The sequence below is a fragment of the Salminus brasiliensis genome, chromosome 11 (genome assembly GCF_030463535.1).
Source record: "Salminus brasiliensis chromosome 11, fSalBra1.hap2, whole genome shotgun sequence".
Lineage (NCBI taxonomy): Eukaryota > Metazoa > Chordata > Actinopteri > Characiformes > Bryconidae > Salminus > Salminus brasiliensis.
In genome coordinates this window covers 23,856,994-23,994,348 of record NC_132888.1, presented here as the reverse complement: position 1 = coordinate 23,994,348, position 137,355 = coordinate 23,856,994, and the positions used below count along the sequence as shown (strand labels likewise).

Below are 137,355 nucleotides of genomic sequence, written 5' to 3'. Positions count from 1 at the left end.
TGTTGTTATTAGATGAGTATCCTTTAGTTGGCTAATTAGCAAGCTAGCAGGATACACTGGTGAAGTCGTATGAGCAGTCAGATTTGCAGCATTTGCGGCCTAAAGCCCAGCAAAGTGAATGCTATGTCCTACATGATTTCTGGGGTAAGCTGTCCTAACAAATTTGACACTTGATGTTCCCTCGATCATTTAGTCCTCAAAGAGTTCATATACATTTATTAACTTTTAGCTAGTAAAGTAATAGAACAGCCCTTGAAATGACACTAGGATTACTCAGACATGGTACAGATCACCTAGTGTGAGTACAACTAAGACAGACTCCTCCAAAATCTACCCTAATGATGTTGTAAATTTCTGTAGCTTGTGCCAGTGCTGCACCTGATTCTAATCACAAGACTATATTTCCTCATATTCCCTAAAAGATAAAGGTTTTAATGGGTGTCTACACATCACTGTACTTGAGTACAGCAAAGAAGTGCCTGTACTGTCCACCAGATATTTTTACTAAGTGTGAACGCACAGACTGATAAACAATGATGATTTCCCATATCTACACAGTGAAACATACAACTCAATTTTAGGGAAGCCATTGAAAAACACAAGCGTGAATTGGTAAACTCATCAGCATTTTTATTTCATTCAGTCCCATATTAGATACACCACCCTAGGACACCATCAGAAAGTATTGATGCAGCTCCTCCTGGTTTTCAACTGCCGCCAACAGTCCACTCGTCCATAAAGTAGGAAACACTACACTGTATAGAACATTTAGTAGTGCTTTTTACTTTATGGATGAAAGCACTGTATTCTTGACGTTCGCGCGTCTTCTGCCAGCGGTTCAGCCGCCGCTCTGCACACTTCCTTCCTTGTGTCGTTGCAGTCAAAATTGATTAACATTTGGTCTACATTTCGCTGTTTTATACATTTCTGACTGAATAGCAGGTGAGTTGAGCATTTTTAAGGCTTTCATTTCTATGTGTAGAATAAAAAACTGTAGGTAAGAAAGGTTTGCAATGATGTCAAAATGTCAAAAGAGCAGGAAACCCCAGAAGCGAACACATTGTCTCCCTCACGCAAAAACCTTGCAGCTCGATTTTTGTCTTTTTCTCATTTTTTTAATATTCTGAAGCTGACCGTTGTTTTGTTTTTGTACATTGTGCCAAAGTTTCATGATTAATGGACCAATAGAAATGGCAATTTTCTTTAAAATGAACTGGAACCAAACCTTTTCCTTCTCCTGTAAAGTTGTCAGTCAAGGTTTTTGCGCGACAGTGACGATATTTCCATGTAGACTGTAACACCTCTAAATATTCACAATAAATATTTGTAAATTGAAAAAAAATTGTAAATACAGTGTTAATAATATGTACTTGTCTATTTTTAAAGTAGGTATTTTATCAAATATCATTTGTCATTGATTTTTATTCTGAATACATGAAGAAAATGACACTTGTATGTGCTAAACGAAGCAACAAAGAAGCCTATAGATGTCCTATAACTCTACAGAATCAGAGTAGTTAATGTTCATTTAAGCAGGTGCTCATGGTACTACATCACAGCATGAAATATATACATCATGTATAACGACCAGTAAAAAGCGAAAGAAATTTTCCATCTTTGTACATTTTTGTAATGATAGAGAAAGAGGTCTTACCACTGCATGCAGGTCTCTGTTCCCGGAAACAACAGAAGACAGAGCGAAATGTGGCCTCCTTTTAACACTCTCTCAGCCACATGCTCCAAACCACAGGAAGAGGCCCAGCAGCCGCCGCCTTGATGTAGCATAAATGCACTTCTGCTGGCTTACATGGAGAGAAGTACTACCTTTTAAGGTCATTACACGTGAGTAAAAGATTTGTGGGGTTAGAACCTCCACATAGTACCGCACGTTATGAATCTCATGAACACGGACATGCAGATGGCGGTCTCTGTCGCTTTCTGAAGCTGTGGTGAGGTGCACACCGGATGTTTGTTAGAGCAGGTTCACACATCATTTCATAGGAATTCAGAAATAGAAGTGCACTAGAACTTCTGCAAGGAGAAGAGAATGATCTGTTAGGCTCCATTAGGACTTGTACGGTGGTCCAAATGTTTGTGGACACCCCTGTTAATCATCCAACACATCCAATGGGGAGTTGGGGATGATGAGGTCCTGACCTGGCTTCCTGAGCTTACTAACGCTCAATTAAAAACCTCAAAGCAATGCTCCAGAATCTAGTAGAAAGCCATAGTCTCTGGACAGTAGAGACCAAATGTCCAAAATGATCCATATACCCTCTCTAAGGTGCATCCATTGCTCAGTTGGAACAATCTTCATAAGAAAGCATCGCCAATAGAATGAGAAGCTCTGTGATAGCCTCACGTAAGACTAAGGTTGCCATGACCAAGGCTAAGCCTGTACTAGAGAGGTATAAAGCCCCCCAGCACTGGGCTGTGGAGCAGTGGAACTGAATTCTCTGGAGTGATGGAGCTTCATGTACTTCATGAACTTTAGGATCGGTTGGAGTAAGGTTTGTGATTAAGTCTTTAATGCTCTCCAATGCAATCACAATCTCACAGCAATGTTTCAACATCTTTGCCGAAGCTGTGACTGCAACAAAGGGGGTTAAGGGATGGCAGGTGGGGTGCAAAGTCCCTGTTAATACCCTTGATTCCAGAAGAAACATTGGATGATGAATGTTACCGGATAATTGATAGCAGTTATGGATGGGAGTGCTGCCAGGGATTTTGGGCCCTATGAAAAGCATAGGGGCCCACAACCCTAACAATTCTGCCAAAATACTCAATAAACAACTTTTTTAGGGCCCATGTCAGTCACAGGCCCTTAAAATCCTCCTAACCTTTCAACCCCATCTAGCACCCCTGGTTACAGGGCAATAAGTCTCAATAAGTCTCAATAAGTCTTAATAAGCCAATTAATGCTAAATGGTACATATTCACTTTCATTCATTGTTGCTAAGCTCCTCAGGGGACACTATCCTAAACTATGCTTATAATGGATCACAGTCAATTTATACCTTTGCTTTGGTTTATAATAGTGCTGAATGCGCAGAGCATGGACTGCCATGCATGATGTCCTCCATTCCACAGTGCTAAGGGGTCAGAAGTCAGAGATGCTTATCTCAGCTTTTGCTCAGTTTTAGGAGATAGCTCTCACCACAGTATACAATGCCTTAGCCTGCGAATGCCTGGTTGTCTAGACAACCCAAACCTCAAAGTCAAAGCTCACAAGCAGAAAAGGAAGTGTGCATGCAGAGAGAGAGAGAGAGAGAGAGAGAGAGAGAGAGAGAAAGAGAGAGAGAGGGAGAGAGAGGGAGGATTATGTGTTTAGAAAAGGAGAAATAATTAGAAAAATGCATTTTCTGAAAGAAAACGCAGAATAGTTTTGCAGCTTAGATGGTTCCCACCAGCTGCTGGTTGTTGCTAGTTTCTGTGGTGGTTTCTCTGGTGTAGCTGGCCGATGGTGCTGCTTGCCATTTACACTGGTGTTGCTGATGGTGGATGTCATTGTTAAAAACATTTAACAGAATAAAAACAACAAATTATCTGGACATACAAACCATTTTTAACAATTAGTGAGTGTGTGTGGTGTGTGTTTATTTAACTTAAATTCTGTGCCACCTTAATTTTAGCACCATGGTAAGTGAAGTTCCACCTTAAATTCAGTGCTAACGTAAATGCAGTTCGACCTGAATTCCAGTGTCAAAGTAAACTTAGTACTACCTTAAAAGAAGTTCCACCTTAAAATTCATTGCTACTTAAGCACAATTCCACCTTAAGCTCAGTTCCACCTTAAAGAATTGACATGTGTGTACTGCTGCTGCTGAGCATTAGGCTGTGAGCATGGGAGACATGGGGCTCCGTGCGTGAGTTTGTATGTGTGTGTGAGTTAAGGGCCCATTGTGACATCACATGTGGCATGTTGCCAACATTCTGCCCATTCATTCTCTATGGGACAAAAATTCCTCAAAATTCCTTTGCTGCTCGAAAAACCGCTGCGTGTGTACGTATGTTGTATGTTGGGCTGCACGCGCCTGTGTTGACAACTCACTGCCAAGATAGCAACAAACGTCTGACTGTTGACGTCTGCCTAGGTTGTTTTCAGTCTGTGGAGCTCTTGTGATAGTAATACGGCAGAAATCGACCTGAACACCCCTCATTTTGAGACCACCACGCCCATCAGTGTAGATATATTCACAAACACCTCTGCTATTTAAACCAGGTGGAAGGCATGAAAATAGACTGTCGGTGGGGTGTAAGATAACAATGAGCATTGCGATGCGCCTCACGCAGGGTGTAAGACAGGGCCTGTAATGTCTAATTACATTTGCCAGGTGTCCAGAACTGGTTATGAGCTCTGTTGCTCTGTTGTCTGGTCGTTCATGAAAATGTCTGGTTGAATTTTACTCTAAAAGGCATTCCATTTGTTAAAGTACATAAAGTGCAGTTGAGTGAAGGCTCCACCGAGCATGTGTGGATAGATTATTGCTAATTAGACCTTGCGATTATTTTTACTGTTCCTGGGCCTCATTTGAAAAAAAGCCAGGCAGGGAAAACTCTGACGGGAAAAGGCTCATGTAGTTCTAAGATCATGCAGTGCTTTCGGATCTTAAATACTACTAAACAAATAATAAATAAATATATAATATAAAAAAAATAGTTTATAGGGAAATGAGCGTTGGATGATCACCTCATCGCAAAAATACTGGATGGAGCACCATCTATCATTCCAGAGAACACAGTATCTCCACTGCTTCACAGCTCAATGCTCTGGGGGCTTTATACGCCTCTAGCCCATGCCTGGCATTTGTCATGGTGCCAATAGGTTCACGATTATACATGCGCTCCAGAGTACGTTCCCCTACAACGGACTAGACAAGCTGTGAGTGTGCATCTGCACATCTGTGTCAGCAGTGGGTGCATCTTAAAGTAGCTGAATGCATTCGTTAGAAGGGGTGTCCAGAAACATCTGGGCATATAATGTATGTAAGACAATCCTGTAATGCTGGGCCTGTTGTTAGAGCTGATGTTAATGAAGTTACTAAAGAGGCCAGGGACAGCACTTTGAAGATGCTGCATTATAATGTAGAAAGCTGGGGCGAAAATATCTTAAGCTACCTTTATTGCTCTGCTTGAGTTCCTCTTATGGGTGATTTGTTGCCTTGAGCTCCAGCCCGCTGTACTGGGTGCAGCATGCATGTGAATTCCTCATGTGAGGAAGTATGGTTAGGTAGTATGAGCAGTGTGCCACCTCAAAGCTGAAATAAGACAATGCCACTGCTTGCACTGCTCGTCTGATGAAAGCAGGCTGCAGATCTGGATACATTGCATCTAGGTTGCTTCTCTACCCTCTTCAAAATAAAGCTCTCGGATTTGATGTATGGTTCTAGGAAATACCATAAATTGGTAGAGAATTTTACTGCATGTTAAACTTTATATGGTTCTTTATAGACATACATATCAACGATTTACTTTGAAGAACCATTGTTGCATGTTCTCCAACCTTCTGACAACGTTATTTACACCTCTATTTTAGTGCAGACCACATTTCCCCCTCATCAAACAAAGACATAATGTGCTCAGGGGGAAAAAAGGCCTACAGTGTGAATGGTCCTACAATCGGCTCTTTATCACAGACACAATAACTGTCCAGCACGCTCATTTTTATTGAGGCACTAAACAGGGTTGGGCTTTTATCATACTCCTATTTATGTGCCATATAGGATTATTTCTATAAATAAATAGACAGTGTACTTGACAGCAGCAATCAACAGGAAAAGGTGGGTATAATCCAGACAAGTGGAAGATTAAGGTTAATTCTTTTATCCTCTTTTCCAATTAGACAAAGTAGCAACTGATTCAATTGTGTGAAGCAGGGCCTCAACTCAGAGGCTAAGCCCAGTCTTGGGTTGGCTTTTGATTTGAACACTAAAGAAGTATGAATGGGACGGGAAAGCCTACAGTAGTGCTACACAATGCGTATGTTGAAGGCCACCAGCAGCACATAGCAGCTCTACACACCTTCAAGATGAAACTGCCACACCATCCGAGACGGTACGGATAGTTCAAATGAGAAGCTGGTGAAAACAAAGACACCCACATCTTAAGGCAGAGCAGGATAGGTTTGCTATGTTGAATTTTTTTACCGACTGTATCTGGACGTGGTCATCAAAACCAAACTTTACCCACTCAGCTTCTGTGTCCTGCTCTGTTCTGAGGCTAGGGGGTGATGCAGCTGTTTGTGCTGACCTGTGCTTGGCTCTAAACTTTGACATAATGCTACTGGGGCCGGTGCTTTACCCTACGTACTTCTTAAATTGTGGGCGGACCAAGGGAGATATACTTCTACTGTGATTCTCATGAATTGATTCTAATTCTGAAATCTGAACAGTTTGTTGAATTTTTACGCCCTAGCAGTCCACACAAAACTGGATAGGGTGGTTTTATTGCACAGGTTGAAGGTTGGTAGGGTCTCCAGATACTCAAATGTACATTTACAAGCACTGAAAAAGTGAGTGTTTCAAAATATGTCTATTTAAAATGTGCCTATTAACATGTAAACTCATTTTTTGGGTTACCATTTTTTTACATGATTTTTTCTATTTTTTCTTTATTTTTAAGAGTTCTTAAAAATACTTGATCATTAAAAAATGACTTTTTCAATTGAACTGGTTTTATTCAACTCATACTCAAACACTTTGAATGAACCATTGAACCACTGCCTTTGTTTTGTGTGTCCTTTTCCACTGTTTCCTCATATTAAAATACAATATATTGTTCTATTGTCAGTAAATTACAAAAAAAAAAAAAAAAAAACAAAAAAAAAACAGATCAGGTCTGCCCTTTAATGTTTTAATTTAATAATTTTAGATGGTCCAAAAACAATGTGAATGTCAAAGGTGTGGTAAATATCACACCAACACAGCAGCAGTTGGTTATCACAGTGACTTTATCATTAATGTTTAAAATAGTCTGGCCAGAGGAGGATGGGTCCCCCTTGTGAGTCTTGGTTCCTCCCAAGGTTTCTTCCTCCAGCTCTGAGGGAGTTTTTCCTTGCCACTGTCGCCGTTGGCTTGCTCACGGGGGTCTTTGACCCTTTATGTTATTCCTTCTTTCTTCTCTGTCTCTGTCCTTTATTAAGTACTAATTATGTAAAGCTGCTTTGTGACGACAACAGTTGTAAAAAGCGCTATACAAATAAATTTGACTTGACTTGACTTGGCTTGACTTGACTTCGAGCCTAATGCAACTCTAATGAGTGTGTTGCATTGTAATACCTTGGTTGAGTAATTTCTACAGCAAGACTAAGAGAAAAAACTTGAAACTGAGAGAGTGTCTGAAATGTAAGAAATTGTAAGACAGGATTCTGAGGCAGGAAGGGTCATGTCTGAATCGAAGGTTAGCTGTCTAGCTACGTCATTGGGCGAAACGGATAGTGACAACACAGCCAAATGCTCATATCTAGCAGTGAGATGTAGATACCTTGGCAACGTCCAGATGTATTGTTGTCTTTGTTGATTTGGTTACAGAGACCTTCATAACTGCACTGCCTTATAAAGCACTGACTTGTGAGAGAACGTGGACAGCAAGGCATCAAGTCAGCTATCTCCAGTTTTGGATACAGCTTATTTGAAAACTCCCAGTCCAAATGAATGACTGTTAAAACGAAATAAATACTATAGATAATTGGCTTTTTGTGCTCCTGGGCTCCCCCTAGAATCAGGAAGTGTAGTTCGCACTTTGAGACGCCACTAAAGGACATGTTTTTCTGTACGAGGTGAGGAATGCGGAACCAGTGTTGTCCTTGCCAGAATCTAACTTCCTGTTGCACAGCAGAATGGGCGCAACCTGTGATCCCATTATTATACATGTTCGAGCTCTAGGCACAATACACTCGTTAGTAATGCACGTATGTTTGCAACCTGCAACATAACAGGGTTAACAAACTGAAGACCTATTTGGGTTGATTCTTGTTTGGGTTGACTCCTGATTCTGAAAGCTTGTTTGGGTTGACTGCTGATTCTGAAAGCTTGTTTGGGTTGACTCTTGATTCTGAAGGCTTGTTTGGGCTGACTCTTGATTCTGAAGGCTTGTTTGGGTTTATACTTCATTCTAAAGACTTATTTGTGGTTGGTTTGGCGCAACAAATAACACCCCTACGGGCCAGTGAGCTACCACACCATGTGGGAGACTGTGGAAGACTGGTTCCTGGTCTGAGTGACTATGCTGTGCCATATCAATAAGAGTCCTTGGGCAAGACTCTTAACACTACACTGGCGGACCTCTGTAATACGAGTAACCTTGTAAGTCGCTCTGGATAAGAGCGTCAGCTAAATGTTGTAAATGCAAATTGTTGGTATGGGCTCAAACTGCAGTGGGCTCAGGTCACCCAGGCATTACTGTACTGTTTGGGTTGATTCTGCAGACTTGTTTGGGTTGACTCTTGATTCTGAAGGCTTGTTTGGGTTGATTCTGCAGACTTGTTTGGGTTGACTCTTGATTCTGAAGGCTTGTTTGGGTTGATTCTGCAGACTTGTTTGGGTTGACTTGATTCTGAAGGCTTATTTGGGTTGACTCTTCATTCTGAAGGCTTGTTTGGGTTGACTCTTGATTCTGAAGACTGGTTTGGGTTGACTCTTGATTCTGAAGACTGGTTTGGGTTGACTCTTGATTCTGAAGACTGGTTTGGGTTGATTCTTCAGACTTGTTTGGGTTGATTCTTCAGACTTGTTTGGGTTGATTCTTCAGACTTTTTTGGGTTGACTCTTGATTCTGAAGGCTTGTTTGGGTTGATTCTTCAGACTTTTTTGGGTTGACTCTTTTTTCTGAAGACTTGTTTGGTTTATTACTTCTTAGAATTCAATTTTCAAATTCATGGCAGAAATGTTAATGTTAGTCTAAACTTGCTCATGCTGGTATGGTGGTGGAATAGTGGGACAACAGGTATCATGAGCATAAAATGTTGCACAGAAAGGGGAGTCAAATTTTAAGGGGGTTGTGGAATTCAGCACAACACCTGCATTCTTTTCTGCCCTCTGTCAATAAGGGCATTACACTGTGCAACACTCACCTGTTGCGGGTCTCTCGACACATCTAGTACAAGACAAGGAAAGATCAATGCAGGAGAACCTGTAATAAGGGGACCAAGGCTGTAAACTGAGTGGAGTGGGCTTTTATTTGAACCTTTCCCCACTTTTTTCTGCAGCCCCTTATCGCATACACACACACCCAGCAGTGCATGCGTACATGATATATAGCATCATAAAGATACAATAAGATTAGATATGATCCAATGAATAGTTTTGGTTCTTTTATCACTGTAGAAATGATGAATGTAATGCCTCATGTTTAGTCGATACACTCGTAAGCATGTACATGAGAAAACCATTGGGTGGCATATATCAAAATGGCTACGTCAGCAGTGTCTAAATGACATCTTGTTGTTGAGCTCAGATGACCATGAAATGCTCAAATCTGGTGGCTCCACCAGCTGAGCTCAAGTTCTTATCTTATTATGTTACTGCGTCCTTCTTCAGGAACAGTCAGTCTCCATATGTCAAGAATCCTAAAATCCCTGAAAAATGTGCATGAGAAGAAATGAGTGGATGGAAAAAAGGGTCTTCTGGCCCGTATACAGCTTTACACATCACAGAGTGTGAGGAGTATGTAGGCCATACTGGAGACAGTCCATGAGTACATCACTCAGATGGCTTGTTGTCCCATACTTCGTACCGCTAACCCTAACCCTTAAATCCTGATAACGGCCTGCAGCAGAACATATCAGTCGCCTAAAGAAAAACATAAACAACTCCAAACAATCTCCAAGGCCTGAACACTCCTTGTGACACAGCTAAGGAGATGTATTACATATTACAGACCAATGTCTGTTTACTTTATTAAGTAAGGAATTATTAACATAATGAAATATTAGCTCATTGCAAGTAAGTTGCAGGAATGGATCTAAGGTATGAAAACATTCCCAGATCAATTGATGTACTGCTATCTGTTCATTGGCACTTACAATGATGGATGAGTGGGAACTCAAGGGGAAAAGGGTGATATATTGGTACTGGTGTTTTATATGTGAACTATTTTTGGAATTATTGTGATTTAATGCCCCCCCCCCCCCCCCCACGGACACTGCATGCTTTTGATCGAAGCACTAGCCCAGTAATCAAAACATATGAAATATGAGTCAGTGTAAACTTCAGCTCTGATTTCAGTACACTGTTTTACAGCTTCAGTAGTTTCTTCCTCAGCCAGCTCAAATAAACATGCCTCGTTTAAGCCAAATATATTGTCCGGATACCTGGCACTTTTTTATGATGCCCTGTATATTCAGAGTTCATCCTTATGCAATCAAACCTTAAGGGCTTATCTGGAGAGCCCAACTGAAAGGAGGAGTTATTGATGTGTGTTGCAAGATAACGCAGAATGCCTTAGCATAAAAAGGCTACTCTGCTACACATCACAGTTGAGGTACCAATGACCTGGCTTGAGTTCTCTGGTCACAACATAACAAGAAGGATGTATGCTTTTTATTCAGCCCTTCTTCTGGCTTCTTTGTTGAGGGTAACAGTCGGGGCAAGTATGTGATGTTACCATTGTCGAATTTTTTATTGATTTGATTGATTATTGAATCTTCTTGTAATGATCTTAGTTTTAGATTGAGTGATCTTACTTCAGTGACCAGTTACTGCGTCCATGGTGTCTTTTGATCATGCAGAATTCCTGCTTTATGTAGAACATGTTGAACTAAAGATGATCAGTGGATGATCAGCCAGGTAGTGTTAGTAACAAGGGTGTTACATTAACCTGAATTTGTCTAAAATAGCTAAAACTAGAAATGCAGAAAAGCTAGAAATGTAGCTTTTGTGAAATCCAACCCATTAAGTTAAGTTTGTCAAGTGACAAAGGCAACATTTCTGTCAAAGTGCACATGACTCGCGAACTTTGTTGCTATAAAGTGGCCCCAAAAGCTCATAAAGGTGTTAGATTGGTCTGGGGCTGCAGTGATGCTGCTTGTCAGATATGGCCTTCAGTGCTGTTAGTCTACACGTCTACATTATTTAAAAAGTCGATTACTTGCTTGAACAACAATATGTTCTTAGCAAAGCCTAAACTGGAACGTCATCTTCTACCCTGAGCCGAAAGTTGCACATACTATATGTTGCAATTGAACACACATACAGTGGTGTGTGGTATGAATACTGGCACACTGTGAGCTCTCTGAAACGGTGGTATCAAACTGCTCCACTAAGATCCTACTTTTTAAACTGATTAAAGATTTGACCAAGCTGGATCCAAAGTCTACATTCTTAGCAAAAAGGTTCTACTGTATATAGTACTGAAAATTGGGTTCTATAACTCCAATACTGGAAATATTACAGAATAATATATGCTATATAGAACCATTAAATATGTGATTCTTTATAGATCTACATCTATAAGAAGCGCAGTTTACCAGACAATGGACCAGTTAAACATTCAGATGGCTCATTGAGTTGGCACAATTCTTTACAGAACCACAGCCTTTACAGACGAGCAATTGAAGAACCCTCCTTTTTGTATTAGAGTATAGTCAAGAAGGCTTCAATTCAACAGTGTAGTTTAGTTTGCCGTAGACTAGAGGCCTTTATTCATTACATTGTAAAAGCAGGAAGCCTAGAAATGACTGGTCACAAGCAGGTCACAAACATTTGCTTGTTTAAGGTTAAACTGCAGGTTAGCAGAAGCCCACAGACTTACAGAAGGTCAATGAATGAAATAAATAATCCTTATTGTGGACATAAATCACCTGCCAATATAGAGCTGAAATGAACTGATCTTTGAAGAATGAACCGTTCTGGGGAAGAATGAGCTGTAATCAACACAGGGTTGAATTATACGTGCAGAATCAAAAATATACATATCCACTTAAATTATTAATGCAGTGCAGCAGATTCTAAATGTGTTTTAACTCAAGGCCAAGGTCTCTAGTTAGTGATTATTACATTAGGGCATTTAGCAGACGCTCTTATCCAGATCTCCAAAGAGCTGGGTGATAAGTAGACGTTTAAAGACAGCGAGCAACTCCGCAGTTTGGACACCCAGGGGAAGTTTATTCCACCACTTTGGTGCCAGGACAGAAAAAAGGCTGGATGCTTGTCTTCCTTGGATTAAAAAAAAATGGCGGGTCGAGCCTGAGCTGTACTTGAAGCTGGAAAGTCTTGGAAGTGTACTTGGTACTGATCGGGTTTTGACCATTGCCATCAAGTACGGAGGGGCTGGTCCATTCTTGGCTTTGTAGGCCAGCAAATGAATCTGATACAGGCAGCTACAGGAAGCCAGTGAAGAGAACGCAGCCAAGGAGCTACATGGCTGAATTTAGAAATAGTAGAAACAGAAATAGTGTGTAGATTTACTCAATTTAGGAATGTCTCCAGGTGCTCAACTACAACAGCAAGCTTGCCTCCAGTGTGCAACTGATCACATGGACCAAGAAAAAACCTTATGGTGGAATGTTTTATGATCATATAAGACAAAGATGTTTAGCATAAGGAAGGTAGCAAACAGTTCTGGTGCTGCTTTAGAACTGGTCCATCTCACAAAGTGGAAGGAGTAATGAAAAAGGAGGACTACCTAACAGGACAGTGACCCCAAAAACACATGAAAGGTGGTTGTGGAATGGATGAAGAAGCCTGACATTATGCTTTCCCAAAGCTTTCTGGGTTTCAGGTCAGTCCCAGGAAACCAACCCATGTAACTAAACTGAACCAATTCTGTTAGAAAGAGCATTCAAATATCGAATCAGAATTCTGCCAGACGTTTGTGGATGGCTACCAAAAGCATCTGATCAAGGTGCAACTGGCTAAGGGAAATTTAACCAAATGAAATGGACCCTGTATATAAAATATTGAGCTTTGTTGAGTTCAGGTGACCCCCCCCCCCAAATAAATAAATAAATAAATAAATAAATAAATAAATCTGAACACATAAATAACTAAAAGTTGAAGCATAATATTGCCATGATATTCATGTTCATACTGGAGTTTAATAGCGGTAATAAAAACGGATTTCTTTGTCTTTGTGGTCATAAACATTAATTCCTCTTTCAGAGTGGTGCTACGAGTCCCAGGTCTCCTGTGACCACAAGTGCAAAGGTGAATTACAATCATTCATTTAAGCTTAAAATACACAAAAATGTTTTTTTTTTGTTTGTTTTTTATGAAATGACATTGCATTTTGTTTCCGTAGGACCAAACGAATGGGCAGACATAGCGCCAACCTGTGGAGGAACAAGCCAGTCACCTATAAATCTTGTAACAAAGAAGATTACTTTTAAGAAGTCCCTCACAGCACTTGAATTTTATAGTTACCAAGAAACCTTTCATAGCGTCATCACAAACAATGGTCACACAGGTAATCTCACACAAAATCAAAAGATATGAAATGAAATACATTTCAAAGAGCTTTCGACACATGCCAGTCTTGGGCTGGCACGATTACAGAGGACACTGTGATCAATACGAGCTCACAGTTACCATCTGTGGAAAGATTTGCCTACTTCACGCTTATTTTTTTTCATCTTCAGCCAAGGTCAATTTATCGGGCGCTGCACAGATTAACGGAGGAGAGTTGGAGTCAAATTACAAAGCAATGGAAATCCATTTCCACTGGGGCAAGAATGGCAGCCCTGGATCAGAGCACACCATTGATGGAGAGCAGTACCCCATGGAGGTATAGATATTGGAGGAATGCTAGCCACTGGCTAATGCTGAGATGTTGTAGCTGTGTTAGAAGTAAGCTGTTAAACCTAGGACTGGTGTTGGTGAAGTTTACAAAGTTAGCAACCAGGCTGCTTTCAAGGTTTGAGGGCTAGGCATGTTGATGTTAAAAATAAATGCAAAAAAAAATAAAATAAAAAAATACAAATAAATAAATAAATAAATAAATAAATAAAAAACAAACAAACAAAAAACGAGTAGCAAATAAATGTAGTTATGTCACTAATCAGTTTGTTTATGTGGCAGTTTAGTTAATGTTCTTCCAAATACTGTAAACATTTTAATATCCACATTATTGTTATTGTTTTTGCTGAGAAAAATCACAAACAATTAGTATTGAGATAATAGCCTTGGTCTCAAAAACACTATTTACAAATTAAAAAGTTTCAGTTTAAGTCTAACATTGTACTATTTTACCACTTTATCTTAGGTAAAGTAAAGTAGAACATCTGAAGTTAATATTTCACAGTAAAACTTGCTTAAAAATTTGCTAATATTTTCCATTTAGTTTATTTTTAAGTTTTTACAAACATAAGTAAACTTGCTCAAACTGTAGTAAAGTAATATAGTGTATCATCTACATTGTCACTATTTATATTTATGTATACTATTATCCTTTATATTCACCTTTACCCAATCTAACGCCCTTAAAGTTTTTTAACACTTTGGGACTGGTGGCAGGCCACAGACTGTTTGAGGCTGTTTAAAGTGTTATCAATTTATGAATATATATATATATATATATATATATAATATGATTTTTTAATATGATTTATATATGAAGAATTGTGTCTAGTATGATGGATGATGCTCCATCCAATACATTTAGAATGAGTTGGAAAGTTGGGGATGATGAGGTGGGGTCGTGAGGCGTCTAACATTCTGACCTCAGTAATGCTTTAGTCACTGAATGCAATCAAATCTTCACAGCAATGCTCCTGGAAATTTAATAGAAATCAGACAGTTACTCCAACAAAAGCAGGATCAAATCTTCTAAGGCAGTTCTGTTGCTTAATTGTTTACATGAAACCACAATTATTAGTAGTAGTAGTATTTAATAATATATATATATGCGTGTGTGCTTTATAATTTGTACTGATTCATGAAAATCTTCTCTTCCTAGATGCATATTGTTCACATAAAGGAAATGTACAGATCTGTAGAAGAAGCTCTTACAGACCCATCTGGTGTGGCGGTTCTTGGATTTTTGTTCCAGGTCACCTTTTTTATAATAAAAGCAAAAAAAAAACAAAAAAAAATATATATATGCTGATATGCTTGACATACTGAAAAAAGACTAATGTAGCTACTAAATGTGCTTTATAGTGGCAATGGATTAACTGTACTTTCTCATTTCACAGGAAACAGGAAGCTCAAACAAAAAATATGAATCCATCATAAACGCACTGGCAAATATCGCACACCCTGGTAAATTTCACATATTTATTGCTCCATCCATTGTCATGTTCTTTTTTCCGTTTGTGTCTGAGAAGCACCTTTCTTTATTATGTTTTATGGCTCACCAGAAGAGGACTAAAGGTCAAAGCTTATTGCTTGAACTGCGTTTTCATCACAAACCATTCTGTTACTGTTCATGTACTGAGCAACAGAAGCTGAGCACTTTAGCTGACTTTGTTCCTTTACAGGCAACAGTACGACACTTCAGTCCTTGTCTTTGGACTTGCTTATCCCTTCCCACAGTATGCTGACCAGCTACTTCCGCTACAAGGGCTCCCTCACAACCCCCGGCTGCACAGAGTCAGTCATTTGGACAGTTTTCGAAGATGCCATCCTGCTCAGCAAGGAACAAGTAGGTTATGGGATATCCACATGTTTGTGGACACCCCTTCTAATGAATGCTTTCAGTTGCTTTAAGTTGCACCCATCCCATAGATGTGCACACACACACACACACACACACACACACACACACACACACACACACACACACACACACATCATGTCTAGTCTTGTAGTTCAGATGTGCTGCCAATAGAATAGGACGCCATGCCTAATGCTAGGCGTGGGCTGGAGGGATATAAAACCCCCACAGCATAGAGCTATGGAGCAGTGGAAGAACTGTTTTCTCTGAAATTATGGATGGTGCTCCATCCAGTACATTTGGGATGGAGAGTTAGGGGAGTTGGGGATGAGGTGCACTCTTGTCACTGAATGCAATCAAATCCTCACAGCAATGCTCCAAAATCTCAGTAGAGACAGTCACTCCAACAAAAGCAGGATACACTCTTTCCTAATACTTTTGATTTCTGAAGAAACAACGAATGAGCAAGTGTCCCAATAGTTTTACCCACATATTGTATGTATATATTGTATATTCCACTCTGGGGAAAAAAATGTAACAGACATTATAATGTAAATAATAGAATTTAAACATCACATAAGGGTCTGTTTTCATTCATACTAATAAAATACAGAGACAATATTGTGAGATTAGACCGGAATTAAATGAGCCAGGTCCAAGTTTTAAAAAAGGTTTTTCAGACCTTGGGGGCTAAAAGCTTTGTCAAAGCTTTCATACCTGAACCAAATTTTCTGAAATAAAGTCGGAGAAAGGATTTCTAGTCTGGATTGTCTGTGCTTTTAATATCCCGCAATGTGGCCATCTGCTGGACAAATGATATTTTAGCATTTTCGGTTCATGAAAAAAGAGATATCATTAACCAATCACTTTATAACAATAAAAGTAACAGAACGATAGTCTGTGGTTTACATTCTGGTCACTTTAAAAAACATTGGTGGTATCATTTAAAAATCAATTCCAAAATGACCTGGACACTAAGACTATGTTCAGACCGCCAGCCCAAATCCAAAATTGTTGGCATATCTATGCTGTATGCAGATTGATTTTTGATAGTCTGGACAGCCAGTCACAACATGAAAACTTGCAAAACAACATGAGCAGTGAATGAGATCGACAAGCCTGAGATAGGACGTCTTTAAGGACATATTGTGGCCTCATTCTACAACACATTCAGCTGACGTTTTGCCCTGTATTTTACAGCTGTCCGCATTCTCAGCTCTCCAGTTTGAAGATGGTGCTCCCATGGTGGGAACGTTTCGGCCAGTGCAGCCTCTGAATGGTCGAGAAGTCTTTTATTCTAGATGTAATGTTGTGTTTGTTAACACCATGCTGGTTGTCAGCGCAGTTCTGACAACTTTTATGACCCTAAAGGCATGAAATAAGTTACATACTATCTGTGATCATCTTAATATGACTTCTGTGTTAAAGTCAGAGCATTTTTACATTCTCTTACTGTATGTTATGACAAATGTCACCTATTTCATGTGTTGTAAATGGTGTATTATTAGTAATATTATATTAGTGGTGTATTTTCAGGTTTTCCTTTAATATTTTGTGCATTTTTTGTAGTGATATATTTCCAGTTTTCGTGGCTTTTTGTTTGACCTTTTTCACCTTTGTTGTGCCGAATAGCTTAAGGCAGAATTAGCATGTAATGCTTGTACTTTCTACTCCTCCCAGCATCCAACACCCTATGTTATAACCCAACTGCAGTGTTGTGGGGTTGGTCAGCTGGTGAAAGACATTAAAATATGGGACAGAAATTAATGTGTGGGGCTGTTTTTGTCTTTTATTCTTCTGGCACCTTAAACCATGTCCTTCATGTCCCAATGGCTTCCACTGTGTTATAATACCACTGACAGATGACTGTGGAATATTTAGTAGCGAGGAGATTTCACAACTGCACTTGTTGCACAGGTGGCATCCTTTCACGGTACCATGCTGGAATTCACAGAGTTCCTGAGAGCGACACATTCTTTCATGACTGCAGGCCTAGGTGCTTGGTTTTATACACCTTTCTGTTACGGTGTGGTGTGGGGTTTGGACTCAAGTGCAGTTAAACTTTGTTTTATTATGATTAAATGAAACTAGCCCTCTTATGGTGTGTGCTTGAACTCCTAACCTTCTAATGGGAGCTCAGTGTAGTTCCACTTCACCACCACAGCTGTGAGAGGTGGCAGTATAAACACTGATCATAAGCAATATAGAACACGGCAGGAAAACAAACAAAAGGAAAACCAGGAGTGATGTTCACTCAAACTAAAGACAACAATAAATAAATAAATGCTTTTCTCTTTCAACTTCAGCTTTTCTTCCCTGTTCACAACTTGAACTTTTCTCTTTTAACTTCAGCTTCTCTTCGCTGTTCACAACTTGAACTTTTCTCTTTTAACTTCAGCTTCTCTTCGCTGTTCACAACTTGAACTTTTCTCTTTTAACTTCAGCTTCTCTGTGCTGTTCACAACTTGAACTTTTCTCTTTAGCTTCTCTTCGCTGTTCACAACTTGAACTTTTCTCTTTTAACTTCAGCTTCTCTGTGCTGTTCACAACTTGAACTTTTCTCTTTAGCTTCTCTTCGCTGTTCACAACTTGAACTTTTCTCTTTTAACTTCAGCTTCTCTTCACTGTTCACAACTTAAACCCACTGTTACCGTTCGCCCCTCTACAAAGGTGCGACAGGGAACTGTGTTTGCCTGGGTGTATTTATACCGTGCCACACAGGTGGGTCTGGTCAGCGTTGATTACCGCTGGGGATTCTGGGGCTTGGAGTTCTTTGCTCCAACCCCACCAGCTTTCATACTTTGCTGGCCGGGCCCCCTGCTGGTGGCTGATGGTACATGCTGCCTGCTCACACCTGTGGCCATGGAATTGATTGGAACACCTGAATTCAATGATTCAGATAAGTGAGTGAATACTTTTGCCAGTACAGTGTATATCAAACACGTCATGCTCCAACCTTTTTTGCTGCTTGATTTAAAAGATAAATCCGAACTGTTCTCATTTCCCATGACAGATCTAATAGAGGCAGATTGGATCTGCCCAACTTCATTCATTTTACTGGATACAAGTAAATCCTGGATACAAAAAGTGCATTATTAATTTTAAGACATGTTGCATCATTGACTTCTTGTGATGTCTGGTGACTACTGTTTTTTTTTATATACCAATAAATATCACAGAAAATAATAAATATAGTGCAATATTAGTTTTTTTCCCCCAATATCGTGCAGCCCTACTAGACACCGTTTTTAAACACAATTATTAAAACGCCTGTTGATCAGTCACTATTATCTTGGCTCTTCTAGTAGTAGGTGGTAACAACAAAAATTCGTAGCACATAATATTTAAAAACAAGAAAGAAAACCAAAATATGTTTAAAGTACAGTTTTACCCCAGAAAGCAGTATTGTGTCCTAACATTACTGTAACATGTTCAGAGGGGACAGAAATAGAGAGAGAGAGAGGCCCCCTTCTGTAAAGCTTTCACAATAAGGGTGCTCCCAGGCATTCCTCATCTAGCCCCTCTCGGACGTCCAGATCTCACTTTTGGGGAAATGGGTTTGTGGTTCATGTATCTGAGAATTTTGAACAAATGCTACAACTGGTTCTTTGAATGATGCCATAGAGGAACTTTAGAAGACCCAAAAAACCTTCTCTTGATGCAACTTTAAAGTCACATCTCTGTTACAAAGACGGTTCTTCATGGAATCAAGTGTTTTCTCTATGGCATCGCTCAATGACCCATTTGTAGCACCTTTGAGTGATTAAAAAAGAGTGATTTTAACGTTTCATGATTCTTAACAGGATTTTCTGCCACCGAATACTTATCTATTGTATCACTAGCATGTGCTGTCCTCTCTGTCTCAGAGGGCGGTGTAGTGAAGAAGGTCTCTGCAACCAAAACACGTCCGGTCGCCGCCAAGGTATCAGCGGCTCACTGATGGATATGGATCATTTCAGCATTTGAGGACAATCTGAAATGACAGAAAAATTAAGTCATACAAAAAGTGATTATTGTTATTGATTTTTTGTGGGGTTTTTTGCCATTAATGCATTGCAGGTTAAGCCCTTCACACAGCCATATGTTCATAACAGGGTTGACATGTGAACATGAAAAATTTAGAACACTTAGTTTTAAAATAAATGAAATTTATTGAATAATACAACATGCTGAGATGCCCAGTGGTAGTTTTTTGTTGTTAATGTATCTTATTTTTTGTATCTAAAATATATTAAAAAATATATAAAAATATAACTAAAAACTTTTCTTTTCTTTTTTTTAGTATCAGAAATTTAGTTTTTCAATGCTGAAGCGACCCATTTAAGCTGTGCTTAGCTTTGTGGCCATTAGCCACAACAAAAAAATAAAAAATAAAGTAAAATAAAAGGCGAGACAGCTAACCTTCCGTTCAGACATGACTGGGTGTCTTCCTGCCTCAGAATCCTGCCTGAGTAGGCAGTAGGTACGTTTGGGACACAGCCTTCATGTGCCATAAACATCGCCTAACTCTGACCTCTCTGTGCTCTGTTTCGGAGAAAAACAAAGTAAACAAGTAAACTAAAAATCCCGTCGTAATTACGAGCCCCACAGTCGTTAGTAGCAGCTTCTGAAAGGGACCTGAGGGCAGACTAAGGGAACAAGGACTGAGGGCGCGCTTACACCGCCATGGACGCGCACTATAGGAGCCACGTGATTAGCTAGCTTGGAAGTGGCCGACGGTCAGCGGGTGCTCTGCTCCAGCCTGGTTGGCTTCTTCTCAGTCTTTGGTGCGGTTCGAGGGGCTTTCACACGGTCATCATGGAGCGCTGGAAGGGCAGGGTGGCTCTGGTGTCTGGAGCCTCGGTGGGGATCGGAGCTGCTATAGCGAAGGCGCTGGTTCAGCATGGCATGAAGGTGGTGGGCTGCGCCAGGAGCGTGGACAAGATAGAGGTGAGAGAGAGAGAGCGGTGTCCCTGACCACTGACCTGTTTCTCTTATAGAGGTGCGAGATCTAGCAGGAGTGCATAACTATGGTGATAAATAGAGTAAACATCAGCACTTCTGATGAAGTTCTAGATAACTTGCTGTAGTACTAGATACTACTGTCTGTAGTGCAGTGCTGCCCTACAGTGGGACACTTGGCACTGGCTAATCCTTTACTGGCCTGTCTGCTCTGTCAGATCTGTTGTCAGTTTGTTTGTTTGTTTGTTTGTTTGTGTAAACAAAGCAGCTGGGTGCAATAATCTCAGATTGATATCTGTATGAATATGAACACCATCAACTCTTCATTAATCCTTTACCTGCCTGGTCTAGACTTCAGCCCAGTCCACACTTCCACCACCTGCACTTTCTTACCTCTCTACTTCTTTCTGTTCAATTTGCAACTTCACTAAATTTCTTTTTATGTAAGAAATCTGCCTTATTTTTAGTGAATGGCTGTAATCAAAATTGTTATTTTTATCTTATATAATTTGTAATATATAATTAAGTTGATCAAATATTTAAGAACAATAGCCTCACACTTCAAGACGACTAAAATCATCTTCAGTGGTTGAATTACTAGAATTAACGTCTAATTTAATAGGAATCAAGTGCGGGATAATCTTAAAGTTTTGTTGGTTTCTACATACGAAAAAAAAAAAAAAAACCATGGCTTTCCAACGTCACGCCACAGTTCTGAAAGAAACGGTTAATATGAGGGCTGTGGCGTGATGTTGGAAAGCCATGTTTTATTTTCTTATCTAGAAACCAACACTTTAAGCACATTCTCCACTTTTAATTTGAGTGAATTAGATGTTAAATCTATTAATTCAACTATTTAAGCCGATTTTAGACGCTGAGCCGACCTGATGTTGAGTGTGCGGCTGTATTTGTATAAATATTTGACTAACTTTACATGCATTTTTCTCATATTAATCATTTCTTTTAAAAAATGCTTTTTATTTTTTTAATGTGCCTTTTTTATTTTTAGTAAATTATTATTCTTCAAAAATCTTATTTGTATCTTTACTCTAAGAACAATTGGAATTCTTAATAAAATGCATGTAAAGATAATCAGATACTTAGGAATTACAGCCTCACACTCAGGTCAGCATCTAAAATCAGCTTTAATAGTTACTAGAATTACGAGAATGTATGTCTAATTTAATAAGAATAAAAGTGGAGAATGATCTTAAATGATCTTGTTGGTTTCTACATAAGGAATTCTCATAATAACGTTAATCAAATATTTAAGAATAACAGCGTATTCACGGTCAGCATGTAAAATCAGCTTAAATCGTTGAATTACTCGAATTATTCTAAGTAATTAATCTAACTTATTTAAATTAAAAGTGGAGAATGTGCCTAAAGGAAAACTGTGGCTTTCCAACGTCACATCACAGTTCTTTTATTACGCATTTCTTCGTAAGAGAAATTTGTCTTAAATGTTTTTTTTTTATTGTTATTATTATTATCTTAACCCTAAGAGCAGTAGGAATTCTTCAAAATTACATGTTACTTTTTATTTTTAGTAACTTGTTATTCTTCAAAATTATTTATGTCTTAACTCTATATTTTTTATATCTCTTAATTATATATAAGAACCACAGCCTCCCACTCGGCGTCTAAAAGAAGGTCAACATTTAAAGTGTAGCTTAATAGTTACTAGAATTAATGTCTAATTTAAATAGAATAAAGTAAAGGATGTTGTTGTTGTTGATGTTAGTTTCTACGTAAGGAAAACCATGGCCTTCTGTCCAAAATAACGTAGTTTGATTCTGTTTTTACCTCCATTTTCCTCTAATTTAACGGAATAATTGAATAAAACATATCCCGTGTCATTTATGCTTAGCTGTAAAATGCAGCGTAAAAGGCTATAAGGAAAACCATATTCAGTATGAGCACAGACAAAAACAAACAAACAAACAAATGAAGACTTTCTTTTAAGAACTTTCTAACTATTTTTTGTTTGTTTGTTTTTTGAAGAGTTACATTTAACCTCTTAACACTAAAGGCTTATTACACAGTACGGTCCTAAGTCCTATTCAGTAACTACAGAGACCTCTGTACAAATTGGGGGGCTCTTTTCTGGTGAAAGTAGTTTGTAAAGCTGCACATTCGGGGGTCTCTAGGCCTTTTCAGGGGTTAAAACATTCTACTAAACTCTAATATTGTTGTTTTGTTTTGTCCTGTCCTTAAGAAAGCTTTATAAATTCAGCCTCTGTTCAGAAGCTGCTGCATTTCGTTGGCTTGTACTTGTCCTTTCTTAATTAGGTTGAATATTGGCATATTTATATCAACTCTGGAAGGATGTTTATAATTAGTTTTTTAATTTTACTGCATTTGGAAGTAGGGTTGGGTCGTATCAACCTTTTTTCCATACCATCAGATTGTCTCAAAATATTACCTGTACCTGAAGTCTTAGCGCAGATGGGCCTGTGTTTACGTAGCTTCCACACAGTCTCGCCCTGATCAAATACAGAGTTCAGTTTGCTGACAGGGTGAAAAACTAAGTGAACACTGCACTAAAAATCAATCAATCATTCAATGAATGTTAAACTGTCCGTCTGACAACATCTGCAAACGTTGAAGTGATCTGCATCAGGAGAGGGGAGCTGGATGGCCGACCGGACCGAGCGCCTGCTGTTAAAAGGACATAAAGCTAAAGATATATAATTTTTTTTTTTTATTATTTCTCCATGGTTTCTGATCTGTAGCTAACTCGCTAAGCTAGCATTTGCTGAGCTAGCTACTGAGCTAGCACCAGACAGCTCAGTGTAGCTGCTGTTGACTAACCGCTGAGCTACAGACTCAAGTGTTGACGTGAGAGTGAAGCCGAGCCGGGCCAGACGAGACCAGTCCTGCTGTGTTTGGACTTATAGCCAGCTAGCTCAGCTTAGACAAGTTAGCTTGCAGGCTAAACGCCATAGCACAGGCTGTGTTCCAGCTTACCGAGGCTCAGATCATACGTTTTGGAGGATAGTGACCCTCTACAAAAATTGCTATCTTACACCCCGTATTTTCACGCCTTCCTCCTGCGTCGTTTAAACAACAACGCTGCTTGTGAATATATCTACGCCAATGGGCGTGATGAGGCGTGATGAGGGGTGTTCAGGCCAATTTTTGGTGTATTACTATCTTGGCAAGGGAAAACAGTCAGGAGCTCCACTGACTGAAAACAAACTAGGGAGACGTCAACAGTCAGACTTTCGTTGCTGAGTTGTCATCACAGGCACGTGCCCAGCGCGTGTACATTGAAATAGAAATCTGCCAAAGTCAGACCACACCTGGCTCTTAAAGGGAATGGCAAGTGATGCGCTGATTGGTTTATTACTGCACATTACGCCCAAAACACACCCATGATTCATTAAGAGACTTGATACATGACTTTTGCTCGTTTCAAGCCGCCCAAGGCAAACTTTTCCCATCGTTACGATAGCAAAGACACACCGACACACCCTAAATCAAGCTTGACGACTCGCCTAAAGATCGCTAAAATAAGGCCCTTAGTCTGCTTTTATAAATCAGTATCAGCATCGGTTAAATTATTGGATGTTGGAGATAAATTGGATACTACACCTCCTGTATCAATGGGAATGTAAAGATGCTACTCAAGGATTCAAGGATTCAAGGAGACTTTATTGTCATTCGCATCACATGTGGTACATGGGGTGGAACGAAATTGTGGTACCCAAGGACCCAGTTTTACCCAGACAGCAGTACTTAAATAAATAAAATATACATAAATATATAAAAATATATGTAAAAATGAATATAAAATACATACAAGCAATGGAAGTAGTAATGTGGTGGATAGTAGTGTGTCAGTAAAGATGGCAATTAGCACCACTGTAAAGGACTCTGGTCTCATGCAGAGGGTTTATTTTTTTTATATTGCATTGATTGCCATAAAGTGTTACCTTGAAATGACCCTGGCTTATTGCACAACTGCTGGATAGCACTGCATTCATACGATACTGGCTGTACAAACGTAAGTGTAGTTACTAAATAACCAGCTGCCTCTCACCTGCTGCATGGTGTTGCACTACCTAATTGAGGCCAAAGATTGGCAGAAAGGCAGTCTGTTTCCGACTATAAAAGGGATCTTGTGACCTTCAGGATCCAGAAGGAGAGGACATGTGGATGGATATTGTTCACATATTTAATATGTTTAATATTCTGCTGTGTTTCTAGCTGTTTGTACTTTTTCTTTTGAGCTATTTGATAGAGATGAGCGAAAAAAATTGTGGAGAAATGTCTGTCAGCTTGAGCTCGCATAGTATCACCTATTGCACTCCAGCATGAGTTCGGCCCGATTTTTTTAACCCTCCCTTTGACAGGGTAAGAGCATTGAATCTTCTCTAATGCTGATATTCAGCAATGGTAAACTTCTCCAGGTCCTTCAGAGTGCTTGGTCCTTTGATTCACCTCCTTAGTTCAGTTCATAGATTCCGTTGAGGTTCAGTGGGGCTTTGGGTCTAAAATCCATGATGTCATGTGTCCTGATGAGATTTCCAAGGCCACTGAAAGGAACATCCATCACCATGCTTCACAGTGATGGCATTCTTTTATATTTGACACCAAGTCCACCAAATCATCCACCAATAGATCTGATGTTAGTGTAAGTTCCAGTGATATTTAATGATCTCCAGGTGCTTCAGTCAATAAAAGTCAGTCAATCGAAGTGATATAATTGCATTTATTATAGCCACAAACTCTTCAGAGGCTTTTATCTTGAGTTTTCTGCCCTTTTCCAGAAACTGGCAGCAGAATGTGCTCGGTCCGGATTCAGCGGCACTCTGATTCCGTACAAATGTGACCTGTCTGTCGAGGAGGAGATTTTAACCATGTTCTCCACAATCAAATCCTCACACAAGGGCATTGATGTGTGCATCAACAATGCTGGTTTAGCCCTACCAGAGCCTTTGTTGAGCGGCAAAACCAGTAGCTGGAGAACCATGATTGACGTAAGTAGTGTTGTTTATAAGTAGTACCACAGTGTTGTTTCTGTTATTTTGTCACTGGAAGTGTTTTCTTTTTTTGTATTGTTTATGAACAGTTTTTTTTTTTTTCCATACAGTGAAGTTTCCACACAGCCACACTAAGTACTACTGTCTTGCCTTTGATACAGTTTCCTGAAAGTTACTGTTCAGTAACTTCTTTTTTTGTGTGGCTTAAACCTGACCTGAGTGGAGGTGCAGGTATATATTTTTTTGACTGGAGCAGATTGCAGACCGAACAGGCAGTCTTACTGACACTGATAAGACCATTCCATTCCAGGGTACTTTTTCACATAGCCACAGTATTGTCCTTGGCATGGGTCACTAATAAGAGTTTGGTACGTGGAAGCAGCGTACCATGAATCTCAAACACTGTTTGTCTCCTCATTGATAAGAAAATCCGGCCTGCCCAAAACAGGGCTGTAAAATGGGCCAGTTCCAAGCTGATTTTATTTACACCCCCCATTTACAAACCCCAGGACCACTAGCGAAAGAATTTCTTTAAGGAAAGCTGTGATACTCAAACTCGGGGCAGCTAAGCTAAGCTAGCTACAATCAGACCGTGCACCGAGAGGACAGAAAGACTATCTGGTCTATCTGGTTATGTTAAAACATCTATGCTATGCTACATGGTCACATGCTACAAGACAGTCAGTTAGAGCTGAGTTGTAATTTAATGAGCCCACAAATAAAGAAAATAATATTATAAAATTATATTTATAAATTAAAGAACAGTTTAAAATACTAAATAAATACATTGTATGGCACCTTTAGGAATGAAAGTGCTAAGGTAATGAAGTACTGAATTTTGATTCCCAGCCATACTCGCTCAACCCTCTAAGAAAATCAGACATTCCCGTCATTAAAAACTGGTAAACTGTATATTTGCCTGCAGTGTTTATAATCTCAGTTGTTGTTGTTATTATAACTAATATACTGTTCATAAGTTGAATTATGATACATTTTTGTTTGCCTAAATCTCTGTATTTACTGGTGTTCAGAGTTAAAACTGGTCTTCGTTTTCCAGGTGAACGTAGTCGCGCTGTCAGTCTGCACTCGTGAAGCGTATCAGTCCATGAAAGAGAGAAATGTTGACGATGGCCACATCATCAACATCAACAGGTATGGAAATGTGGTCACATGCTGCTTACAGTTCTACATCAGTAGTCTCATCTCCCCAGAGCTTGAAGATTGTCATTGTGCTTTAGCATGAGTGGACACCGGGTGGTGCACTTTGCCGACGTGCACTTCTACAGTTCCACCAAGTATGCTGTGACCGCTCTCACAGAAGGCCTGCGACAGGAACTACGGGACGCCAAGAGCCATATACGTGCAACAGTAAGGTCAAGCCCTCAAACTGCAGACTTGTTAGTTCGAAGTCAAGTCGAGTCAAATTTATTTGTATAGCTACAAATTTTACAACTAAGCAGCTTTACACAAAAATCTAACATTTAAAGACATTAAAAGACCCCCAGTGAGCAAGCCAACATCGACAGTTCTCATCTACTGTAGAAACAGACTGATTAGATAGAACTGAGGGTTCTATCTTACACCCAGCGCAAGACGCGACACGATGCTCATTGCTATCCTGCATCCCACCAACAGTCTATAGCAACGGTGCATCAACATTCAGTCAGACGTTCATTGCTATCTTGGCAGTGAGTTGTCAACACAGGCGCGTGCAACCCAACACACATACACCCCAGCTTTGCACCTTTGAATAGCAATCTGCCGAAGTCAGACCACACCTGGCTCTTAAAGGGAATGGCAAGTGACGCGCCGATTGGTTTATTGCACGTTTCCCGTTGGTGCGATAGCAAAGGTCACTAAAATAGGGCCCTTAGTTTCAAACAAAACAGTACATACAGTCGCAGTGTGTTGTTTATTTGTGTAAAGTTTAAACTAGAGGGGGTTTAGATGGAGATCCCTTAGAGTGCACTGTATAGTGCTAGTGCTAATACAGACTTGCTGTAAAAGGCTATCTGTAGGTCATCAGTAATAAGTGTAGTTTAAAAGTCCTGATGTTTAGCGCTTCTTTCTTTGGCAGTGTATTTCTCCTGGTCTAGTGGAGACAGAATTTGCTTACCGGCTGCATAGTGACAACCCAGGGAGAGCTGCTGCAGCGTACCAAAGTATAAAGGTAAAAGAAAAGGGAATATGTGTGTATATAATCACTGTCACAAAAACATTATATGTCTACAATCTTTACATTTATACATATATACTGAGTAGTTCAGTGTGTAAAGATTTTTCCAGGTCATTTTGGAGCATTTCTATTGACCACATCTATTCTATTTGGATACTGTGTAAAGAACAACTGCCAGATTCACATTATGCCAACAAGTAAAAAATATCAGAAATGACGCTACAAGGTTTTTGCAGGACAGTGACGATTATATACCTTCTGTTAAAATGCTATATCCTCTAAATTTTTTTAATTTATGATCATGTTTATATAATCAAGTGTCAGTAGTATACATTCTGCTGTTTGTCTTTTAGTGTCTTCAAGCAGAGGATGTAGCCAGTGCCGTGGTGTATGCCCTGAGTGCTCCTCCACACATACAGGCAAGCATGTTTATGGAGCTGGATTTAGTCCAAAACTATCTTGTGAAGACTCTTCACCTAGTTTTCTGCTCTATGTTATAATGAGGATTACGAAATAAGGTCATTGCCTTCTCAGTTCTGGCCAAAGCTGATTGATCTTTCTTTCTCTCTTTCTGTAGATTGGGGATATACAGATGAGGGCTGTGGAACAAGTGTCTTAATAGACGGATCCGAAAGTATTCGTCATGTAAGATGTTTAAACTGCAGGACGACGAGGACTAAAGCTCTGGCCTTGAAACTATTGAAGTACACTTCTGTTTGAAAGCTTGACATGAGGTTTATTTCTTTAATATGAAAACCGCCTATTCAAACTAGTTGAGGTTTTTCTTGAGTAAATAGCAAAGCACTTTTGTAAGTCGCTCTGGAGAAGCGTCTGCTTAATGCCTAAATGTAAATGTAAATGCTTGATTTCAATGCTTGATCAGCGTATACAGTCAGTGCACAGGAATTTCAGTGCTTTTAAATCATTATTAGGACATTTTAAATGTTCAGAGTGACGAGCTCTAGAGATAATGCTGTAAATCATCAAGAATGAAGTTAAAATAATTGAACATTCAGATTATTTGAAAAGTGGTAATCAAATCTTGGGGTTTACCTCTTTACAAGGTGGCATCAGCAATCGGTGTTATGCTAATTAATGCTGTTTAGGTTTTTTTTGTATGCTGTAATTTAATTACTGCTCATTTTGTAGAGTCAGTCTAATCTATGATTAGTAAAAATGTGTACTATAGGAAAAAGTGCACTTTTATAAACATAATAACTACACATACACACTAAACCCCACAACATAGATTTGCAGTCTGGGGACAGGCAACTTATTACAAGTTCAGTAAATAGTAAGTTACAATCCAAGTTTTTAATAACACACCCAAAACACTTTTTGGTGACTAGTTATAATTTTTGAATATGCCTAGTACATTATAAGTTGTGCACTTTGGTAATGTAATGTAAGTCATTTCAAACTGTTGAAAGGTACATTAAAAAGTATACAGCTTCACTTTTATTCTGAGATTTATGTCTAGAAAACTGTCAGAAATATATAATAATAATAATAATAATATTTTTTTTAAAAATGCACCTTCAGTCTAAAATGAATGAATGATTTTATTCATATTTTCTTTTGAAATAAAGCACTTATGTTCATTGAAGCCATTGCAGTCATTTTATGTTGACATGATTGGCAAACAAAAATGTAAGGCAGCTTCCGGTTCCCCCAACACAGTCTTCCAAGGGGTTGATGCAGTAAAAGTAGAGGAATACCACATAAAACAGGACTTAAAAGTGACCAAGGCTCAATTATAGAGGCAGGCTGTGTGAATCAATCCAGGTTAAAGACATATTGGCTTTATGTGTCAGCTATAACAAAAATACAATTGGATTCTGGATTCTGTCCAAAATCTCCAGACCTTTGATGTGTCCGTGACTCAGCACCGAGCCTAAAGTTCTAGCAGAGCAATTGCTCAGACGTTATCCAGACGATTAATAGCATCATGTGCTCTAAGCCAGTTTCATCTTCTGCTCTCCTGCGCTGTCCTGTGTGTATTACATCTCGCCTCGCTCCTCTAGCTTGAACCTGTTGACCTGGATGGGCTCAGCTGAGCTGAGAAGGTCACTCGCAACCTACAGCACTGTAACAGTGTATGAAGAACAACGTAAGGCAGGTAACAAATGTCTGCAAAATCCTTCAGCATTTCAAATTTGTGAAATTTGATAATACCAAATATCAAACAATATCAAACTCTTAGGAAAGAAAAGAATGAACATGGTGTCTGAATTTGAACTATAAAAATGCACTCTGTGGGACTCGGCCAGAGAATACCTTCAATGCCTGCAGTGTCTGTTGTAAGATGGTAAACACTGGGTTGGGTCCATATGATAAAAAAAATATATATTATATTATATTATATATTTAATATATATATATACATTTTTAAAATGTATTTATTTTTTTTTATTTTTTTAACTTTGCTTTTGGGACCCAACACTCTATTGGGTAGCCAATCAGAACAGAAAAACGGAAACTGAAACCTCAGTGCCTGCTGCCACCAAAGCTTGCTGCAGGTCTTTTGCAGTCGCTGCCTCCTCAGGAATCTGATGGCGGCCATGCCATGCCTTAATGACTGTTTTGTCTCATCAGGTAATGATTCCAGTCACAGATTGGTGATTGAATTTGGGGCGAAAGAGGCTGAAAATGAGTTAATCACTATATTTTAAATGTAATTTCTTGAAATCCAATTAAAGAGCTAGAACGTGGTATTGGGCAATCGTATTGTCACAGTTAGATGATACTGCCCCCTACTTCCGTGGTCATGTGATCAAACTAGTTTGTGTGGAAGGAAATATGTACTGTGGGGGGCCTTCTGAAGCCATAGATGTTTTGTCACAGAAGAGCTCGAAATTTGACCTCCTGCAGTTTTGGTCAGTGGATTCACACGGTGGTTTGCTGGTTGTTCATTTGCCTTTGTGCAGATCATTTGTTTATTCACAAGTTTATGTAATTTATTTAATTTGGGACTGTCTTCTCACAGTTTTTTCACACGGTTATCATGGAGCGCTGGAAGGGCAGGGTGGCTCTGGTGAAGGCGCTGGTTCAGCATGGCATGAAGGTGGTGGGCTGCACCAGAAGCGTGGACAAGATAGAGGTGAGAGAGAGAGAGAGAGAGAGCGGTGTCCCTGACCACTGACCTGTTTCTCTTATAGAGGTGCGAGATCTACGATATGTCCACATACAATATGTATATCCTGATGTGTATCCTGAATTTGTTGGGGTAACGGTCTCTACTGTCCAAAGAAGCCTTACTATTAGGCATTGGAGCATTGCTGTGAGGATTTGGTTGCATGCATCCGTAAGCGTTAGTGAGGTCGGGATGTTGAGTGATGACCACGCCAGCTTATCCCACAAGTATTGTATGGAGCACCATCCATCATTCCAAAGAAGACAGCTTTTCTGTATACCCCTCTAGCTCATGTCTGGCATTAGGCATGGTGCCAATATCTTCATGTTTATCTGCTCCAGAGAGTCCTAATATACTGGTAGTATGTCTCTACAGGGACTAGACAAGCTCTGTGTGTGCATTTGCACATCTGTGTCAGCAATGGGTGCAACTTAGTGTCCACATACATTTGGACAACTGTAGTTATTAAGTAACCAGCTTCATAACTTCTGTCAAAGATTGTTTGGCAAAGAGCCTATTTCTGCCCATATAGGGATCTTGTGACCTTCAGAATCAAGAAGGAGAGAGACGTTTGGTTTTCCTGTGAAAATGTTAGGACACCCCATGAAAACATTTGCCTTTTTAATCACATTTATTCATATAGACATGTCATTGTCATTTGGACAATATTGGGAGATGGAGGTGGTGTAACTAAACACATACAACCGAAGAAATGCCTTTTAAAAATTATTTGGGAAAGGTTATGAAAACAGATGTAATTTTCTTGTGAGGAGAAAGTTAGATGCAGAGGAGTCTGGGAAGGGTTTTTTAAAAGATCTCACAATTAGAAATCAGCCTCTCCACTCTCTGCAAATTAATTTACGTATGAAACAACAGCCAACATGGCCAGGTCAGGCCATTCTAGTGAGTTAAGCCCAAGAGCAGACCACAAGACGTGTAAAGACGTCTCCAACAATCCTAAAATGCCATTACTGGACCTACAGGTAGCTCTTTCACAGTTAATGTTTATTCGACAGCGAAGGTTTCTTCTAGGTCCTGTAATGACTGATGATTTTATCAATTAGGCTGAAGTTGCTAGGTTGGACTTACCTGGCCATGTTGGCAGTTGATTCACTTGTGAATTATTTCCCGCTGGTTTTTTATTTGTCCCAAATACATAAGTCCACACCCAGGACCAATTCTAGGCTTGTTTTGGTGGAGGGGCTTATTCAGCCTCTGGTTCTCTGATTCACCTCCTTAGTTCAGTTCATAGATTCCGTTGAGGTTCAGTGGGGCTTTGGGTCTAAAATCCATGATGTCATGTGTCCTGATGAGATTTCCAAGGCCACTGAGAGGAACATCCATCACCATGCTTCACAGTGATGGCATTCTTATATATATATATTATATTATATTATTATTATTATATATTTTTTTTTTACACAATGAAGTTTCCATATAGCCACACTAAAGTACTTATCAAGATCTAGCAGCACATGAGTGGAGGTGCAGGCATATTTACTGACTGCAGCAGATTACAGACTGATCAAGAATTGCTGATGTTAACAGCAGGAGATGTGGAATGTATTTCAGACAGCCAGCCAGTCTAGATTTTGGAACAAGCAGTCTTACTGGCCCATCAACGCTGATAAGACCGGGGTACCGTAAACCTCAAACACTGTTTGTCTCCTCATTGAAAAGAAAAAAACCGAGCAGGCCAATTCCCATTCACCCAGCCCACTATAGTGAAAGCTGCTGTACTGTCCGTGGTCACTTTGAGAGAATATGATGTTTTTACTGCTTATAACACTGGAGAGCAGCACATCACATGACCATCTCTCGTCTCCAACGTCTGGATCCTTTGAAATTAAACTGGAACTAGCCACACATCAGAAGGAAAAGCACTGTATGACGCAAAGAAAGCTAAACCTGTGAAAGGGAGCGGGTGCTAGGCTAAATGCTAACCCGGGCTACAATCTCTTCATCTCCTTAATTATTTACAAAAAGTAATTACAGTGTTCTTGTTACAGTGCTAAAACAACGTATACTATTATATAATATTCTATAATTATTGAATTTCAATACCCAGCTCTACACATTATACCCTCTATATACCCTCTATACCCTCTAAGGAATTCGATATTTCAATCGAGTAAACTGGCAATCCTCTGATTTTCTTGCAGTGTTTATAATTCCAATAGTTCATAAGAGTCAGTATCGCTGATCTTTTGCTTTTATTAATACAAAAAGTTGAAGTATGGCTAGAAATATGGCAAACATGCATACATCTCAGTATAAGAGGAAAAAATCGTAGTCGCGCTGTCAGTCTGCACTCGTGAAGCGTATCAGTCCATGAAAGAGAGAAATGTTGACGATGGCCACATCATCAACATCAACAGGTATGGAAATGTGGTCACATGCTGCTTACAGTTCTACATCAGTAGTCTCATCTCCCCAGAGCTTGAAGATTGTCATTGTGCTTTAGCATGAGTGGACACCGGGTGGTGCACTTTGCCGACGTGCACTTCTACAGCTCCACCAAGTATGCCGTGACCGCTCTCACAGAAGGCCTGCGACAGGAACTACGGGACGCCAAGAGCCATATACGTGCAACAGTAAGGTCAAGCCCTCAGGTATATTTAGAGCTGTTTCCCTTGTACAGTAATGTGTAACACTTCAGTGGTGCTGTGATTATGTAAAAAGTATTTGTAGTACTCAAAGTATGAAAAGTACTTTCTATTTTTGCCTTTTTGTCACATTAAAAGAGTTTCAGATAATCGATAAATCGACCAGTTAACCAAATTCAGTTGACGACCGGATTCAATTTCACTATCCACACCCAGGCATGATTACTGCCAAACCTGTTTAAAGAATGGTAGTGGTGAACCGTTCCAGGAGTGGCCAACCTACCAAAAATTCTCAAGGCACAAACCAGCTTAGGCTCATCTTAGCCTCATATTCTGACATATTTGCCAAAAGAACAAGACATTTAGGGTAATATTCTATAGACTGAGTCAAAAGTGGAACATTTGGAAGTCTTGTTACATCTGGTGTAAAGCTAAAAAAACAGTATCATAAGAACATCATACCAACAGTCACACTGGTGGTGGTGGTGGTGGTGGTGTAAAGATCAGGGTCTGCTTTGCTTCTGCAGGACCTGGAGGACTTGTCATAAGTAATGGAACCCAAGGGGAACAGTTGGGTTATGCAGCAGGATAATGGCCCAATCCCACAAGCAAGCCCACCTCTGAATGGCTCAAAAGAAACAAAATTAAGGTCTTGAAGTGGCCAAGTTAAAATTTTGTTTAATGGGCAAATAAGGGTGTACCCCCCCATACTTCCAGCACTGACTATTAGTGTGGAATATCTAGATAAGTAGTTGTAAACACTTGCTGTACATGCCAGTGTGGAAGCTTGGCTATCTGTAGGTCATCAGTAATAAGTGTAGATTAAAAATCCTGATGTTTAGCTTTTCTTTCTTTGGCAGTGTACTCCAATTTAGTTAATATAGAGGCAATTATAGAGGCAGGCTATGTGAATCAGTCAGGGTTAAAGACATATTGGCTTTGTGTGTCAGCTATAACAAAAAAAAATGTCTGATGAAGTTGGATTCTGCCCAAAATCTCCAGACCTTTGATGTGTCCGTGACTCAGCACCGAGCCTAAAGTTCTAGCAGAGCGATTGCTTAGACGTTATTTAGACGACTAATAGCATCATGTGCTCTAAGCCAGTTTCATCTTCTGCTCTCCTGCGCTGTCCTGTGTGTATTACATCTCGCCTCGCTCCTCTAGCTTGAACCTGTTGACCTGGATGGGCTCAGCTGAGCTGAGAAGGTCACTCGCAACCTACAGCACTGTAACAGTGTATGAAGAACAACGTAAGGCAGGTAACAAATGTCTGCAAAATCCTTCAGCATTTCAAATTTGTGAAATTTGATAATACCAAATATCAAACAATATCAAACTCTTAGGAAAGAAAAGAATGAACATGGTGTCTGAATTTGAACTATAAAATGCACTCTGTGGGACTCGGCCAGAGAATACCTTCAATGCCTGCAGTGTCTGTTGTAAGATGGTAAACACTGGGTTGGGTCCATATGATAAAAAATATATATTATATTATATTATATATTTAATATATATATATATATATATATATATATATATATATATATATATATATATACACATTTTTAAAATGTATTTATTTTTTTTTATTTTTTTAACTTTGCTTTTGGGACCCAACACTCTATTGGGTAGCCAATCAGAACAGACCATTTAAACAAGCTCTTTGGATGAAAATAAGTCACATGCATCATTTCTTCTGTAACACTTCACCATCAGGTCACCTAGAATAGCACCTGGCCACTCATCCATTTAATTAATCTCCAAGATTCCAAGGTCGACACCCAAAATCCAAAGTGCCCCGTGATAGAACTCTGAGGCACTTTTGACTAACCAGCAATTCTCAATCTGGAGCAGCAGGTGCTGGAAATGCTGGAATAGGAATACACCATTTGAAGGGTGGATTCCTGGACGTCCTGCAGTCCAAAGCAATTGTAGGGCGGCATTACCAATAAGCATTGTTCTGTAACTAAAAATAAAAGGTTCTACATATGGTTATTTGAGCACTGCCATAGAGGAACCATGCTTGCAATAGATATGTTTGAGTGTGAGGAACCTTTTGAAGGTCTAAAGAAGCCTCACTCACTTGCATCTCCATTAGAAACATGGTCCATTATGGTACCAAAAGTGGTTCTTCTGTGTCACCGCTCAGTTTCAGTTTTAAAAGTGTGCTTGATATTAAGAAGAAGTGTTAGGTGTTTGTGCTATTTGCCCACCTCATGTCTGAAGGTTCCACAACGTCTAGTCTGAATGTAGTGGGAATGTGTTCCAGGGCAGTGAGGGAAAAGAATGAAGCGCTTATTGTCTCACAGTGGCAGCATGCCAGACTGAAACGTGAGGGTCAAGAGGGGCCACTCGACTACAGAATCGTGCAACAGTCTTACAAAGGTCCATAGTTAATGCTTGGCTTGATCCTAATCGACCAGCAAAACGAAATAGTACACATGTAGTTCTTTTGTATTTTCTCTTTTTGAATCTTTCTGGACTTTCCCGACATTGACACTTCTCAGACGTCGGCTTCGTGTTGCCACCCTTCACTGACCCCTTGGTAAAAAGCCAAAAAAAAGAAACGTGGTTCTGAAAATGCATAACTGCTCAGCAGGAGCCTTTAGCTTTCTGCGGGCCCAAGGTCCAGCTTCTTAACTTCGTTTATGTGAGCCTTCTCACCACTTAACTCTGTATAGTGCTCCGTAACTGATCCCGTTTGGAAAGAATGCCAGTTCACAACATGTACTATTTCATGCTGTCAGGATCCTCTGAACGCTGGGCTATTGTCCTGTGCTGTGAAACATCTCTGTTGTGAAAGTGCACATTGTTGCCCGGTTCCCAGACTGAAAGTGCTGAGTACAGCAAGGCTCTGGGGGGGAGGTGTTCAGACCAGGAAGGCGTGGCCTTTCCCCTCGGACCATATTTTTGAACAATCGTACGCCTGGTATTTCCTATTAGCTTTCCTCCCTGCTGTGGGATGTTAATTAATATGGATTTAAGAGGATATATAGCATTCTTTTTGCCCCCCCCCCCCTTATTTTTTTTTATCTGATTATCTGCATTCCTTACAGATAATGCGTACCTTAATTCCAAAGTACAGTTTTCAATGTCCTTTAATGTCCCACTATCCCCTTGACCCCTTGTGGCCACAGCTATGTGCAGTCCCCTTTGGGTACACCCTTTCAACGTACCAACTACTACCAGCTTGGGACCAGTAAAAGGATAGGACTGTTGCTATCTGGAGAGCAGTGGGTACTGCCTCCTGCACTATGCCTAGATCCAATGCTGTTCGTTTTTTTTTTTTTTTTTTTTTTTTTTTTTTAAGCATAACCATGTGATGATCAGCTGATGGGAGATTTGAACTGCTGTGCCGGGGGTTCCACCACTCATTGAAAATTGTAGGGCTAGTAGGAGGCACCAAAAGCAGATTATCCTTTTTCAAGGAATGTGACCCTTTTTCCCCTCAATGCCCTAAGTTCCTGGCAAAGAACAGGGAGGGCCAAAGTCTGCTAGAACAAAGGCTGTAGTAAAAAGAGCCAGTGTGCTGCGGATACGTGGCTTGAGCACAATGTATACGATATGACGAGCGATATCAGACCACTGCAAGAATTAGCTTCCTACTTAAGTGCTTTGGGATATGTCAAGCATAAGGCAGCTAGGAATCCTCTATCCTGCGAGTCACTCGACAACAGGTTTTCAGAACATATTTTATTGAGCAACGGTCGTGTGTGATACACTGTCTGATCTCACGCTCTGCCCTCAGTGGATTTGAGCAAACAGTATATAAACACAATGCTTATATATATAGTCCTTATTGTACCAACTTCAGCTTCTAAGGTAAATCAAGAAACAGGCTAAGTACTAAAGGTACCGTTCCACTGACTGGCTTCACGTAGTCAAATGGATCAAACTTGGGCTTCCGGGGATTTATTTTTTCTTCTTTTCTGATCCTCTCTCTCTCTTGATCTTCTCTTGGCTGGTTTGGTTTGGAGGGGCGACACTGTCAGGACGCTAGCCTGTAAAAGAGGAAATAGCTGCCCAGCGCTCGCCTGATGCGAGTCTGTGTCAGTCGACGAAGGAATTGTGGTGGTCGTCGTTCTGTCTTCGTGCCTTGGGTCCTCCTTAGTGGACAGGTTGGCATTGGGTAGTTGAGGTCCCCTTCTGCCCCTAGTGCCGTGTGACCTTTGGTGTCTGTTTTTGGCTCGATGTTCCCCTGAGGGGCCCACAGTTGATCTTGCAGAACTTCCTGCCAGGTTCTCCAGCCGATTAGGCTGCAGTCTTTCTGATGGGCTCTGTGGTTCAGGGGATGGGTCGGCAGTCAGCACCCGAGTTGCGTCGGTTTGGAGCACAGAGGGTTCTTCTGCTATGAAAGCATGAGGAACCTCTCTCGCAATGGGGGTGGAAGGAGTACTGAGTTTCCTGCTTCTCTTCCTCCCCCCTCTTTGCCTCGACCTCAGCCTTTTGGTTGCAACAATGGGTGTATTCTGTGTGGCGGCAATAAATGCGGATCCCTTTTCACTGCGGTACTCTGAGCTACGTGGCGCCTCCTCCTCTGCTGGACTGATGGGGCTGCGTGTTGTCTGACCTGCTAGGCTGGTGCTTTCCGTGGCACTCAGTGGAGTGTTATCTCCCATTTTATTGTCCAGGGTAGTTTCTAAAGGGAGGGGAGTTGGCGTTGGATGTCTGTGCCTTTTTCTTTCCGCCCTTTGCCTCAGCCTAGTGCTTCTAGGCTTGCTGGGAACGGTCGAAGAGATGTGACCTGTGGACAAACGCTGTGCAGATGCTGTGTCCTCGGTTCTTTTCTGGGTCTCAAGCAACACTTCTTCTTCCTTTTGCTTTGCATCTGGCGTGGTACTGATGCTCACCTGACCCTCATCAGGCATCCTCTGATACTCATCCCTCATCATCTTATTGGAATGCCCTCCATCAACCACAGGATCGAACACGCCAGTCATGAAATTGCCGTTATTTTTGCCGGCCCTATCAAAATTTCCCGGGTCTTCTACAAAGTGACTCTTACTGATGACCTCCTCGGTCCGGTTAGCAGAAGGAGCACCGGCGACCCCCTCCTCAGCCTTCGAGACCCTGTCCGTGTTCTGCTTTCTCTTCTTCCCTTTGCCCTTCCCTCGCCTCTTCTTGGAGTCCTTCTTCTTTTTGCCAGCATTCTTCTTCCGCTTCTTGTCGGAGGCCTGCGCCTCCCCCTTGCCACCGTCTGCAGACGAGCTCTGGGAGGTGGACACCGTGGCAAGCACTTTAATGAAGTCCTCAGCGGCAGTGACCACATTGGTGAGGGAGGGCTCTTCTGGGGAAGAGCTTTTGGAGCCCGAGAAGCTAGACTGCGCCGTGCTCTCAGAGCCCTGCTCTTTCTCCTTCTCGTCCTCGTCTGTCTTCTTGGGAGGCGCTACGGTCAGCACGTCAATAACGTCAACGCCTCCAAAGTCATAGGGAATGGATTCCCTGAGCACTGCAACCGGCACCCTGTCATATCTCTTACACCTTTACAAAACGAGAAGGAAGCGAGAATCACGTTGGATGCAGATGTTTGGTGGACCTGTTCTGCCGAAGATATTCAGAGAATTTCAGAGAGCCCTGTACTTACACTCCATACCAGTGACGCTCAACACATTGCTCCTCGAAGGAGAACTCAAAGCAGGGGACTTCAATCACGTTAAAGAAGGCTTGGCCCACCACTCGCGACGAAGTGTCATTAACCACCCTCAGACAGTTCTTCAGCCTGCGGGATCCAGACATTTGTCTTGATTATGTTTAAATTCACCCTTAGTCTCACCCATTTTTTATTTATTTATTTATTTAATTTAATTTATTTTAAACATGGATCAGGAGAAGAGCCTGATCTGTTATGCTCACATTTGCACATGCACATATTTGCACTTATTGCCTATGCACTAGGTCTTGCACTACTGTATGTCCTACTTATTCTGCATGGGAGACTTAGACTGTGTGTGTTTTGGTTGTACTGTGGCCTATTCTCATAATAAATAAATAAATAAATGTCAAATTGCATCATTTCAGCATAATTACTATGATTTTTTTTCTATGCAAGAGTTTTTTTTTCTATTTTATTTATTTATTTTTTTAAACATGGATCAGGAGAAGAGCCTGATCTGTTATGCTCACATTTGCACTTATTGCCTATGCACTACTGTATGTCCTACTTATTATATAAATGAATGAATGGATGTCAAATTTCATAATTTCAGCATAATTACTATGATTTTTTTGTATTCTATGCAAGATAATAATAATAATAATAATAATAATAATAATAATAAAAGAAGTAAGCCAGCTGTCATAGTCGTGCGTCCTGCTACTCACGCGTTATCGCAGTCGCAGTGGGAAAGTGAATGCCATTTGAAGTTGGTGTAGCCGTAGTTGGAGGAGAAGGCGTGGATGACGTGCGGGCAGTGGTCATGAGTACGGCAGCACTTGTCGGTCTCGGTGAACTCCCCTGTGGACAGAATCAGCCGGTCAAAGAGGCTGAACTCAACACATACAGCAACTCACAGGTTCCTGAGATGCTCCTTACCCAGCTGATCGTAGCCATCAGCGATGTTCCCCGCGCCGCACCACAGAGTCCCGGGATAGGTGAAGCCCCGCTTGGCTCTCCGGAGCTTCTGCACTTCCCCAGCTCCATCAGCGCCGGGAACCTGCCTCTCCCCCCGGCTCTGCGCATGCGCGGGCGCAACCATTGCATCCTTCGATTTCAGCTGCTCGCAGTTCGCCTTGGCTTCGACCACGCCGGTCAGCTTCAGCTCCGAACCGGTGGGCTCGGCCTGCTGCTCTCTCAGCCCCAGCCTACAGGCGCGCAGGAAGGCAGTGACCTGCGTTTCGTTGGCGCTCACGGAGCAGCGGACCAGCCGGCCGGCCGGGTCGCGCACGGAGCGGACCTCCTGGACCCCATCAGAAACTTGATGCAGACTGAACTGCCCGACGGTGGAGGTCTTTGCGCAGAGAGCGTCGCTGAGCGCGTGGAAGACCACCTTGCTCTCTTTGTCCGCATCTACAGGGTGGCCCAGGAGCTCACCTTTGACCAAGTCTCCGTCCAGATAAGACAGGAACAGAAAGAAGACTGACCACATCTCTGCACGTGGCCACTTTCAGCAGCACAAGTTCTTGGGGGGGGGCAACACCTCAACCTCGGTCTGCAGATTGCTTTCAGCTGCCGGGGTTTTAATAAGCTGCGTCTCCATCATGGGGAGGGGTCCGCCCCTTAATTAACATGTCCCTCATCAGATGAACTCCAGTAGCCTCTGCACATCATCTTTGTGTGTGTGTGTGGGAGTGTACGACAAAGCCAACAGTCTAATAATTCATTATTCATAAATCATAACATTTGTCTTTAAATCAAAGTCTTTGAATCAAAGTCTTTGAATAATTAGGGGGGCGTTCTTGAGACCCCTACAAGCTGTGCACGCTTGTAAACCCTTTAAATGACCGGGCTCTGGGTGAATACATGCAGATAGTGTGGTGTTTGATTAGGTCCCACTACTTGAGAAATTGTGCTTTGACCGCAAGTTACCTCTGTTCACCCCCAGCGTTTTGCGTCTCCGCCCGTTTTCCGCCAAGGACCGCCCCCCCCCCCAGCGCTGGGATTGGCCACATTTAGCCGAGCGCACCGCAGGACGCGGGACGCGCACCAGCCAATCCGGGCGCAGGAAAGCGGGCTCTATGGGGAAAACGGGTGCGGAACGAAATCGGTCCCCTCACCTCCTCAAACCGAGATTTCCTCCAGTGACGCAGCAGGGAGGAGCTTCCGTACGAACAAGAGATGGGGTGATTCTTGCGACCCAACGAGATTGGGCATCCTTCACATTCCCCAAAAGGCACGGGAACTGACCTAATTCGGGACATAATAACACAGCTCCTTTTCAGCGCGCGACAATTGGTTAATTGTGGAGAAACAGCAATTCAGCCTCCGTCCCGAACTTCTGCGCCGTTTATCAATAAGAGCCCACCCGCGTTCATCCAAAGACAAATTAGCTACATGTGTTCACCGGGCGCGTAGTTCAGGGTTTACCAGGCAGCCGACATTACCCCTCTTTGGCTGGACTGGAACCTGCAGCACCTGCATTTCCAAACCGGTGCCGCGAGAGACCAAACCATCACAGTACACAAAAAAAAATAAAATAAATAAATAACAATATATATATATATATGTTAAAGTTAAATCGTAAATGAATTGAATTAAAACCCACATTTTTATTCATTCCATTTATTAACTTCCGCGGTGATGGAAATGAGAAATGTTCTTGGCATTTTCTTTCAAACACCTTTTAAGAGGTACTTCAATGCAGTGTTGTACATTTTACATAAACTCACATTCAGCCTTTTCAGGTTGTAAGTCCACCTCAGTGGTTAATTTTGGTTCATTATTTTATAACTAATTATAGCCGCAATTTTAAGTAAAAAAAAAAAAAAAAGTCGGGACATTTAAAGTACACTTTCTTTGATTTTTATATGAATATTAAGTGCATTAAAAAGTGAATTCTAAGAAGACAGAGACTTAATATTATAATAACGCGATATATTTATTTTTTTTATAACAACAATCATGCAATTGGATAGGACTGTCCAAAACTTCGCATACGACTGCACGCATACTTTGAAGGATAATAGTAGTAGTAGTAATAATAATAATAATAATAATAACAAAAGATTTCTTTCACGCGAGCATTTCAGTTCAGTTCAATACAAACCAGAGAGAACCATGTGCTGATTAGTCAGTATTTTAAGAGTGAGATTTTAACGTTGTGATTGAACGTTACTTTACAGCTCTGGCTGAACCGTGCCCAGTTGTTATATCACTGCTAGCCTAACCTGACTGTGGAGTCCAGGAGGACTGTTCTGGTCCCTTTTCTGAGCTCTTTGTGGTGGTGTGGGCACAAGCCATGGGATTTTGTGGGAGGCGGAAACAAATGATGTAAAATCAGCAGAGGCAACATGCCACACTGAGGGTAAAGCCCCTCGATTTATAATGTCATTTAAAGCTCGTTAAAACCTTTATAAGACCCCCCCCCAAAAAAAAGAAAGAAAAAAAGAAAGAAAGGAAAAGCTGGAGCGCCTTCATTCTAGCCTCCTGAATCGACCGCTCTGGACCCCCTCTTTAATCAGACTTTCCTAAATTCTAAAGACTTCAACTCTCTACAAAAGATGTAGGTCTGTTAGTTTGTCCATCATGTCATTAAATAATAGTGGGAAATAAGTCTGTAAGTCTCAGAGCATTGAGCATATTGTGCATATCAAGAACACCGGCTTAAAGCAAGGCTATATTTTACCAGTTGAACCAAACGGACATAATAGTCTATTATTTATACTGGACTGTTGCATTGAGCACTGGTTTGTACTTGGCCCAGTTACAGCAGCAGAGATTGAGGTGAAGACCGGCTTTGGGAAAGCCGTGGATGATATACCAGAAAGGACTGGTTTGATACTGAACGAAACTGAAACTAAAAGAAGAAAACATGAACAGATAATATAATAGTGGTAACTGAGCCAGAACAGGACTCTCTCAAGAATCTGTCTCAACAGCTGCTGTTTGTGCTCTCCAGGAGTATTAAACTCGATTATAACATTAAAAACCCAGAGAAGTCAGAGAACAAGAGAGGCCAGAATAGTTTCTTTTAACGGGCTGGCAAATAAAGGTTGTCCAAGTTACCAACAAGGAGCCAAAGAGGAGGGGAATAAGGTGGTCCACAGAAACTATTTTCACCGGATGGGAAGAAGAAAGCCAGAAGAAAGCCAGAAGTCAATTGATTGTAATCAAAAATGAATTTATCTTCAGTTCTTTTACATTTTTATTAGCTGCCAGTATCTGTACCCTGTGTGATATGTAATACGGGATAAATGGACTAATAGAAATGCTCCAACATGACTTGGAAGTCCTTTTACATTAACTTCCACTGAAAGCTATGAAGGTCTTTTCCTTCTCCTGTAAAGTTACCATTTTAATGCATGTTTTTCACTGGACAGCGATGATATTACATTTATACTGTCTTAGCATTTTAACCTCAGACATTTAGTTTGGTTTGATCTTGATTGCTGGTATCACCCTGGCCAGATCCAAAGAGCTCTCTGTGGCTTTCAGAAAGGAGATTGTAGATGTTTATGGGTCTGGGAAAGAATTGAAAAATATCTTAAAACCATTAGAAATTATTTAAGAAGTCATTCAAGTTCCAGCATGGCCAGGTCAGACCGCCCTAGTAAGTTCAGCCCAAGAAGAACCACAAGAAGCATCACGAAGTCTCCAACAATCCTAAAAAGTCATCACAGCACCTATAGGTTACTCCTACCACAGTTGATGCCACAGTACAGCCTCTACCATTATAAAGAGACAAGGCACACATCTGATTTCCATGGTAGATGTGTATGAAGGAAGCCCTTGTTGTCAAAGAAAACATCAGGGCAAGAATCAAGTCTGTCAGGGAACACCTAGACCAAGACCAGAGCTTCTGGAACATTGGAACATCTGGAACATTGGACAGATGAACCCAAATCCGTAAATCACATTGTACACATTGCTGTTTCCGCACTTTCAGTACTTGTGTGCTGAATAGGTATGTGTATGTACATCAATTTAGTCCCAGCCATTCTCAACGACTCTATAAGTAATGTTTCAGCCTGGTCTGCTTTTGGAATTAGGGCTATGGCTTGTTCACAGTCACTATGAGGCAGAGCCAGAACCATGTTCCCACAATCACCATCTATGGGCTCCACTAAGCAGCTGCCTTGTGCTCTGAGAATTAAAATAATTGATGCCTACAAAGCAGAAGAAGGCTGTAAGAAGATAGCAAAGCATTTTCAGGCTGTTTCCTTAGTTTGTAAGAATCTCATGAAACTTGAAGCGTTTTGCAAAGAAGAATGAGCACAATTATCAAACAAGACTCTTAGCTGGCTAAAAACACATACTTACTATAGGGTTTTACGAAGTACAGACCATGCAGGGTGCCCAAAAAGTTAGCATCTGGCCCTTTTCCTTCTACAAAAGATAGAAATCTGAAATATCACAGAGATCTTGAACTTTAGACTGCTTGGAAATCACGTTTAACTATTCACAGTGTTGGGGAATGTACCCCAGCAAGACTAAGCTAAAACTTATGACTATAAAACCACTGCATGTCTAATTAACATAATGTTGTTCAGCTCAGATGATGTGAAGATTTGCACCAACAAGTTCTTATCACCGTATTCTTCCCATTGGCAACAGTCAGCCTCCATACGCCAAACGTTTACTGAGAAAAAATATGTGGATGGCAAAAGGTCTTCTGGCCTGTATGGAGCGTTACCCCACGCAGTACAAGAGTACGTAGGTCATACTGAGAGGTTACAAGCATACCACTCGTTTGGCTTTTTGTCCCATAGGTGTCCCATACTCTTTCAACCATATTTTCAGTTCTTCCCAACGCAGCTGAAGGGCCTTGCTAACAGGCTTCAACAGAATCTCAGTCCTGTGGAAAATGTAAACACCTTCCTCCTAACAATCTTCAAGGCCTGAGCATAAGTCATTGTTATTCAGCTAAAGAGATACACATTGAAGATCATGTCTCCCTGTAAATTACCAAGTACTAAATTATTCAAATGAATATCAATTTGTGAAACAATCAATAATAAGAGTGTTGTTGGAGGGGGAAGGGTTGGGTTGTCTCAGTCTCTGATGTATGTAAGATAAACCACATTCTTTGTAGAAAATCCAAATACGCTTTCACTCATGTTACAAATTGTATTTCGGAATGGTTATCTATATCATATTTATACGATTTATAAATTCTCTGTCTTTTCAAACATTGTGCTAACCCTCAATAACTCCCCTAAGCAACTGTCTAAAGCTCTTAAAAAGTAATCAATGCCCACAAGGCAGGGGGAATGTTATAAGGAGATAGCCCAGGGTTATTAAGAAATGGCGGTTCAGAAAAACTTTGGAGGTCAAGTTGAGACCATAACAGGTTGCGTCCTGGTAGCCAGGCAAGCCAAATCCCCCATATGACTGTCAAGAATCTGCATGGATGTTTACCTAGGGCAAGAGTGTGGCTTGCACAAACATAGTCTTCATGGAAAAGTCGTAAGAAGTAAGAAGGAAGCTTTGGAAACAAGTGCTGTGGACTGATGAAGTCAGCATACAACTCCAATTGTGATCTGTTGTGTTATAGGGTTGTGTTGCAGCCAGTGGCATTAGCAAAATTGTCTGCCTCACCTAATGCAAGCTAGCTGGCAAGTAAACAAATGGCAACAGCTGTGTTGTACAAACAGTAAAGAGTAGTAGTTCTTTAGTCAGGATTTACTTTGCACATAGTTCTAGCAGGTACCCTGTGTTTAATAACAGCCTCACCAAACACTAGCTAGCTAATGCTCCTTCTGTTGAGCGACCAGAAACCAAAAATGACCCAGTAAAAAAAATTCCCAGTATACAAGAAGATATCACATTGTCTTCATGTTGCCTTTATAAACCCAATCTCTCTACAGTTATCCATGGCAGCAGATTAACCTCATGGTAAATAAGTTGATTTCCTAATGTAAATATTGTATTCTCATAACTGTCAGTAATATTGTATTCTCATTATAGACTAGAGTATAAGCACAGAGCAGAATTACTGACTCCTGGGGCCCTATTTTAGCGTTCTTCAGGCGAGCCGTTAACCGTTGATTTAGGGTGTGTTGGTGTGTCTTTGCTATCGGAACGACGGAAAGAGTACATCTTGTGCTGCTTGAAACTCTCAAAAGCCATATACATATAAGCCATATTTAATGAATCATGGGCGTGACATTGGCGATTGCTATTTCAATGGTGTAAAGTGGGGGTGTACGTGTGTCAGGCTGCACGTGCCTGTGTTGACAATTCACTGCCAAGATAGCAACGAACGTCTGACTGTTGACGTCTGCCTAGGTTGTTTTCAGTCTGTGGAGCTCCTGTGATAGCAATACGCCAGAAATCGACCTGAACACCCCTCATTTCGAGACCACCACGTCCACCAAATCCAGTTGGCCTAATGGTGGATTCTGGCATTCCATGGTTCAGTTCCTGCAGAAAAAAGCCAAGTAAAGTCATGATTTGTGAATTAAATGATCTTATGATCTTTTACATTTCCGTGTGTAAGGAGTAGAAGGACTTTCAGTAAGTTCTGGAGTCAATTTAAGTGGGTTATCGTGAAATAATCTTTTTTTAGTTTTCCTCCATGATTTGAACCATGGAGCTGCTCTAAACACTGTGTCAGTAATTCCGGACCAACAGACCAATAGAAAAGCTCTAAATGACCTGGAATAAACGCTTATTCTACATTGACTTCCATTCAAAATGAGGAACGGTTGTGCCTTCTCCTGTAAAGTCAGCAAAGTCATTTTGCTTAGGGCATTTTATTTATATATATATATATACAAAAACTTGATTTAGACTGCATTTACAATGCTTAATCTTTCTTGCCATGCAGATGACAAGGGCTTGGGTGGGTGAGCTTACTGCTACCCTCTTGAACACCCTAACAGGACTGTCCTTCAGAAACAGAAAAGCCCTTTTTTCCTCAGGGTTAATAAAACAGCCAGTATCCATATTTCCTGACTGCTGACTATGCTATGCTAGGCTATGCTATGCTAGTTGGTAAGGGATTGTAGACTGAGCAGGAGGGAAGGGGAGGGGAGGGGAGGGGGGATCACAGACACACACAGGGACAGCACAGTGAGCACTACAGCAGGGAGGAAAGCTGGAAAGGTGAGGACAGTGAGGGACAGGGACCGGAGTAAAGTTCAGACACATTTTAATGTGAGGAAAAAGTTTCCACAAGCTTCCACAACAACCACAAAAAAAATATTTTTAATATTTAATATTTATTATTTGAGCCACCATGTGATATGAAGTATATTTTTACATTAGTAATTCATTTAAATTAAATAATTAATTAATTTAAGCAATAATAAAAAATAAAAAAAAAACAATCCAACGAGCCATATTAGAGCTGAGAGAGCCGACTCTTTTTAGTGAGCCGAGTCAAACGAACCAGCTCTCTCTGCCTCTATTTCTCGCTCAGCTCAGCTCTCGGTGTGGCACCGGCGCCCCCTACAGGTCGCCCAACTTTATCATACACGTCGACTGTCTTGTATTTTCTCCCTCTCAGGAAATAACGGTGCAGTTCATCCAAGTTCATTCCGGACATTTGTAAGAGTCTCCTTCGACCACGTGCCGAGCCACGCCCCCTCGCGGTCTCTGCTGACGGGACGGGAGGGTCCTTCTCCAAGGGACTGTCCAAAGTTTCCGTGGCGAGGAATAACGGGAGCTGGACTTTGCAGAATGGACGTCCTAACGGTGCCTCAGGACAGAGGAGAGGGCTGGTATTTGTCCCTCATGGCGCCAAACACAAAAGGACCAAAGTTTGCCTGGCTTGACCCGTCCAGACTCTATTGCAATTCCCAGGTATGGCACATGCTTCACACACTGGTGCTGGACCATGACTGTGTTGAGATTGACCTGACCTGACCTCACTTGTCCTGACCTGTCCTGGCATTTGTCTGTCCTTTGCTCGACTCAGGCCTTGTCGGACTGCGTGAAGGACCTTCTCAAACCATTCCAGAGTGACTCCATAGACCTGGTGGCTGGAATAGATGCAATGGGCTTCATCCTCGGTACAGTGGGTTTATTGGACTCTGCTGTCGCTGCTGAAGTGTGGAGCCGTGTGCCTCCAAGGCAGGAGAGGCCGTTTTTATTTTTAACCCAGTCCACAGCTACTGCTGGAGCAGTACATATATACACCTCGGACCAAGGCACTAAATTTAGAGGAGTGCATGTGCATGTAGAGGAGGGCTCTGCTGTAGCGTTTTAGCCCCTGATCACGACCCCAGATTGTGAGCAGAGACAGTACAGAAAAACAGGCAACCTGTGGAGCTCGGCTAACCTCAGCTTTCTAAACCACACGCTGCTTCTGAAGCTGTGCAGAGTACAGGCGGGACTGCAAAACTGGTCAATATGTGAAAAATCAGCCGAGCTTTTGGAATGAATCGGGGAGTTGGGGACGAGGTGGGGTGGTGATCAATCATACAACATCCTCACTAATACAATCAAACCTTCACAGCAATCTAGTAGAAAGCCTTCTTCCCTAGAGAGTAGAGACAGTTACCCCAACAAAAGCAGGAGAAACTCTTCTTAATACCTTTGATTTGGGAAGAAACGGTAAACGGGCAGGTGTCCCAATACTTTTGCCTTATTCATTTCTGCATGAATAAATGATTGCAGACATATTCTTACGGTACAGTGGTGATAGAAACTAGCTGTCCGAAGAGTTTAATGCCTCTAAAAGCAGTTATGAGGGGAAGGATGTTAGCTTTTAATTATCTTAATCCAATCATCATGCAGAGGTGGAGGGTACAATAATCCCCATAGAAACCACACTCCTTACTGCTGGTTGGGGTTGTAGATAAACCACCAAGAGAAGACCCTTATCTGGAACGTCTCAGACACTAGGCAGCATATTCATAACTATTATATGTAATGAATATGTAATTATATTCTAATTAATTTCTAGGAATTTATTTTCTAGGAAGTTTCCTAGAAAGTTTAGTTCAGTTATGCAAAGGTAGAAAAGGTAGACCTCCGGCCTCCTGGGAGGACCATGTCATGTCCACATTGTGCATTTACATTGTTTGTACCTTGGGAAACAAGGCCATTGAGTTGTTTCCCCCACCACATGGTGAGCACTGGTCCCTGTAAATACACCAACCAGCCTTTAGGTTTCTCTACAGTGAATAAATCCACACCAATCCACCCTCAATTACAGTGATAAAAGATTGGGGTGAAGTTTACCTATTTTTTTATGATATATTGCCCCAAAAATAATTGTAAATGATATTAATGACCATTTTATTGCATTGATATAATAATAATAATAATAATAATAATATAACAGCCTAATAATGCAATTACACCCTTTTAAAGAGCAGTGAATGTTTAATTATTAGGGATATTCAGGTATTAAATAAATAAAATATCCTAAATAAATGACTCCGGTCATGTCCATATATTGTACAGTAAGTCCATAAGGCAATTATCATGACCAGCCTAGTGGTGCTAAACATGCAGTGTGAGGTCACCAAGACTGGCACGTCTTTAACTATATGAATGTGTGGAATTGAAACCCAGTGCAAGTGAACTTGTCCCTGTGTTTTCAGGTTCAGCTGTGGCCACCACTCTGGGAAAAGGCTTTTTGGCCATTCGGAAAGCAGGACACCTGTGTGTGGAAACCCAGACGCAGGACTACAGTGATTATTCTGGCAGAGAGAAGCTAATGGAAGTACGAGTGGATGTCCTAAAACCAGGTACCAGTCAAAAATCTGGATTTTAACCGGCCCAGTGTACTTGCTTACAGACCAGCTACTGAGAAGCTCAGCATGGAGCAGCTGGTCCGCTGACTACTTCTGTAGTAAGAGTAGTGTCACAGTCGACGTCACAAAGATCAGGAATGTGACTTAGGGCCCTATATTAGACTTTGATCAGATTCGGGGACACGAGCTAGAGGACAGAGTGCAGTGCAGCACAGTGCAGAGGTACTGGAGGACCAGGATGGAGAAGCACTGCTGTAGTGTGTTTTTTACCCATAGTCATTTTATGATTGGACTGATTGGTGCTGTTCATTAATAGTACTAATAGCTCTAATAGTTCAGAAAACCTCTCAGAGGTCTGAATTAGGTCTTGCGTTTCTTTCTGTTTTTAACCCCTGTCAAAGTGATGTCATGCCAAGGAAATCCACTAGAGGGACTTGGTGTATAACCACTGAAGACTTAGTGGTTATACACCAAACTGGGCCCTCCAGTACCAGACCTAAACACCACTTACTAACACGGTTCTGCTCTGCAATCCATGATTCATGCTCGGCTGGCTATGGCGTAGATTCGACGTGGAAAGCAATTAATTGGCTACTACTCTACTCTATTACGTTTTCAGTAACGGTTCTGTATCTCTCAGCTAGTCCAGAAAAACGTGTCCTTTTCGGCTCAAAGCGTGAATTACACTTCCTGACTGTAGGGGGAGCCCAGGAGCAAGAAATACAGAGTCTCCATAGCGCTGCTTTAACGCAGCACCATGTTCTTCTGTTTTGCACGTTTACAGTAGTGTGATGGTGTGTTTCAGGTCTGCGTGTTCTCATAGTTGACCAGTGGATCGAGACCGGAGGCACAATGAAAGCTGCCATCAAACTTGTAGAAAACCTGGGAGCAAATGTTGTGGGTAAGCATGAAAGTTGGTTGGGAGAGATTTCACTACAGTGGTGGTGATGGAAACCAACCAGAGGGGTCAGAATTGAGGTCTGCACTGCAAATGTAGCCAGTGTACGCTGATCAGCCAGAGCACTAGAACCACTGACCTGTGAAGCACATCATATTTATCCTGTTACAGTGACCCCTGTCAAGGGTGGGCAGCAAGTAAACAGTCAGTTCTTGACATTGGTGGGTTGCAAGCAGGAATAATGGTCTGAACTGTGATGGCTAGACGAAGGAAGAGAACTCTGGTCAGAGCAGAACCAACTGTGTCCTGGTATGCAGTGGTCAGTACCTAACCAAAATGTTCCAAAAAAAGGCAACCGGTGAACCAGTGACCGGGTCACGGATGCCAAGGCTTATAGATGCATCCGGACCAATCACACACTGGCTATGATTTATGGGGTTCACGCCTTGATGGGTCACAGCTGTTTTGGGAGCACAAGGGGGGGATTTACAATATTAGGCAAGTAGTTTTAATGTTACGGCTGATCTGTTTAATGCTGATGATAGTAAAGCTGTAGTAAATCAGCAAACTTCTGGGGACTATTTAGCTTCCCAAAACCCTGCATGTACTGTTCCTGCTTATTAAAAATACATTTTAGACCAAAACCTTATTGCAATTGCAGTTTATTTCAAAGTGGAGTTATGAAAGAACATGCCTAAGCCCCTTCTCCCAAATCCAACATCCTATAGATTCCATCTCTACCTTACAAAGACAGGCTCCGCAACCCTCCACCACCCAGTCTCCTCCCTTTTAACCCTGTCATCTATCAGTCCTGGCTCCACTACAAAGCAGAAGTCAGAGCCCCACCCCCCTCAACCTCCTCAGACATCTGCTTTCTAATGACCACCACTGGGAACACACCACCTCAAACCACCCACATCCCATTATAACCATTTAATTATGCAGGATTTATTTTGGTCAATGATCAAAAGGTGACTCTCTCAGATGTGCACTGGTGTACCACTCCTTTAAGGTGTTGCTGCAGTGGCCATTGAAAACAGCGAAGGAGGAAAATGGATAAAGGAAAACTACAAGTATTCCCACTGTGTCCCTAAGGAAATCCAGTCTCAGATAGACAGACAGTATCTGGAATCATTCAAGAACTTCACAACGTCTAAAAAACACTAAAGAACAGGAATCGATGAAGACACTGACCATGGGAGAAGAAAGCGACAGCGGCTAGTCTGCGGTACCCTTCCTTTCTGGTATGTCTGAAGATATCGGCCCAGGAATGGACTGATAAATAGGACTGTGTGAAATGTGAAAACATAGGACCTGTTGAATGTACTTCAGCTGTTCTAACTGATATTCTTTATTTATTAAAATCCTATGTAACACTGCCTTTAAATGTCCTAAATATGGTACTTAAGGTAACCCTTCAGTCTATTTAAAAGGTTTAAGTATTTAACTTAACATAAAGGAAAGCCTACCACAGCAGCTTGGTTAGGACTAATGACAAGGAAGGTGATTTTTTTTTTGTAATGTTTGTAGATTTGACACACTTTAATGAGGCACACTAATTTATATACAGTATAAAATGTTTTATTTCAACAATATGCACCTTTTTATCTTTACAAATCTGTAAATTGTTCAGCATTGTGTAAAATTGCTTAAAAAAAGACTACTGGAATTTGTACTGTACACAATATTTCACACTATGTTTTAATACATTAGAACTGCATTTCTGATTAAATATTAAAATGCAATGCTGCTTTAATTGTGCAATTCTGTACCTTGACATGCATGATTTTAATACACTTAAAGCTCAATGTAAACTAAATTGACGTGTCTAAAAAGTTACTGGCATGGATATTTCGGCATACATACAGTACCGCAAGCATTCCTAAAAAGTCCGAGGCGGAATGCAGTATACATTTCTCATAACCGCTGTGCATAGATATCATTGGGGAGGACGGGGGAAAAAAAAAACAAAAACAAAAAAAAAAAAGATCCACCACAAAAACCTCATCACAGGAATGTTGTCTTAGTTCCAACAGAGCACAGAGAGCTAACCACAGTGCTAACTGCACATTCCTGATATGTCCAATTCTACCGCCTCCCTCACTGACCTGTACGTACTCTAACGTTTGCTTTGGTACCATCATTTCTTCAGTGCAAATTTCCCAAGTTTTCGGAATGTCCCCTCCTTATTACTGACAACAGTTCGGCTTCTTCTTCTTAGATGTTGCGTACAGGTTGGTGGAGTTGCTGTTGATTTCTGTCACAAAAAAAAAGAAAAGATAGGACAGTTAGGAGGCCAGGTCACATACACATAGACCAGAATCCCAGGCAACCAGGTCTGTACTTTTAGACACTTTTTAGTCAGTACAGACCCATTTATCACAGTTACTAAAACTATAGTACTCCTTTATTCTACAGGCATCATTTACTGCATTTCTAGTCAGAATCAGAAAAATGCAAATATACACTCCATGTCCAAAGATTTGTGGACACCCATTGTAATAAATGCATTCAGCTACTTAAAGTTGCACTCCTTGCTGACACTCGCACAGCTTGTCTAGTCCCTGTAGAGAAGTAATGCCAATAGAATAGGACTCTCTGGAGCAGATAAACATGACCCCAATGGCAGGTGTAGGCTAGAGGGGTATAAAGCCCTCCAGCATTGAGCTGTGGAGCTGTGTTCTCTGGAATGATAGATGGTGCTCCATCCAGTACTTTTAGGATGAGTTGGGGATGAGGTGGGGTGGCAATTATCCAGTATCCTGACCTTACTAACTCTCTTGTTGAATGCTGAATGCAATCAAATAGTCACAGCAATGCTCCAAAAACTAGTGGACAGCCTTTGCTGGACAGTAGAGACTCATCATGTTACTTCAACATGATTTTGTTTTGGGGTTGGGGGATTTGTAGAGCTTTATAGAGATTTCTTCTCGACTCCAGAAGTTGATGCATTTCCTGCTTCTCATTATCCAGGTCATCCCAAACACATTCAATAATGTTGAGGTCTGGGCTCTAGGGTGGTCTTTCTATTGTTCTGAGAACAGCAGCAGCCGAGCTGCTGAGCTAATCATTTGTTCTTTTCTGTCCGTTTGCTTTTAAGAACAAGCTTCTTGATCAGCTCCACATCCTGGACATTAAACACTTGTGGGTGTTTTTTAGATCGAAAGTGAGAGAAGAGCTCGATCCTCTGCCCTCACAAAAATGAAGATGCTTTTGAAAACACCCGTTTATGGGATTTTTTCACTTATTTAGGCAGTTAATCTTATATCTAATGGCTGTTTTGACTGAAAATGGATTAAATTAAGGGTGGCTGTCAAGGGTGGCTGTCATAACACCATGAAAGAACTACACAACCACAGCTTCACCGTAAACCGTATACGATGAGTTTCAGGAACCTCTGCTTAGTCGTTCTCTCAGTACTTACTGACAACTTCCCCAATGCGCCTGGATCCACTTTTTTCCAGCTCTGCCAGCACGTTGGCTTCAAACGTTAGTGATGCCACTCGGAAGAAAAACTCTCGCACATTTTCCCCTGTAAGAATCAAACCAATGTAAAATAGAAAATCACCACTTTCCATTTCCCCAAACTGTAGACACATTTACATGTATGTTTAAGGCCTTTAGCAGACACTCTCATCCAGAGCGACTCACACAAGTCTTAGCTAGTTTGTATAGACAAGGATTCAAAAGAGACCTCTAGGATTCAAAAGAGACTAGATACTACTAAACACAAAAGCCAGTATGGAGACCATAATACTCCACACTACACTTCGCCCAAGTACTCTTTTAGGATGAGTTAGGGAGTTGGGAATGAAGTGGGGTGGTGATCATCCAGCATCATGACTTTACTTACGCTCTTGTTGAATGCTGAATGCAATCAAATACTCACAGCAATGCTCCAGAAACTAGTGGAAAGCTTTTGCTGGACAGTAGAGACAGTTACTCCAATATGATTTTGGTGTGGTGGGCAATAAAACCACAAGTCTTAGCTAGTTTGTATAGACAAGGATTAAAAAAAATCCCTCTAAGCTTAGATACTACTAAATACAAAGGCCAGTAATGGAGACCATAATACTCCACACTACACTTCGCCCAAGTACTCTTGGAACAGGTGGGTCTTCAGTCGGGGTTTGAAGACAGGACACGCAGGGGAAAGTTCATTCCATCACTTTGGTGCCAGGACAGATGCCTTGGTTTTGCATCATATTTCCAAGATAATGTAGCTAACAAGACACTTCTGCCCCATCAGCAAACCGAATGTCTAAATCATCACACACTAGGGCAAGTTCTATAATCCTCTAAGACATGCTTTCATCTATGTCATGATATTTTTTAGCGATACACAATATTTATCACAATACATGTGATCACAGACTAAATACATCAGTGGAGACACTCTTAAAGACTACTATTCAGATCCTCTCCTGTGCTGCACTTTATCTAATTAAACCAGTCTAATTACACTGTTGGTAATAAAACCTGCAGCTGATCAGTGTCTATTAAGCACTAACAGTATCCTCCATATGCTTAGAAAAGCATACTGGTATCACAATACGATAAAATACTCTGAATATTGCCCAGCTCTACTTTTATCCACTTTTAGGAATAACAGCATGTGTCCATATAACATGGGTGTCAACCTGTGGACAGTAAAGCATACATTTACAGTCTGCAAACTGTGCCAAACTGCCTCAAAACACATTTATAGCATTAAAATGACAGTTTAGTCCATTTTGATTTTCCTTACAGTTTAACTGTCTTCTAAATACCGCACTACAACTGATGGTAATAACAGTGGGCCATGAAAACACGTCTTACATTATTACACCAACGCCTGAATAAAGAAGTGTCCAGGTGTAAATGGTGTGGGTTGACACCCAGGAGTCTATTAGAGATCAATGAACCAACTCAACACTGCAGTTCCAATATGTCTGCAGCCATGTGGGCATGTGCTTCTATTACTAAAGAGACCAAGACTTACCAGACAATGAGGATACAGCCCAGTACTCAGCTTTAATCTCTGCAGCCAGTTTAACAGCATCCTCCTCTATGAGGGAATACTGCGCGGGAGACTGCAGAACAGACACATGGGTGAGACAGTAGAAGCTAAACACACTGGGGGGTTGCAAGTCCGCACCAATTCTAGGCTCGTTTGGGGGAGGGGCTTATTATCACTGGTTTGCTCTTACACAGAAAAATTAGAGTTCACTGGGAGCAAATTTAAGACCAGGGATTTCAGGAGGACCGGAGAGCAGGTGATTGGTGCTCTGGGCCGCTCCCAGGCTCGAAGGCTTGACCGAATGCACCGACTTGGGTCCAGAAAAAAAAAAAATCTCGTGTGAAAACATCTGCAACGCAAGTACGTGAACACATATGGCAACACCCACAGTCTCAATCACAACCGGTCCACCCAGACAGTTGATGGAATACAAGACAACTTGGCTGTCTCTGTAGCGCCCCTTGTGGCACAGCTCAGCATGCAGCTTGGGTTTGCTGTGTGGTATGATATGCGTTGCAACAGCCAGTCTGTGTAGCTTAAAGCGCCTGCGTTCACATCCTTACGTGAAGTATGTTTCATGCTTTAAACTCGAGCACGTCAAATGAAATACATCGGTCACAGCTGCCTATATCTAAGCGTACAGGATATCAGATATACGTACAGAAGGACTTTATCAGATACACAAAAAAAAAAAACTGCACTCACACTCAAGTCTTTCTTTGTGCCCACTAGAAAGAGCAACACACTAGTGGGGTCGTTCTCCTTCATAGCATCCTCCAGCCACTGCCTGTGAAAAGAAAGCCATCGGCTGTTAGCAATGCAACAGAATAATACAATTCTGTTCCATTTCTCCTGTCTGGATGTTTTAGTTTACCTGGTGTGCTGCAATGAGGCCACGTCGGTCAAATCAAAAACAATTATTACAGCTGCAAGAGAACAAGCATGGACGTGATTAGATGTAGACTGAACAACTGGTATAGTGACGCATCATTTCTTTAAGTGATAAAATCATAGAGGAAGGACCCTCCTGGGACTCTAAAAACGTGCCATTTGGCACAGGGGTTGTTCAATATTTACATCTAAGGCATTTAGCAGATGCTCTTCTCCAGTGCTTCACTGTTTACTCAGAAAATACTCTTAGCTAGTTTGTATAGACTAGGATCTAGACAAGCTAAGCTTAATCTAAGCTTAGACACTACTAAACACAAGTCAATATGGAGACCATAATACTCTACACTACACTTCGCCTAAATACTCTTGGAAGAGGAGGGTCTTCAGTCTGGGTTTGAGGACAGCAAGCGTTGGACTCTGCTGTTCGGACACCACTTCGGTGCAGCACAGAAAAAAGTCTGGACGATCGTCTTCCGTGGATTTTAAAGGATGGCGGGTCGAGCCGAGCTGTACTTGAAGCTGGAAGAGCTCTTGGTATTGATCAGCTTTTGACCACTGCCATCAAGTACAGAGGGGCTGGTCCATTCTTGGCTTTGTAGGCCAGCAAGCATCAGGGTTTTGAATCTGATGCGGGCAGCAGCTACAGGAAGCCAGTAAAGAGAGAATGCAGCAGAGGAGTGACATTGTTGAACTTAGAAATGTTAAAGATGTGCTGCTGCATTCTGGATAAGTTGCAGGGGCTTTAATGGTGCGCAAAGGGAGACCAGCCAGAAGGGAGTTGCAGTAGTCCTTTCTCTAGAGAGGAAGGGTCAAATTCTCTGAATAAAGGTTTGTGTATAAGCACCCACGCTTCATTTACTGCTCCACTTTCCTCCATCTCACAAACGTATACCAACCTTGTGCCCCTCTGTAATACGTAGAAGCAATGCACTTGAACCTCTCCTGCCCCGCAGTGTCCCACCTACAGAAACAAAATCCACAGCTTTGGTCCAGCTTTGGTCCTATTCTGATGAGTCACTGATAAGGTTTTAGAAAAGTGTCCCATGTTTTGCGGACACTTACAGCTGCAGGCTAAAAGGAACGCCAAGCACTTCAAACCTCTCCATCTCAAAGTCCACGCCGATGGTTGCTTTGTAATTTTTGTCAAACGCATCTTTACAGAATCTTTAGGGAAAGAAGGAAAATGTTTAAAATGCAAACCAAGCATAAAGCATCTTTAACTGCAATTAAAAATTGATGAGAGGTCTTCACTGCAGCAAACTGCTCACCTATTAATCAGACACGTTTTCCCCACTGCCAGGTCACCAACCACAATAACCTTGGAGATTTTAAACCTACTGGACAAAAAAAAAAAAAAAAACAGTAGGGGGGAGGGTAGCATTCTATGAAGTTAATATTAAATCAGGAGACTACAGCCTCATTTAAACCTTTTGCATAGTCATTCAACCTTTTACTTTGTAATTATTTGGGCAAAGGGCACCATGCAAGTTTTAACTGGGGTCGCTGTACAATACTTTACATGTGGCTACCGAGTGGCGCAACTCTCTAAGCGCTGGCTTCGTCAGCAGGACACTACAGGTTTGATCCCTGGTGATGCTACAGCCATGAGTAGCCAGGATTCCAGGAGAGCATAACTGGACTCACTCTCTTTCTGCCCCTGGTCTGTGATTTTTAATGCTATTTGAACCTGAGCGTTTGCAGCAGCTTATAGCCTATTTCATTTGTTTTGATTAGATATTACTTAAAGAATATTCCATGTTATCTTGGTTTATTTTCCATGTAAATAATGTTATTGTTGTTGACCTATTGCAGTTTAATGACTGTGCATGCAATACATAGCCCTATTACTGTTTTCTGAATGTTTGCACTGAGGCTGTACGCTTAATATAGAAATATTAGTTTGTTCAGAAAGTATTTTATATTCTTAAATCTCGTTAAATTATATTAGGGTAGAGGAACGTCTTTCAGACATCACTCTTGTAGCCGGTTTTATGCTTGTGGATCATTCTTCCATGTTGAACTGTTCATTGACATAATTCTGAGAAGACTTCGGTCATTTAAACAACTCAAAAAAAAAATAAAAAAATAATATTGGGTCTAAATCGGGCTCTGGCTCATATGGCTCTCGCGTCCTGCATTGAAGGCAGACAAGCCCCTCAAGCAACGAGGCGTTGAAGGAAACGGACAGTGAATTCTGCACCACGAGCAGTGGACAAATACCGGCAGAGCGATGAAACCGCGTTCATCTGGTAGGTGACGAATATGCTCTCCATCTCTTGCAAGGGGTCTCTCATCCCCTAGTCAGCTCATCAAGGCTGGATAATAATAAAAAAAAAAAGACCAAAACCGAAGCTCACCCCACTGTGCCAGTCCTTTGCTCCTGGCAGGCGGTCTTCACCTTGGCGTTAAATTCATCCTTTGTGTGTAAAGCAGCACCTTTCTTGAAGAACTACAGGAGAGAGGGAGGGGTAGAGGGGTACCACAAAGTTCATTTGGCAAACATGGACATCACTTCGCAAAACTGACCACTGGAATTAATGCACCAAGCCAATGATGGGCTTCCAGTGATGCCCTAATGTCCCACCAGACTCCTATTCCATTCGGAGAGGCCTGGAACGGACGTACCTTAAAAACCATCAAATTTTTTTGTTGGATATGTTCGACACAGGACCGAAACTCCTCACCAAGACCATATTTAGCTCAAAATCTTAGCACATGAATGAGCAGGTATACCTTAGGAAGCTGAGCGACGACGCGGTCCTTCCGGACAGGGGGCAGCACACTCATGATGGCACTGCGGGACACACACCAAACTATGAATCACACCCTGGAATTTCATAACACAGCACAAACCTCAGCTTGGAGAGAATGAGTAATGCCTGTTCGGAGGGAGCTCGGCTCCAGCGTATACGAGACCCGTGTCCCCTGTGTTCTTCCCTCCATTATACTGAAGTAGGACCCTGGTACACTTGGGGCAACTCTGTCCAGACTGAGAGGGGGCTCAGCTATCTATGGGGTATTCCTCAAAGCAGGATCCCACCCACAACCCTTGGCTTACCTCTCCTTATATATCTCAAGGTCCCTCTTACCTTCAGGGTGGGTACATCATCAGAGGGGGTCATCCAGGCCTTAAGGGCACAGTGACTGATGCTTAGTGGAGCCCTAGGTAGCCATTAACAGCCTGAGCCAAGAAGCAGCCCCCACTAGGATGCCTCCCTAATCTCAGTCCGGCTAATCCAGCAAATCTGCACACAAAGAAACAAAACCCCTCCAGGCTCGTTTCATAGGAGCATCTTCAGGGTCACATATTTGCCATAACAGCTCAGAAAGCTGCTGTAATTCTCGCTAGCTCTCCCCCTGTTTTGTCTGCTAACTGTAGCTAGCGCTAGCATTGAAGCTAGCTACTCGCGCCTGGTGAGGGAGCAGGGAACTGACCGACTGACTGACTGACTGACTTGGCTGACTGGGACTCGTGTTTTAAGACCTTTCTGCCTGTAGAAGTCTCACACATGTCCTCTAGTCCAACACATATGCTTTTATATCATTTACAACCGTCCTAAAATCACACCAAACGGGTCTGCAAAGGGACCCAGGCAGCCTCTTTCTGCTTCCCAGCGGTGTTTCCCAGCAGCGCTCCTCCGGACCAGCTCCCACTTACCTCAGCCGAGAGGGAGCGAGAGAGAAGGGGGGGGGGTGTCGCAAAGTCAGCCTCAGTAAAACTATTAAAAATAAATAAAAGTAAATGAAAATCCTCTGGTAAATGTAGAATAGTAAGGTTTCTGTGCTAAACGCTGTATTTCATCCCAAACACCGCGCAGTAAACTTTAGGAAACTCCAGCCTGCGGAAGTGCTGCTGGGTCGCCCGCAGCATTCAGATGCATGCCAGCCGCCTTCCCCCTCAGCCTTCCCCCTCTATCCCACCCCTTATCCCCCCCTTATTCCCAAAGAGAAGGACCTAGCGAGCTGGAGAAGACTCTCTACTGCACCCTAGTGCTGATACCCTACAGAGACAGGACAGAAAAGGTCAGGGCAAGGCAAGAATATTACCCACAGGGTTGGACACTGAAGGAATTTGGCCTCCACCTTTAACCCATCCACACACATACAGTGAAAGTGAGCACACTTTGTTGATAGACCCTCAAGCAAGGCCCTTCACCCACCCTCACCCCTTTCTCTGGGTGGGCAAAGGGCAGCTTGCAGCAGTCCCAGATATCGAACCCACAACCCTGTCATCAATAGCCCAGTGCTGGGCCTGGACTCTGGGCCTGGACTCTACTGTCCTGCACGTTAGACTTCTGGACATTTGCTTCCATGAGTGGAAATGTATTTAACTGATATTTACTCAATTCTGTGTTTTTGAGACTAATAAAAAAAAAACATTAGAAGCATTAGGATTAAACCCTGAGGGTTATGTTGTGTTTGTGTCGAGGTGTGGACTTGGCCCAGCCCAATATCCCAAACATCCCACGCTGCCGTTCCAGCTGCAAAATGACCATGCGGGGACCTCCCGTCCTCGGGTGTTTGTACCCGTGAGTCGAAATTGCCAAGTCAGTACTACTAAGTACACCAGTACCGAGAACCCCCCATGGTTTTAGGCACTAGGCAAATGTAAAAGCTGCCATCTAGGACCCTCATGATTCAGTGGAATGTCAGGAAAAGATGGTCTGATTTCCAGATATCATTAAGTTAAAAATAATAATAATAATAATAATAACCCTTGATGTTTTAATAACTTTTGTACACTGCATGGTCATGTAAGTACTTCCTAACACCAGCCTTGTCAAGTCTCACAGATTGTAAAGGGTAGAAACTTTGAGGACGTTCCTCCTCCCGCCCAAAGGCTTCTAGTTCTGTGAGGTTCTTGGGCTGTCTTCCACAAAATGCTCTTTTGAAGTCTCTCCTGAAGATCTTCAGTTTTGAGGGGCTGTGAGGGCTATGGCAAAACCTTCAGCCTGGGCTTCTTGAGGTAGTCCATACCTTTTGGATTTTGTGGTGAGGATGCAGCACAGGAAGAACAGGGCACCACTACTCCGGAGTCTGCTAAATCCTCCTGAAGGCCGTTTGCAGTCAAATGGGGATTCTGATGGGCCTTCCTAGCAATCCTAAGAGCGGTGAGTTAACGGCTAAGGGAAACAGCTACCTGGAAGGGCTCTGCTCTCTCCTTACAGTCTTCTCCTGCTTTGTGGGTACCAGACCAGACCAGAGCCTATGGCTGCCGATTGTTGGAACGGGGTTTGAGGAGTCTGAGTATTTCTGAAGCTTTGGAAATTTGCATCAGCTGGCCTCCCTCTAGATTAGAGCCTTTCACCTCTGAAACCATTCTGAATGGCTTCACTTACATCTTAATAATTGAATTATGCAGAAATGTCCAAAAAATCTCCCATTTAAGGTAATACCAATCAGCAGCTAGAATACGTCCCAACAGTTCTAATTTAATATCTGTGTTTGGTGAGGTCTGGTTTCACTGTTCCACTAAGCCAGCAGTCCTCGGAGAACCCCAGACCGGCTGCTGGTTTATGGAGCGCTGAGGACTAACCTGAAAACCACTGCACTCTTCCACTGTGTTCCTCTGTGCCACTCTACAATCAAAACAACGGCGCTTGATACTGTACGTCATCTTTAATTATTATTGTGGCTGACATTAGCCTCAGTATCAGGCACAAACACTGTCTGCATGCTGTGTACAATTTCCCCCCCATTTCAAGATAAGGAAATGCATTTTTCACACAATTCACCACCAAGTTTATCCACATTCATTAGAACTAAACACAGAAAAGGAGCAACAAATCACTGTTTCATGCTATAATCTAATGACCCGCCCCCTGTCTTCACTCATCGTAAGGCATGCCTGAATACAAGCCTACAAGCCTTCGAGTCACAGATCAGACTGGTACAGGTACGGGTTCTCTTCTTGTCGTGCTTATTTCTAGGCATCCCGCAGCCTGGCAGAAGTCCTCCACGAGCCGCAACATTCAGCTTCTCACAGTCAAGCAAGCGCGCCGTATCGGCTGAACAGTCGGCAGTGCTGTCATCCCACATCCCACCGACGGAAAATCTGCAGCGCAACCATAAAGCACCACGTACAGTCGGTACCACCGGTCTCCATATAAAATAAGCTGAAGGAAAGCTTGACGGCTCATCTTTCGATGTGTGACCTTCCATGCTGAAGTTCGTTCAGCATATCATTGTTCCAGAAATGATGGAACAGGCCAAAGGACCATGTATGTCCAGTAACTTTAGAGCTACCAGGCTGTTCAATGGTCTCTAAACTATCCCAAAACAACGCCTCATGCATTAGGCAGAGTATTTGCTACCATTTCATCTATAATCTTTCTGTGATGTAGCTTTCTGAGGCCTAAAGTTCCATTATCACCACCACTGTGAGTAATTTTGCTTTAGTATGGTTCAGTAGAACAGACCACTTCGATGAAATGATGCAGAAACCTGTGTTAAATCTGCGTAATTCCTTTAATAAGGTAATGACCGGCGTCCGAAATAGGAGCCAACATCCGCTGTGTTGAAAAACATGGATATTATTTTATATAAAAAGACTGGAACCGCTGAGGGGCACTGCAGTACTGCAGTAGGACTGTTTAAAATGTTAGAAAGTTACATTAGAAATTTCGCATCTCAAAAACTCTGCGAAAGGTTTGTGAAAGAAGCAAATGTGGTTCTTCTAGAGCATTGCGTAAGGTTGGGCTCCTGAGTGGTGTGACTGTCTAAGCTGTCTCGGCCCTGGGGAGGATGGTCCTCCCTCTACCCCCATCACTCGACATGATTTTAGCCGAAGCAGGCGCCAATTAAATGACGTAACAGAATCGATAGCTGGCGTTTTGCACAAGGCTAAACTGCAGAGAACACTGGGTAAGAAATCCATCGCTTAATGAATGAAGGAAAGCTGAGGAGCTTTCAAATCTGAATGCTACATTATTGCTCGCTTTATTTCCAACCATGAAATCCGTCCATAAGGTCCAAAACAGCTTCTACACGACACATTAGACATTAAATATGAGCACACAAACAAACACTGGAGAAAAAAAGATCCCAGGCAGCCAGAGATCTTTCTCCTCGAGGTAAACACACACACACACATCCTAGCCAAGCGGGTTGGCTAACCCCTTAAAACCGAGCAGGCCGTTAGGACAGTCAACGGGTCCTCAAGTCCTCATCCGACCTGAGAAGACCTGGTCAGTCATTGAGGAACGTGGATGAGCTGTGAATGCCGTTCAGCTGAGCGTGGAGCTTCCTGCGGGGGAAGAAGTCAGCCCTCAGCAGACGGTAGAAGTAGATGAGGATCATGGTGTTCATGAGGACCACGGTGACCAGGAAGTAGTAGCTGTGGTCCAGCCAGGAGATGTTATTCAGGAGGTACCAGGTGAGGTAGAACTGGGCACTGAGGCGGAAGGTGATGTAGGTGAAGAGGTTGAGGAGTTTGTTTGTTTGGTAGAGCTGCGAGGCCTGAGCTCCGGCCAGCTTCAGCAGCAGCCGGGCGTGCAGCGTCACGCTGTTGATCTCCACCAGCAGGGCTGTCACCATCCCCGCCACGTAGCGCTGGGTGTAGAGAGAGTACAGGAAGCACCACAGCACCTGTGGGTAGACCCAAAGGATTCTCATGACCAAATAATGTCGTGCCACATGGACTCATTAAAAGCGGTAATGTACAGTTAGCTGAAACCGAGCCTGCACTGTGTATGGTAGCTTAGATAGCTGGATGTGGCCCCGAACACCACAGAACAGGTTGCAGCTAGCCTGAATTGAACCTGTGCTGTGCCGTGTGGCACGAATTGTATCTGTAGCCACTAGCTAACTATCCTCAACCTACTCAACCTACTATGCTGATGTACGGTTCGACCAGAGGATCACTGGATGGAATCCCAGGTCATGCTGCTTGCCATCAGCAGCCGGAATCAGAGTGGGCATAGTTAGCCTTGCTCTCTCAGGGGTGGGTCGATGGCACTTCCTCCCCACATCACTCCTGGTGTGATGTTGGTCAGCACAGGCATCTGTTAACTGTCGTAACAGAGCTGGGGAGCCGTGCTTTCCTCAAAACGCTTTCCCTACCTAGCGATGCTGCATCAGCGGCAGTTGAAAAAGAGGCGGCGTTCGAGTAGATGTGCTAGTCTTCACCCTCCTAGTGATGAGGTGAGTTTACATGAGGTGGGGGCAGTGGTGGCTCAGCGGTTAGAGCGCCGGGATATCGATAACAGGGTTGTGGGTTCGATTCCCGGGCTCGGCAAGCTGCCACTGTTGGGCCCTTGAGCAAGGCCCTTTACCCTCTCTGCTCCCCGGGCGCTGGAGTTGGCTGCCCACCGCTCTGGGTGTGTGTGTGTGTACTCACTGCCCCTAACACGTGTGAGTGTGTGTTCACTACCAGATGGGTTAAATGCGGAGGACACATTTCGCTGTACAGTCCACACTGTACAGTGACGAATACGTGCACCTTTATCCTTTACATAAACGGGGACTGGATAACTGACCTTCAAAATTGGGTAGAAAATGGGGTAAAATGCTAAAAGTAGTGTTGCACCGATACCCACATAGTACCAGTATCTGCAATAGAGAGCATCGATACCATGAAGCTTACTGACATTTTTCAAACCCAATGTTTAAACAGCCAGTAAGATCCAGTCATAGACAGTTATTATTATTATTATTATTATTATTATTATTAAACACACATTTAATGAACTTTTCATTACAGCTCTCTCCACTTTCTCTCCATGTGCTGTTTTTGTTTTTGGAGTTTCAGCAGCTGGTTTAAAGACTAACACACACTGAAGTTCAGTACTTTTTACACAGAGACGTGGACCTGAATGTGAAATCACTGCAGAAGCTCTTTCTGTTTCTAAACTGGTGTTTTATCACTGCTCTGAAATGGGAATTTTACACACTGATTAAAAAGCTGTTTGGTGAAGCTTAGCTAGATTCTGCTTCCCTGTGTTTCTGCATTGTGGACATTCTGATTTTTTCAAATCTATGGCTGAAGGCGCTACATTAAAAAAACACAACCCACCCAAACGTCCGGACGTCTGCTTTTCCCATTCTGTGGAGGGGAACCCAACAGCTAGAGAAATGGCTCTGCTATGAGGTTCTGGTGAAACTGACGCTTAGGGTGTTTGATAAGACGCTACCTTAAGCGCTAACCTAGCTAAAATGCCTGATTTAGTGCCTTCAGACATAAGTATATATATATATATATATATATATATATATATATATATAGTACAGGCCAAAAGTTTGGACACACCGTTTTCTGTATTTTCATGACTATTTACATTGTAGATTCTCACTGAAGGCATCAAAACTATGAATGAACACATGTGGAGTTATGTACTTAACAAAAAAAGGTGAAATAACTGAACACATGTTTTATATTCTAGTGTCTTCAAAATAGCCACCCTTTGCTCTGATTCAGGGACACCTGAATTAGTGGAATTTCTTGCTTTATTAATGGGGTTGGGAACATTCAGTTGTGTTGTGCAGAAGTCAGGTTACTACACAGCCGACAGCCCTATTGGACAACTGTTAAAATTCATATTATGGCAAGAACCAATCAGCTAACTAAAGAAAAACGAGTGGCCATCATTACTTTAAGAAATGAAGGTCAGTCAGTCCGGAAAATTGCAGACACTTTAAATGTGTCCCCAAGTGGAGTCACAAAAACCATCAAGCGCTACAGCGAAACTGGCACACACGAGGACCGACCCAGGGAAGGAAGACCAAGAGTCACCTCTGCTTCTCAGGACAAGTTCATCCGAGTCACCAGCCTCAGAAATCGCAAGTTAACAGCAGCTCAGATCACAGACCAGTTGAATGCCACACAGAGTTCTAGCAGCAGACCCATCTCTAGAACAACTGTTAAGAGGAGACTGTGCAAATCAGGCTTTCATGGTCAAATAGCTGCTAGGAAAACACTGCTAAGGAGAGGCAACGAGCAGAAGAGATTTGTTTGGGCCAAAAAACACAAGGAATGGACATTAGACCAGTGGAAATCTGTGCTTTGGTCTGATGAGTCCAAATTTGAGATCTTTGGTTCCAACCGCTGTGTCTTTGTGAGACGCAGAAAAGATGAACGGATGGATTCCACATGCCTGGTTCCCACTGTGAAGCATGGAGGAGGAGCTGTGATGGTGTGGGGGTGTTTTGCTGGTGACACTGTTGGGGATTTATTCAAAATTGAAGGCACACTCAACCAGCATGGCTACCACAGCATCCTGCAGCGACATGCCATCACATCTGGTTTGCGTTTAGTTGGACCATCATTTATTTTTCAACAGGACAATGACCCCAAACACACCTCCAGGCTGTGTAAGGACTATTTGACCAAGAAGGAGAGTGACTGAGTGCTGCGGCAGATGACTTGGCCTCCACAGTCACCGGACCTGAACCCAATCGAGATGGTTTGGGGTGAGCTGGACCGCAGAGTGAAGGCAAAGGGGCCAACAAATGCTAAACACCTCTGGGAACTCCTTCAAGACTGTTGGAAAACCATTTCAGGTGACTACCTCTTGAAGCTCATTGAGAGAATGCCAAGAGTGTGCAAAGCAGTAATCAGAGCAAAGGGTGGCTATTTTTAAGACATATAAAACATGTGAATTTCACCTTTTTTATTAAGTACATAACTCCACATGTGCTCATTCATAGTTTTGATGCCTTCAGTGAGAATCTACAATGTAAATAGTCATGTAAATACAGAAAACGCATTGAATGAGAAGGTGTCCAAACTTTTGGCCTGTACTGTATATATATATATATATATATTAACAGTTCTACAGTAACGGCTGCACAGTCAGACGTTCCAGGTATTTTTCGACTGCTCATATGAAGGACGTGTGCACATCATTTCTCATTTCTAGCTGCTAAGGGAGATTTTTTTTGTGTGTTTACAGCTGTTGACAGAAAGGCTGTGTTGTTCCCTGACAGCGAGAACTGACAGTCTGCCTGAAACACAGAGACGTCTGTGTGGAACATCAGCACGCCCACAGAGTATCCTACCTCAAATGACCTCTTTTGTGTGGCAGGTTCAAACAGAACACTGGCAAACGCACTCCGACACTCTGGCTTGTGCACGGTCACTCAACAGACCGACCGTTTCAGAGCGACTGCCCTGTGAAAACCAAGCAAAACTCACCAAGAAGTGATGAAGCAGGAACTCCCATGAGCCTCTGGCATGGCCAGAGAACAGAATGTCGCCCGTGTCCTGAACAAAGTACCCTGTGAGAACAAGAGCGCAGGATTAGCTTGGATACACACTGGCTCATTCATCATCGTCACTGTCAGCTCGGCCATTGTTTTGGAGGTCTACCACCCTGGAGCATTCAGATCTAACCCAGGAGCCCCTGAAAGCGCTCATTACCTGCGTCCAGGTTATTGCAATTAACAATTCTACCTAATGTTTGAGATCTGGACTAAGATTCCCGCATATCGAGAAACACCCCACAAGACCTGCTGTATTGGAGATGGTCCGATCCAGCCGTCTAGCCATCACAACTCGGCCTTGGCCTTGGTGGTTTTAATGTTATGGCTCACCTTATCTACTGTCTTATCTATCATCTTAGAAGCATACAGCTCGTTCAGGGAGAAAGTGACATGGGGGGGGGGCTAAAAAATGATCACATGGAAGCATCACATGAAATACTCATACGTACTGGCCATTTTATTAGAAACACCCATCATATAAGTGCACGTTATAGGACATAAGGACTGCTGCTGGACAATAAATGCATCCCCCTCTATCCTGCTCATCAAGGTAGAGCTATAGGATCACTGCTGACCAGGTATTATTTTGGGGGGGTTGACCATTCTTAGGGCATCAGGTTCAGCCTACAGTGGTCTTGTGGTCAGAATCTGACCCTTGATTAAGGGGAAGTGTGACTAAATGGACAGTAGGTGCTCACATAGGTTTAAACCTCTGCTGTGTCTGGCTCACCATTGCCATGTTGACATTGGCCGTGAGAATGGTCCACCAGCCAAGTAATATTTGGTATCAACAGTGGTGGTCTTTTAATGGGAGGGGGGGTGGTCTACAGTGAGTGACTGTACTGTTTGAGACATCAGAGACAGTTTTTCATAAGAAAAAAATGGGGTACCCAAAATTGGCCAGCTCACATGACTATAATTATAATTTGCTATGTTATATATATGGTAGTCATGTATAAAATATTAAATAGCATATAATAAATCATAAGTAATACTAAATAATAAATAGAAATAAAAGTGAAGACTGTATCCAGGTCACACAGTTTAGTCATTGGTCGATGTTCTAAGATCAGATAAGATCATTTATTTTATTTTATTAGTCCCACAGTGGGGAAATTCTCAGTGTCACAGCAGAAAAGGCATAGCAAGACACTCAGATGCAAAAATGTAGATAAATTACCCCTATATACACATAATATAAATAACAAAAGCAATAACAATATTATTTACAGATTATTTACAGTGCTGCCAGAGTCTCATGCATGGGGTGGGAGCTGTTCTCCAGCATGGATGCCAGCTTGGCTGTCATCCTCCTGTCTCCCACCACCTGCACTGGGTCTAAGAAGCATCCCAGGACAGAGCCGGACAGCCCTCTTCATGAGTCTATTCAGTCTCTTCTTGTCTGCCGTCAAGATGCTACCACTCCATAAAAGATGGTACTCCAAAGGACAGCAATCTCCTCAGTAGCTAGAGTCTGCTCTGACCTTTCTTGTAGAGTCCAGCAGTGTTAACTGACCAACTGACTTTATATGTCCCACTCGTCACAATGAAGTCAGGGCCTAATTATAATTATATTTCACTGTAGCCAATATTAGCAGTGTGACAGAACCACCACTGATATGTCATGAGTGTAAACAACCTCCGCATAGCCTCTTGCGGTCACTGGCGATGCCACTGGACAAAACTGCAGGGTCAGTTCAGATTATTTTTGACCTTATTTATGACTACCAGAAAAGCTAGCCTGTAGGTGAGGTGGGGGTTGCTACTGACCTGATGAAACACAGAGGAGCAGGTAGGACACTGGCGTGTAGTAGGAGTGGATGTTATTCAGCATCTCCGGCCATAGACACACACTGCAGGGAGACGAGAAACAGCTCAAATTAAATATTAAAAGTTTATTATAATAAATAAATAAACAATAAAAATGTCCCAGTCTGGTTATTAACTGCCTTAAACCACAAAGGACAGTTCTCTGGCTTTGTCTAGACATCCACTCTGGACTGTTCTGATGTACAATTACAGATTGAAGTTGATGCAGCCACCTTCCAGCCCATTACCGTAGGTCATTTTAGACCACAGCCGGTCCTATAGTCAGATATGTACCTGTGATTAACTCCTTATACCCTGTACATTCGCCCACACTACAGTTCTTCACCCTCACAGCTGCAGTTCTCTATGAATTAACATCAACTTCATAGGCCCTATAACAGGACCCTGTGGGACGCCACACACAAAAAATGCTATTATGCTAGAACTACCGCCAAATAATTCAGAGCAGTTTCTGTATTATGATCAATTACTGACCAAAAGCTTAATGGCATAGCAGGTGGTGGTTTAATGGAGTAGCCTGTGGGTGTAGTAGGCTGTTGTACCTATGGATATTCACTCTAGAAAGGTTCCATTGTATGAAACGAGGTTAATCAATCAGTCCTCCAGGGTTGCAAAACATGATAATACATCTATGCTAAAACTGAAAGTTCAAGGGTCCTATCTCACACCCTGCGCATGACGCTTTCGCAATGCTCGTTGCTATGTTACGCCGCGGCAACAGTCTATTTTCACACCTTCTGCCTGTATGGTTTAAATAGTAATGGTGTGATGGGAGCGGTGGTCTCGAAATGAGGTGTGTTCAGGTCGATTTCAAGGCAGCCTAGGCAGACGTCAACAGTCAACAGTGCATTGTCAACAAAGGCACGTGCCCGGCGTGCCTACACCCCTGAACCACCATCCTTCAGCCTTAAACTCAACCCCCTGATCAAGGTTTAAGCCAAAAGGAACATCTACATATCTGAGCAGTGCAGGGCGGTAGATCTTCAGGACCAGGACTGGGGGGCACCCCAAATCTAGCCCCCAGATGCATGCGGGTTGCAGGAGAGCAGACAAAGATCTCACGCACCAGGTGACAGCCCAGGGGCCGGTGAGCATCGCGTGCACCAGAGACACGCACAGATTCCTCCACTTCCAGCAGCGAACCTCATCCAGCTGCACCGCTTTGGGGGCAGGCAGGAGGCGCAGGAGGCGATGGACCACCCGGAACACGAGCGAGAAGAAGAGCACGGAGAGGCCAGGGTTACGCTGCAAGGCCAACAGCGTTCCCTCCATCTTCCCCCTCCCTCCCTCCCTCCTCTCTCTCTCCTTCTCCACCTCCCTCCGCGCGCACTCGGGGCTTCCAAAAGCTCTCCTCCTCCCGTTCTCCTGCGCGCTGCGATGGATCAGAGAGGGTCTGTGCTCAGTTGTGATTGGCTCCTGTCTATCACGAGGTCAGAGCAATGGAGAAAGAAGCTCCATAGTTGCTGTTGCAGATGAGTCCAGGGTATCAGCGCGCGCGTGCAGCTCCCAGCGACGCTCCTGATGCGTCGACCCCGAAACGCAGCTAGGCCACCTACACCTACTGATGGTGGGGGTCCTAGGCTGTCAGCTCCATTAGCAGTGCGTCGCGTCCCCAGAGCTTGCTCCACGCGCGCGCGCGCGCACTTATCTTTTGCCCCCCTTTCTGCGCTCCACCAGAGACTGCGTCCTCAGCCCGCGTCGCGCGCATTGGCTCGCGCTGGCTTCTAGGATTTCACCGTGGAGCCCCCCGGCACGGCCCAGTCCCAGATTTCAGACGATGCCCCCCCCTTTTCCGTCCCCTTGCGACGAGGGCAGCTACAGTAGGCTGGGGGGCGTGAATGGAGAAATGTGGAGAGGAGAAGGAGAAGAGCGACGACCAACTCCCGAGCGAATCGTTCATTTGAATCGGTTCTTTTCAGCCTGAGCCGGAGCATCCGAATCATTAATGAATCAGTTTTTTCATCCCATAATTGGAGTTCAGAAGAACCAAAATTCAACATTTCTTGATCATCTTGTGCCATGATCCACTTACAGTCTAGCATCTATGTAGCATACACTCACCTAGCGATTCATTAGGATCTATTCATGCGTTTTATGAGCAGCCAATCATGTGGCAGCAGTGCAATGCGTAAAAGCCTGAGGATACAGATCAACAGGTTCAAATAATCTTCACATTAACCTTTAATAGGAATAATAAAAATAAATTAATTAATTAATTAAAAATATATATATATATATAATTTTTTTTCAAAATTCAACAGGTTCAAATAATCCTCACATTAACCATATATATATATATATATATATATATATATATATATACACTAACCATAAATAAATAATATATATATATATATTATTATTTATTTATTTATTTTTAGAGATTTGAGCCGAGATCAGTTCACCGAGCCGATTAATTACACCGACGATTCAGTTGCTTATGTTTTTCTTAAATATTTTTAAATTTGTTAACATAAACAATTAATAAATAACACAAACAATTGAATCGACGATGTAATGAATCGGTTCGATGAACTCGAACTGAGTCGAATCTCAAAAAAATCGAAATTCCCATTGGTATCCATTTAATGTCGAGGTAAAGAGTCACAGTAACGCACAACCTCGAATAGCTTACTGAATTTAGAAATGAATATTATTGGTGTTGTAATTCAGGAAATGAAATGTGTAAACATCAGTGCCAGGCTCCATCACTGAACCGCCGGACTGAATCAGTCGTGTCTCGATCTGTGAATGGATTGTCTTACTATAATAAAACGGACAGCTGTAAAGAATCGGTTCGGTGAACTGAGTCGATTCTCCTGCTCTCACTGGCGATGAGCAGAGCAGAGCAGAGGAGAGGAGAGACGGGGGGAGGGGGTGGGGGTGTGGGCAGCGCCTCTAAATTCCAGAGCTGCGGGGAGGAGGCGACATCACATTATTTAACGCAATCATAACAAGCATGCTGTGGCCAGAAGCCTCGACACACTCAGCAGAGAGAGAGAGAGAGAGAGAGAGAGAGAGGGAGACAAAATGGCCGATTGTCCCGACCACAATGTGCTGTTTATACGGCTCGCGGAGAAATTCCCGGCGTCACGAGACCACCTCTGGCTCAGTCAATTGTCCGCTTGTTTGCTGATGCTGGAGAGGGGCTTGCTGAGTTACTGTAGAGAGGCAGAAATAGGGCGTATAGCTAGATGCTGGGGCCCCAATCCATTAAATAAAGAGTGAAGAGCATTTTGCATGCTGTCAGTCCTCTGGAGGAGAAGGCTGGGTGGTTTTAGAGGGAGGGATTTGTCCTCCACGCAGTGAACACACACACACATACACACCAGTGGACAGTGAGCACACATGCCCAGAGCGGTGGGCAGCCATTGCTGCGGCACTCTTGCTCAAGGGCCCAACCGTGAGCCCGGGTATCGAACCCACAACCCTGTCATCGATAGTCCAATACTCTTACCGCTGAGACACCACTGAAACCAGCCACATGAGGAACTGGGAAGGCTGTGTCCCAGTCTTCCAGTGGAAAATTCCCAGTAAATGCTGGTGTTAGATAGAAACAATGGTCTTGTAATGCTGTGTACATTAGGCCTAGGCTTGAGCCCTATCTGAAAATCTCATTGGAGAGTTGTAGAGCTATGAAAAGACAGCCATGGCCTACAGGTCGCTGGTTTGATGCCCTAGCATTCATGGCTAAGGTGCTCCAAGCAGGCATTGCTAAGGGAAATGGGGGCCCATTTATATAATGTTTATAGGGGGTTTATATGTGCTGCCATGTGCTGTCATGCAGATGTCAATCAAACAACCAGAGGGGCCCCTCAAACCTCTCCGTATTCCCACTGTGTCCCAATTGTGAGGGTATGAGAGCGAGGGTTACGTTTCTAATGTTCTGATCTTACGTATAAACCTCTTGCCTTCTGCTGCTGTGATTTTCATACAAATTCATACGATATTCATGATAATTTATTTACCGGTGGCAATAGAGAAGTCTCAGATTACTGATTTTTAGTACTTTTACAACAGAACTATTACGGACCCCACTCATGTCAGGTGTCTCCATGTGAATCGTATGTTTAACCCTAATTTTAATCATATTTTTAATGACAATAGGTTTTGGGAAATAATGGTACTACAAATGTAAACTTGTATAGGTGGGTGTTTGTTCTGTAAGGGGGCTTTTTGTACAAACAAAAAAAAAGAGTGATGTTTTTCTGGACTGTCACAAGAGGGCGCCTCAAGCACACATAAATGCAGAGCACCATCTTTCCTCAGACACCAGCACAGCTGGCCATGAACAATGAGACCTCAATTACTCGAGGTCTCGAAGACTGCAATCCTGTAATCCACCCAATTAGTACTGCAGATAAACATGAACCTATTGGCCCCATGTCTAATGCCAGGCAGGGGCTAGAGGAGCAGAAGTATACTGCATTCTGTGGAATGATGGATGGTGCTCCATCCATGACTTTTAGGATGAGTTGGGGAGTTTGGGATGAGGTGGGGTGGTGATCGTCCAACATCGTCCAGCACTCTGGTCGCTGAATGCAGTCAAAGAGGCTGAACCCAACTCCTGAAAAACAACCCCACACCATAATCCCCCCTCAACCAAACTTTACACTTGGCACAATGCAGTCAGACGAGTACCGTTCTCCTGGCAACCGCCAAACCCAGAGTCATCCATCGGATTGCCAGACGGAGAAGAGTGATTCGTCACTCCAGAGAACACATCTCCACTGCTCTAGAGTCCAGTGGCGTGCTTTACACCACTGTATCCGACGCTTTGCATTGCGCTTGGTGATGTAAGGCTTGGATGCAGCTGCTCGGCCATGGAAACCCATTCCATGAAGCTCTCTACGCTCTCTGTTCTTGAGCTAATCTGAAGCCCACATGAAGTTTGGAGGTCTGTAGGGATTGACCCCGCTCTGTCATTTTACGCTGCCTGTCGATCCCAGTGGCTTCCACTGTGTTATAATACCACTGACAGTTTACTGTGGAATATTTAGTAGCGAGGAGATTTCACGACTGGACTTGTTGCACAGGTGGCATGCTTTCATGGTACCATGCTGGAATTCACTGAGCTGAGAGCGATCCATTGTTTCATGACTGCAGGCCTAGGTGCTTGGAACTGATTGGAACACCTGAATTCAATGATTTGGATGGGCGAGTGAATACTTTTGGCAATCTAGTGCACATGGAGTAATTGCAAAACACCCCATCCTGACAAGGTACACTGAGTATGTTTGTGGGTTCAGTCACACTAAGTGAGAAGATAAGTGTTACCAGCTGAAGGAACATCTGCTTCTTTCTGACTCTCAGCAGAATGAATTCACAGTAGTTCAGTAAAGTGCTGAGGTGGGAGGACGTGTGCCAAGCGATTATCTCCTGTTTGTGCTCTCAGAGCCGGCTAATGTTGGTGTTCGATACATCAGAAAAGGAGGGGAGGAAATCTTGTGTGTATGAACAAGGCCTAGAGCCGGCACCAGCTATAATAGATCTAATGATATACTGCAATTCACAACCAGTCACAAACAGTAGACAACACTAGGGCTGTGTCATATGTAGCTGATGACAAAATACACGGAAAATGTTCAGTAAAACATCTAATAGTGCTACACAATATGAGCAATCATTACATTATCATTACAGTGTAATGGTCACATGATAACGTAGCTGGTCATGATGAAATCTGTACCCCAAGGCACTGGGTTGAAGCATTAAGGTCTAATATTACTGACAGGCTTGTCGAAACTCTCTAGAAGCATCACCTCAGATAGGGTTGCTTGTGTCTCCAGGGTTTTCTCACAGCGGACAATACTTCACCTTCTCCACCCCAGACATGAAGACATGAATGATTTATGTCCTCTATAAAGCATACACCCTTATACAAAGGGGTCCTTCAAGGGTCTTTAGTTCTGCAAAGGACCCTAACAATGTGTTAACAGTGAAAACAACTTATGTATATGGTTCTTTAAAGAACCTTTTCAAAGTGCTGGTGTGGGTAACATCGCCCCAGGTAAGCACACCACGCTACACCAATAACAGTCCTTGGGAAAGATACGTACCTCTACATTCTGCGAATGCCAATGGATCTACATAGCACCAACAAAGGGTTCCACTATAGTTAGATGGTACCGATGTCATATATGGAGTGAGTATTACCAGGCTTGTGTTTATTGATATGAACACACACAACATCTGCATTTATTGTATTCATTTATAACAGGAATGTTAGTACTGCAATATTGCTATAAAGTATATAAGTATATGACCACTACAATAACACTACCAGATTCTGAGCGAAGAACTGAGTGAAGAACTGTGGTGTGAGCCAAAAGAGCCCCTTGCAATTTAGGAGGACGGGCCGCAAGTATTTGTGGCCCATTTTCATTCTCTGTGAGTTGTTTTCTCACAGTCTGAGGACCAGCCTGGTCGCACGTTTCCGAGTCTCGAGTGTGTGTTCTCAGGCTGCATCAGTCACTCGAGAGGAATGTGCAGCGTGAGCGATCTCACTGAAACCTCTGAGTTCAAGCATGCGGTAGAGCAGCGTCACTGAATCTGCTCATAAAACCGTTCTCACAGTTTTCCGAGCCAAAAACACACGGTCTTACACAAAAGGCTTGGCCGTCCCCTGATCAAATGACACATCTGTTGATTTTCTAGGTGTAAATAGGTGAACAAGTCCTTTACTGGCAACAAAGTTCTATAAAATCGATGCAGTAGTTCTATTACTTTACTAAATTTCACAACATAACAAACAAATTCTCTTAGCCGACTTCTTCTTAGCCTACACACCTACACATCATGCATTCCTAATATGGTACATCGGTTCAATCTACTCCATACAATTGTGAGACACTATATGGATGGAAGTATTGGGACAAAACCTCTTAATCATTGAATTGAATTGAAGTGCTTAATTTAGTCCCATGGCCACAGGTGTATAAAATCAAGCACCTAGCCATGCAGTCTGCCTTTCCACAGACTAGTGGAAGAATGGGTGGTTCTCCAGCGAGGTACTGCGTTTAGGAACCACGGCAACTCAGCCACCAAGTGTCAGACCATGTAAAGTAACAGAGCGGGGTCAGGGCCGAGTGCTGAGCTCAGCACATAGAGCAGAACCGTCTCCAACGCTCTGCTGACTCAGTAACTGCAGAGCTCCAAACCTGCTGTCCAAAACTGCAAAGAGGGACCAACTCCATATGAATGCCTATGGGCTTAGAATGGGAGGTCATAACAGCTCCTGTAGGGGTCATGTGTAGGTGTCCCAATACTTTTTCCATATAGTGTTTTTTCGATCCATCCTACAGACATCTGTACTGTAGGATCTTCAACTCTTATAAACTCAGTGTATTCTCTATTCTTCTAGTATTACTGCATGACTGGATCATGTTTTCTTTGGTAACAGGAAACACCGTTAATGGCTAATGGCAGGCCGTCAGGTGGCTTATCTCTCAGGCCCGAGGGACTTTACATCATCATTGTAATAATCAGTGTCTAGACACTTGTTACTACAGAACCGGCCAGAGAGCAGCAACTTATGGGAAACTTTCCTCATCGATAGCTGCTGATAGCTGCTGAAGTCTCTCTCTCTCTCTCTCTCTCTCTCTCTCTCTCTTCCCACACTGAAGGCACACAGTGAAGACATGCAGAGTTTGGTTACAGCCACATCATTTAACCTTTTTACCTTAAAATAACACCTTCAAATCACTGGACAGAGGGGCATCGTTTTTGACAGGGTTAGGATGAATCTAAGGGCCTGTGACTGACAGGGACGGTCTTAGTTAGTTAGTTTAATTGGTTTCAGGTTTATTTGTCATTTGCACAGCATGTCAGGCCATTTATGCATTGAAATGCTGAAATGTGGTGAGGCTCAGGTTGATGCTCTACAGGAGGACAAAACTATATAAATACTAAACATATTAAAATAAAGTTATATTAAAAATTATATTAAATAAATACAAGGTACAAACAAAATATACACAAAAATACAGAATATACAAAGACAGAAGGGATCTGTGGAAATTCTTTGATGTGTACATGTATGAGACAGGCATAGTCTGAGAGAGAGTGGAGCTAAATATGAATATGTTTATGTCTATATATATATGTGTTTATATATGTATGTTTATGTCTATATATATATATGTTTATATATGTATGTTTATGTCTATATATATGTGTTTATATATGTATGTTTATGTCTATATATATGTTTATATATGTATGTTTATGTCTATATATATGTTTATATGTGTATGTTTATGTCTATATATATATATATGTTTATATATGTATGTTTATGTCTATATATATGTTTATATGTGTATGTTCATGTCTATATATATATGTTTATATATGTATGTTTATGTTTATATATATATATGTTTATATATGTATGTTTATGTCTATATATATATGTTTATATGTGTATGTTTATGTCTATATATATATATATATGTTTATATATGTATGTTTATGTCTATATATATGTTTATATATGTATGTTTATGTCTATATATATATGTTTATATATGTATGTTTATGTCTATATATATGTTTATATGTGTATGTTTATGTCTATATATATATATATGTTTATATGTGTATGTTCATGTCTATATATATATGTTTATATATGTATGTTTATGTCTATATATATATGTTTATATGTGTATGTTTATGTCTATATATATATATGTTTATATATGTATGTTTATGTCTATATATATGTTTATATATGTATGTTTATGTCTATATATATATGTTTATATATGTATGTTTATGTCTATATATATGTTTATATGTGTATGTTTATGTCTATATATATATATGTTTATATGTGTATGTTCATGTCTATATATATATGTTTATATATGTATGTTTATGTCTATATATATATGTTTATATGTGTATGTTTATGTCTATATATATATATATGTTTATATATGTATGTTTATGTCTATTCCTGTTGTATAAAGTGACTTAGTGATGGTGTCCATAGCAGTGATATATAGAGTATATATATATATATATATATATATATATATAGAGAGAGAGAGAGAGAGAGAGTGTCCGAGTGCAGTGGTGTTGGTGAAAGGTTCACAGCTTGTTCAGGAACCTGATGGCTCGTGGGTAGAAAGGAAAGGATATGATAGGACCTCACTTTGATCTGAAGTCTTAAAGTTATTTTATCCAGACAGGATGGTATTCCGTATAGGATTGAATGGATCTGCCCTCTCTTGGTTGCGATCCTACATGAGTGAACTCTATTTATCGCACAATAGTGAGATATGGTATTCCTCAAGGGTCAGTGCTGGGCTCTGTATCTTTCCCAGGACACCCAGCTTTACATATCAGCTAAATCAAATGATGACTACAGTCTGAATAAAATAACTTTAAGACTTCAGATAAAGTGAGGTCCTATCATATCATATCATATTATAACCTTTTTTTTATTTATTTTTTTTACATATTTTTCATAACCCCGTGACTTCTCCCGCGTGCTCCCCGGTTTGTCCCACGCCGCGCCCCGTAGCCGCGTGGAAGGCGTTGCCTAGAGACCAGGAACGGTTTCGCAGCCAAACAAGATGGAGAAGTACGAGAAGATTAAGGTGGTCGGGAGAGGAGCTTTCGGGTAAATAGCACTGAGCAGCACACCAGGACACAACACAGGTCCAGAAGCAGCTTTATGAGACGTGTCTACTGCGTGTCTACTCTAGAGCCTCGGTCCGAGAGCGGGAGGCTGTGTCCTTTAGAGGGAGCATCACCTCCAGACCGGTCTAACGGTTCTCCCTCAGGGAGCTGTGGAGCTCCTCAGCAGAGCTGCAGCGTCCGCTGATCTTAGCTAGCCAGCTAACCAGTCTCAGTCTCAGTCTCCTGTTGTTGTTTTTGTAGCCAGAGATAAACGCTTAGGTTGGGTTTTTAAACCAGTAGCTACGTTTTTACGTTTACTCCAGTAGTTTAGAAGTATTTTTACTTCAGTTTAAGATTTTAGTGGTTAATGTTTACTGTAAAATGAGTTTTAATACGATGAGAGCGTTCAGGGTGGACCACCAGTGGAAAGAGCTAGCTAGCTACTGTTCGTGCTATTCAGGCTCGCGTGAGGACGTACGGTATCCCATAGCAACCGTCTAGGGACGCCTTGGCAGCATCATAGCACCCACTGACTAACACTTTAGCAGCCGCCTGAAATACCACAGCAACTGCATAGTAACAACCAGGAACACCATAGAAACTGCAGGGCAACAGCCTAGCAACCACCTGGGATAGCACTTAGGAAAAAACACCTTAGCAGTCACCTGAAATACCACAGCAACTGCATAGTAAGAACCAGGAACACCATAGAAACTGCAGGGCAACATCCTAGCAACCACCTGGGATAGCACTTAGCAAACAAACACCCTTAGCAGTCACCTGAAATACCACAGCAACTGCATAGTAACAACCCAGCATCCACCAGGAACACCATCGAAACCTAGCAACCACCTGGGATAGCACTTAGGAAAAAACACCTTAGCAGTCACCTGAAATACCACAGCAACTGCATAGTAACAACCCAGCATCCACCAGGAACACCATCGAAACCTAGCAACCACCTGGGATAGCACTTAGGAAAAAACACCTTAGCAGACACCTGAAATACCACAGCAACTGCATAGTAACAACCCAGCATCCACCAGGAACACCATAGATTAGATCAACACATTTAGAAGTTTAGAAGGCACAACATTTAAATGTTAGATACTTTATTAGATACTTTATTTGATATTATTATTTTATATTTATCTTATTATACCAAAAAAGTATAAATAAACAAAGCTGCTTCTAGCACTAAGAAGGTAAGGACTTAACACACGTCTCCTCCGATACATGAGAAGTCAGCCACTGTCTCTTTTCGAACTGCTGCCAATGTGGCATTGCCTGGCAGCCAACATGCTAGGAGGTTAGCACTGGTCCCCAGCTCAACTGCAATCTGCCCATCCCAGAGAGAGCGCTGCCGATTGTGCTCTCTCAGGCTCTGGCCGATTATGGCAAAGCGGCATGGCTCGGGATTCGAACTTGCGACCCCTGGGCCAAAGTGGTAGCATGTTAGACCACGGAACCACTCAGAGCCCCCAGATTGCTCTAATTTTATACATTGAGTGAGTTTAAAGGGTACAGCCTTGGACATCATTAAGATAAATTATAATTTAATAGACATTAATAGACATTCTTTATGTTCTGATTCACCTAGACTTATGTCGCATAACTTACAATTGTACTTACAATTTCATATAATATTTTTTAATCAGTAATTGCTGCTGTCTCAGGCTCTAAAATGTCTCAATGTAGATGTTGGTGAGCTTAATAGGTACGTTTACCTTAAGGTTCTGTTCGTGTCCTGTCTAGCAGGAATGTCATGGCAGTAAAAGTGAAGTATGAGCAAGGGAATCCCGGTACAATGGCCTGGTCCATAGGCATATTTTCTGACAACAGCAAATATGGGCAGTCCATGTTTTAATGTTGACCACAAGATTTGTATTTGGAACAGGATAGTGCACCTCTGCCGCCGGCGGGTAGACGGAGCTTTAGTGATCCTAAAGGAAATCCCGGTGGAGCAGATGACACGGGATGAGCGCCTCGCTGCGCAGAACGAGTGCCAAGTGCTGAAATTACTCAATCATCCAAACATCATTGAATATTACGAGAATTTCCTGGAGGACAAGGCACTCATGATCGCCATGGAATATGCACCAGGTACTATTACCTTATTTTTTACTACACAGGACTTTAATCAACAAAAACAGGGCCGGAAAGCTGCCAAACCTTTGGCTTGTGGAAGGAACCTGTTCGAGAATTTCATGCTTTAAGATGTAGCCTGAAGTTTGTGTCATAAGGCAGAGCAGACCAATGAGTGCTCTCCATTTATATTAAATAATCTGCTTTTCTCTATTAGTAACATAATCCCTCAAACTAATGAATAGGGACAATTTACAGAATCCAAACTGTGCTCTGAATAAGCTCACATGCTTATTTAGGGAAAAACACAGTGCATCCAACAAGAGCGAAAGCCTTGTATGTCTTTTATACATTAAAAACACACGTCTCCTCTGAAACATGCAAAGCCAACCACTGGCTCCTTTTTGAACTGCCACCAATATGCCATTGCATGGCAGCCAGCATGCTTGGAGAATAGTGCTGGGTCCCCAGCTCAACTGCATCAGCTAACAGACGCCTGTGCCGGCCAACATCACTTAAGAGTGATAAGGGAAGAGAGCACCATCTGCCCACTATTAAGAATTGTGCTCTCCCGCTAGCATCTAGCTCTGGCCGCTGATGGCAAAGCAGCATGGCTGGGGATTCAAACTCGTGACCCCGGGCCATAGTGGTAGCATGTTAGACCCCAGATTGCTCTAATTTTAGACATTGTACATCATTGTAAGGTGAGCTTAAAGGGTACAACATTCAGACATCAACAAGCTAAAGTAAAAACACAGTGCATCCAACAAGAGCGCAAGTCTTGTATGTCTTTTTATACGATAAAAACATGGTAGCTCACATAGAACACAGATTCTACATGCTAATCTATCTAACACACAGTAGAATTTGCAGAATTTGTGAACTGTGGTCTTTGAACTTGTGTTTATTATAGGTGGAACGCTTGCTGATTACATCCAGAAGCGATGCAATTCTCTGCTGGACGAGGACACCATCCTGCACTTCTTTGTGCAGATCTTACTAGCCCTGTACCACGTGCACAACAAGCTCATTCTTCACCGAGACCTCAAGACGCAGAATATTTTACTAGACAAGCACCAGATGATAGTGAAAATAGGTGACTTTGGAATCTCCAAAATCCTTGTTAGCAAGAGCAAAGCTTACACCGTAAGTACCACATGCTACAGTTGAGTAGTGTCACTCTTATTAATTAGTAATACATCATTTGCAACACGATTGTTCTTCTTCGTCTGCTGGTATTTTTATCCACTAACTTGTCCCAAACTTCCCAAGACATGTGACACTGAATCAAATCCGGAATGCTGGTCAGGAATGACAGGCTTGTATACAGCTGTTTAATCAGGCATATTGTGTGCGCTACTTTTGCGTCGTGTGGGATACCAAAGCAACCACCTAGCAACCATCAACCTTCAATACAATGGCAGCCGTACCATCCACAGCATCTAGCAACATCCCAGCAACCACTTGGGATAACCACAAAGCAACACCTCAGCAACCACCTGGAGCAGCACTGCAGCCATCTAGCAACATACTCTAGCAACCACTAAGCAATATCCTACTAACCAGTAGGTTTACAATACCGTGCCACTACCAAGCAACAGCAGAGCACCTTTTAGGATACCATAGCAACCAACAAACAACCACTTATGTGCTGAAGCTGTGTGATTACTTTGAATTTTTACTAGAGTTACGATCAAAGGCTTCTAAATCTGAATGCAGGTTGTCGGGACGCCTTGTTACATCTCCCCCGAGCTTTGTGAAGGAAAACCCTACAACCAGAAGAGTGACATTTGGGCCCTGGGCTGTGTGCTCTATGAACTTGCCAGCCTCAAAAGAGCCTTCGAGGCAGCTGTGAGTCATCCTCTACCTGCTTTTTGTTTTTCGCTTGGAACCGCCTGAACCTCTCGGGTGAGAATCTAAAGGAGACTTTTGTTCTCTTTTGTTTTCAGAACCTACCAGCCTTGGTCCTGAAGATCATGAGTGGCACTTTCGCCCCGATATCAGACCGATACAGCCCAGAGCTCCGGCAGCTTATCCTCAACATGCTCAATCTGGACCCCTCCAAGCGGCCCCAGCTTAATGAGATCATGGCCCTCCCCATCTGCATCCGGCCATTGCTTAACCTCTACACTGACATTGGCAATGTCAAAATGCGCAGGTGAGGCAGCTTTACAACCGATTCACTACATCACAGATCTCTAACAGATTCAAACAGGGGCCCTGAAGAATGCTTTTATACTGAATTAAGACATCCCCACAGAATTGAAAAGCCCCTGTCCAGCGTTCAGACAGGCCCGCATGGCAGACCTGGAGGACGAGTAACTGGAACCAGGACTAGAGGTAAGATTTCATGTCCTAACCTCATGTATTATTCATCATCTACTGTTATACGGGATCTTATAAAAAAAAGAAATCACAGTGTAGAGCACTACCAAAGGGGGTATCGAGTGTGTAGTGAAAGTGCTGTAAGGTTAGGGTTTCAAAGAACGATTACAGATGCCACTGATCAATACTCAGCATCAGTGTAGGGCTTTTACTAGCAGAAGATGCTGCAACCTATATTGGATAAAAAACATTAATGAACAGAATTGCTTTTAGTGGAATATGAAGTCATGTAAAGTAGGTGGCATGGTAAAAACTATGGAGTATACACATATGGTACAGAAAAAGGGGCTCTTTGACACTGAACCTGACTTAAAGCAACACTACAGTCAAGCCGGAAAGTCTACACACCCCCTCCACCTTCTCCACGCTTTATTACGTTACAGACGTATTCTACAATAGTGTACAATAGACGTTATTTTTGCCAATAATTACAAAGTGAACACAGGATTTTAGAAAATATGCAGTTTTAATTTACTGACAAAAACAGGTTATTTAGGGGCTACACAGTTTGGCTGGGCGGCCAGGTCTTGGAAAATTCCTGGTGGTTCTAAATTTCTTCCTTTTACGAATTATGGTGGCCACTATACTCTTTGGGACGTGTAAAGCTGCAGCAATTTTTCTGCATCCTTCTCCAGACCTATACCTTGACACAGTCCTGTTTCTGAGGTCTGCAGATAATTCTTCTGACCCCATGGCTTGGAGTTTGCTCTGGAGTTTGTTCTAAGTTTGCCATTAATTAAGTCTGTAATTCTATTTTAAGGTTGATGTTTACGGTTATGTAGGGGTTAAATATCTGTACACAGCCTTAGCTTGATTGATGCACCTTTGCTTCAAGCTCTTGGCATATTCTTACAAGCTCCGTCAGGTTGAATGGGGAGCGCCTGTCCCCATCCACAGCCATTCCACATTTCTTTCGCAGATGTTCGATTGGATTCAGGTCTGGGCTCTGGCAAAGTACATTAACAGACTCCTAACCACTCCTTTGTTCTCTTGGCTGTGTGCTTAAGGTCCTTGTCATGTTTCTGAGGTGCATTGCGCTGGATATCATGTCAAAGGGCTTGCACTAAGGATGCACCGATCCGTCTTTTTTAGTTCCTATACCGATACATAAAATTTGCATATAGGTCAATACCCGATACCAGTCCGATACCATTGCTGTATTAATAAACCGTGTACCTGATCATGTGGGAGAGACTTAAGGCATCAGGGTTGATTTAATCATTACTTTATATAATATAACAAATGAACACATAGATAAATGTACTAAACTGCCATTTGTCACTTATTTATTTGCACATTTAGTGCAGCCTCTTACCAACAAATAAAAGTGAAAGAATCGGTTCCATCGATCGGCGTAATTGTCCGATACCCGATCCAGCTAATTTTTGTTAATATCGGGACCGATATCTAATCTAATATCAGGTCGGCATCCCTAGTTTGCACACTTGTGTACATATGCTATTTCACATTTCGATTTTTAATAAATTCATTAGCACAAATGTCTAAAAAACAGACAAAAAATCTACTTAATCTATAATAATAATATAATCTATAATATAATAAAACTGTAGAAGGTGAAAGGGGTGTGCATGTGACTGTATGTGTATATTTGTACCTTAAAATTACAGCTTCAAAACCATTTTGCTGCTCCACTCACTGTAGTTGGGAGAATAGTGCCGCTGTCGTTGCTACCTTGGTCTTGGCCCCCTGACTACTGCACTATGCAAAGAAATTATTTAAAAATCAGACAATGTGATTTTCTGAATTTTTTTTCTCATTTTGTCTCTCATAGTTGAGGTCTACCTATGATGTCAATTACAGCCTCTCATTTTTTTAAGTGGGAGAACTTGCACAATTGGTGACTGATTAAATACTTTTTTGTCCCCACTGTATGGAAATGCTCCGTTGCCTTAGTCATCTTTGTGTAAAAGCCTGTAATATTACTCTTCTGCCCACATAATTCTTTCACTTTTAATCCTGGTTATGCATTTCTCAGCTTGTCTTATTCTTGCATAAAGCTGCTTTACAAAACTATTACATTAATTATATCCAGATAACTTTATTCAGTAAAAAAATTCTTAAGGTATGAGAGTGAGGAATGCACGGCTGGTTCAAACCTAAATTCTGTCTCTGTCATCCTACTAACTGTATTGCTGCACAAATATTAACACTTTTTAAATACCAAAGGTTTTTTTTACAGTGTGAATGAACAGTGCTGTACAAAACCATACTTTACAAAGTTCTATAAATGACCTACCCCACTTACCAAAGGTTTTCCAGCATAGCTTGTGGTTCTACATGCTATTTCCAAATGTTTGTGGATGCCCCTTCTAGTCAGTAAGTTTAGCTTTTATAAGCCTATGGACCGTCGACAGGCCAAACTTCTAATACCAAAGAACTGCCCCATGAGTTTGTATAGAAGTCCAGACTAATCATCCAAGGTTTGTACCTGACCTCCCTCGTGACTGAATGCAATCAGATCCTCACAGCAATGTCCCCAGAGAAACTCCTGGAGAACCTTCCCAAGATAAAAAAAAAAAAGGTGTCCACAAACTTTTGACAATGTATTTTTTTATTTGCCAAAGGGGCTGTCTTGACCAAGTATTGACCACGTTTTCTAAAACTGTAAAAGATGGAAGTCTTTTCAGGTTGTCTTTTACTCGTACAACCGTTCACGGTAGCAGTAGTTGGACCAGGGCAGGCCTGGTCCTCTTTCATGCCGCTGTATTTGTGACTCATGGCTTCCTACACAAACCTCGATCAACTGCTTAAAAATCACAGTGTGATGGAATCCATTCTCTCTCTCTCAGGTGGGCTGTCAAGTTTAAGTTCAACAAAGATGATGCACTCCCTCCCGTTGTCCTCGGTGTACACGTGGGGCAGCGGCATCTCCACGCCTCTGCGCCTGCCAATGCTCAACGCGGAGGTGCTGCAGGTGTCCCTGGGCCGCACCCAGAAGATGGGCGTCACCAAATCTGGACGGCTGATCACCTGGGAGGTCAGGCTCTGAAATACACTGAAATACACTCTAGAGACTAGAGTTTTTTATTATTGGTTTTATGAGTCATTTATTATTGGTTTTATGAGTCATTTGGGTCTCCCGCCCACTCAGCATGTTAGAAAAATGCACATTAGGGAGTCGATAACGAGCTTGCGGAGGCGGGGCTTAGTAACGAGTGAACAAGGGAGAACGGAGCCAGCCAGAGGCTTCTTTGTTTTGTATGTGACTTCAGCAACCAATGAGAATGTTAACATTTGGAAGATGCGGGGCTCCCACTATGTTATAGAGGGAAAATGTTCATCATCAATTGAGGAGGAACTGAAGGAACTGGAATCTCCTGGGGGCATAAAGCACTTGCTACAAGGAGTAAGTGTATGAGGTTGCAAGATACATCACGGGAATGCGCTGGGATGCGTCATCAGTGATGTTCCTGGAATCAACAGGGGTTTCAGCTCTTTCAACATCTCGCCCAGGTGACCCCTCCGTATTGGAGCAAATGGCTCTCGTCTTCGCCATTCCAGTTACTCCCAGGCCTGCCAGTGCTTCACAGACCCAGACACTTCAGATGGCTTGCGGGTAGCCCGCCAGCCTCGGCTGCACCACTGCTTTACCAGCTCCTGGTTTTTGGCCAGATTTCTCTCATGAGCCTCTTCCATATGTTCAGGGCACCATCAGCTCCCACATCAGTTTACTTGCACTTTAAAGCAGTAGCGTTTAGTTCAGTGATATACCTTTACCTGCTTAAAGCCAAAGGGTCTGTATGTTTACTCCTCTGTATGTTTACTCCTATAACCATTATTTATTTAAAGCAACACTATGCAGATTTATACCTTAAATACCTTCAAATAACCGCTTCAGAATCATGTGATCTCTGAGTTTGTAAAAATCATGTTTACCAAAAGAGGGAGCTCAAAGCACAATTTGTTATTACTGCTATGAATTACACTCTCCACCTATAGGGGGAACCCATGAGCACAAATACCAGTTCTCCCATACTGCTGCTTTAAGATAAATACACTACATGGCAAAAAGGTTGTAGCCACATTTGTATCCAATCTTATAAAAACAAGGTTATTAATAGGAACAGCATTTACTGTGAAGACTTTCCACTACACTGAGAAACATTGCTGTAAGGATTTTATTGCAGTCAGCCATACGGGCATTAGTGAGCTTAGGTCCAGATATTGTACTGTGCTGATTTTAAACCCCACTCCAACTATTTCCAAAGCTACTGGATAGAGCTCAATCCCCGGAGCGAACGTAGTTTCACAGATCCACAGCTCCACAGCTTAATGCAGAGGGGGTTTTTACCCCTCTAGCTCATGCTTGGCATTGAGCAAGGTGACCTGAGGCACAGTTGGCAATGTGTACAAACTATGTGTATGCATTTGAACACCTGTAAGGTTCAGTTGGTGCACGCTATGAATGATGAAATTACTTTGGGGGTCCACAAACATATAGTGAAAGTATTTTTGGACAGGTAATTTAACTTGTAATGACCCTTTTGTCTTTGATGTGACAGGCTCCCTCTGTGGGCTCTGGCGAGACATCTCTGCCTGGTGCTGTGGAGCAGATGCAGCCACAGTTCATCTCTCGCTTCCTGGAGGGCCAATCTGGCGTCACCATCAAATCAGTCTCCTGTGGAGATCTCTTTACGACCTGCATGACAGGTACACTGCCTGTTATAGGCCACGCCAGTCACAAGGGTTATAACTTTTTACACATTTAAATATATGTTTTAATCTAATCCATTTTTAACAGGTAAACTGAAGTACAAGATTATTAAAAAAATATTAAATCTATTTAAAGGAAATAATTTGAATGCCTTGTTTAGAAGCTGTTGAACTACATATGTCAACATCCACAGAGCCTGGAATGCTCGTTGTGTCACGGCCCATGGACCTGAAAATTCAGGACAATAAAAAAGATGACGCGTTCAGAAACCAGTCCCCTGAAGCAGCCTCCAACAGACTAGCTGCTTTAATTTTTTTCAACATGAACATTGTGGCATCTACGTCATCAGGACTGCTTACAGCCACATAGCCTTAGCGTTGTTTTTAACTCTGTATATATTTTTAAAAATGTATTCCAGTGTTTTACTGGATAGTGTTGCTGTTCTTTCAGAGCGGTGTGTGGTTAGTTAGCTGAAGAAATTGGCTGGGTTAGCTTTAAGCCTAGCACTCGTTCTTATCTCCAGGTTATGCTTTGCCGCATGCCGCTGTTGAGGTTCCCATTTGTGGACATTGGCACAGGTGCAGGCGTTGGGTAGGAAAGATGGTAAAAAAGGCAGTGGGTTACTGATTTAGCCTAGCACAGATGCCCAGTTGCAGTTTTTGAGCTCCCATTTTCTGAAGCTGCGATCATGAGGCCTGGTTCATGAATTTAGCCGCTGTGTTTTACCATTTAGCCAGCTTACACTAGGGCTAGCAGGGCTTTTGCTAGGGGGCTGGATGTATGTACCTTTTGGGGCATAAATACAATGAATTTTGGGTTTGGGACGCAAAGCACCTTATAGACCTGGCTTAAAGCTTACTTACTTACTCACTTAGAGTCACTCATGTTCAGGCTGAAGACTCACTTCTTTCAGTTCCAGGGATTAGTAGGCCTTAGAAAACCAGTTATATGACATCTATGTCATTTTTATCAATCAAACCTATTCATGTTACAAATTACATGCTTAACTACATTGCTGGCTTTGTACTGAATTACATTCATGCTCTGTTTTGGCAGGTTGGAATCTACACGTATTTTCTGTTTGTTTTTATTATGCCAGAAATGATTAAACAGCCTCTTACACCCCACCCCCTCCTAGTTTACTGCTGTTGACAGGCAACATATGAATATTTTATGCTTTGTTTTGGGGTCAGACTTTGTTGTTGTTTTTTTAACAGCTTTTGTATCAGCTGTTAAAACTTTAATGCTCTCATTTGTCTCACAGACAGGGGAATAATCATGACATTTGGGAGTGGCAGCAATGGATGTCTTGGACATGGAAATTTGAACGATGTAACACAAGTAAGTCGTCCATATGATCGTTCCCGTAATAACTGGGAGGCATGTAAATGAAAGGATGATATGTGTCATGATATTTAGTTATTCTGAGGTTTGCAAACAAGCTGGAAAGGAGAAAAAGGAAATGACTGATAAACACCACAAGCACTTCAACAGTGAGGTGTAAAGGTTACAGATAATAAGGAATAAAATAGTGTTTGTATTATTTATTGTCCCGTTTTGTTCAAACCTGGGCGGAAAAGGTTGCCCACAACTCCTTTGCTTCAGCCAGAGCCTGAAACCAGCTCGAAAGATCCAGTCTCTGAAGCTTCACAACATTTTTACACAATTATCTGTACTTTCTACTCCTTACATTTAAAAAATTACTCCTATTTCATTTCCGTTTCATTCATCTCCAGCAAGCTCACAGCAGACGTCTGTAGTCTAGTATGAAGACTGTGTCCGTGGCAGAGACTCAAGAGACCTGCAGTGAAACGTCCCGACTAAGCCCCACATTTACATTCCAATAAAGCTTATTGATCACATGCCTCTACATATTTTCCTCCATGAAGCTCATGTTAATGCTCAGTAGAGCACAGAGACGCTCCTTTAATAGAGCTGATATTACTAAAATGCTTCATTTTCAATGGGCAGATCTGCAGCTGAAACAGGAGCCTAGTGCAGCCCAACGTTTTCAACATCAACATTTTAATAGAACATTCTCCTCATTTTGGCTTTTAGAGAAATGGGGTTTTTTGGGGGGGGGGGGGGGGGGGGGGGTAGAGCACTATAGACCCCTGTGGCGCGGCCTAAGCTTTCGGCCTTTGTTTTCCTTCCATTACTTTTACATTTACTTGGTTTTGAAACCAGTACTTTTACACTTTTACTGGAGTAAAAAGCTTAAGTTGATACTTCAGCTTCTATAGAAGTCTTTTTTTAAACTCTAGTATCTTCACTACTACCTGAGGAATGAATGGGAATGAATACTTCTGACACCTTTGTTCATAACCTTCGAGCCATTTGATAGAGATGATGTTGATGATAGAGATAATGATGACATTAATTGGCTTTTCCAATTAAAAGTAAGTCAACAATTAGCTTAGAAAATCCACAAAACATGTCATTTGACCAGCAGAGCCCAAACTTTGGCACTTTTGGCATGAAGGCCAGCGCATACCGGACATGGGACATGTTCAAGTTCATACTGACTTCAAGCTCAAGTGTAGTTGTCCCAATCTGTGACAAATGGGATATAGTTTTGGGCAGTTCCATACTCTGGTGATCAGCTTCCATCCATTACTCCATCCATCACCCAGTTCCCTGCGAGCAAGGTGTGACGTCAACAAGTTGTAGAGAGCCAGTCCAGCCAGTCCAGCCAGTTGTTGTATCTCTTTGGTTTTAATTGAATGTAATTTTTCCATTTTCACACCAGTGAGTGTATTTCTATTAAAAACGATGGTTACAAATGTTTAGGGCAGTGTTGAGGTGTCCAGCGTCTAGGAGGATGGTCAGGAACAAAGTCATGAACTACTGAAGGAGCAGGTCAGCAGAAAATAACATTTCAGACAATAAAAAGGATGAAGGTAGCTAGTAGCACTTCTGTTTTTAGCCTCATGCTATGCTTTTGTACGCTTGAAGTATTGAGTAGGTAACACAGTGTCAGAAACCACTTAAGCACACTGTTTTGAATTCTGAAACCAAAGAAGTTACATATTAGCTCAGTAGCAGTTACTGAATCATTTATAGTAGTTACTGATTCATTAATGGTAACTAAATAATATGTCTAAAAAATAACAGTAGGGCTCAGTAGGATAACAATAACACAATGTGATTATTAAGGCTTTATCACTATTTTCACTATGATCAGAGGATCACTGGTTCGAATCCCGCAGGCCCTGAGAGAGCACAATTGGCCTGGCTCTCTCCATGGTGGGTAGATGGCGGATTACGTCCGGGTTGGGTAATTGGTGGTCCAAATAGGGGTGAAAAAATCTCTAGGTTTTGCTTCGCCACATGCAATTTTGAGTTTTCCTTTTGTGGACACCACAAGAAAGATGGTAAAAAGACAGTGGGTTAGTGATTTAGCCTTGCACAGATGCCTAATTGCCAATCAAGAGCAAATCAAACTAAACCTGATTCCAATTTGAGCCATTTTTAGGAATTATAAATGTGGGAGTGTTCTGCATTTCTATTAATTACATTTTACAGATTATTATAAAAGTCATTTCCTTCAGTTGTATGTTTATGTTTATTTATGTTGCCTTCCCTCTCAGTATTATTCAAACAAAGGATTTTACAGGGTGTTCTAACTTTTTCACATGATCTATATGAATGTACGCATGGTTGAAAAGGAAGGTTGTTTTTCCTGACTTTGCGTTTGCCTTTGTCGTTTTGTCTCCAGCCAAAAATAGTGGAGGCTCTCCTGGGCTACGAGTTGGTGCAAGTGTCCTGCGGGGCCTCCCATGTGCTGGCCGTGACCAACGAGAGAGAGGTGTTCTCTTGGGGACGAGGAGACAATGGTAAATTAGCTGTGTGCTCTGTCCTCTGATCACTGTGTTGTTCCGCGTTCCTCTCAGTTATCTCTATGACAGCCCAACCGACCAGTAGTTTCACCTTGGCTCTCTCTCTCTCTCTCTCTCTCTCTCTCTCTCTCTCTCTCAGGTCGCTTGGGGCTGGGCACTCAGGACACCCACAATGCCCCACAGCAGGTTAATGTCCCAGCTGAGTTCGAGGCCCAGAGAGTGTTGTGCGGGGTGGACTGCTCCATGATCATCGGCACCCAGCACCAGATACTGGCCTGTGGCAGCAACAGGTAGGGCTTATGCTGGAACCGAGGTGGAACCGAACCAGCACCTTCTAACCAGCTCAGCACTTAGGTGTCAATCATGTACATGTAAAACACAGACAGACAGTTTCTTTCCAGGTGGCCCGAGACCTTGCGCAATAGTATAGCATTGCATAATACCACAGGTCACACACGGGTCAGTCTCAGACTTTTGCCCTCAGCATGTTACTCCTGCAGTATGAAGATCTGGGCACTTGGATTTCACTGGTAAACATTTTAATGAGCCTTAAGTGTACTAACAAAAGACATCTGTCCTGACCTCTTAAAAGCATCAGACAACTGAAACCTTTTGTCTTATTTGAGCAGCTCATGACTTTAAACTCCTGACCCATATCCTGTCCGGCAGCATTTTCTTTCATTGACTAACCAGTTTTGAACGCTAGGAACTCCTGTCACGCTCGCCTCATAACTGTGAAAAGGATCACAAGACGTTACGTCACAGGAAATGGCCTTGCCCTGTACTGTCCAGATTCCAGAGTTTACCCACATCCTGCTTTATATTCACTCAACAAGCACTTTATTAGGAACACTATATTCCTACTGACTATGACCTCCTTTTGCTCAGAACAGCCTCAGCTGTGTATCTCCCAGTCCACTACATCCCAAAGTGTTGTATTGAATTCAGATCCAGTTATTCCTGTAGAGGAATACTCAACTTATGTTCTCAAGTCATGTTCATGAAACCAGATCGAGACAGCTTTTAAGCATCATCATGCTGGAAGTGGCTGTTTGGTAAATTGTGGTCATGAAGGAATGCACATGGCCACCAACATCGGTATGTAGGTTCTGACTGATACTAACTGGTGCCAGGCCTGGACTGTTGGGTTGACTCAAGACAGGTTGGGTCCATGGATTCACATCTAGCATTGGTGCCAGATTCTGAGGCAGTTGAGACCAGGCTACATTTAGCAGTCCTCTGCCGTCTGGTTTTGGCGAGCCTGTTACAATTGCAGCCTCAGCTTTCTGTTCTTGGCGGACAGAAGTGGAATCCGAAGTGGTCTTCTGCTGTTGTGGTCCATCCACTTCAGGATGCACCCTGTGTTGTTCACCAGAGTTGTACAGAGTGTGAGTTACTGTAGGCTTACTGTCCGCTCCAACATAGTCTGACTGCTCTGCGTTGACTTCTCTCATCAACAAGCCGTATTCAGCCGCAGAACTGCTGTTTATTGGTTGTTTTACTGTATTGCACCATTCTGAGAAAATGCCAGAGGCTGTTGTGCTATAAATTACAGGAGATCAGCAGTTCTAGAAATACTCAAACCAGCCTGTCTGAGACCAACAATCACTCCACGCTCCATTCTCATGGTTGATGTGAACATGACCTGCTGCTTCTGACCCATATCTGCATTAATTTAAGCACTGTGAAAAAGTGGTATGAACCAGTGATATGCCTCTTTTACAGGTTTAACAAACTTGGACTGGATAAGATTGCTGATACAGAGGAACCGCCCTCTTGCTGTCAGGTGGAGGAGGTGCACACATTCCAGCCTGTCCAATCAGCTCCACTAAACTTGGAGAAGATCGTGTACATTGACATCGGAACGGCTCACTCCGCCGCAGTCACTGGTAAGACAAGGAATCCTTTCACTTGTTGCATCGCAATGTGCCGTTATCACAGTTACAGAGGCAAACTGACGCCTGTGTGTTCTAAAAACGCAGAGAGAGGTCAGTGTTTCACCTTTGGCAGCAATCAGCATGGGCAGCTTGGCTGCAGTTCTCGCCGCAGCAGCAGAGTGCCCTACCCGGTGCCAGGGCTGCAGGGCGTCACCATGGTAGCATGCGGAGATGCCTTCACTCTGGCTATTGGAGCAGGTTTCATTCAGTTTCTTTTTTTTTTTATTTACATAAGTAATCCATGTTGCTTTGTACCTCATTTGCGTTCATTTGTCCACCTCTGTATGCATGCAGGAAAAAAGTAAGTGGACACTTTAGAATGACTTGGGGGGGGGGGGGGGGTCTGATCGTTATCTGTGTAAGTCACAGTTATAGACAAGTCATTTAATAACACACAGACAGTTGTACTGTTTGTTACTTTTACTGAGCATCTACAGTGCAGGCTAGAAAAAGTAAGTGAAGCTCTATTAATGACTTCTCCAAGAACTACCAACCCCCCAAAACCCCTTTATTCATGGATCTAAACAAGAACGGTGTTCATGGTGTTCATGGAATGATACCATGAAGGAAATCACTGTCCAATAAAAACACTGCGGCCTGTCTCTGATTTGCCCTGAACATCTGACTGGTCCTGACTGATTAAATAATTTTACATGAGCATATAAGGGCAGTTAGACTATAACCTCAAGCTGATGACACCATGTTGGGTGATACAAGAAGACAGTAGCTCAAAGCACACAAATAAATCAACTAAATGGTTGTAAATAAAAAGGATTTGTGTTGGAAAGGCCAAGTCAGAGTCCTGCCCCTGCCCCTGCCCCTGTCGATATACTGTGTCCACCACCTGAAGAGGGCTCGGCATGCAAGACATCTCAAAAATATTAATGAAATTAAATAAGTTCACAGGGAGGAATGGTTCGAAATCTTATCTGCAGGAAACGTCATTAAAATGGACAGTAAAGGAGTTCACTTACTTTTTCTAGCCTGCAATATGGATGACAACAGTACAACCGTTAGTGTGTTTGTCTAACTGTGACTGTGACCATATTTGATTGGTAATCAGTGCAGACGTCCAGGAACTTCTAAAGGGTTCACATACTCTTCTTGCACCAAACATAAATCATTTGTGTAAAGCCGATAATGAAAGGGTAAATTATTGTTTTTATAAGGTTTTAATATTGTGATCAATTTGTTTAATCATTTGGCGTTTATACATTCATACAGAGGTGCACTTTCATCATTATTTAATGAAATGATCATGACATTTCGTTTAAATAGGGACACTGGTTCATTTGTAGCTTTTACTGATTTATTTATGTCTTAAAGATTAGCTTGTGTGTGTCTGAAGCCTTTCTGTCTTTCATGTTTGCTGGGCACATTCATACTCTTGAGTCGTGCCCTGTGCTATGACTGCATTATGTTATTAGTAGCCTACAAAACAGTGTTTGATGCTTTCCTGTCCTTTAGAGGCAGAGGTGTACACCTGGGGGAAAGGAGCCCGTGGCCGCCTCGGCAGGAAAGAGGAGGACTCTGGGATCCCCAAGGCAGTGCAGCTTGATGAGAGCCACCCATTCACGGTTACATCAGTGGCTTGTTGCCATGGCAACACACTCTTGGCTGTGAAACGTAATGTAGCCTAATCTGTCTTTTTCCTGTTTCCGCCAGAAAGGCTCTGGAATCAAGCAGACATGACTAGTAATACTTAGCACATAAATGTCAGAGCATATGTTCATAGTTCATGACCACTGGCTTTGTTTTATTTGCAGAAATAATATCAAATATCAACTATGTGCATCATATTTGCTGGTATGAATATGTTTTATTCACGTGGAATCGATTTTTGAATCCAGTAAATTCAGCGCATTGCTGTTTATGTCTGGCATTTTGTTGCAGGAATCAATGCTTCAGGGCCTTAAATGTAAATAATCAGTGATCCTGGTGTGAAAGGCCTTTTTGTCTACCCTGCTCAGCTCTTAACACAATGCTCATACGTTGTCTTGGTCCCTTTATGCCCCAGTAGCCACAGGCTTCCTACTAACTGCACCTAATTAACTTCAGATGAGGCAGTTCACTATGCCTTGTTCCCCTCAATACAATGAACAACAGCAGCAGCAGCGGCGGCGGCAGCAGTCCTGTCCTGTCTAGGTCTCTGCCCTGCGGGGGTGATAATGAGGGCTTTTTAATGTAGTTTCTATATCGTTTAAGGTTTTTTATGGTACCTCACTTCTAGAACCCTTCCCATATTGTTACACATAAGCTCTTTTCATAATGTGTATGAATTATATATAACGTTAGATGGCAAAATAAAGGTGTAAGGTGTTGTATTTAGGCGATGGGCCACCTTAGGCCACCAGATTAGCCGCCATGCACCTTTCTGTAGATTCTACAAGACTGTACTCTGAACAGTCTTTTCCAGAAGTCCAAATGAAGAGGTCAGCATAGGTATCGAGTAGTTTGGCTGGTTAATGCAATGAGCACGATTTATCACTGGCTCCAGAATCAGTCAGTAAGACAAGACATGCTAGGTATCTAGAGTTTGCATCTTTAGTTTAGAGTAGGAGGTGCTAGGTGCTAATGTTGCTAACAAACACTGGACTTCGCTCGTCACCAATCTCACTGTCACCAGTCTGGAACACGACATGACTTCGTTTTAGTCTGAAAACACTCTTTCCATGTTATTTCACTCCAGTATTTGTTAGCACAGTTAGCCTAGCATCTCTAAGCTAAAAGTAAGCACACCTCAGATGTCCGATCTATCTCGGCTGATCGACTGTTCCTTTAAGCAGTCTTCGTCCCTAAAGCCTCTTCATCTAGGCCACACTGAAGAACCTAGGTCTTTTCCTCTTACCATTATTGACCCAACAGCAAGCCTCTGTTATTACAGATTATGCCTATAATGTCTGCTGTCTATATATACTGTATAATATTGTATAATATATATATATATATATATATATATATATGATTGAGAACTGTGCTTTTCTTTTTACAGCCTTTTTTGAAGAGCCCATCCCTAAGTGATCCGTCTCTCAAGTCGCTCAACGATGGCTGCAGGAGGACAGGCGTCATTTAAAGCCCACTGCCTCAGTCGGGTGACGATAACGAAGACTCGCCTCAGAAAACGGACATGGAAGCGCTGTAGGGAAATGCAATGAATGGAAAGTGCAATAGTGTCTGAGGTGGGACTCTCTGGTTTATAAAGCCTTAGGTGCCTTTTGGGAAGTAACTGCTAAAAAAAAAAAAAAAAAGGTTGGGACCTCAGTGCCTCAGTGCCTTGCTGCCTATCAGACATGCCTTAAAAGCACCGCTGGGATGAAGGTGCATGCAGCTATACTGAGACATAAGACGTAAGACTGTCCGAGTAGGCCGCTTTCCTCAAGGCCTTGACTCTTACATTAAGCTCTGGTGTTTTTAATGTTTTTCGGAGGAAGGGGGGGGCATGACACATTCCCAGGATGTTTAACAGGTTCTGTAGGTTTAGACTGACACAAGGAAGACAATACATGTTAAAACTAACTGCCAAAGCGACCCAGAAAAGTACTGGCACGTCACACGGGGGTTGGAGTGCCTGTGAGCAGTGATTTATCATGTCTATTTAAGTGGAGCATTTCTATTAAAATTTTAGAAAGGGAGCTCGGTCGCAGGCTTGTTCAGAGACTGAAAATAAACTCTTTTAAATTCCACAAAATGCAAATCATGATCCTGCTTTGTGCATCAGCCTGCCTGCTCTCCTGCCTGTTCCACTGCCTGCTCTACTGCCTGCTCTCCGTCATGCGATGATGTAATTCACCAGCAATAGGGGACCGAGAGCTGCTTGTTGCTCAGCCAACCCTGATTTCTGCCTCGGCCACAATGTGGGAACTCCCGGAGAAGTGTTCAGTGCACGGCTCGGAGTGAGATTACTGAGCTGAATATCACAGCTCAGATGGTCCGGTGCCAGTTTTGTTGTTTTGTTGGTTTGGATGCTGCCCTGGACGATCACGAAAAACCCTCCTGTATTAAGAACAATGCGCGTTGTTGGAGCACGAAGCCCACCGATAGAGGGCGCCATTTCCCCAACAAACCGCAGGCTCACGTTTGTGAAGCTCAGCATTGCTAATAATACAGCTCGGGGTCTACTACAGCTGCCAGGTGATCAATAACGGGCCAGTAGAGTAAAGCAGTGCATTACACTTCAGCTAAGGTCGGCACCTATTAATGATGCGGCTGGAAAAAAAAACGGGTTATATAAAAATATATATAAAAATATTCATGATAAAAAGACGTCATTAATATGTTATATACAAACACAGCTTACGATAATAATGACTCTAACCTGCCTGTAATTTGTTCTGTGTCTATAAACTAAATATTTAGCTCATTTTAAAAATGATCAGAGAAATGATATTCATTGTCTGGTATGAGATGATGTCACTTTCTGAGATTTCTTTTTTTTTTTTTTTTTTAAATATATATACATATAAAGCAAGTTTGATCCGGTGACGTCATCCCACATACATATGATATATTTATAATAAATAAATATTACACACGAGACATAATATCAAATCAGACACGTGAGAAATTTCAGATGAAAGGAAGGAGGATAATTTCCCTGGGGGGAGAGAGAGAGAGTGTGTGTGTGTGTGTGTGTGTGTGTGTGTGTGTGTGTGTGTGTGATGTAAATCAGGCCCCTCCCACCCGCTCAGTGGGCGGGGCTCCACATTCTACCTAAACAGATGGGCTCTCGAGCTTTGTCTCCCACTGTCAGTGCAGAGAAGAGACGCAGAGGTGGACGCTGTGGCCGTGACTGTCCGAGACCGTCCGAGACCTCCAGTCTGAAGAACCGCAGCAGAGCTCCGACAAAGCCTGGCAGAACCGCCTACAGTGGGCTTGGGGAGCCGCCGCCGCCGCCGCTGCCGCCGCCGCTGCTGCTGCTGCTCGTCCGAAGGTAGTCGCGAGGCTCGTTGCTACAGAGACCGAGCGGCGCAGACCGAGCGGCTCGGGACAGCGTGTCTTTGTGCAGGGAGGACAGGGAGGACAGGGAGGAGGAAGACGGACGCTTGTTTGGACTGGAGCCGCTGTAGGAGAGGCGGAGGGTCATATCTATATATTTTTGGGTTGTTCCTGTTCCGAGGACTGACACACGGCTTTCTGCGCCCCGTCTCAGCCTTTGTCTGAGCAGCAGTAGCGACGATGCCGGGCTACGATTACAAGTTCCTGGAGAAACCCAAGAGACGGTTTCAGTGTCCTCTGTGCAGCAAGGCGATGAGGGAGCCCGTCCAAGTTTCCACATGTGGCCACAGGTTCTGCGACACATGTCTACAGGAATTCCTCAGGTAAACAGACTGCACGTCAGGATGCGAGGGTACACACATGGGGAGGGGGTGTGGGGGGGGGGTCGTCCACAGCGATTTCACATGTGCACGTGCCTGTCTCTGTCTGTATAATGCATGCTGCTGTTGGGCTCTGTCTGGTCAGAACAGTTCGGGTTTGGGTCTGTGGTCAGCATTGTGTTGCTCGAAACTACTGATGTTCAGCCATGGCTCGAGGGGAGGTCCAGCAGGAATCTCTGGTCTGTTGGGGTGGGGGTCAACACTGACTGGTTTTGTGACAGTAGTGGTCGGCTTTGCATGAATGAACTTTTACCCATGTCTGGTAGAATCTGAGCTGTACTGTACACGTGTGTGTGTGTGTGTGTGTGTGTGTGTGTGTTCAGGCAGTGAATACTCTCCTCAGCCCTGGCCCTGTCTGTCCTTCTGCCCTCAGGCAGTTCTCTGGGTTTCAAGAGGCAGGGGGGGAGGGGGGTGGTAGGGGTTAGACAGAGGAGCTGTCTCACATGCAGGATTAGTGAGGTATTCCTTTATTGGAATCAGGGCACCACAGTGCTGAAAGACTGGCGGACCTTTCTCTCTCTCTCTCTCTCTCTCTCTCGCTCCACTCATTTGTGCTTCACTGATTGTTGAGACGTCCAGGCACTGAGGCGTGCGCTGCTGCTGCTGCTGCTCCATATGTGCTGGCCTTCGAATATTTCCACACGATCATTGCACAGTCCCACACGGTGGAGGACATATGCTCGTATATACTCCTAATGTCATGTAGTCCCACACTGTGGTTCCTATGCTCGTATATATTGCCAACTTTCAGTAGTCCCACAGTATGAATGACACATGCTCCTATATACTGTTAACTTCCTGTCGTACCACACTATGGAGGACATATGCTCCTATATATGGTTGACACCAGTAGGCCCATACTGTGGTTCCTTGGCTCATGTATATCGTCAGCTTCCAGTAGTCCCACAGTATGAATGACATATGCTCCTACAGGTTAACTTCCTCTAGTCCCACACTGTGGAGGACATATGCTCACATATACTGCTGACATCCAGTAGTCCCACACTGTGGAGGACATAAGATCATATGCTGTGGTCCAACACTGTGGAGGACATATGCTCATATATACTGTTAACGTCCAGTAGTCCCACACTGTGGAGGGCATATGCTTCTATATGCCATTAATGTCCAATAGTCCAACACTGTGGAGGACATATGCTCATATATACTGTTAACGTCCAGTAGTCCCACACTGTGGAGGACCTATGCTCCTATATGCTGTAGTCCCACACTGTGGAGGACATATGCTCATATATACTGTTGACATCCAGTAGTCCCACACTGTGGAGGACATATGCTTCTATATGCCATTAACGTCCAGTAGTCCCACACTGTGGAGGACATGTGCTCCTATATGCTGTTAACGTCCAGTAGTCCCACACTGTGGAGGACATATGCTCCTATATGCTGTTAACGTCCTGTAGTCCCACACTGTGGAGGACATATGCTTCTATATGCCATTAATGTCCAGTAGTCCAACACTGTGGAGGACATATGCTCATATATACTGTTAACGTCCAGTAGTCCCACACTGTGGAGGACATACGCTCATATATATATATACTGTTGACATCCAGTAGTCCCACACTGTGGAGGACATGTGCTCCTATATGCTGTTAACGTCCAGTAGTCCCACACTGTGGGGAACATATGCTCATATATACTGTTGACATCCAGTAGTCCCACACTGTGGAGGACATACGCTCATATATACTGTCAACTTCCAAATCCAATGGAATTCATACAAACGTAGTACTGGATTTATTTGGGCTGACATGTTTAGATATTCGGGAAGCACATCGCAATCAAAATCCTTCTGATATCAGCAGATCATTGCTTGCAAAATGTCGAGCAGTTGTTTAGATTTCGTTGATATTTCAAACACCAGCTGAAACTCTGGGACAATTAAGCCACATATCACTGTTCACTTGTCTTCAGAAACTAAGCAGATTTCTGTGTTTTGCCAACAGAAAATAGTATATGCACAGCCTCCCCTCCCCGAGTCCCGTTAAAACCAGAAAGGCCTTATCTGATCGTGTCAGTCTGCTTACCTTATTTTCACCACATATTCAAATGACTGGGGCCTGTTTTTTTCCTCTTTCCTGCCCGTGCTACTCCGTAAGCAGTTACATTGATGGCTATGCAGCCAGCTTGATGCCGGTCTGGCAGCTCAGCTCTTTGCGAGTGACTTAGAAAAGTTAGGTTCCTTCGAAAACCCTACTGTGAACTGAAAACTGGGGCCGCTCTGCCTCCCACGTTAACAGCATAGTCTAATTCTGCCGCGGGTGCAATAGCGTGCAGCGGTACACTCGGAACTATTGATCGGTCAAGATAAGGTAACTAAAAGACGGGCAGGGAAAGGTGAATCATCAGGCAATCCGTTTGTCCTTGAGGGATGATCTGAAGAGTAGTTTTTCTTTCGCAAGAAGCTTGACACCAGTTTAACCAGGCGTTCTAAATGACTTAATTCTCAGCCTATTCATTGAGCTATTTCAAGGCCCAACGTACGTTGCGGCATTGTAGTCCGATCCGACGCTCATGCCTTTTTTTTTTTTTTTTTTTTTTTTTTTTTTGCAATTCAAGGTTTTAAATGATGAATATTCCATTCATTATAGGAATGACCATTGTTGGAGACCAAAACAGCCAGCTAATGTTCACCTTTCATCTGAAATAGATGAGCACATGGATTTCTATGCACTGTTGTAACAGCTGGGAGCATCTGTCTTCAGTTTTCATCGCAAGGGGCAATCCCCGGGGTCCAAGCACTAAGCACTAAGGATGAGCAATGATTTTAGACTTGACCTTGTTTATAATACATTCGGGGGTCTCCCACTTGCATAGTCGTTGAACTCAATGCACTAGTAATTCTGGGGAACCTCTTACAGGCTCCCGCTTTCTGAACCCGCTTATGTGTCTCCTCGTCTGATGCCTATCACCCTACACACTGTTTAGTCTAGACGCCATCAGAGCAGATTACCTATATTGTTTTATCATAGACAGCAAATATGCAGGTAGCGATAGGCCTGGCGTTGGATCATGCAGTCTTTGTAACGCGTACAGAGAAATTTGCAGTGTGCCGCCTAATGATCCCACCCATAATTTCTCCTGGCAGTTGCTATCAGTCTGAACATGTCAGCCCATCCTTATGTTGAGGAAAGGTTTTGCCCTGTGCCCAAGGGCCAATGTCTGTGCTCAAAAAAGAATTAAGAAATTACACCTTGTGTGAGTCATCAGCTATTTACAACACCGACATTACAATGGGAGTTTCTGGACTTTCAGTTTATAACAGAAGGTCCACCCATACCACAACTGTAAGTACAGCTCTGCCATACATGCTAAATTTGCAGACGTTTCCTTGATGGCAGTTTCGTCATGCTAGTATGTGGCTATGGGCTTTTATTCATTATCAGCAATATTAGAGTTATTGACTGGTTTTTTTTGGAATATCAGTGTATGACTCTCCGACTCGTACGTGAATTGGAGAAGCAAGATTTAAGCTGATTCAGGGTTCGACTCTGTTTTTTTGTTTTTTGGCTGGTGTCGGTAATGGGCCGTATTTCCACAGAAGGAGGAATGTGTAAATAAAGCGGCGTCTCAGGAGGCCAGTTAAAGCCTTGGGAGAGGCTCTGGAGGCCCACCCTCGTGGCTTATCACGCCGCAATCAACCGCGCGTGAGTCACATGCCTGTGCCATGAGCGCGGGTTGGGCAAACCTTGAACCCAGGGCAGTTCATTCGCTGCTTCATCATGAAAGAATGCCTCATGATACGGGTTGCTGACTCCAAACCCACACACAACAAAGCAAGCAAAGTGATAAGTCTGTGGTTATGGCTGGTTAGTCAAGCAATGTCAAAAGTGTCACTTGGCACCCTCTGGGCAGGACGTCGTCTGACCTTCGGAATTTGTCCTCAAGTGATTTCGGACTCTGTGTGTGTGTGTGACTTGGCCTGTGGTAAAAAGTGTCCTTTATCTGGACGGCACCCATTAACACATTTGAAAAGATTGGAATGTGTTTGGATCTGTGGCTGGACGTGGTCAGATTTGTGTGTAATGTAAATGCAATGCATGCAACATCACGCTATCGTCGCTATCGCCTCTACCCCACGCTATAGTGGTGGTACTCAGTGTGACGGTACTCAACATTCTTTAGCTGCGATTGCGATGTTTGCCATGATGCCCGATCCAAACCCATCAGACTTTTTCAAATTTACCAAATAATGACTCTGCCAAGTGGAAATTTTTTGTGAGCTGGTGTGGTGTTCTGAACCTCATGGCATATTCAATTAAGGGAAGCTGCAGTTTCAAAGTCAGGCCCGTCTGATCACTTCTTCCCTTGTCCTCTTATGGATTTAATGCACACACTCCACTTTGCGCTAGTCAAGCTCCTTCCTTGTAGCCCGTTCTTCCTTTTCATTCCCTGCTATCTCTCCAGAAGTGATGGCTTGTAGCAAAGTGCCCACTGAAGCCAATCCAGCGGAAGGATGAGTTTAACAGGAACAGAAGAGCCTGAGTGATGACGGGCAGAGCGAGGAAGAAAGGTTGACTTCAGTCCTGCTAGGGCCATCTGCAAGAACAGCATCTCTCTCTCTCTCTCTCTATCTCTCTCGCTATCTCTCTCTCTCTCCATTAAAAAGAGCAAATGAATTGACCTCTGTCTATTGAGAACCCTTTTACTGGGAGGAATAGAATGGCCTCTTTGGTCAGTCAGATAGCTGGTGTCTCTATAGCGGATGAATGGCTTGGGAAGTACACTTGCACATGCCCAGTGCAGGGTCTGAGCCAGCCGCAGGGGGGAAGTGGGGGGTGAGTGGGAGTTTGGCAACTGGGACTCCACGCAAACTAATTGGGAGATGCGATACTGTGGCTCCTTGAATGACTACTTTGCATCCACCACTTCCTCCGTTGCCCCCTCGCGGCCGCTCCCAAGCCGCACAGGTGGCCACCTGGCCTCGAGCCTCCGCGGGGGTTTCAGAGTCAAAGTCAACGGTGCAAGCACTAAATGGATCCGTTTATACACACAGGATTTGGTAGAATAATGGCACACGTGCATGCGAACAGGGTCAATGGTTGCTCTCATAAAAGGCAGACGTTTTTTCCCCCTCCAGACAGCTGCATTCTGGGAAAGGAGTACAGCCAGATGGAGAGGGGAGACGTTTGGCAACACCAGTTTTAAACAGACATGAATGTACATGGATGTAGCTGATGTTAACTAGGTGATGTTTGCCAGATGTTAAGTACTCTAGGCACAGGAGAGTCGCATGAAACATAAGCCTACCACCCCAGGTTCCTTTTGTTTAGTTCTTTCTTAAAGGCTAACCAATTCTTCCAATAACTCCAGTATCAAAACTAGCTGAAAAGCACTACCCTAACTAATAACGTCCTATATGCAAAATGTTTACACCATCCAAGCAAGAGCAGGTAGTGTGTAGCTAACATCAGCTAGATTAGTTATCATTTATCTAACATCAGCTAGAGTTAACGTCTAGCTAACCTCAGCCAGAGGAGTTAACATCTAGCTAACCTCAGCCAAAAGAATTAACATCTAGCTAACCTCAGCCAGAGGAGTTAACATCAGCTAGAGTCTTAATAACTAGCTAACACCAACTAGAGGAGTTAACATCTAGCCAACATCAGCCAGAGGAGTTAACATCTAGCCAATAATATCTAGTTAATAACTAGCTAATATCAGCTAGAGTGTTAATAACTAGCTGATATCAGTTAGCGCAGGTATCATTTATCTAACATTAGTTAGAGCAGTTAACATCTAGCTAACATCAGCCAGAGCAGATCACATATCTAGATCACACCAGCCAGACAGGTTAACATCTAGCCAACATCAGCCAGATGAGTTTACACCTACCTAACACCACCCAGGCGAGTTAACATCTAGATCATACCAGCCAGAGGAGTTTACATGTAGCTAACCTCACCCAGACAAGTTAACATCTAGCTAACCTCACACAGACAAGTTAACATCTAGATCATACCAGCCAGAGGAGTTAACATCTAGATCATACCAGCCAGAGGAGTTTACATCTAGCTAACCTCACCCAGGCAAGTTAACATGTAGCTAACCTCACCCAGGCAAGTTAACATGTAGCTAACCTCACCCAGACAAGTTAACATGTAGCTAACCTCACCCAGACAAGTTAACATCTAGCTAACCTCACCCAGACAAGTTAACATCTAGATCATACCAGCCAGAGGAGTTAACATCTAGATCATACCAGCCAGAGGAGTTAACATCTAGCTAACCTCACCCAGGCAAGTTAACATCTAGCTAACCTCACCCAGACAAGTTAACATCTAGGTAACCTCACCCAGACAAGTTAACATCTAGATCATACCAGCCAGACAAGTTAACATCTATGGTCAGCTGATGTTCTTCTCAGTGCTTCTCAGACAGTGCCGACATTCAGAAAAGCACAGGAGAACCTTTTATGTGAGTGACTGCAGACCTGTTCATTATTGAAGCTGCTGGATTCCATAAAAGCAGGGTACAGACAGGGGACAATCAATTGCATAGACAAGAGTTTAACCCCCCCTGGGTGCAAAGCTTTAGATGCTGGCTCAGCTTACGAGATATCCCAGGGGGCCAGAAAATGGTCCTAATCCATAAATATGTTTGCAGGGTCTAGCGCGGTTCCACTTTGGTGGGAAAAAAAAAGCGCAGCTAGAAAAGCTCATTAGTGCTGTCAAACGACTTCAAATCAATGCCACACTGTGGCCGAACATAAACAGCGTCTGCTTACGAACGCATGGACCTCAGGGGGCAATGGGGGGGTGGGGGGCCCTGACCATGTGAAAGTCTGGCATCATTTAAGGTTTATCGCAGGTGCTCGGTGCCACGAGCAGCGCTGTTGCAACAGCTCGCCACAAGCCTCGTCTCGCCCTTGTGCTTTTTATTGTTCCGAGCGAATCGCTCCAAAGGAAAAAAGGCTCCACGTGCACTAGCGTTTTCTCCGAAGACTCTGGAGACGGTTTCGCTATTCCAACCGTCTGGGCGGGGTGGGGATGTGAGGTGGGGGTGATGTCATAGCTCAGGGAAGATGGAACGTGGAACTCCAGGTCCAGCTGGGAGCAAAAGTTTGCCTGTTGCACACAGCTGCACAAGTGCATGGGAGAGGCGCGGGCAGGGCGAGGCTCGCGTAGGGGAGCGCTTTGCACTTCGTTGGGAAGACTGGCGTCGACAATGCACCGGGATTAGAAGCAGCGCTGATTACTAAGCGAAGCCAGCGCCGCTAACCCGGTGTATTGAAAGGGCCCAAACAAGTGTGGAGTGACCACTTAAGGTTCTCATTCAGCTGTCCCATTCAGCTGTCCGCCACCTCCGAGCGCGCAGGCCGCATTCCTTTCGGGATTGACCGCTGTGCTGCAAACCCTGCTCCATTCTGGACCATTGTGCAAACTGCGGTTGAAGGGAGCTTGGGTGGATGAGGCACGTTTGGAGAAGATTGAAAACATGCCCAGACATGCTCGCAGCCTAAAGAACTTTTAAAAAAAACAAAAAACATGAAGGCCTCCCTCCCGCTCCCGCCGGGGTGCCAATCCGACAGCGAGCTATTCCAGCTATGCGCTATAGCACTTCTGCTTCACATATCATGCACGCTGGGACCAGGTCGGCTTAACCCAAACCCAATCTCAGAGAGTTTACCAGTTGCTGGGTTAGCTACGTCACTGCACGTGCAAGCTAGGGAGCCCCTAAGCAGTGGGAACAAGCTGCCCATTAGCACCAATAGCTCTAAGTGCTATTAGTTAACCTCTTGATGGCTGTATTACATCCGTATGGACTAGCACCGCAAAGAAATATGGCACAGTAGTCCAACATGACCCAACATCTAGCTAATTCCTGCCGATGACGTCGCACCCATGCAGCATGCAGTATGTGCTGTGGACAATGGATGTATTCAGACAAGTGGCAGAGCGGTTTTTGCTAGCCCTCTGTCAGCTGTAGCACAACCAATCACCCTGCCATGTCTGGTCTCGTCTGCATAGAGGACGATTGTGCGGGTTCGCGAGGGAGAGGAAGCTACGCTTGCTAAGTGACCACCGGCGTGAAAAGGCTCATGTTGCATGGCTGACAGGCAGGCATGTGAGGAATCTGCATGCTGGCCATGGGAAGGGAGCAGCTGGAGGCGCGGCGCGAGAGGAAGGAGGCACCTGTCTGCGTGAAAAGGCCCTCTTATAGGCCACGACAGGTGCCGGCTCCCTCGGTTAAAGCCTGAACTCACTGGTGCATCCGGACCGCGGCCAGAGTTAAGGTCGCGGCCCTTGGTTCCGTTCCTCGGAGTGAAAGGACACCTGTGATGTTTGCTTCCTGCCCGTCCCCTCTCAACAGACCCCGTTCTGTTCGGCAAGGCAAGGTGGTCCCGCTCGGCGCTCCAGCAAGCACAGCGGTGTCTCTGTTGCACTCTCCCCGTGGCCTCGCTGCCAGTTTTCCACTGTGTCAGTGTAGCGCCGCGTTCCAAGCCCCTGTCCTCGACTGACACAGCTGCGCCATTGATCCCGCCATTGGGGGACTGGGGGGGGGGGGGGGTGATTGAGTGACTTCCTCACGTGCTTGGACGGATGCTTCTGGTCCTCTGCGCTGAACGAACTGCTGAAGAGCTTCCTCTCGCAGCTAATTCATTAGCTGATCAACTTCCTGTTTTCTTTTTCTTTTTTTCCCCTAACCGCCGCTTTTCCAAATTTTGTACCACAGCCAATCTGTATTGTGGAGTTCCCTACAGCTAATCTGTAAACAATGAGCAGGCACTCCTCTCATGCAGGCCCAGTGCCAGATCCAAATCACGAGCGGGACGGCGGAAAACTCGCTCCACGTGAAACCTGCAGCCTTCATTTGACTAAACTGGTATTCTGATGTTTATGGGGATGGTAGAGCTGGGCAATATGACATTCATGCAGCATATTCAAAATAAAAATCACGGTATTTAGTACGGGAAAGTATTCGGACAGCAGTTTATACACTGAAATATTGCGCTAAATATCGCATATCGTAAAAAATAATAAATCAAATAAATACCATGATATATATATATTTTCAAATATTGCCCAGCTCTATGGGGATGGTATTACATAGCACTGCTTGTGATTTAGTTGGTTATCTTGTTGCAGTGTTGCGTTTGCACCAGCCGGAGCGGTCTGTGGTGTACGCTCACGTAAACACAGGCAGTTTGAGTAATGAGCAGAAAATCCTCAATAGTTAGTGAATACTTGCGGCGACATAAACAAGGTAGTTATGGGTGTATTTGACTTAAAACAGGGTGCGTCCCAATCCTCACTTTTAATGCAGTGCCAAAAAGTGGCAAAATTGACTATTCTCAAAGACATTTTTTGAGTGTGGTTACATGATCTACGTGAGGGGGGGAGATAATGAGCTGTGGGGGTACTGCCCCACAAATGGTTATGAAAAGAGCTTACGTCATTATTTACATATAATGAGATTATTCATGTCTTGGCACACTTTCGAGTTGTGCGTTAACAAAGAGGAGCATCATCTGGAGCCACAAAGGGGGGGGGGGGGGGGGGGGGGGGGCTTCCTGTCTTTGCAACGGTGACCTACTGATAACGGCCTGATGGTCCGAACAGGAGCCTGGTCATGGTTTTATCAGCTGTAGGTCTGCTTAGCCTGCTGTGTCTTTCAAATACACACCCACAAACACACACACACACACATACGCCCTTCTCTCACTGACACAAAGAGCCTCACCTTCCCTCGTTACCATGGCCACTAAAGCGGTGGTCCCAGCCAATCGGTGGCTGGGCTGAGGAGTAAGGCAGACCTGCAAAGATGAATGAGCTTGCTGACAAATAAATGATGAACCCCGTCTCTCTGATTCTCCTCCCTTTCTCTCTCTCTCTCTCTCTCTCTCTCCCACACACACACACTTCCCTCTGATCTACGGGTAGCAGTTGAGGCAGAAGAACCGTTCAGATTACGTAATGCCTCCTCGTCTGCTTTGAAGCCACTCTGAGGAAAGTGACTTGCTAAAGCTTTTTAAGAGGCTTTGATTTCAGAGGATGTTTAAGAGAGAGAGAGAGGAAGGGAAAGACTGCAGAAGCAAAAGAAAGTTTCGAAGCTATCGTCTCAGGGTGGTGGAGGTGACTCATGACAGATTAGGTGCCTTTTGCGTTCCCGCGCCGTCCACCAGCACCCGATGACTCAGCCCGTCAGTTACTCAGCTGCAGATAACGGGAGCGGAATCGTTAACTTCCCCCTGAAAAAGTGCCACACTTTCAAACAACTTTTACCAAACTGACTCAGCCGTCAGCCCAGTTCTCCAACACCGGGGCCCAGCGAGGCGCTCTCCTCGGCCCATGACTTGCATTTCCACATTTCCTGCGAGGACGAGGACACCAGAGGCCCGATTAGACAGTAAGGCGGCATTATGAGGGTGTGGTTGACTTCCAAATACTTCTGCTCAGCTAGGATTGCGCTAAATCAAGCCTCCCACTCAGCACATGGACGAGCACTTCCTTTCCACGCTTTCTACAGTGTACAGCAGCACGAGTTGCACAAAGTGTAGAAAGTTCAGAGCTTGCAGTTCAGTTTCTAATCAAGTTATGCATGCTGGAACTACGCAGGTGAGTAGGAAGAGTTGCCCAGTGAAAAATGCGAGGTATTACCTAGCATGGTTCTTTCACACCCCTTGTTGTGGAAGAAGTAGGTCGCAACTAGTCAACAAACGCAAAAGAACCCGTATGCTAAAGGTGGTTCGAGCCTCTCAAGCCCCTCGAGCCCCTCCACTGCAAAGTAGGCAACACCTAGCAGGAGGTACTAACATCTCCCAAAGTTTGATTTTGAATTTCTCAAAAAACAAGCATAACGGTCAAAACAGACCTAAAAACAGCTTCAAGCACATTGTGTTTTTTTGTTTGTTTGTTTTTTATAATTTGTCGAATTGAACCCCTTCATAGCTCCCCCTAGCTAAGGTTGTGAAGCCAGCCGCCGCCTCTTTTAGATCTGCTGCCAATGCGGCATCAGGACATTGCCAGCCAGCCAACAGATGCCTATGCCGGCCAACATCACTGAGTCAAGAGTGAAGAGAGAACAGCGCATCCCTAACCCCGGCAATTGTGCTCTCTCCGACTCTGGCTGCTGATGGCAAAGCCGCATGGCTCAGGCTTTAGACTTGCGACCCCCCCCCTGGGGCCAAGGGGTAGCTTATTAGACTGCTGAGCTACTCTGAGGCCATTCAAACTCATGTTTTAACAACTACTGCCATTTTCTCAATGTGTGCTCTTCATAACCCAGTCTCTCTTACACAGGCTTAAAACCTAATAAGCTTATTTTACATTGCCGTGGCGACGCCACTGTCTCTGAATCACCCACACACCCCTAACCTGGCAGTGAGGAGGATTTTTCTCTAGGTTTTATTCCCAAATCTGTGTAATTTGCAACCACCATGCACTGCAGACCTTGCTTTTTCAGTCACATTGCAGTATTGCAATGTTTGTATGCACTGTAGTTCAAATTCTGGTAAACCCGGACCGCCCCACTGTACAGTGCACAAAGAAGATCTTTGTAGCCTGGCAAGGCCTTTCCCTCAGAGCTACAGCAGACTTCTGGAGTCAATTTAGATTTCATTTAATCCATCTTTACCGAGAGGGTCCGCACTAAGAAGCTTTTGTACTGTCCGTGCTCACGCTGGTAGGGTGACGGCGAAGGCGTTCCTTTGCTTTGGTACTGGTTTACTCGAAAGTGGTGGAAAACACAACCCACTGTGAACAACTGACAAAAAGACCTTAACACTGTCGTGAAAGTGCGTGGGCTGGGAATTAGTAGCGGGAGCATTCGGAGCACACGGACGTGTTTATACCGCCTAACGAAAGCCGGGTCGTGTTGCGAGAAAAAAAAAACATTGTCAGGCATTGTATGACAAAATAGGCCTATAACAAGAAAGCTGGGTCGTGCATTGTGTGAAAGAACGTTAACAAATTACAGCTTTAAAATGCATCCATTAAAAGAAAGAAAGAAAAAAAGAGCGGGAGAAATACAAAGGAAAGACAAAGCCACAACGCCGACGTATATATAAGCACGAAGTGCTGAAGAGAAGGGTGGCAGATGCAGGCTGACGAAAAGCAACGCTGCGATAAGTTATTGGGCTCAAGGATTATCTGGCCGTCCCACCTGCCGTCGTGGGGCAGGATCACGGAGAGAGGCAGCACAGATACAGTGAGGTAATCCCCCCTCCTCAGCCACTAGCACCCTGGATTAGCCCCATGCTAATGTGTTCCAGTCATGGTGTGATCCTGTTTGATGGCCATTGTAATGCTGGTTTTGTCCCCAGCAGGCTGCGTTTTGTATGAACTTCGGCCTTGCTGTTGGAGAGCATGTTGGGGGGAGGGGGGGGGGGGAGATATGATTATGGAATAAACCATGAAATGGTTGGTGGTGGTCCGTATGTGGCCCATATCGCTCAACTTGGCAAAGTATTTCGGCAGGGTCTTGAAATTGTGATTAGCTTTCCACCGTTACCAAGAGTTAGAGGAAAGTTTGGAAATCTTTGAAACCCTACATCCTGCCATAACATTAAAACCACCTGACTAGCACCTTGTGTGCTGCCAAAACAACTCTGATCCCTCTAAGCATTAACCAGCTTTAGTGTGCACTAGAGTAGATCTAGACAATATGGGCTTAGCCATTGCTCCACATGGGCATCGGTGAGCCTCGGGCAGGTTCACGTCTGGCTTCTTTCCTTACTTTGAGCACTTTTGGTAGGTACTGACCACTGCATTCCAGGAACACCCTACAAGACCTGGTGTTTTGGAGATGCTCTGACCCGGTCATCTAGTATGACCATAGTTTGGTCCTTCCACTTGCCCATTTTTTGTCTGCTTCCAACACGTCACCTTCAAGAACTGGCACCTCAGTGGCAGCATACACTCCCTGACAGCCGCCATTGTAACCCCATAATCAGTTTTCTTCACTTCACCTGACATGATTGGTTTTTCATTTTATGGCTGATGGATGTATATGCCTGAACAGACCTATATATCTGAACAGACCTGACTTGGTTTTTATCCAAGTACGACCAGCTCTGCAAGCTTTCCGTTTTATCGATGAAGACTTTCGTTTGGAAGCAGCTGTTTTTGGACGCTTTCCACTGGCTAGTTCATAGTCTTTTAGACAGCATCGGCCATTTATCATTTTAATCAGAGGAAAAGGCAGGGAGCGGTACATGCTTTGCTGTTTTACAGTGGTTAAAAAAAATACATACAGACATTTGATCTTCATTTAAACCATGTGGAGAGATGGAGGTAATTGAACTAAACACATTCTGAAGAATCAGTCTGCTTCGAATCATCTTTTTAAATGGAATTAGTAGAAGTGTAATTTTCTCATGCAGAGAAAGTTAGGACACCTCCACATTTATTACTTCTCAAAACCCCTACAATTAGAATCGAGTGCACCACATTCAATGCAGATGATTAGAACATAGTTCTGGAGGATTTTGGAGGAGTCTGCCTTATTTAAACCTCAGACTTTTATTCAGAGGTGAGCGGTGAAGATCACCATGACCAGATTCGAGAAGCTGTCTGAGGCCTTTAGGAGATTTCAGAACAAGTAAAAATTGGTCGTTCCACTGTCTGCTAAAACGTTTACAAGTGGAGAACATTTAAAATAAGTGGCAAGAGCAGAAAACAAGATGCTCAAGTCTCCAACTATGCTAAATGTGTCATCATGGGACCTTCAAGTAGCTCTTTCAGCATCAGACCAGGTTGAACAAGTTCAATTTCCATGGGCGTGCAAGTACAAAAAATAAATCCTGCTGTCGAAAGAAAGCTTAAAGCAAGACTAACTTTTGCCAGAGAACATCTAGACCAAGACCAAGACATGTGGAACCAGGTGCTCTGGAAAAATGAATGAGCACAAGAACCCATATCAACTATGAAGCTCGGAGGTGGAAATGTCATGAGTTGGGGCTGCTTTGTCACTACAGGGCTTGGAGAGCTCTCCAATCATAAACTCCACCATGAATTCTTTGTTATATTATTAAAGGGGGGGTTGGGGAAAACGTGAGGTCATTTGGGTTAAACACTGAAGCTGAAAGAATTCTGCATGGAGGAGTGGGAAAACCTGGAAATGTCTAATTGAGGTTATTTCAGCCAAATTGGGAAACTCCAGCTATTAGGACACAGGGTCTTTTTTTTCCTTGCAGGAAAATGTTGTCCTTCACTTAGCCTCATTTATCTGTGGTGAGAGGGAATGACCACGTTGACCATGACTTTGGCTTTTACTGTCTACAGTGTTTATTTCCCTAAGGGACTGAAATGGCTGCTGGATCTTCTCTTATGCTGTGCATTTGGTAGAGATTTGTGTAGGGGTTTGAGAGAGGTACTTACTCATTTGTTACGGATTACTGTTGTTAACTCTCCCGACACTGCCTTTTTAAAACTTTTTAAACAAACCTTTTTGGCTGGCAGGCTGTCCACAGCTTACTGTGCATGTTGTTTTTTTAGGAAACTGTTGGAAGAGCTGAGCAGCCAATTAAGAAAAGGCCCTGAGAGAACATCCCAGAGCCAGAATGTGACTCATGTACCAGTACTTGGATGTGTAAAGACTATTTTGGCATGTATTATACATTGATTATACAGTTGCAGTTAGACAGCAGGGCATGTATGTATACACTAATGGACACTAATGAAATTCCTCTACAGCTAATGGTCAGGTGCTGAGCTGCTCAGCTGTGGATAATCCCAAAACTTTAGCATTTGGTCTTCACAAAGCTTAGCTTTCTCAGTGCTGAACTTTTGAGCAAACCATGCAAAACCCTCACAAATGGATGATGTGACATCAGCGCTTACGTAAATTCATACGCATCTCTTTTGATTCGTCACGCTCTGAGCTCCCAGCGTCACCAAGCTTTTCTTTTCATACACTACCAGCTTGGAAGGCCTCCAGTTATTGATGTTTTACTGTGGTCTGCTGTACCACACAAAATGCGCATCCCTCCAACACACTGGAGAACCGCTTGTGAACACGAAGGAGGGCTTTCTTGGCAGTGTCTCATACGTGCGAAAGTTTTTCTAAGGAGATATAAAAGCCGGCTGAGAGCACCCAGGGTCCAGGTTCTAGGTATCAGTTCCTGGAAGCGAAAAGTTCTCTGTATATCAGGAGAATTTTGGGCCGTGTTTCAGTGACCTCAGGCGGCAGGGCTTACCGTGCCATGTTTTACCCTCTGGAGATAAAACAGCACCCTCCTGCACTCTTAAATCCTGGGGATTGCCAAAAAATGGAGCCATCCTTAAGATCCACAGGATATCCTGCTTCTGAAGACCTGAGCTTAGAGCAGCTCTTGTAAAAACTGCTTCTGTATCCACGGTTCTATTTAGGGCTCGAATCCTTCAATCCACCCTGAGGCTCCCGTGTGCCGCCTCTCGCTCGAGACGTGGATCTTCCAGGCTGAGGACTCCTTTTGTCTGCATTTAAGAAGGGATAACTGACACAGCCTTTTAAGTGGCACGTTCGTATGGGCAGCGTCCCTTTTAATAAGCTCATCAAGAGCAGAAAACTCTCAGATCCGCTCTGGCGTTCTTCTGGATTACTGAGGCGCTGTGTGCCTTCGGAGCCTTTGCCCTTTTACAGAGCACATACATCTGCCCTCCCTGCTCTCCGTGCTAAAATTAGACCTGCCATCTGTAATTAAAAGAGAAAATGAGGTTGTCAAAAAAATGTGTTTACCATTTCCACAGTTTGTATGTGTGCATTAGGGCTGTAGTTTCACTGTTTCTGCAATACTGATATCTCGGAGGCCATTTGTTTACTATAGGCGTTGGGCATTTTCACCAACCCTATGTTCCTGATTAGTTTGATTTGGCGGATAAAAGTATACCCATGACATAAACATAATTAAACCCGGACATTTTTTAGGACCATCCACCCACTCCTTCTTGCAGGACACTTCTAGGTCTGCAATACTCTTGATTCACCTCGCATACAAGTCCTTTGCTGACAGTTAGGGCTTTGCTTTGCCTTTCTGGACAGCATATGAGCAGCCATCTTTGTTTTTGGGCCTTCCCTGCTTTGTTGGCATCCATTTGCTTCATTTTCAGATCCCCGACAGCTGTTTAGAAGAGTCCATGGTTGTTGAGTTTAAACAGGTTTGAAGAGCTAGCCAGTATTTTGCTTGGAGTTGCCAGCAGAAGACGATTTTTAATGGCGGTGAACGTCCTTGACCTGCCTAATCAGTCCTGACCATTTCCACAGTATATAAAGTTACTGAAAAATTAAAGAACAGAGGAAATGAAGGAGTGTGAAGGAAGTAAGAAGTTAGCGAAAGTAGGCATGAGGGCGAAAGCTGTAAGGTTTCACGCCTGTATTCATGTGACCGGAGAGTTTAACACCTACAGCGTCTCCAACCAATGGCCCTAATTAACTAAAAAAAAAAAAAAGCCTTAACCACCTCCCACCCTCCTATAGGAGATCAGTTCCTCTCTGATGTTGTGATGCTGGCCTTCGTGCCGGGGTATGCAACCATGCGTGTAGTTCTGCAGCTCAATCAGGGAGGTCAGCTCTGGTCTCAGCGAATACAGTGGGAGCTAATGTAATGGAATTGATTCCTCTCCATCCTGTCCGGTACTCCACCACTGCAGCCGGCCTGGAAAATCTACTGCTTAAACTAGCTGAATGTTTGCCGGCATGATTCAAATGCTCTTGGACATGAGTGTTAATAACAAGGGTCCTAACTGAGATTCTCCCTCCAAGCTCAAGCACTTTTTGTTAGGGGTGATCAGATTACGTTCAGGTTTCCCTTGACGGCATGAAAAGCCAGGTGTAAAAATGCCCAGGATGTATTGTGATCGGATTAAGATCAAGTGTCGCTCACATAGGGCTTGGAGATGGTCGGAGACTGACCTGGAGCACCTTCAACAACAACAGGTGTAACTGGAATGCTTTTCCTACATCTGCATGCAGCTGCGTAAGTGGACATGCCTCTCCTGAGTGGTGACTGGCAGGGGATAGGATTGTCCGTTAGTTAGTTCTATTGCATTTGTACATTTACAGTGGGTGCTTAAATGCCTTGCCCTAGGCCATGACCAGCGTCTTTTCTGGGATATGCACCCACAACCTTCTGGTTGCTGATTCACCTTTTTACCACCGGGCTGCGAGCCAGTCTGGGTATAAACAGTGCTAGTGAAATGTGGGAAAGCATGTTTCCAGTAGCAACTCCGAAACTCTACACTGAACTGAAGGGAAACCTTCAGTCAGTCTGAGCCCAAGTCCATGTTAAAGAAAGCTTGGAAAGCATTTGGAAACCAGAAGTGATGTTACTTAGCTGACCTTTTAGCATGGAGGGCTTGTGTGAGTTAGTCTGCAGATGGCTTTCAGTCACAAATGTCAACGCACACACAGCGCTAGGAAAAGCGAGATGAAGGCGCCGTTGCGTCAAAGGCTCAAGTTTTCTCCCCCCTCCCCCCACCCCCTCCGCAAACGGTGACAAGTGTGTCACCATACGGCATTTTGCCCGGTGCTACCTGTGAGTAATCGGGCCACGTCACCTCGCCTGCGCCGTTTCACTCTACAGATAATCGGGAAGCGCTTGGATTTGAAGCTCTGATCATTCCATCGATTGAATCCTTTCAAAGGAACCCGTCATTTTAGAACCCAGTGGACGTGTCCTGAAATGCAGTCGCTTTGGTAGGCCCATATATTTGAAGCAGACAGTCAGTTCCGAAGTATCATGCATTGCTTCCATAGTGTGGGGGAAAGACTGCTGACCTATATTGGCAGAGGTTTGTTGCATGCATTTGCTGCCTTTTGCATCACCACCCTCCCCACGGTTAAAGCCCAGGGAGGGAAAGTTAAGGATCCAACAATAGGTTTCAGACAATGGTTCTAGCAGCAGTTGGAAAGAGAGGGCTGTACATAACCACTGTAAATTCAGTCCACTCGGAGTCCAAGTCCAGTCATGATTTGTTGCTTTGGCACACACACTCTACTGCACATGCAGGAAACATGAGATGTCCTGTTTTAAACATCGAGCCCTCAGACTGGACACTGCCTTTGTTGAAACCACGGACTGACTCAACAGACCACGTTCAGGATTTAGATGTTGTGCGTCTGAAACAGATGTCCAAGGTAGTGGGTTAAAATGGGTATCAGTGTATATATATATGAGATTCCTAGTCATGCCCAGCCTGTAAAGTTGAACAGTTCAATGCCCGTACTCTCCACATCTCCTACTGAAAACCAAGGATTTGAGGTGAAAAAGCTCTTGCTAATGTCCTGAGGTGCCCCATTCCAACCCATATGTTCTCTAAAATAAGACGAACCTGACTGCTTGGTGAGCTCCTTGGGACATGTGGCCGTGGCTGTCCATCAGCAGTCAGACGCTGTACGTCGGCGGCCTTGTTGAGCAGAGCAGTTGAGGGGCGAATATGTTCAGTGTGTAGATGCACTCTCTCGGCCTGTCTGTCTCAGCTGGATTGGAGGGATTAAGGGATCTCCAGCAAAGATGAAACGTGACTCCCGTTTCCTCCAAACACTCTTGAGAGCACGGCAACATCTACTGGGACACAGAGAGTCAGATAGATGGAATAATTGTAGGCGAAGCCACATTAAGGTTTTGTTTGTATGTAGAAGCTAATCCAGCTCTTATCCCGCGTAAGAAAAGGGCTGAGCAGAGGGAAGAAAACACTTTGAACACTTTGGCAAACTCTCAGACACTTCACAACCCAAGACTCCTCCAGTTCTCCAGTTTCTTATATACATATCAATGGACACTGTAGCTTTTCAAACAGGGCAGAACAGTTGGCAGTGCTTCTTTTTGCATGACTCACTTCAGTGTCCTCGATAAACTCACGAGTGTCTCTATTGAGTTAGTCTGTCCACAGTTCGGTTGGCCAGCGTATGTCAGCAAATGACTGACCGAACAGATTTGTAGAACCTAATATGAATTCTCTATTCAACCGTCGCCAAGGCCCTTTTTGTTGAAGAATGCTCCTGATTGGCCACTTTTCTATTAGCATTGCTGTCACGGGCGATATGTTAAGTCTGCCGACAGTGTTATGACGTCTGTCTACATCTATAGCCGTATGGAAGCGAATGACTCTAGTGTACGCTTCAAGGGACAGCAGAGATTCACAGGGCAGTGGGGTGGCCTACAAAGGGGTGGGTGGAGCTCAAGCATTTGCTTGATTCATTCGTTGGTTGCTACATCGCTACACCAAAACCTTTATACCAGCTCATCAATCTCGAGGTCAGAGCACTGGGTTAGCCATGGTATGTTTTCGTAAGTTACATTTAAGGCGTTTAGCTGGTGCTCTTATCCAGAATGACTTACAAAGCTACTTGTATTACAGAGGTGGGCCAGTGTAGTGTCTGGAGTTTTGCCCCAGGTCGACAGTCAAACCACGTGGTGTGGTAGCTCACTGGCTCTCTGTTGAGACACACGTACTACTATGGAACCCCTGGAGAACTCCGGAGTCTCCAATCAAGGCCCAACAGTGGCCAACAGTAGCAGTGGCATCAAACCCAAATGGTTAATGGACCAATAAAAATGCTCCAAAATGTCTAAATTGCAATTTTGGAGGTACAAGATGAGACTGATAAATGCTCTCTGGTTTGCTGCGTTTTGGATTGCAGGTCTGTTAAAGGGTTTCAACGTTTGTATTAGCACATCACGTCATTCCCAGACCCACAGTCCCACTGTAACTGGCACCATTTTTAGCAGAAGCTCATTTCTGACCTGTGGGCCTCTTGATCCTCCTCTTGTGGGCCATGTTTTACCACACTGTGCTGCACTAAATCCATTTGCCAGGACCGATTACGCCGTCTTAGCGATGAAGCATGCAGTCAATCTGTCTTCTTTAAGGAATGACGATAATGCCAATGTTTGGAAGTCGAAGCCTCGCACCTGCTGATAGAGAATGTAAATGTCATGAATTAAGCAGCTTGCTGTGTTATTAATTATGCATGATTTGTAATTATATTTAAGTAATCACCATTCCATTTCTTGATGTTCTTGCCGTCAGATGGACAGGTTGCTCTCGTCACTCTGGGCGCAGTGGTGGATGCCGCGGGTGTGTTTTTACCCCTTTTGTCCTGCTGTTCCCGCACATGGGGTCCAGCTCTCTGCTGGTCGTGGCCGCACTACAGCAGCTGTCATGCCTGCCTGCATGTTAAAGGAGACCAGCGGGGCCTCTGAAATTTTAATGCGGCCGCTGCACGAAACGCACTATTCCGTGACGTGGTGGCCCCCTTGAGAGCATATACGATTAGTCTGTTTGTCACTCATAAGTTTTGCCTCCGAGTAAGTGTTTAAAAGGCATTGCTTTGTGGGTCAGAGTATTTTTATACTTTTCATGGATGCGGTTCACCACAAGGCTTGCTTTCAGCCCGCAGAGCTCCACTATCGGTGCTTTCAGCTTGAATGGAAGGAGGTGGGCTTTTAAAGAGTTTGCTAGTGAAACTACACTTTGTAAAGAAGTACATGAATGCTTTATTGCCTGGTTAAAAGTGATGTGATGGAAAACCTGTATATGGTTCTTTAAAAGGGTTCAGTATAGCACCAGAGGGAAAGAGAAATGACTGTTTTTGCTGCTAAACAGAACCCTTTTCTGGAAGAGTGTATACTTTGCAATCAGAGTGTATACTTAACCTTTCAAAGTCACACAAAGCACTACCGAGGGGAGTGGTGGGGTGAGTGTACCAGGGTTTAAACTCTTGCTGTGGGTGCTGTCCTCTGTAGCTGTTTGTTTGCCTTTGTCTCTTCTTACCCTAATCTTAATTTGCGGTCACAAAGCAGCGAGGAGTCTCGGGGCTAAGCCGGTGCTGTGCAGTCAGCTGGCGTTAGTGCCAGGGTCGCGAGCAGCTGAATGTGTAGCTGCAGGTCTTCTCTCGTCCTGCCTGGAAGAAATTGGCCTGACAGCACAAGGCCGGCCTCCTCGCGCTCGTTTGTGCCTGGGCTCTAAACTGTAGAGGCACTTGTTTAACTCCTCTGCACCACAGAACTAATTCTTGGGCTTTCTTTATGGGGGAGTACGGGTGTAAATCTGTGTTTCGATTCAGTTGAGTGGTCAATTATTTAAAGCTTATAATAAGGAATTTCTTATTGCCTATTCATCATACATCAGTGTTTGTTTTAGCCTGGACTGCTTTTTTTTATTGTCTTTGGAAGGACAATTACCCAGATGTTCATGTGAACTCCCCCATCACTAGCAACGCCCCCAAGAATAGGAATTGGAAGGCTGGCACAGATCTCCTACGACACATGTGAAGCCAGCCGCTGCCTCCTTTCTAGCAGTGATGTGGCGAGGAAGTGCTGTCAGCCAACCCCCGTGTTGTGCTCTTTCTGACTCCGGCTGCTGATGGCAAGCAGAAGTACCCGGGATTCGAACCAGCCATCCTTAGATCACAGACACAATACAGGACAGCCAATCAGAACACAGTACCAAAAGCAGCAGCTGTTTAAGAGCCACATATTAATATGAATTAGGACTGTTTTTAGGACTGCCATGAATCCAGATATCATATGTGGACCTACAGGGGATTCACAATACACAATTTGTCTGCCACACCAGCTGACTGCACAACACTGGCCCAGCCTCACTCCTTTAGTTGTAGTTTGTTAACATTAGACTGCAGTTGCTAAACAACTGAATTGTCAAAGACATCCGCTGTATTTTAGGAATTGAGTGCATTAAATAAAATCTATGCCGCAATAGGATTGGCACAATTGGCCAGATGCATCAAGATATATCTGCATTTTTTTTTTTTTACACCCCCAAAACGCTAGCAACTCCTCAGCTGTGGCCTCAGACCTCTGTTCTCTGTGCAGGATCAGTGTGAATGGAAGGGCTCTGTTGGGCCGGTAATAAACTGCTTTATACAGCAGCCTGGCTGTAATTCTGTCGAGCGAGTCTCCACCGAGTAATTGATTTTGGTCTTTTTTTTTTTCTTTTAGGCCCCATTGTGGGTATTAATTGCTCACCCAGTGCCCTGCTGACACACTGACCCTAATGGAGCAAAACGAGGGTGTGTGTATTAAGCCTCATCATCAGGCCTCATTGCAGCTGGGGCCAGTCGGTGCCCCGGCCCCACTGAGAGTCTGTGTTGACCCTTGTCAGATGATGCTTTAGCCCCCCAGATAAGGACCCTTAGGGACATTGAGGGCTTTTTCCTGTCCCTTACAGCTCAAACTGGGAGCCCTGTTGTCTTCTCGTCTGTTTACTGACTTGGTGAAAAAGTCCATTCATCTGAGGCTTCTTGTGGAGCTCCTTCTGAGCTTCCAGCTTAATAGCAGCTAAGTGAGACACTGTATTCACTCTCACTTTTAGCCCCCTTTAGACACTCTAACAAAGCGCTGATTGCCTCTTCTCCTCCTTATACCCCAAGAATATCACTGCTTCATACATTGTCATGCTCACCAGGGTTATTTTTCGGCCCACTCCTCCTTCCTGCCTTTGGGGGAGGGGGGCCTGTGTGTTGGGCAGTGCTTGCGGTTTATTAACTCAGCTATGGGGATCAATTCCACAAATGGGATCTTTGTTAGTTTTTCTGTTGGAGAGGCCTCTGCATACAGACATTGGGCCATTTGTTTTATACAAGGCCAGGATCAGCAAACTCATTCACATCAGAACCTAACTTGGTTGATAAATTGGTTGTCTTGCCACTGTCATGCAAAAAACCTTGTATCCCTGGTGTCTTGAAAAATGAGCCAATAGAAATGCAAGTAATAATGATTCTATAGGGTATCTGAAAGGGCTCTGTTTAAAAAAGGGTCTTTTAACGCTTTGCCATCGGCAGCCGGAGTCAGAGAGAGCACAACTGGCTGCACTTTCCTCAGAGTGTTTCGACTGCCCGGCGATGCTGCATCGACAGTTGGGAAAAAAACACAGTGTTTGGCTTGACATGTATCGAAGGAGACGTGTTAAGTCCATATCCTCCTACTGATGGGAGCATTGCTCATGCTATGGGGAACAGTAGAACCCTCTTTGGTGCTATATAGAACATAAACCAAAAAAAAAAAACATACAAGCAGTTCTCCATCCTTCTCCAGCTCCACTAAACCCGGCAAAGAAGCATTGCAGCGTTTAAAGCTATATGTAATAAGACTAGTCTAGGCCTAATCCTAAAACTCTCTCTCTCACACACACACACACACACCTCTTCCACTGCTGATATCTGCAGCAGTCATTTCCATTATTTACCAGTGTGAATATTTCATGGTGACACAACAGTGCTGCGGACAGGCCGTGCTGCCAGAAGGGCCTCACTAATGAGCTATTCCACTCCTCTAAGATGACCCTAAATCACACCGGCCCTTTCCCTCCCCTCCATGCCCCCCACACCCACCCCCAATCTCTGCTTTTCTCTCTCAATATCATATACGCACCATCTCACCCTTTTGCTTTTTGTACTGGGAAATAATTGCAACAGGCACTATGGAATTAATATCTTCAATAGGATAAATGTAGCTGCAGAGAATGCATGGTTATGATCATGATATGAGTGAGTTTGGTGCACACAATAAGCTCAGCATCTAAAAAAAAAAAGGGGGACGTCTGGGAGACGTTCAGCGGAGGGCTAAAAAAAAACCTCTAGAATTACAGCTCTAGAACAGAGCTGAAGATGAATCTAAAATGACTGGGAAAGTCTTAAATGAATGTTGAGAGTGTCTTATGTTTCATACGCGATGATCAAATGAATAATTTATATATTTAAAATATTAAATATAAAATTAATATATTAAATGTTCCTACAATTTCTTTGGAATTGGAGTATATACATGTATAGTGTGTCTCTCTCTCGGTCTCCCTCTCGCTCTCTCTGTCTGTCTATCCTTTTCTTTCTAGCTCTCTTTTTTTCGCTCTAGCTAACAAAGCAGACTCACTGCCCGATACAGCCTGTCCCACCCCAGGAACAAGGAACTTAAGTAATCAATAATTCCCTGGTGGGCAGAGAGACAGGCACACAACACAAAAGCACAAAAGCTAGCCCACTGCTGCAGGGCCTTCTTGGCAAAGCGGTTCTTTTCAGATGCCACGTAGTTGTCACTGCTTTGCTGTCTGAAAAAAAGCAAGGAAACATGAGCCAGTACAGTAGGGAGGAGATAAAAAAAAAAGCCCCCCCCCCAAAAAAAAACAAAGAGTGGCTTTGGACAAAAGCCATTATGCGTTTCAGACAGAAGAAAGGTGGGTCAGGTTGATGTCAGAGGCCGTGTAGATTTGTGGAAAGGTCCTGAGGGACCTGGCGATGGAAAGGACAAGTACATTAAAGTCAGTGGCTCAGAGAGCGTTATGTGGACTGGTGTAGCGCACGCTTGGTTGGGTGTGTGCTGAGGCTGGATTGGGGCCACTGTTTGATTACTCAGCTCTCCTGCTGGAATGCGAGGGTGGAGAAGCTGGAGAGCTTTGAGCTCATCTTCATTTGGCAGACCTTTTTTTTTGGTCTCCTCACACACATCCATGTGTTACAATAAACACAGCCTCGTAAACTGATCTGGAGTTCGAATTCTGGCTTTGTGAGAAGAGATGATGATGATGATGATGATGATGATTATGGAATCTATACTGTACCTCTACACTGTTGAGATGGTATTAACGTCTGCTTTTCTTTGCTTCTTTGCAGCGAGGGGGTCTTCAAGTGCCCAGAGGACCAGCTACCCTTGGACTACGCAAAGGTAACACACCTTAAGCCTTTCTTAGATCTACGCTATTCATCCTAGCAATGGCATTGGCTTTACACTTCACCTCAACATGTAGCTAACAAGCAATGGACGGTTATACCGCAACAGCAGGATGTAGGTAATGAGTAATAGAAGCTTTTTCCTCAACAACAACAACAACAACAACAACAACATGGAGCTAACAAGTACTACATGCTAACGCTTCAACAACAACAAGCATTAGAAGCTTAGACCTCAACAACATCATATAGCTAAAAAGTAGCCATAGTTTTTACCTCAACAACAGCAGGTAGCTAGCAAGTATTGCAAGCATATACTTCGTATAGCTAACTAGAAATGATAGCTTATACTCTAGGCAAGTTTATGCATGTATTCAACAACAACATGTAGCTAATAATTAGCTTGAAGCTTTTACCTCAACAACAGCAGTTAGCCAGCAAGTGAAGCAAGCCTGTACTTTGTATAGCTTCCTAGAAGTAGAACGGAAATTGACGTTTTTACCTCAGCTTCAAGATGTAGCTAAGATGGAGGAGACCTTTACCTCAACAACATCATGTAGCTAACAAATAATGACTGCTTTTACCTCAACAGCATGAAGCTAATAAGTAGCCAACGTTTTTACCTCAACAACAGCAGGTAGCTAGCAAGTGAAGCAAGCCTGTACTTTGTATAGCTAACTAGAAATAGAACAGAAATGGCCGCTTTTACCTCAACATGAAGATGTAGCTAACAAGGAGTGGAGACCTTTACCTCAAAAACAGCATGTAGCTGACAAATAATGGCCGCTTTTACCTCAACATGAAGATGTAGCTAACAAGGAGTGGAGACCTTTACCTCAAAAATAGCATGTAGCTGACAAATAATGGCCGCTTTTACCTCAACATGAAGATGTAGCTAACAAGGAGTGGAGACCTTTACCTCAAAAACAGCATGTAGCTGACAAATAATGGCCGCCTTTACCTCAACATGAAGATGTAGCTAACAAGGAGTGGAGACCTTTACCTCAAAAACAGCATGTAGCTGACAAATAATGGCCGCTTTTACCTCAACATGAAGATGTAGCTAACAAGGAGTGGAGACCTTTACCTCAAAAACAGCATGTAGCTGACAAATAATGGCCGCCTTTACCTCAACATGAAGATGTAGCTAACAAGGAGTGGAGACCTTTACCTCAAAAACAGCATGTAGCTGACAAATAATGGCCGCCTTTACCTCAACATGAAGATGTAGCTAACAAGGAGTGGAGACCTTTACCTCAAAAACAGCATGTAGCTGACAAATAATGGCCGCTTTTACCTCAACATGAAGATGTAGCTAACAAGGAGTGGAGACCTTTACCTCAAAAACAGCATGTAGCTGACAAATAATGGCCGCCTTTACCTCAACATGAAGATGTAGCTAACAAGGAGTGGAGACCTTTACCTCAAAAACAGCATGTAGCTGACAAATAATGGCCGCTTTTACCTCAACATGAAGATGTAGCTAACAAGGAGTGGAGACCTTTACCTCAAAAATAGCATGTAGCTGACAAATAATGGCCGCTTTTACCTCAACATGAAGATGTAGCTAACAAGGAGTGGAGACCTTTACCTCAAAAACAGCATGTAGCTGACAAATAATGGCCGCTTTTACCTCAACATGAAGATGTAGCTAACAAGGAGTGGAGACCTTTACCTCAAAAACAGCATGTAGCTGACAAATAATGGCCGCTTTTACCTCAACATGTAGCCAACAGAAAGGTTTATGACTTTTCAAGCTAACTTTTAGCTTGCAAATGGAAGCTTTTATTTCAAGAACAACAACATGAAGTGTAAGCGTTCATTACTTGTCAACTCCAACAACAAGTGTTAGAAGCTTAGACCTCAACAACATTGTGTAGCTAACAAATAATGGCAAGATGTGGCTAACAAGGAGTGGAGATCTGGAGCATGTAGCTGACAACTCGTAGAAACCTATACCTCATATAGCTAAAAATATATTTCTACCTCAATCAGTGATGGAGTCTTTTTCTTGAGCAGGAATACGTAGGTAACAAAATAACGGGCGTTTTTTCTTCAACAACAGCATTTAGCTAACTCGTAATAAGAGCTTTCACTTCAGGACACCTACCTCACACCATGGCAATCTAGGTAATCTCAAATGGACTTTCTTATGGTTTATGACGGTGTATAACATACTGTTATCCACAGAAACTGACTAAAGTACATCGTACAGCTCAAAGCGGTGGTAACAGCCACCTAGAAGCCTGAGGTTTGTCTGTACTTTTGTCCGTTTTTATAGGTAATGGCATGCCATGCATACTGTATGACATACCATTATCTCTAAATACACACGGCCCCGTAGCTCCAGTGCAGGGTGTCGGCCTCTGCTGCAGCTCCACGGCCTCGCGCTGGAGGCCCAGGAAAACCCACCTGCAAATGACAACTAACCAGCGACCGCAAGCTTCTCATTACCCCGACAGTGTCGGATGTGGGTAGAAGGAGCGCAGAGGTAGGAGGAGGAGGCGGAAAGAGAGAGAGAGAGAGAGGGAGAGAGAGAGAGGAGGGGATGAATCATCTCAATTTGTTTCGATCTCCATTCTGCTTGGAACAAGGAAGATGTGCCGTCCCCCGGATGGTGCAGAATATGTCAATGCGTAGCGCCCAAGATAAATACGTCTTGAATTTCGTCAGCAGTTTTAAGCCAGGGCTTTGTTTGTAGGGCACCCGACACGGTCGTGATGTCAAGACGCCGAAAGCCGTAGAGAGATACTGTGGATACAGTCGAGGGGGGGGGGGGGCAAGCTATTTCAGGGAGACCCCCAAAACTACCGCTTTTCCCAAACTATTTCTGGGAGGAAATTACAACCTGCATCATCTGTGCTACACCCTTCAAAGGAGGAGGATTCCACTCAATCTCTTTAATTAGAGTTTAGGCTTGTTTCTCAGCCCCGCTTTTCAATGTCTAATCAGACCACACTGGGAAGGGGAAACACCAGGCCATCTGCGTTTAAAAAAAAAAAATACTAGCCAACGCCAACGACTAAGGCTCAGCCCTCCGGTGAGGCTGCGCACTCCCACAGTTCGGCTATATCCGAGCTATCAGTCTTGATCTCATAAATGGTCTCAATTACAGGCCTTTTGCACCTAAACACATACTTTTAATAATTCTCAAGGAAACCGCCACTCGCTTAGTCATCTGGCCATGCCGGCGTGCAGCTCTGCATGGATGTGTTAAGTAGGCAGGACTGCATCATGTGTTTCTGAGAGCTTAAAGTGGGTAATCCATTAAAGCTGGGTGTGAGGAGGTCAGTGGGCTAACTCCACTCTCCTCAAAAGCCAAGAGCACTAGAGAAGTGGGTGAGCTCTATATAGCATGGGCCCATCTCCGATATGGACGGCCTTGACACTGCCTGTGTCTCAAATGGAGTTTTTCACTTGGTTGAGGACGTAGGCCGCCGTAGTCATGGCCGACTCCAGGTCCTCTTTAGGCCTCTTTAGAGAGGAAGGGTCGAATTCTCTGGATGTTGAATTTGCGACATGACTTGAGAACGATAACGGATCATCCATTAATACACCAAGGCTTCGTGCTTCTGTAGCTGGAGTGACCAGTGAGTTCTCAGAGGAGATGGCAAGATCATTGTGAAGTCCAGAAGTTCCTGGGATGTACAGCAGCTCTGTAGCCTGGCGTCACCTGGAATTCAATGAATACATCATTAAATGCTAGTTTTAAATCTGCCCAATGACCATATTCACACCTGAAGTCTTTGGTCTTAGGCTACAAGCTTATACTTCACATTAGCTAAAGAGATGACCCTGAACTGCTGTGGCTACCTGGAGTTTGCTACCCGCTAGACCTGCCATGTTGGATTGCGAGGAACACAACAGTGTTGGAATGGAGGCTTTTGGCGCTCTCTTGAATTCAGACATGCTCGGTACTTCATTCAGAACGAACAGCTCTCTCCACACTCTGAGGCAAAGAGCAACGGGGGGAGTGGTTGAGTGACTGTAAGTTGACTCCAGCAGCTGTAGTCAGACAGTGTGAACCCAAAAGCCTTTTGTTTCCTCCCAGAGCTGCCTAAGCCCATCAGATTCACACAGGATGTGTTCTTAAAAGGTCATTATTAAAGCTACCCTCCACAATCCCCTGCACTGGAACGGTGAATAAGCATTAGCATTTGCTTTGGAGAATCCTTTTCTTTTTTCCAGCCGCTTGGCTCCACATACGTGACACTTCAGCCTGTGATGATGGCGCTCTAAATGCTTTCTTAAAAAAAATAGAGTGCTTGAGTTTCTTTAAGAGTCCCAGAGCAAATCTTTCCTCATGCAAATCCCTCCAATTCACTTTTGCTGCATGAAAAGAAAGAAGAGCTCTTACTGGCTGGAAGGGACTTCGGATGTGGGCCGCTTTGTAGTCTCCACTGTCAGAACGCGTTTCCACACTGATTAGAGGCGGGTTTCAGATCTAGTAAGGAATAACTTCAGCCTCATTTCACTCTGAGGATGACAGACAGATATGCCCGCAGCACTGCCTCGCGTGTGATCCCCACACACAGCAAATCTTTGTATGAGAGAGAGAGAGCTGCTATCAGTGTAAATCCTGCTTCCCTGTGCAGGGGTAGAGGATTTGGGCTGATTGGATAGAGCACTGCCTCATCCTTCTTCATCTTTATGGACAAGAGGGAAATACAGAGGCCACTGCATGACGTTTATACACACACACACACACACACACACACACACACACATATGCACAGTTTACTCTGTAAAGCAGCAGTCATAGATACAGTAATATGCAAAGGGTTGGGGCACCCTTGGTCAAATAAGGAGACATCTAGAGAAGTACTGCCAATAGAATAGGACTATCTAGAGCAGAATGCCAAGTGTGGACTAGAGGGGTATGAAGCCCCCCGGCATTGAGCTGTGGAGTAGTGGAAGAACTGTGTTCTCTGGAATGATGCTTGATGCTCCATTCAGTATTTTTGAGGATGAGATGGGGTGATGACCATCAAACATCCTGGCCTTACTAACGCTCTTGTCACTAAATGCAATCAAATCCTCACATCAAGACAATTTTTTTTATGTTTATATATATATAAATGCTTTTTATTTCAGAAGAAACACTGAATGAGCAGGTGTCTCAATACTTTTGTCCGTTTAGTGTAGTCGCAGTCGTAAAGCAGCGCTAATGTGGGAGGATACGCTAACGTTATTGCATGTTTTATGTGTCGCAGATATATCCTGATCCAGAACTGGAGCAGCAAATTCTGGCTCTGCCCATCCGCTGCATCCACAGTGAGGAGGGATGCCGCTGGACCGGTCAGATGAAGCAGCTGCAGGTCAGTTCACTGCTCATCGCCCTTCTGTAGTGCTCTTTTTTTTTTCTTCCTTATTTGTTTGTTCTTCCCTCTGCGTCTCTTCTGTATTGTGGCGCTTTTCCACTGCATGGTACCTACACCACTTTACTCGACTCTGCTCCACCCTTTAACCCATCCTTGCAGTGAACACACACTCACATAAACACTAGTGGTCAGAACACGTGCCCACAGCAGCACCCGGGGAGCAGTGAGGGTGATCAAACCGCTGAGCCACCACTGCCCCACGCAGACATCCAGCACATTTTAGCCATTTGTAAAATCTCCAAGCTAATCTCTCTCAGCTTTTTAGCTAGCTATGTTAATGGTCGGTGGCCTACAGACTTGCTACATTACCTAGCACTATTGTTGTGCTATGTGCTGTTCTGTAGGTTGCGATGTCTTATTGTGAATCTGCCAGTTGAATATCACAATTAAGTCTATCACAATCTAAAAACTAAGACATAAAAGGGAATATATGTTACTTGTGCGTCTTATAAAAGCTAAAAGCGTCTGGACACATCTTTAATGTAATTTTTTCAAAGCTTCCTTTGTATAACTTACCAAGTTACCAACTAGCATCAGAGATAAAACCGTTTTACACAACAGCGAAACAGAAGACCTGGTGTGGTGCTGGATCTCCTCGTCTGCTTCTTTTTTAAAAACACTCTCTCCCTCTCTCTCCTTACTGCCATAGTGCAGTCTAGCATTGCGAGTGAGCGCGTTGAGCCCACTGGAAGTCTACTCCGTACTTGCTGACACTTGCCCTATGTTCCGCTCCCTCAGGGTCATTTCTCCACCTGCGCCTTCAACGTGATCCCCTGCCCCAACCGCTGCGCCGTCAAGCTGACGCGCCGCGACCTGCCGGAGCACCTGCAGCACGACTGCCCCAAGCGCAAGGTCAAGTGCGAGTTCTGCGGCAGCGAGTTCACGGGGGAGGCCTTCGAGGTATGAACGCTGTCTCGGTCATGTCTGCCCCCAACCCGTCTCAGGTCAACTCTGGGGAATGAGGGAATGCTGTTGTTTTTTTTTTTTAGACGTGCTTTTGGGAAGCGCACAGCTGTAGCTGTCGGTTGTACATATTTACCCAGCTCTATTATGAACGTGGTTCTTAACGGAACCAAAGGTGGTTCTTCTATGGCATTGCTCAAAGATGCCACAGAAGCACCTTTATTTATAAGGACTGAAAGGCTGTTGACTTGCTGAATAAGCTCTTTAGTCATTTGGTCTTGCAGAGATTGGCCTAGTTTTCCACTGGAAAAAGTGTGTGGATATTTGTTAGCAGTGTAGTGGTGGGAGTAGAGTTTCCACAGGTTCTGCCTGATTGTGCATGGATACCAGGAAACGTTTATAGTGTGTTGCTCAAGTCTTTAGAAATGGGACAAGACTTCAAAATAACCACTTTCCAAAAGCAAGGCAGCCCCTATCGTTCAACAGCACTCAAACAAATGTTCTGAAACGAGATGATCTGAAACGAGGAGGACGTGTTCAAAAGACTCACAAGACCAACATTTCTCAGTGGAGAACAGCCACACAGGACAGGACAGGACAAACCCATTGTGCTCTCATTCCATTCAAACTTCAGGGAGCAGAAACTGCTGCTACTAATCAGAAAAAAACACTGATGACAAGCCTTGTTCCCCAGTATGGGTTCAGAGTTCCTTTCCTTGAAAGACACTGAGAGAACTTGAGGCTTTACACCATAAGGCCTACTGCTATTGCCTAATAAGCCACCACACCCATTTTCATATGCTGAAAACAAGCTCCGCCATCTATAAAAGAGGCGTGTTTGAGTTTAATGTCTTTTTTTTTTTTTTTATTAGGATCTTGTTTTTTTTTTTTATTTGCCCTTAAGGAAGTTGCGCTAAATTGTTTGCATATGCAGTGACATGAGCAATTTGAATTTTGGTTGCTTTTAAGCTCACAAAAGCCTCAATGAAAACAAGTTATAGTGGCAATCATTTAACGCCTGCCTTTCTCTTCGTCTCTCTTTCAGAACCACCAGGGCATCTGTCCTCAGGAGAGTGTGTACTGTGAGAATAAGTGCGGGGCAAGGATGATGAGGAGGCTCCTCGCCCAGCACACCATGGCCGAGTGTCCAAAACGCACGCAGCCCTGCAAGTACTGCGGCAAAGAGTTTGTCTACGACACCATCCAGGTCCGTCCCTTGACTGGAGTGAACCGCTCCAACCAGCTAGCTACCGACTCGGCAAGCTGTATATCAGTCAGCAGCTTTCAGAGTGACAGCTGAGCCGTACCTTCCAGTTATGTTCTCATATGCTGGAGTCCTTGTGGGAATTTGGGGTTTCTCCGGCTTTGTTCACACGGCAGGGCAAATTGGAGTCGCTTCTTTGAATCTCTAAATTTGATCCACAGTGGTTGGGATTGAGTCCCAATTTGATTCACATATGAAACCATGTATAAATGAGTCATGACTGGGATGGAGATGGAAAAACTTGTAGATGGACTTACCTCAGCTGAGTGAACATGACTGCTGTGGAGGTTTGCTTGTATGGAGTTTACTAGAGGCTCACAAACTGAAAGGAGGGTGGTGTTATGTTTGGTTTTAGGGTCTGGCAGGAAAGGTTGTGGGTATTTAGGATAGTGAGGTGGTGCAATGTTTGTAAGAGGTATGTGTTTTTTGAAACTGGGTGCTAATGGAACAGAGGTGTCTCAGTGGTGTATTAATGGCGATGAAGGCTCCATAGAGCGGGATGGCAGGGGGCCCATGACTACATGAACAGTGGCTTTCATTTCAGAGCCGATTTCGGTGCCAGTCAGCCCCAACTCGAGCCAGCCTTTCTCCACACACCTGCATCCACACATACACACGTTTCCCCTCATCTTTTAGCAAAGGCCTGCATTCAGGATACAATAAATGATTAAAGAAGATTTCGTACCATTTACATTGATCTAATCCTGGCTTCCGAGTTTTCCATAATACTGTGCTCAGCAAGTCGAGCCGAATATGAATTATCTCATCAGCATGAAAGCATGCAGTTACTTCCACATATCTAACCTCTGTGTGCCACATGTGTAGCATACAGTCAAGTCACACTGACCATACTTATGAAATAATAATAATAATAATAATAATTGAACTGCTGTCAAGTATTTTTGTCCATGTTAGTAAAGCACATGACACAGGTGCTCCTCGAAGCCCAAGTAACGTACTCATGCTCCCTCTTTCTCCAGAATCACCAGTACCACTGCCCTCGCTTCCCGGTCCAGTGCCCCAACCAGTGCGGCACCCCCAACATTGCCCGTGAAGACCTGGCCACCCACGTGAAGGAAAGCTGCGGCAGTGCGTTGGTGCTGTGCCCCTTTAAGGACGCCGGCTGCAAACACAGAGTGAGTGTTCCTTCCCTTCCCCAACCGCTCACTCCGCTCCACTGAGCAAGTTTACATCCTCTCCGCTGTGGGATTGCACATGTCAGGATTTGTTTGTTGTCGTTTGTTTGCACCTCTGAAATGAACAGTTTAGGATTTCACATGGACGATGAAAGCCTACGGGGGGGAGGGGGGAAAAAACGCCTCGCCCCAACAATGGCCGTCTTCCGAGTTCCAGCTCCGCGCCCCCGGGATGTATTTTAATGAGAATCACACTTTTTTCCATCCTGACAGTGCATTTTGGGCTATTTTTGAACATGATGTAAATTTCATTAAAAAAAAGAAAAAGAGGCATGTAGAGCGTTGCGGCCATGGAAGCAGATGGGCTTCATGTTGTCAGCTCCTCTTATGTTTTCAGACTAAGGGGGTTGAGGAATGTAGATGGTCTGACTAAGCACATGAATGTAGTGTATGCCTACCAACCAGCGTAGGGGATGTAGATAAGTGTACACAGAGAGTGCACAAATGTATGTGGACAGTTCCCAGTAGAGGCCCAGGCCAGCGCATGCAATATTCAGTTTTGGAGATAGCTGCAATCTTAGAGCAGCAGTAAACATGCTGTGCTGCTCCGTTTAAAGGAATAGTTGGGCAAAATGATTTAAACAGTTTCCTCTTAGTCCCAAATAAAGTTGATCAGCCAAGGGATATTTGGTGTCCATCATTTGCTACAAGCCGTATAGCTTCTGTGCTAAGTGGCATGAATAAGTACACTTCAGACATCAAACAGGTCTTGTCCAATTGACTACACATGGAATAATAAGACAACTGAGGTTTGATTAATATATGAATTATACCATTTTGTCTTTAATGCTTGCAGTGCCCAAAGCTAGCGATCGGCCGTCACCTGGAAGAGACCACCAAGTCCCACCTGACGATGATGTGCAGCCTGGTAGGGCGCCAGCGGCAGGAGATCATGGAGCTGCGGCGCGAGATGGAGGAGCTGTCGGTGAGCCACGACGGCGTGCTCATCTGGAAGTTGAGCGACTATTCGCGCAAGCTGCAGGAGGCCAAGTTGCACAACAACCACGAGTTCTTCAGTCCGCCCTTCTACACGCACCGCTACGGCTACAAGCTGCAGGTGTCCGCCTTCCTCAACGGCAACGGCAGCGGCGAGGGCTCCCACCTCTCCATCTACATCCGCGTGCTGCCCGGCGAGTACGACAACCTGCTTGAGTGGCCCTTCGCCTACAAGGTGACTTTCTCCATCCTGGACCAGAGCGACCCGTCTCTGTCCAAGCCGCAGCACATCACCGAGACGTTCAACCCTGATCCCAACTGGAAGAACTTCCAGAAGCCCTGCAGCAGCCGTAACTCGCTGGACGAGAGCACGCTGGGCTTCGGCTACCCCAAGTTCATCTCGCACGACGAGATCCGCAAGAGAAACTACATCCGCGACAACGCGATCTTCCTCAAGGCTTCCATAGAGATCCCTCAGAAGATCATGGCTTGATAGCAGAAAGCAGTGCTGGAAAGATTTTCCTGGGACGACCCTTTGGGAGGACCTTCCCCGGTCATTTCTTAATGACGCTTGTTTTCCGTTCTGAAAATTCAAGCGAAAGACTCCGAGATTGCCCAAGTGGTGGAGGGGCGCCATGTCGAAATGTAGGAAAGTTGAGGTGTTTTGGTCTGTGAAACCATTGCACATGCTTATTTCAGATTCACGTTTTCAACACCTTCTCCTCAATTTGCAACAAAAGCCTTGGGACATTCAATAGTGCCTAGAAAGTTCTATTTTAATTTAAAGTCGTTTTTACAAAAATGTGATTTTATGATCCTTCTGTGACCGATGTTAAGTAAACGGTAAGAGTTTTAAGGAGGGTGCGAAAGGTTGTTCGCAACCTTTGCACTTGAGAATGTTTGTTTGAACCGTGTTCAGAAACAAGGCAAGCAGGGCTCTGGACACACATGGGTGGACGAAACCTGTGTGGTCTGCGTTAGGAATTCCGCGTACACACTCAAACCCGTTTGCCTTTTGTTTACACACGCTCTCCCCCACTGATGATCCTCGAGCTGAAACCCGGCGACACGGACTGCGGGATCCAGTTTTCCTGTTGAACTACTTTTAAGTAAACTAATAGCAGCTGTGAAGTAAACATGTCTCACTTGGTCACGTCCCGTCACCCGAGGCCCTCTCAGACTCTCAGCCTTTAGTTTTTTACGGCGTTCCAGCACGCGGAGCTCGCTTCGGGACGTTTTATCACCACCTTGTCAAAGGCACGCTCAGGAGAGTTGCATTCTTGGGTGTGAAGAGGCCGGTGTGCTAATGTGTAGTCTCAGGCTCTTCAACCAGTCCTCTGCAAGTGAACTCATGCACTCATGTATGAGCGTGTGTGTGTGTGTGTGTGTGTGTGTGTGTGTGTGTGTGTGTGAAGAGAAAGCCATGATGTAAGAACTTGTTTACATGCAGTCGTTGGTTGAGAACTGGGTGGACTTGCCATGGTGTGGTTAGGGATGTCCCAATCAAGGCCTGTTTTAATGGTATTGGCTTTATTAAGCCAGAAGCCGCTCAGACCCTTTGTTTAGGCTGTTTTAACCCGTCTTACTGCTGTACTTACACATTGTTGTAGAGGTGGTGAGAGAGGAGGACGGTACTCACAACTTCACAACTGGAAGCATTAAAAGGGGCATTAACACGCAGCTACTAATAACGCCAGTGCCAGTGCTTGGTGGCTGTGGTAAAGCTAACCACCACAGTAAACTTAACGCATGTAAAAAAAAAATGGGAGTGTGCAGCTATCATACACTTTAGCGACAGGAGGAAGAAAGCATACTTCGCTAATGTTGGACAAAGAGGCTTTGTCAAAAAAAAAAAAGTACACCACAAACCAGAGCGTGAGCGGTCAGTTCAGAGTGTGTCGCACTATGCAAATACTAAAATGAACTGATCTTACTGTAGCATTCCAAAGTAACCGGTAGCCGTGCACATCTTGCCTGATTTTCTGGGCTGATGCCCATATCTGATAATTAGCATTATCGACAAATCTCACATTTCCAGTTTCAAATCCAGTGAAATGAGTTCGGGTATTGTAGCGCAGTAGCTCAGCGTCACCTAAACGTTCTGCTCTTCCACGGTGAAATTTGTCCGAGAGCCTGTTTACACCTGCCATTAACGTGCGTTTTTGGTGATCAGATCGCGCATGGATTTCACCAGTCTGCATGAAGAGCCAGATGTAAACACCCCCAAGACGTATTGTAATCGGATTACAATCGAAGGTGGTCAAAGACGCATCGCGTCTGATTTGAACACCAGTGTAGGCGGAATGCGTTTTCTGTGATCGGATTCCGCCGGGCGAGAGGAAATACGCCTGTAAACACATACTCTCGTAATATATACGGTTTGTTTCCTGACTGTTACAGAAAGAGAGAGAGAACCGTCTACTGTTCCACCGTGTTGTAGAACCCCCACATTTCCTGTAAACTACTCACAGTCTCGGATTTGATCTAAAATGGACATGTTTTTATGGGGGACGGTGAAATCTGATCTCATCTGATCGCACCGGGGACTCATTTTTATGACAAGTGTAAACACAATCCGGGCAAAGTAGACCCGAATGCCATCCGAACACAACACGCATGCTAATGCCAGGTGTTAACAGTACACCAGACCAGACACCAAAATAACTGTATTTATATAATATTTTCTTTTAAGCAATTACCTGCCGATACCGACGTGAATCAGTGGACCAGTATCCTTCAAGGAATTTTCTAGGTTTTCGCAGCTCACCTCTGCTCTTTTATAGGGACTGATCCCACTGTATGGCAGATACTAATTTTAGGCCGCAGGTTGAAAATGGAGGGGGTAAAAGCCTTGATTGGGGCATTTCTAATCTTTAGTCATTGTTCAGATCAGATCCAGTTGTTACACTCGAGTGTATCCCACAACTTTGTACTGTAACCTGTTCTCTTGAAACCTCTTGTCCATTGAGGGCATTTTTTTGTTGTTGTTGTTGTTGCATCCAGCAGACCAACACATGGAACCAAATTAATTTTATACGGAAAAAGAACCGAGCATGAGCTAAAGTGTGTGCAGACAGGGCGAGCGGGACCTTCAGACTTTCTGGTTCATGTTCTCTTCATCCATCTCTTCATTAGAAAGAGAGAGAGAGAGTCCGCAAGGGGGGTGTTGGTGCTCTTAGGTGGAAGGCCGGTTCAGTGGCTGAATCTGAGGGACGTTCCTCTGCGTACCTGAGGAAAGACGAGCTTTGTGCAATATGGCTGCCAAGTCTCCCGCCAGAGCAGTGGAGGAGGACTCCATGGATAACTAAACATGTGATTACTAATAGACATGCGGAAGCACATTCTCATCGTCTTACTCTCCATCAAAAGTCCTGATTTAATCGCGCTATAATACCAGCTAATATTTTTCACAATAACTTTGAGAAAATGTGGATTTTTTGTTTGTTTGTTTGTTTTCCAAGATTCTGTATTTTACAAACGTACTTCGAGATGTTTTATACAACCCTTTTTGGAGGACAAGTAGGGAGCTGTTCCCCCGGACATGTTCTCAAGTTCCAGTCCCTGGAAT

At 43.4% G+C, this 137,355-nt stretch overlaps 8 protein-coding genes across 10 annotated transcripts; 5 read left to right on the top strand and 3 right to left on the bottom strand.

The window, feature by feature from the left end:
• The first annotated feature begins 10,485 nt into the window (after nt 1-10,485).
• ca4b (carbonic anhydrase IV b) lies at nt 10,486-17,339 on the top strand. Its single transcript, XM_072690652.1, has 8 exons — nt 10,486-10,588; nt 13,098-13,142; nt 13,237-13,401; nt 13,574-13,719; nt 14,890-14,982; nt 15,128-15,194; nt 15,413-15,576; nt 16,789-17,339. Exons 1-8 carry the CDS (start codon nt 10,486-10,488, stop codon nt 16,963-16,965), a joined length of 960 nt encoding a protein of 319 aa, XP_072546753.1. The 3' UTR covers nt 16,966-17,339.
• A 2,700-nt stretch (nt 17,340-20,039) lies between these two features.
• Nucleotides 20,040-29,224, top strand: dhrs11b.1 (dehydrogenase/reductase 11b, tandem duplicate 1). The gene is made up of 7 exons (XM_072690651.1): nt 20,040-20,517; nt 25,305-25,514; nt 26,575-26,669; nt 26,756-26,885; nt 27,595-27,687; nt 28,047-28,112; nt 28,271-29,224. The coding sequence occupies exons 1-7, from the start codon at nt 20,386-20,388 to the stop codon at nt 28,310-28,312; spliced, it is 768 nt and encodes a 255-aa protein (XP_072546752.1). The 5' UTR covers nt 20,040-20,385; the 3' UTR covers nt 28,313-29,224.
• A 7,886-nt stretch (nt 29,225-37,110) lies between these two features.
• Nucleotides 37,111-40,686, bottom strand: proca1 (protein interacting with cyclin A1). The gene is made up of 4 exons (XM_072691273.1): nt 39,965-40,686; nt 39,754-39,886; nt 39,017-39,151; nt 37,111-38,913 (listed from the first exon to the last, which is right to left on the bottom strand). The coding sequence occupies exons 1-4, from the start codon at nt 40,515-40,517 to the stop codon at nt 37,323-37,325; spliced, it is 2,412 nt and encodes an 803-aa protein (XP_072547374.1). The 5' UTR covers nt 40,518-40,686; the 3' UTR covers nt 37,111-37,322.
• A 6,978-nt stretch (nt 40,687-47,664) lies between these two features.
• Nucleotides 47,665-52,344, top strand: LOC140564962 (adenine phosphoribosyltransferase). The gene is made up of 5 exons (XM_072690649.1): nt 47,665-47,833; nt 47,949-48,042; nt 49,582-49,728; nt 50,540-50,635; nt 51,645-52,344. The coding sequence occupies exons 1-5, from the start codon at nt 47,711-47,713 to the stop codon at nt 51,797-51,799; spliced, it is 615 nt and encodes a 204-aa protein (XP_072546750.1). The 5' UTR covers nt 47,665-47,710; the 3' UTR covers nt 51,800-52,344.
• rab34a (RAB34, member RAS oncogene family a) lies at nt 52,192-60,417 on the bottom strand. Of its 3 annotated transcripts, none has more exons than XM_072690647.1 (11): nt 60,091-60,417; nt 59,256-59,316; nt 58,880-58,971; nt 57,791-57,859; nt 57,585-57,686; nt 57,419-57,483; nt 56,506-56,557; nt 56,337-56,418; nt 55,614-55,704; nt 54,057-54,164; nt 52,192-52,889 (listed from the first exon to the last, which is right to left on the bottom strand). In XM_072690647.1, the coding sequence occupies exons 2-11, from the start codon at nt 59,307-59,309 to the stop codon at nt 52,822-52,824; spliced, it is 783 nt and encodes a 260-aa protein (XP_072546748.1). In that variant the 5' UTR covers nt 59,310-59,316; nt 60,091-60,417; the 3' UTR covers nt 52,192-52,821. The 3 variants fall into 3 exon arrangements, with proteins under 3 accessions (XP_072546748.1, XP_072546747.1, XP_072546749.1); XM_072690646.1 differs by having other exon boundaries at nt 60,181-60,417; XM_072690648.1 differs by having other exon boundaries at nt 57,791-57,856; nt 60,181-60,417.
• A 1,705-nt stretch (nt 60,418-62,122) lies between these two features.
• On the bottom strand, nt 62,123-70,823 carry LOC140564960 (TLC domain-containing protein 1-like). Its single transcript, XM_072690645.1, has 4 exons — nt 70,618-70,823; nt 69,492-69,574; nt 67,654-67,736; nt 62,123-64,109 (listed from the first exon to the last, which is right to left on the bottom strand). The coding sequence occupies exons 1-4, from the start codon at nt 70,821-70,823 to the stop codon at nt 63,711-63,713; spliced, it is 771 nt and encodes a 256-aa protein (XP_072546746.1). The 3' UTR covers nt 62,123-63,710.
• Nucleotides 70,824-79,129: 8,306 nt separating this feature from the next.
• On the top strand, nt 79,130-97,790 carry nek8 (NIMA-related kinase 8). Its single transcript, XM_072690643.1, has 15 exons — nt 79,130-79,182; nt 81,079-81,284; nt 82,180-82,412; nt 82,986-83,117; nt 83,216-83,424; nt 83,527-83,606; nt 86,462-86,649; nt 88,175-88,322; nt 89,591-89,667; nt 92,045-92,162; nt 92,305-92,455; nt 93,891-94,054; nt 94,148-94,300; nt 95,570-95,728; nt 97,095-97,790. The coding sequence occupies exons 1-15, from the start codon at nt 79,136-79,138 to the stop codon at nt 97,121-97,123; spliced, it is 2,094 nt and encodes a 697-aa protein (XP_072546744.1). The 5' UTR covers nt 79,130-79,135; the 3' UTR covers nt 97,124-97,790.
• Nucleotides 97,791-98,832: 1,042 nt separating this feature from the next.
• On the top strand, nt 98,833-135,550 carry traf4a (tnf receptor-associated factor 4a). The gene is made up of 7 exons (XM_072690644.1): nt 98,833-99,420; nt 124,051-124,102; nt 129,321-129,425; nt 130,227-130,388; nt 131,437-131,598; nt 132,636-132,791; nt 133,648-135,550. Exons 1-7 carry the CDS (start codon nt 99,278-99,280, stop codon nt 134,278-134,280), a joined length of 1,413 nt encoding a protein of 470 aa, XP_072546745.1. The 5' UTR covers nt 98,833-99,277; the 3' UTR covers nt 134,281-135,550.
• The last annotated feature ends 1,805 nt before the right edge of the window (nt 135,551-137,355 follow it).

Bases quoted from the DNA above. Each gene is read 5' to 3' on its own strand.
- ca4b (XM_072690652.1), top strand. From the start codon at position 10,486: ATGACCTGGCTTGAGTTCTCTGGTCACAACATAACAAGAAGGATGTAT. The intron at 10,589-13,097 runs GTATGTGATGTT...TTCCTCTTTCAG, and splicing joins GAGGGTAACAGTCGGGGCAA to AGTGGTGCTACGAGTCCCAG. The intron at 13,143-13,236 runs GTGAATTACAAT...TTGTTTCCGTAG, and splicing joins CTGTGACCACAAGTGCAAAG to GACCAAACGAATGGGCAGAC.
- dhrs11b.1 (XM_072690651.1), top strand. From the start codon at position 20,386: ATGGAGCGCTGGAAGGGCAGGGTGGCTCTGGTGTCTGGAGCCTCGGTG. The intron at 26,886-27,594 runs GTAAGGTCAAGC...TTTCTTTGGCAG, and splicing joins AGAGCCATATACGTGCAACA to TGTATTTCTCCTGGTCTAGT. The intron at 28,113-28,270 runs GCAAGCATGTTT...CTCTTTCTGTAG, and splicing joins GTGCTCCTCCACACATACAG to ATTGGGGATATACAGATGAG.
- proca1 (XM_072691273.1), bottom strand. From the start codon at position 40,517: ATGTGGTCAGTCTTCTTTCTGTTCCTGTCTTATCTGGACGGAGACTTG. The intron at 39,887-39,964 runs GTAAGGAGCATC...TTCTGTCCACAG, and splicing joins TGATGGCTACGATCAGCTGG to GGGAGTTCACCGAGACCGAC. The intron at 38,914-39,016 runs GTAAGTACAGGG...CGTTTTGTAAAG, and splicing joins GAGCGTCACTGGTATGGAGT to GTGTAAGAGATATGACAGGG.
- LOC140564962 (XM_072690649.1), top strand. From the start codon at position 47,711: ATGGACGTCCTAACGGTGCCTCAGGACAGAGGAGAGGGCTGGTATTTG. The intron at 47,834-47,948 runs GTATGGCACATG...TGCTCGACTCAG, and splicing joins GACTCTATTGCAATTCCCAG to GCCTTGTCGGACTGCGTGAA. The intron at 49,729-50,539 runs GTACCAGTCAAA...GGTGTGTTTCAG, and splicing joins AGTGGATGTCCTAAAACCAG to GTCTGCGTGTTCTCATAGTT.
- rab34a (XM_072690647.1), bottom strand. From the start codon at position 59,309: ATGAGTGTGCTGCCCCCTGTCCGGAAGGACCGCGTCGTCGCTCAGCTT. The intron at 56,558-57,418 runs GTTGGTATACGT...GTTCTCTTGCAG, and splicing joins GTATTACAGAGGGGCACAAG to CTGTAATAATTGTTTTTGAT. The intron at 54,165-55,613 runs GTAAGTCTTGGT...TGATTCTTACAG, and splicing joins GGCTGTATCCTCATTGTCTG to GGGAAAATGTGCGAGAGTTT.
- LOC140564960 (XM_072690645.1), bottom strand. From the start codon at position 70,823: ATGGAGGGAACGCTGTTGGCCTTGCAGCGTAACCCTGGCCTCTCCGTG. The intron at 69,575-70,617 runs GTGCGTGAGATC...GTCTCCCTGCAG, and splicing joins GGCCCCTGGGCTGTCACCTG to TGTGTGTCTATGGCCGGAGA. The intron at 67,737-69,491 runs GTCAGTAGCAAC...TTGTTCTCACAG, and splicing joins GCTCCTCTGTGTTTCATCAG to GGTACTTTGTTCAGGACACG.
- nek8 (XM_072690643.1), top strand. From the start codon at position 79,136: ATGGAGAAGTACGAGAAGATTAAGGTGGTCGGGAGAGGAGCTTTCGG. The intron at 81,285-82,179 runs GTACTATTACCT...TGTTTATTATAG, and splicing joins CGCCATGGAATATGCACCAG to GTGGAACGCTTGCTGATTAC. The intron at 92,163-92,304 runs GTAAATTAGCTG...TCTCTCTCTCAG, and splicing joins TTGGGGACGAGGAGACAATG to GTCGCTTGGGGCTGGGCACT.
- traf4a (XM_072690644.1), top strand. From the start codon at position 99,278: ATGCCGGGCTACGATTACAAGTTCCTGGAGAAACCCAAGAGACGGTTT. The intron at 129,426-130,226 runs GTCAGTTCACTG...CCGCTCCCTCAG, and splicing joins GTCAGATGAAGCAGCTGCAG to GGTCATTTCTCCACCTGCGC. The intron at 132,792-133,647 runs GTGAGTGTTCCT...TAATGCTTGCAG, and splicing joins ACGCCGGCTGCAAACACAGA to TGCCCAAAGCTAGCGATCGG.